Consider the following 144,179-nt stretch of genomic DNA (forward strand, 5'->3'; position numbering starts at 1 on the left):
AGCCTTGAGGCACAAATGGTGATATCGTGTAAACGCACAACTGGTCTCGAGTCCTGGGGCACATCTGCAGATGCTTTATCTGTCTACATCATTTTTCGACCTAGGTTAATAATTTTCCTATTAGGTTTACACAGATTAAGACAAAGTAGCACATTGTGACTACAATTTTTACAGAACTAAGACAACATGAAAAATTACTTAATATTATCAGTCATGGTTACATGTTTTTAAATAAAATACGAGAGTCGTATTGTCATAAATATACATACAGTTCGTCCAACAGCACATATCTAAAAACCATTCAGAGTAAATCAGGGAATATCAAAATGTTAACATATATTTAACAGTTTCAAACAGGTATTGATCGCGTTCATGCAGGTGTACCAAATTTATAACATTTATCCGAGATTGCAAAATCCTTCTGACATTAGTTGCAGTGGATGTACGCAAATAAAAATGTAAAGATGTTACCATTCTACACACACACACACACACACACACACACACACACACACACACACACACACACACACTCCCACTAAGATGTTATTTCTAAGAAGAAGGTAAAGTTGTTACATTAGTAGTAACACATAGATGTCATCGTAAAATATTTATTTATATAGATATCAGGTGTAACCGTACGGTAAGAAATGGGGGAGCTATTAAGTAATTGGCTCCTTAGGGAAAAATATTATAAAATTTCTTTAAAATCCGTGGAAGTGAAATGTACTTTGTTCGTTTAACATATTTTAGGAAGATGTTTGTTCGTGTAAGGTTATCTTTCTAGTATTTCTAGTTGGTTATACTTTCTACCATTATGTTCTATGTGGTCTACAGTTAGGCTGCTGCGCATGTCACTTACTGTGTGTTTTTAAGGTACATGTGGTTAGTTACATGGTTGAGTCAAAAAGCATCAGTGAATTCATTGTAAATGTAGAGAGAGTTCTCTTGCTTTGCCTATCCACAATGGGAGGCTGTTACTGGAGTGTTTATGTTCACTGAGGCACGTGGTGTTCAAGTTAGTTGTTTTGGAGAAATTTATTTTTATGTTGGTTTTTCTAAGTAGGTTTTTTGTGATTTTGTGTTAAAACAGGAAACGCTTGTGAAAGTTTGCGCTGACAGTTAGTTTTCCTTATTAGTCTTTCTATTACTGACGTTAGCTTGTATTTTGCTGGGTAGTTCATTGATTGCTTTTACTGAATACACAATATTTGTTGCAATTACTTTAAATTTTCTATCTATTGTTTTAATATTTTAGGTTTCAAAAGCTGACAAAGGAAACTCCACAGCTGTACTCTACAAAAATAATTGCATTACTAAATCTCTTATTTCTTCTCAGAACACAATACTGGACTGAACCATGATCCAACCACTAAATTACAGGAAAATATTAAACAAAATGCCTAACCAACGTAGCGTCCTAAAATCCAATAAACAAATAAAAATTGCACATCAATGAAGCGAATTGCTCCCACACTCATCGTGTAACTGAAAATCTACGACCTGAACTCCACAATTCCGTGGACAAGTGAGAGAATTTCCGCACAAGCAGCTTAAGAGTTCATGCAAGCAATTGGTGACAATAATAATTTACAGAATAATGGAAGAGAAAATCGACTATGTGTCAGATGTCGATCAGTTTGGCTTCAGGAAAGGCAGAAGCACCAGAGAGGCAACTCACAATGACCCTGCGGTTGATAGTGCATGTAAGACTGAAGAAAAGTCAAGACATGTTCATAGGATTTATCGGCCAGGAAAAAGCGTTCGACAATTTAAAATTGTGCAAAATGTTGGAAATTCTGGGAAAAATACGGTTGACCTAAAGGGAAAGATGGATAACATACAACATGTAAAGGAACCAAAAGAGTACACTGAGACTGGAAGAGAATTGCTCCCGCTGTTCGTCCACGAGACTCAAGTGGGCCATAGACACGGCTCCCCAGGTAGATGCCGTGTTTCTTCACTTCCGCAAGCCGTTCGATACGGTTCCCCACAGTCGTTTAATGAACAAACTAAGACCATATGGACTATCAGACCAATTGTGTGATTGGATTGAAGAGTTCCTAAATAACAGAACGCAGCATGTCATTCTGAATGGAGAGAAGTCTTCCGAAGTAGGAGTGATTTCAGGTGTGCCGCAGCGAAGTGTCATAGGACCGTTGCTATTCACAATGACCTTGTGGATGACCTCGAAAGTTCACGTAGGCTTTTTTCAGATGGTGCCGTGGTGTATCGATAGGTTGTAACAATGAAAAATTGTACTGAAATGCAGGAAGATCTGCAGCGAATTGACGGATTCTGCAGGGTATGGCAATTGAATCTCATTGTGGACAATTGTAATGTGCTGCGAATACATAGAAAGCTATATCCCTTATCATTTAGCTACAAAATAGTAGGAGAGCAAGTGGAAGCAGTTAATTCCATAAATTATCTGGGTGTACGCATTAGGAGTGATTTAAAATAGAATGATCATAAAAAGTTGATCGTCGGTAAAGCAGATACCAGACTGAGATTCATTGGAAGAATCGTATGGAAATGCAATCCGAAAACAAATGAAGTAGGTTACAGTACAGGTTTGATGGAAGAGATAGAGAACATCCAACGGAGAGCAGCGCGCTTCGTTATAGGATCATTTAGTAATCGCGAAAGCGTTACGGAGATGACAGATAAACTCCAGTGGAAGACTCTGCAGGAGAGACGATCAGTAGCTCGGTACTGGCTTTTGTTAAAGTTTCGAGAACATACCTTCACCGAAGATTCAAGCAGTATATGGCTCCCTCCTACACATATCTCGCGAAGAGACCATGAGGATAAAATCAGAGAGATTAGAGCCCACACAGAAGCATACCGACAAACCTTCTTTCCACGAACAATGCGAGACTGGAATAGAAGGGAGAACCGATAGAAGTACTCAAGGTACCCTCCGCCACACACCGTCAGATGGCTTGCGGAGTATGGATGTAGATGTAGATGTAGATGCTTAAAAACGGCGTAACATAGGAATGCAATCTTTCGCCCCTACTGTTCATTCTATACATCGAGAAGTAATGACGGAAAGCAGAGAGGGCCGGCCGTGGTGGCCGAGCGGTTCTAGGCGCTTCAGTCTGGAACCGCGCAATCGCTACGGCCACAGGTTCGAATCCGGTCTCAGGCATGGATGTGTGCGATGTCCTTAGGTTAGTTAGGTTTAAGTAGTTCAAAATTCTAGGGGACCGATGACCTCAGATGTTAAGTCCCATAATGCTCAGAGCCATTTGAACCATTTTTGAAATCAGAGAACTGTTAAAGGTTGTGATTAAAATTTAAGGAAAAAGGATATCAATGGTAAGATTTGCAGATGACACATCTATCCTCTGCGAAAGTGAAAGAGAATCACAGGATCTAATGAATGGAGTGGGCGGAGTACTCATATAGAATATGGATTGAGACTAAATTGAAGAAAGACGCAAGGAATGAGAAGTACCAGAAATGAGAACAGCGAGAACCTTATCAACTGAAATGGTGATCGTGAAGTACATTAAGTAACACCTAGGCATCAAAATAAGCCATGACGGACGGCGCAAGGAGACATAAAAGTCAGAGGAGCAGTGGACAATAGAATTGTACTTGTATCAAACATAAGCTTCAATTTGAGGGAGGAATTTCTGAAAATGTACTTCGAAGCACAGCATTCTATGGCAGTGAAGAATGACCGTGGAAAAACCGGAATGGAAAAACTAGTAGAAGCCGACCTCGGGGAAGATCAGTTTGGATTCCGTAGAAATATTGGAACACGTGAGGCAATACTGACCCTACGACTTATCTTCGAAGCTAGATTAAGGAAAGACAAACCTACGTTTCTAGCATTTGTAGACTTAGAGAAAGCTTTTGACAATGTTGACTGGAATACTCTCTTTCAAATACTGCAGGTGGCAGGGGTAAAATACAGGGAGCGAAAGGCTATTTAGAATTTGTACAGAAACCAGATGGCAGTTATAAGAGTCGAGGGACACGAAAGGAAAGCAGTGGTAGGGAAGGGAGTGAGACAGGGTTGTAGCCTCTCCCCGATGTTGTTCAATCTGTATATTGAGCAAGCAGTAAAAGAAACAAAGGAAAATATCAGAGTAGGTGCTAAAATCCATGGAGAAGAAATAAAAACTTTGAGGTTTGCCGATGACATTGTAATTCTGTCAGAGACAGCAAAGGACCTAGAAGAGCAGTTGAATGGAATGTACAGTGTCTTGAAAGGAGGATATAAGATGAAGATCAACAAAAGCAAAACGAGGATAATGGAATGTAGTTGTGTTACCTCCGGTGATGCTGAGGGATTTAGATTAGGAAATGAGACACTTAAAGTAGTAAAGGCGTTTTGCTATTTGGGGAACAAAATAACTGCTGATGGTCGAAGGAGAGAGGATATAAAATGTAGACTGGCAATGGCAAGGAAAGTGTTTCTGAAGAAGAGAGATTTGTTAACATCGAGTATAGATTTAAGTGTCTGGAAGTCGTTTCAGAAAGTATTTGTAAAACATGGACGATAAATAGTGTGGACAAGAAGAGAATAGAAGCCCTTGAAATGTGGTGCTACAGAAGAATGCTGAAGATTAGATGGGTAGATCACATAACTAATGAGGAGGTATTGAATAGGATTGGGGAGAAGAGAAGTTTGTGGCACAACTTGACTAGAAGGAGGGATCGGTTGGTAGGACATGTTCTGAGGCATCAAGGGATCACCAATTTAGTATTGGAGGGCAGCGTGGAGGGTAAAAATCGTAGAGGGAGACCAAGAGATGAATACACTGAGCAGATTCAGAAGGATGTAGGTTGCAGTAGTTACTGGGAGATGAAGAAGCTTGCATAGGATAGAGTAGCATGGAGAGCTGCATCAAACCAGGACTGAAGACCACAACAACAACAAGAAAATTGAAGCATTTGAGATGTGGTGCTGCAGAAGAACGTTGAAAATTTGGTGGACTGATCAGGTAAGAAATGAGTAGGTTCCTCGCAACATCGACGAGGAAGGGTATATATGGAAAATAACTACAGTAAGAAGGTATAGGATGACAGGACATCCGTTAAGCTATCGAGGAAAACAGAGAGTCAAATACCCCCAGACGATAAATTGTGGGGTAAGGTGCAGGGACGAGAACGTTAAGCACAGGAGAGGTGTTTGTAGTGGGCCGCATCAACGCAGCAGCAAGACTGACGGCTAAGAAATACTCTGCTCATAGTGTAGTTGAAAGCCATTTAACCACAACTGCAAACAGTAAATAAGATTTGGATATTGTCTTGGCCTCGTAAAAAATTTAGTCACAATGTACTGTTTTATAATATACCTATGCAATCGCAACAGGACAAGTTTCAACATAAAATCAAAGTATGATGTCGACTCATCAAGCACCTCAAAAGGGGCACTAGGGCTCTAAATGCATCAAGCGTTGATGTAAAATCACGTCTTGTGACTGAAGGGGGTTTGTGTTTTATTTTACGAGTGTAATACAGTCACAGAAGGAAGACTCAGTTTCCTCATTAGCAAATATGGTTTCACAAGTTAGTATCAACATTTTTTTCTAGGGCGCTTCTTTATGTTCAAGAGGCACTGAAAATTTTATTTCATTAATAATCGTGCTCAAAAAGTAAGGATTGACATAAAATGGTCCCTTAAAAATAAAATCGTAGCTTAAAAGCAAATAAACATATGTAAATTTTCATTGTATAAATGTGCCCTTGCGAATGTATTTAAAATGTACCAGTAAAAAAATTAATTAATAATCGTGCTCAAAAAGTAAGGATTGACATAAAATCGTCCCTTAAAAATAAAATCGTAGCTTAAAAGCAAATTAACATACGTAAATTTTCATTGTATAAATGTGCCCTTGGGAATGTATTTAAAATGTACCAGTAAATAAATGAGACTACCACAAGCATCAACAAATTTCCACACTCAATTAATTTAAAAATATTTGGTTCAGCATTTTTTTTTTCAGACACATGTATTGGTAATATACAAACCAGACTGCAGTTTGTCTTCTGTAACAGGAGACCCTCCTGCCAGCCCGAGGCGCTCCTCGGGACATACCACCTGTGCAGATATGGCCACTGCGCAAAGGAAATGTTTCGTTGTTTCAATAAGTCATACAATGCCACTACAACAGTAATTCATCATTCACACCAGAAAAGTGAATTTATTTAGATGAGAGACCTAAAGAGGTTCTAAATGTTCATTGTCTACATCAAAAGTCTCATGGTACTATATCTCGATGCTTTGTCTGTATTTACTATGGCCAACTGACCACTGAGTTATGAGAAAACAGTTCCATAATCTGCAATAATTTACCACACTGTCATCCATTCAATGGGAATTAGATTCACATAATTGTCTATAAAATTAATTCTATGTAATTTGAGGTGTGAACAGGAACTTACTAGGAGACACTCTCTCAACAATATAGCTAAGAAGATTGAGTACTAGTAACATTGTGAGATTGTTGCTGTTACATCCCACGTATCTCACTGCATACAATATACTGTTACAGATGTAGCTGCAGCGAAAGTTTGACACTGTAGAAGGTACGGTAAAATTTCAGCACCAGAACTCTGAGGACATAATTTAATATCCGATGTCTACCCCACACACCAGAAATTATCGTCGTGACAGTCCAAAGCGGAATGGATACAGGATGATTCACGAAGATATGCAAATATTTTTATATGTTATCCAGCAAGTACAACTAAAGAAAAAAGTTTACATGAAGATAGGTCCGCGTATGTTTAGTTACGGAGTTATGGGTAATAAAGGATTTTACGAGATATCTAGCAACTTTGTTAATATGAAGCAATCGCAAAACTGTACGAGGTTAAAGTACAATTTCTATTTTGTTGTTGTTATTATTGGTCTGGTGAATCTAATAAAACATGTCCCAGATGTCTATCCGCAGTGGTTTTCGAGAACATCCAACATGAATTCACGCGTGCTACGGTATTAATGATAGCTGATTATCTAACACATTCACACAGTTTCAGGTAACTTCATTAGCATCATTTCTCCAAAATTAATTTCTCTACAACTTCTGTTGAAAGCGTTGTGCATTGTCTGGAATTTAAAAAAAAATGGGCCAAGTAGTTAATAAATTAAAATTTTACCAAATTACGTCTTTGCCTCTTTGCACTTTCTGAAAAACTATTGCAGATACACGCGTGGTGCATGTTTTATTTGAACCACCGGATCAATAACAACAAAATAAAAGGAAATCGTGCCTTACTTTAAACAGTTATAGACTTGCAATAGTTTCAAATTAGCGAAGTTGCTAAATTTCAGACAAAATCTTCTATTAGCCGTAACTCCGTAACTAAACATTTGCGGACGTAGAATTATCTGAAGATCTTTTCTTTTGTTTTACTTATAAAATAACGCATTAAAATATTTGCATATCTTCGTGAATCACCCTGTAGAAATATAAAGGTTCCAAATAAACAGTGTCTCCAAGAAAGTTGCAAATTTCGTGAGCATCTGGCTTATGACTCCATACGACAAACATTCTATTCACTATAACAATACGAGCCCCACGTCCTGTTAAAGGATTTCTGTAACTTTGGTGAAAGATAGAAAATATCATTAGCTGTATATCACATCATAGCTGGTAAACGTGTACAACTTCTGCTACAAAGATCAGTCTGGATTTCGTAAGCATCACGGCACCATGGGAACCTAAAATATGCCACTGGCAAACATGCGGCTACAATAACGACACTGCTTGAGTTCGGCAAAGCATTTGATGCACAAGAAAGTGGTATAATGCCCCGAAAACACGCGGCAGCTAAATTTCTTGGATAGTGTGCTGCAGTTACGTGAAAGTTTCGTGAGAAACAGAGCCATACGTGCTGTCTGTGGGAAGGAAATTCGTCCTAGGAGCATGTTCTATTCAGAGTGCCAAGGGGTTCAATCCTAGGCTCACTAGTGGTTCTCTTCTACGTCGGGGATACCTAACTCATTCTGTCATCCTGTAAATATCATTTCTGTGCCGATGACCACCACCTGTAAGTAAGAGATACGCCATTTACATCTACGTGGCTACTCTGAGTTTCAAATTAAGGTTGTACATAGAGGGTTCTTCGAACCACCTTCAGACTATATCTCTACCGTTCCACTCTCTAACAGCGCGTTAGAAAAATAAACATTTACATACTTCTGTAGCTACTCTGATTGCTCTTGCTTTATTAAGGTGGTCATTTCTCCCTACGTAGGTACGTGAGAGTAAAATACTTTCACATTGAGGGAAAATATTGTTGACTGAAATTTCGTGAAAAGATCTCGTCGCAGTAAAAATCGTCTTTCGTTTAATGACTTGCAAAGGACGTACAGCCGCACTGTAAACAGTCTCTTTAGTAGAAATGTTATATCTTCTAAGTCTTAGTTAAACGCAGTCTATGTGTTGTCTTCCCCATAATATTGTCTATCTGGTCTTTCCAATTTAAGTTGTCCTTAACAGTAATTCAATTGAGAGCGTTTAAATTTGTGTAATTTCTTGTGTAACCGAAATCTAATGCCTTTCTTTTCTTAATCATTTGGATGACTTTATGGTTTATCTATTCCAAGAAAATTGTCGCTTCTCGCACAATACAGATACCGTGTCTATTTTGGAATTGGTTTTGATCTTCTGACGACTTCACTACAGAGCAAACGAAGGAATCATCTACAAACAGTCCAACAGGGCTACAAAGATTGCCTCCTGAAATTTTTACATAGGTTAGGGAGAGCAGAGAGACCATAACTCATCTTTTGGGAATGCCAGATAATAGTACTGTTTTATAAAAACTGGATGTGTTTTTCTTCGTAGGGTTGCCTCAATCGTTACTGAAGAAAAGAAGGAAGATTAGATTTGAATACTGCCACCTTACTCGATGATTTTCTGTACATTACTACGAACTGTGACCTATTTTACAGGAACCCATGATTATAGTCGCGTAACTGAAGTAAAATTTATAGACAGCAATTGATTAGAAGTCTGTTTGAAGGAACGGTGTCAAAAGCCTTCTGGAAGCCTAGATATATGGAATGAGCTTGAGATCCCCCGTCGATAGCACTCATTATTTCTTGCGAATTAAGAGCTATTTGTGTTTCACAAGAACGAATTTTCTGAAAACACGCTGGCATTGCGTCAATGAATATCATATATACGCGTATCGATCTTTCGTCAGTGTTTCAAAAACTACAACTACATGCGACGACAACCCGGGTATTTTTAGTAACCGATCAGAAATTGCTCACTTTCAGGTTGCACAAACTACTGATTTTGTTTTATCTTGACGGTATCGAAATACCATGTATCACAAAACGGTAAAAATGAATAGTGAAATTTCGCAGTGACAGCTCAACTGGACACAAATGCTGCCGCCACATCCAAGAAGACGTACCTTACACATAGAGTTGTTTGAACGAAACTGCCCTACTATGATGTAATCCAAAACGGCATCAGTAGTGGTAACGAAAGATAAACAGAACTGACCATGAACGAATGTGTGTGTTACATCTAACATGTCCAATATGAGCACGTCCAGTGCTTCACATCCTTGTTAATGGCTTCGTCTAAACAAGTTGCGTGACAAAAATAACCTTTGTCTACATCACCAACTCCCCAGAGTGCAAGCACACATTTTACCTCGTGTGAAGTCGGGCGCTGTCGATACTACGCCACCTGAGTCCACATCTAGAACTTGGCGGTAGCCCATGTGACTACATCACCAATTTATGGCCGGCTCAGAGACTCGCCCTCCTCAGCCCATGCGCCCAGTACCGCTACGAAAATGACTTAATAGACAACCCACCGCTCTCTAGAATAGTCTAGTATAGTCTTGCTGTAGTTCCTCCGTCTCTGTCTAGTCTAAGCGTTGTCATTCAGCCTTCGTTACTACTGCGGACATTGGACTCGGCCTATCTCACAGACTTACGCTGCATATTGCACCGGACTTGCTGAGAATCACGTTAAGTATAGAGATGTATCAATGACTACGTATGAATCTCGTTGTTAGTCTCCCTGTCACAGAAGCCACCACCTCCGTGACCTCCACAAGTTTATGGTCGACCAGACACCTCACTTGAGAGGCCACGCGTATTCACTGAGGCGGAAAAAGTCATGGGATATCGTGCCAGATGTCCTTTTACCCAGTGTAGTGCAGTAACTCGAAATAGCATGGACTCAAAAAGTCGTTGGAAGTCCCCTGCAGTAAAACTGACCCATGCTACGTCTATAGCCGCCCACAACTACTAAAAGGTTGGTAGTGCAGTATCTTGGGCTCGAAGTGAGCCCTTGATTATGTCCCATAAGCGCTCGATTGTATTCGTGTCGGACGATCTAGGTGACGAATGTGTTCGCTATAACTGTGCAGAATGTTCTTCAAACCAAACGCGAGCAATGGCGGAATGGCGCATTGTCACCCATAATGATTCCACTACTGACAGACCGCAAATGGTCTTCAGCTAGCCGAACATAACTATTGCAAACATCCAATTTTCAATTGCAATCATGGCTTCAATAAAAATACAGCAAAGGTAATGTTGAATCATAACACTAGGAGCATTTGTGGTCTAAATAACACAGTTTTATTCATTCTTATCATCACCAGACAAAAAAAGTGCTTAAAGAAACGTACACATTTCATTTGGACAAACGCTATTAATGATATGCGGTCAATGGTGAACAAAGTGATCAGCTGGGCAACAATACACGACTCAAACCAGAACACTAATCGCTTTTCCTGACTTCATATATGTCAATCCGTGGCATGGCCCAAAAACTACTCAACAGTGAAGCATCTGTACTGTACTATTCCATAAAGAAGAATATGGCTCCAAAGGCTGCTGTGAAGCATACATTGGAGACCCACGCCATAGCAGCGAATACTTTTCTCTCCTGCTGGTCAGGGCGGCACACCCCGATGCGCTCGGCGACTGGAGACATGGGCGGCAGCAATCTGTTATTAATGGCGTGCGCCCGAAAGATGCAAGTACGCGGATTCGCGTTTGGCTGATTTGGAGGCTCTCAAACCCTGGTGGACTCCAGTGTGCAGGTGGACCCGTTTGCTCTCCTGCCAAACCAATTTGACTCCATACAACAACTATGCGTGACGGAATATGTGAAATGTTTAGACGGCTGACTCAAAACAAATAAGTGCACCCACGCGTCACTAGTTGTGTGCGTGATGCTAGAAGGTGTACCTCTGACAGTTCAGATGATAACTGGCACAGGCTCTAAGTGGCACGCTAGCAAAGGACACAAGTCTCACCATTTAGGTATCACCTGCTGTTCTTCACTAGCGAAGCGCCAGTACAAGAGTGTCCCCTTCTCTTTCTCTCAGCTTTCCTCTCCAGCTCGGTAGTTTAGCACAGTTACATGTTAGACTACTCCCACTTTAGCCCAAGCCAATCACGAGCTGGAGTGCAGCACTTGAAGCTGGGAGACCACTCCTTGCTCTGCATACACAGATTGGACCATTTTTTAAAAATTGATTGGGGGAAAAGGAAAAACTGATTCTGCTTCGCGGGCTGTTTCCCTCACGTTAACGCCGTATTTTTTGCTAAAATCATGACCTCGATGGAAACACAGCACTCCATAAAAGATTGTTATCTCCCTTGTTGTGTCCATCTCGAACTTTCCAATGAATGGCCATAAACTCGCTAAAAGCCTTGTGCCTTCACAAATATGTCTTGTAGCAGAGTATGGATGTCTGGGCGCCACTGACCCGTCCCATAGAAATTCGCAGAAACATAAAATCGTCCCATAGGCTTCGTGTCTAACAAGGACCCACCCTCTGCTTTATTTGCCGATCATCAATGCTCTGCCCATAGCAGCTGCGACTCCTTGGCGCTAGTCAGCCTATGTGGACGCAGCCGATGACCGACCGGCGGCATCCAACGTGTCTGCACAATGAGACTGAGGAGCTGGGCAGTCCGCAACGTTTTCGCCCAAGTTCCTAAAAAAGAAACGATCCCCTCAGCCGCCGTACGCTTTTACTACAGTCGTTTGCATCACCACTCTCTTCCTTTGAATGCAGGTAAAGCTTACCGCTATTCGTTCACTAGAGCACGCAAGCAAGAGCGTTAAATACTGCCAACCCCCTCATACTATGAATGAAGTAAGATCATCTCCAGGTATAGCAACCAAGTAAGAAAGATCAACTTCTCTAAGAACATTATGCAGCATGACACCGTATCAGAAGTGAGAGAACCTGCAATCTCTCACCGTCTCCTCTCAATGAGCCGTTGAGTTGAACTAGGACAGTTCTCACCATTGTGGAGCCACAACTATCTTTCACGGTGCCCTGTTGAAAACTTCGTTCTGTGGCTACGTGGGGCCTGTGTCACACTCAAAAATCTAGCATGAGCTCTTACGAACTGAAATTGGCACTCGTGTGACATGACCATCGTTTCCGTGTCATCTATGGTCCAACCGATATGGTCACTAGCTCAGGTGAGACAATGGAAGCGATGTCATGATGTTAGCAAAGGCATTCGGGTCGGTCGTCTGCTGCCATAGCCCAATAACGACATTTTTTGCAGCAGTCGTACGTTTCACACTGATTACTACGGCTATTTCACGTATTCTTATTGCCTGTTACTACTAACCAATCAAACGTAGTCGCTGTCGGTCGTTAAGTGAAGGCCCTCAACCACTGCATTGTCCATCTGAAATGTCATATTTTCGGCTCCCTCGGCATTCCCAAACGATCTCCAGAATGTACTTTCCCAACCGTCTCGTTCCAAATACCTTTTCGCGATCAAAGTATGCTGATTACCGTCTTGAGGCCATAATCACCTTGGGGAAATATTTTACATGAATAACATCAACATCTACATTATACTCGGCCAGCCACCTAATGGTGTGTGGCGGAGGGCACTTTTGGTACCACTATCTGATCTCTCCAACCCTGTTCCACTCGCGAATAGTTCTTGCAAAGAATGATTGTTGGTAACCACCTGAGCACAAATGACAGCTCCACCAACGCACCGTCCTTTTATGCCCGGTGTACCCGATACTACCGATACCTGTATGTGTGCAGGTCGTTATTCCATGACTTTTGTTACCTTAGAGTAGTACCTTATCACAATCTGGTCTGCCCCACGAACTTCCTTCTACTTTGTTCTGCTTATCGCCATACAAACAACCGGCCACGATATGAATTGTTTGTCTTGCAGGATTTTGGACATTAACTGTGCTTGCCCGCCTCATTGCTGTGTGTTTTCCAGAACATTCTCCTTGCGACTGCCCGTGGTTCATGCCCATTTCAGAGGCTGGTATTTCTAGCGACTTTAATTCGTACATTATTGCAGTATAGTTTCGTGGTTGGGCGCTATTATTATACAAGTATAATTTCTGTATCTATTGACCATGGCCACCTCCGCAAGAACTGTCAGTAAATCAGATAGCTGAACTTCAGGAGTAGCAGATGCTGCAGCTCAAATAAGTCGTGATCAGACTGATCGCCGCGTAAGTAAACAAAACGGCGCACCACCGCCTGTTTCCGTACCGCCATTCCCACATTTGATTCTCAACAACTGGAATGTTTCGAGTACCACCTACTTCACGGCGTATCACAATGAAGGTCGAGACAGGCAACCATATTTTCTTGGAGCGGTCCGAGTCCCAGTGTACTGATTATGAGACTGCAATTCTTTTTCTGCCGCTCACCCTGAAAGCCTTCCTTACGAGGAACTAATTCCTGCAGTACCGGAGTACTTTGATAAACAGTAAAATGCGGCAGTTGAACGTCACAAATTAGTTTGCTTTCATCAAAAACCCAAGTACACACATAAGCACAGGGTAGCTGACGTCATTGCAAATTCAAGTGTGAGTGTGAACGTTAGTGATGCAATGATAAAGGACACCATGACTCCAAATGGTCAAATCCTCGCATACGTGACCAGGTTCACTAGTATCCTGACCCTAGCTTAAAACAGGTTTTCGAATTAGTAGAGCGTCAGGTGCCGTATGGCAGCCTAGCAGTAGACTTGGATTCTGCTCATATTTGTGCTGTTCAAAGTAACTGTAAACAAGTTTTGGCCTTCGTTTGCGAGCTCCAGCACGTGAAGTCTCGTCCAGAGCAGCACCTCAAACAAACCCACTGTTCAAGGTACCAGGTAATCGAAGCTCAATCCCGCCTACGGTGTTTCACGGCACACAGTTATCAGGTGTGCCCCAACCGTAATGCTAACTGCTGTCCCCGTGGCAAGTACAGCCACGTTCAGTCTGTGTTATCCTATAGTGCAGTATCCGCGTTAGTAGGTCCCCAGTTAAATACATACATACATACCCATGATAGTTCGACGTCCTCTGTAATGTCCTTCAGACATGCAAGGAGCGTTCACTGCTGCGATCGTGAGCTGTATGAGATGCAAGAATTACACTGTGCAGTCCAATTAAGGTGAGCACCTGTTTCAGCCTTGTGAGACATGCAGGAAGAGAGTCAACGAGGTTCTCAAATATATTGAAAATATATTGATAATGATGTGGAGCCACACAGACTGCAGTGCCATAAACAGCGCACTTGGTTTCTCAGTTGAGGATCCAAAGCGGGCGCCGGTCGTTGTGGCCAAGCACTTCTAGGCGCTTCAGTCTGGAGCTGCACGACCGCTAGGGTCGCAGGTTCGAATCCTGCCTTGGGCATGGATGTGTGTGATGTCCTTAGGTTAGTTAGGTTTACGTGGTTCTAAGTTCTAGATAACCGATGAGCTAAGATATTGATTCCCATAGCGGTCAGAACCATTTGAACCACCTAAAGAGCGAACAGCTCAATCAACGTAGGCCACAGACTCTCGACTGGATTGTAATCGGTGAGTTTGGTTACCAGAGGGGTACAGCAAAGTCACTATTGTGCTCTTCGATCCACAAACATTCACTGCTAGATGTGTCACACGTTGTATAGTCCTGCTGGTAGACGGCATACTACAAGGAAAAACAAACTGCACGTGAGGGTTGGATATGGTCAACAAGGTTAGATGCGTAATTGTGTTAAGCAACTGTGCCTTGCTGAATGACGAGATAACCCAGGGATTTACACGAAAACCTTTCTTAGACCATAATACTCTCTTCACTGGGTTAAACGTTTTGCTTCCAAACATTTCACGCCATACATGGCAATGGCCATCTCTCTGATGGAACATAAAACGTGATTCATCTGAAAATGCCACCTCTCGCCGCTCAGTGGGAGTCAAGGTGTGCTTTGGCATGATGAAGAGCAGTCAGGTTGCGTACATGAACTAGTCGCCTGCTGTGGTGATCCATAAGCAGCAAGGAGATACTATTGGTAGCCCCTCAGTTCATCTGGATGGTCAGTTGCAGAACAGCTACATGTCCGTTCGACCATACACGTGTCTGCAGCTGTCGTTAACCCCTGTCGTCTATGGGCTGAGGCGCAACACAGGTGCTTCAACGCCTGTTTTGGGTAGAGCCGTTTTGCCACTCATAGACGAACAGTTAACAAACCTGCCGTTTGGGAAACGCCTCCGCACTTTGCCTGAAAGCCAATGATCGTGTCCTTTAGACGTTAGATAAATCAGTCGATTTCCGCATTACGACAAAGACTGCACTATCTTCCGTGTTCCCCCTGAATGCACGAGGGTCTGACGTCAGTCTTTTGGATCAAAGGCTTACCTGAAGTAGTGGTTTTGGACACTGGACCATGGATCACATCGGCAGAATTTCAGTAGATTCCTGACTCCAATAGCATTAAGCATTAGCACAGGGTTCCACCCTGAATCCATTGGAGAAGCGGAACGCTTCATCAGGACTTTCAAGCAACAGATGCACTTTTACTCACTTCACATATGCGAGGGCAAGCAAACCGTCGCCAGCAGACAATGACTAATCGCTGGAAGACCTCTAGCATGGACGTCGATACAGAACACGGCCTAAACAGCTGTGTCATCCGCAGCGGTCTGCCCATCCTCCGTATCGCTCTAAGTTTAATGTGCATGATTTGGCCTTGTTCCAGAGCTTTTGTTGCAGAGACTGGCGCACGCAACTTGGCTTTATCTCCAATATCTTTGGCTGCTCATTAAACGTTATTGATTTGTGTTGGATATTGCTCTTGACTTCGTTGAAGTTAAGTAAAGAAGTGCCTCTCATTGTTTTTCTCACTGTCATAAGCCCACCACCTCGTTGGCAACCACCAGTAGGAAGACTGGCCATCTTACATGAGAGATCTGACGTCTATTACCTCATCGTAATCGTAATACGAGGACTCAGTCAGCGATTGTTGAGCTGAGCCTATGCTTAAAACAAAAGCATTTGTTAGCTCCTTCTTTGTTGCTGCTGGCCACCTTGTCAGGACATAATTCAAGAAAAAATGAAGTATTTCGTTTTGTCCACCAAATAACATTTTCCCAAATAAGTAACAAAAAAGTCCAGTCCGCGCTGTGAAACAGTAAGCGAGTGCTTCCAACATCTACCAGTTCTTCCCCAATTTCTTCTCGTTTCTATGTCACTCGCGCCACGCACCAAACCCACCAACCCACTCTCCACTATAATCGTTATATTCAGCCACTTGCTTTTTTTCCCTCAATTCTGTCGTCGCCACGTTCTTCAATTTAAACCTATAATTGATCTTTGTCATTCTTTAACAAATGTAAACCATTCTTTTCTGCTATTCCTACGGTTGTTCCCCGCCATGATACAGTTATTTCTGATTTACTTAATATAAGAATTCCCATCACGTGCATCCTAGTGGACATATAGTATAATGCCTAGGTGAATATATATATATATATATATATATATATATATATATATATATATATATATATATATATATGTGTGTGTGTGTGTGTGTGTGTGTGTGTGTGTCATGTTATGGAATCCGCAATATTATATCTGATTTTCAAAATCACGCACAAGATTTCCATATCCTCTTGCTCGTTACGCACAACCTACTATTCCTACAGAAACATTGAAGACGACTTTTTGAAGGAAACTTGATATAATTAAATTTTGTACTGGAATACGTTTCCTCATGAGGGCATGGTTTCCGATATTCAACAAAAAATACAAGAGTGATATTCAAATGCCCCTCCACCCCCACACTCATCAGTCACTGTTCAGAATTTCTTGTATATTGTTCGTGGCTCTCCGTCCTGCCACTGTAAACAATTTCCGACAACTCGAACTATTTCCAATATTCGACCTTTTTTGGTCCCCATTGATTGGGCTCTTACGCCACTAGCATCGTCAGCTATTTCGTTAACATTATTAATTTAATCATGCCTTTGTGGGCAACGAAAGGAAAAATTTACGGTAAAACTAGTTACCGCGACAGTTCGATCCAAACATAACCCTTACAGAGACAGTAGCTTAATATTCAGAAGGCATACGAATACAACGATATAATTCTTCATTTTATGCACCTAAAATTCACTAACGTCTTTAGTGCTCCACTAAGCCGGTAGCGTAATAAGACCAGTCAATGAAGACCGGAAATGTCATATTTGGGAAATAATTAGCGCCGTATCAGACTTTTATGCAGCGGTAGGTGTGCCGGGAGCAACATACTAGAACTCTGAATAGTGTGCGATGAGTGCGGGTGTAGAGGGGCATTTAAAGCTCACGTTTGGACGTTTTTCTTCAATAACTTGCAATTCGGAGCCTCCAGCGAAAACTAATTCCGATACAGAATTTAACTACATGAAGTTTCCTACAAAAAGATCCTATTAATTTTTTCTGTCAGATTGATAGTTTGGGCATAGCGACCGAGAGAATATCAAACCTCGTTCGTGGATTTTGAATGCCAGTTCAGGTTGGCTGGCTGCATAAAACTACAGCGGTTGGGGCAGCTGAGAATGAAGCTCACAAACTGATATTCCTAAAGCTATGGAGGAAAGTGCAAAATATTCTCTGCCGACTGATGAATTTGTGATTTGTGACTTCACCGCGCAGCCGTCAAAGGCACAAACAGTAAATGGGGGACATATCGACACCAAGATATCTAGTCTTTGGGATTTGTATTCCGTTATTCAGTTGGACAGAAAACATGCCTTACAGACAGGTGGGTGATGTATCAGGATTTGGGAGAGCAGGTGTAGTTGGGCTCAAAGAAGCTGGTTCGAGTAATCACAGAATCGCTCGAAACTTGAAGAGCAGCGATGCCACTAAATTATGATGTTAGGAATGGGGAACCATGTCGAACACAGCATCAAGAAGGAAGCACTCGACCTGGAGAGACAACAGAACGTGAGGCCCAAGATATCGTCAGAGATGCACTCACAGTCACGGTGTCCTAATTATCATGGATCCGACGTGCAACTGGTGCTTCAGCGACCACAACGACCTGTAATTGGTGGCTCACAGAAAGGGGGCTAAGCTCACCGCGACCCTTGTGCCAACAGCCATAGACCTCTGTTCACCAACAGCCCCGTTTTCAGTGGTGTCGGGCACATTCGACCTGTAATTTCACTGACTGGATTAGAAGTGCCTACAGTGATGAGTCCCACTTCGAACTGAGCCCTGATGACCAGTGGAGACGTTCTTGCAGATGCCCATGGATGGGTGTGTCATTTAATTTCGTAGCAGGACCCCTTTGAGTGTCATCCACGGCAACCTTATAGCACATTCTACGCCCGTTTTATTGCCATTAATGGCACGTCAACATGGGCTTTCATGTCAACTAGATAACGCTTTCCTGCACACGGCGAGACCTTCTGCTGCTTGCCGTCGTGCTTTCCAAAACCTACCTTACCCAGCAAGTTCTGCTTATCTCACCCCAGTTGAAGAAGTCTGGAGCATTATTGGAAAAACCCTCCAAGCGAGTCGGTATTTTGTAGATCTAAAGCGCAATTTGGACAGCATTTGCCGAGGTATCCCTCAGGAGGACATCCAACAACTCTATCAAACAATGTAAAGACTAATAACTGCATACGTAAGCGCCAGAGGTGGACCAAAGCATAAAAGACTTGCTCAGTTTATGAAGCTTTTCCTCTTGAATGAACTATCGAATTTTTACTTCAGCTGCAATCATTTCTTTGGCTGTACACGCACTTTACATCAACCGATTTCCGTCCCATCCCTTCGTGGTATATCCCTCTTTGACTTAGAGTATATTCGTAAAGTAATTCTGGCGCCGAGATTGTCCGTTTTGGGAGCAGTAGCAGTTAATTTCATAACAAATGACGTCTTTGTTCTAAATCAAGGCGGGAGGAATATGAGAATCTTTTATCTTCAAACGTGAGAACTAAAATTATTCGACACAATGGAAAAGACACCAAAGATTTAGAGCCAGTATGGTAGTGCTGTTAGTACTAAGTTAAAAGCCCTCTCCGGTAAAGAAGCAGCACATGAGCCACACTCCGTCACGGATGACCGAATATGTGAAAAATAGGTTTAGTTTCTGAACTGACTACCGCAGGAACGCCTGCAGACCTATGTGGCGAACGTACGAACAATACCATACAGCTACCATAATCGCTCGTCGTCTCTTTGTGTCGCATTAAAATGGAACTAACTCTTCATTTAACGAAACTGGAATATAAACACACCCATGGAGCTCAAAACGACAAAAATTTATGTATTCATTAAAGGTATTTACGAAATATCAAGGTAGCTAATTTACTGTTTAGCTTGTGGAAATTTGTATGGTATCTATGTCATAAACGCTACTTTAAATCACCACAATAAATAATCCGTAGTTTAGCCAATATGTTTTAGAAGAAAATACTTTTCCATCGTCTTGTCATCGAAACGATATGTAAGGACAGCGTTCATTGCATTATTGACATTTAGTGACAGCACTTCAAGGAACCGTCCCTTAGATGTTGGTCAAACGAACTCCACTTAATTAAATCTCTAAACGTGAATGCTACCACAGCTCATAATATGTGATCATAGCCACTTAATGCTCCATTTCATTCCAAATGGCTGCTGTTTTTGGAGCTTGCAGTTACTGACTGGGACTATTAATCTCCTTTCCCAGAGTTTATTTCTAGGTAATTAAGTGCACATAGTCTCACTTCACTAAACGCGACGCTTGCCTCCTTTATCCTTTACCTTTTCCGTACTTTACACATCAGATATCAATAGAAAAAGGTATGCCTATGGTTCCACCTGTAATATTTTCTGTCCAGCAGTACGATACAGTTGAGTCCGACCTGTCAGACAGTATACAAGAACAAATGAATAAAAGCTTGTGTACTGGTGAACGCATCCAGTGCAGTTCGGTGAAAGGTGGTGCATATGGAGAACGAATGGATGAACGGAGTGTCTCAATGATTAGCATCAAGTAATTCGTTTCCAGCTGTTCGCCTCTTCGCAACTTAGAGGTCAAACATCGTTATTGGTATATCTGTTACAAATTAAAAATACGTGTAAGACTCAATTGTAAACAAAGTTACGTTGCTCTTTTCGGCGAACTGGCTTACCTACACAGGCGGCGACCACGACGATGACAATGAGTGTCTTCTGCATGGCGAATAGTAGCCAGGAGTTAGGAACATCGCCCTTTATAGGCTAGTAAGCTCCCGTTGTTACGTAAAGAGAAAGTCCTCAGATAAATGCGAATTGTAGTGATAAAAGCTACCAGGCTTTTGTACGTCACTGAAAATTATCCGTTGTTCCCTAAAATGGGTGATAATAGCAGTCTGATAAGTAAAAGGGAAATGAATTTACATGACACTGGTTGAAGGAGACGTGGCTACGCGAACGACCCAGAAAATAAAACGTTTACGAGATACGACGTCTGGTTACGTAAAGTTTTAATTTTTTCATTTATTTATATAATGCTTTGAATTAAAGGAAATACTATCGACGGCTGTCGAGTAACATATGACAAATAAATGAATAAGAAATGCTACTGATCCCCCACATTATACAATACAGGGCGGAACACTGTTGCAGAAGCGACGAAAAAAGCATATCACATTTGAAAGAACGCGAAATCTCCTAGAGTAGCGAAGTCTTACAGAAGCTAGAAATTTAGCGCGAACTCGAATGACAAATGCTTTTAATAGTTTTCACAACGAAACTCAGTCTATAAATGTGGCAGAAGATCCAAAGATATTATGGTCGTATATAAAGTACACAAGCGGAAAGATGATACGAATGTCTCCACTGCACTATAACAATGGCGACGCTACTGATGACAGTGCCAGTAAAGCAGAGTTACTAAAAGCGACTTTACCAAATTTTTTCCCGAAAGAAGACGAAGTTAATAATTCAGATTCGAATCAAGATAGGCTGCAATCAAAAGTAACTTAGAAGCAGTTATAATTGGTGTAACACAGCAGCTTAAATCAATAAAGGCAAAGCCTCCGGTGCATACTGTATACTTTACAGGTTCTTCTCAGAGTATGCTGATAAAATAGCTTCATATTTATAGAAGCATACACAGCCGCTTGCTCGACGAATCATTCTTACCAAAACACTGGGATGTTGGACAACTCACACCAATATCAAAGACAAGAAATATCCTTAATCCGCTGAATTACAGACCCATATCGTAAAAGTCGATTTGCCGTAGTACTTAGGAACATATATACTGTTCGAAGATTATGAGTTACCTCAAAGCAAACAATTTATTGACAAACGGATAACGGCTTGTGAAACACAACTACCAATTTATTGTCAGGAAGTAATGAGCGCTTTTGACGGGGTTGTCATAGTGTCTCCGTAGCTATAGGCTTCCAGAAATTCCGTATATTTAGGTTTCCTGGAAGTTATTGACACCGTTCTCCACGGGCAGGAGCTGCTTCTGTTCAAATTGCGTGACTGCGGAGGATCGTCCCAGTTGTGTGACTGGATTCGTGATTACCTGCCAGAAAGGTCACAGTTCGTAGTAATAGACGGAAAGTCATCGAGTAACACAGAAAAAGTACCTGGCGTTAACCAAGAAGTGTTATAGGCCCTGTGTTGTTCCTCGTCTACATGACCGATTTAGGAGACAATCTGAGTAGCACTCTTAGATTGTTGGAAGATGGAGCTGTCATTTATCGTCTTATAAAGTCATGCGCAAAACAAATTCCAGTACAATATAAACGAGGTATCTATATGGTGTGAAAAGTGGCAATTGACTCTAAATAATTAAATATGTGAAGTCGACAACATAAGTACTACAAGAAATCGGCTAAATTTCGGGTACACTAAAATTCACACAAATATAAAAGCTATAAACTCAACTAAATACTTAGGGATTTCTATTACGAATAACTTAAGTTGGTTCGATTACATAAATTATGTGGGTAAAATAAACCGAAGACCACAATTTATTGACAAAACACTTCAAACGTGTGACGGTGCCTCTAAAGGGACTGCGTACACTACGCTTGTCCGTGCTCTTCCGGAGTAGTCCTGTGCGGTGTAGGAGCCGCATCATATTGGATCTACGGAGAACACTGAGAAAGTTCAGAGAAGGGCACCTCGTTTTGAATTGTCACGAAATAGCGAAGAGAGTGTCACGGATATGGCACGCAAAATGGTGCGGCAATCACTAAACGGAAGTCGTTTTCCTTGCGGCTGGATCTTGTCATGAAATTTCAATCACAAATTTTCTCCTCCGAGTGTGGAGATTTTGGATTACGACCACCTACATAGGGAGCAATGATCATCGTAATGAAACATGAGAAATCAGAGCTCTCACGGAGAGAAGTACTCGTATGTATTTGTGTTTCCCGCGGGATGTAACAGAGTGGCACGCTAGAGAAACAGAATGAAAGTGTGAAACGTCCCCTTAGAAAAATTATATATGACTGTGCTTAAACTGACACACAATATTTTTTTTAGCGCAACGCAATCTGACTTTCAAAAATCCCTACAAAAGAATGGCCCTGACTAACATTAATCTATACCTTTCACAAATCACTTACCTCACCAAAAATCTCCGTTACTCGAACTACTGCAATACAGCGAGCGCCACTACTGCCAGCTAAATAACAGATTCAAACTACGGGAGGCACTAACTACTGATAGGCATAGTTAGCAAATGAAAGATTTTAATCGAGAACAAACATTGCATTTACCTTAATAGTCATAATATATATAGCAGTTCATAACATCCATTCTTACAAATATCAAAACTCCGCCATTTCTCTCCCCACATCCACCACTGCTGGCGGCTCACCTCCAACTGCGCAACGCTACGCGCTGTTCACATCCTGCTGCCCAACAGTACAGTGGCAGACAACAATGCTAACTAGCCACAGCACACAGCACAGCCAGTGATTTTCATACAGAGCGCTACGTAACGTTGCCAATAAGAAAACATAAACAGCCTACTTACATAGCCCCCATGCTCCCCACAAAAAATTTTACAAATTGTTTTGGGCAGTGGCCAATAATGATTTGATAAAATTTTTCATAATTACAATAACAAAGATATCAAATGCACACACTTATTAATACAATGTTGGTCAAAAGCTAAAATTTACTCACAGTCCATAAAGACAGTCCTGATCATTAATCACAGTAAAACTGCCGTTTCTTTTCTCAAAGTCTCAGCAGTAAAAGAGAATGCACACGGAAGTAGTGGATTTCCATGGAGTCTTGAAGAACTAGTGTCGTCCTTCCACTGGAAAGACAGTGCTGACTCTTGACCTGCAGACAGGTAGTGGGCCACAACAGAGCAAACCCACCGCAGAGTCAGTCGAAGTTGATGAATATTGGTAGGTAGGTCATCACAGAGTAGACCCACTGTAGTCCTGGTAGAGATTGTGGTATTGGTGGGCCACCAGAGGTGCAGACCCACTGCAGTCCCTATAGAAATAATGGTACTGGTGAGTCAGCAAATGTGTAGACCCACTGTAGTCCTTGTAGAAATAATGGTATTGGTGAGTCAGCAAAGGTGTAGACCCACTGTAGTCCTTGTAGAAATAATGATATTGTTGGGTCATCAAAGATGCAGACCCACTGTAGTCCTTGTAGAGATGGCCAGCAGCCATCTGTTGTGACTGTGCAGGTGCACAATCACCATTGAAGAGTCTTGAGGATAATAGAGCAAGTCCATAATCCCCACTTGTGCACTCACAAAGTTTTTGGAATTGTCCTTAGAACCAGCAATGCTGTTATCCAGTCCCTTGCTGAATTATTAACACACCTGCAAACACTAACAGTCCCTACTTCTCACATATTGTCCATATACTATGACCAACAGAAACGTGTGCACTGAAATAGAACTTACAAGTTAATAATATGATGAACTGGTGTCATTACAATATTATAACATGATAATACAATAACAAAGGTACAAAATACATCATTAAAGAACATAACAATACAGATAACATTTATAGTACAGGCTTTACAATAGAATTGAATTAACATATACATCAGTGTTACAGGAATTATGACATGAGTACATACATAAAAGATCAGAATAACTTTTGAATCATCACCTTCACACAAGAGCATTAAAACAAAACAGAATAAATAATGTCTAAACATCTTTACAAAGTAAATAACATATTATTAATGCCAATTATATTTGAGGATAACAGTATTCCTCATCATAGTGAATGTAGCTTAGTATTAGAAGAAGAAAAAATTCTATGAAACTACACAGAGACAGGAAGAAAACAAATACACAAGGGTACACAAACACATAGTGGGATAACACAAAAGGAAAGGACAGGGTTTGTTTTCAGTGTAACATTTGGTACTGCAGTCCAGCCCAAAACTTCATTCCATAGATCGTTTGTCTTATTTCAACCTTTGTTTCCACCAAAAAAATCCTATCCTAGCATGCCTTCTGTATTTTTCTCGTATAACCTCTCAGTGCATTTCTTCAAATTCATCGCAACTCATTCTCTTATATACTCTACCCCTTCTTAAGCTAACTTAAATCTACTGAGCTCAGATGCTAAACTAAGGGACGAGGCAATGCAGCAGCACAAAACAATTAACACAAACAGCAATGACAAAAAATTCAAAATGGCAAAGTAAGCAACAATATTATAACTAATATGCAATGAGCAGCAAACAAGAAAAATAAATCAGTAATAAACTGGCTTAGCAGAGTAACATAAAGTCAAATTCTGTAACACTATGCCTGGCAAACAGCAGTAACTTATACCTAAACATGACATAGCTCAAGCAGAAAAAATATTACAGTAAAAACAACAATGCAGATAAGGGAAATGTATATTCACAATTTAAAGTCTATGTAATTAAAGTGCTGCACCACAACTTATTCTACGAAAAATATTACCAAGTAGTTGAAAAGAAAATTCCATATGCTATTCCTGTGAAGGGAAATCTGTTTTTATGCTCCTTCGTTTTTTGAATAGATCATAAAATTATTTACTGGATCTGTAGGTATAAAATATTTATATTAGTACATCTATTAAATTTTATTTTAACCAATGCTGCTGCAGCTAGAAACTTGATACTAAACAAAATGAGTAAATAAATACATAAAGCAAGCCATATGGCATTTCTCTCAACTAGCAAGACAATGGACGTGAAATGTTTCTCATTGTTTCATTAAGCATTTTAGTAAATATCGTAAATTAAGAGCTCCACAGTATGAACCTATTATGTTTTCAAGTTTGAGCGTGTCTTTTTGCGATGCTTTTTTACAAACGAATGTCAACATCGAGGGTAATAGCCTCCCTTTTTTTTCTACCTGTGCCTCTGGAAAGGCATACCCTAATGGCTTTTTCTCCAGGCGTCTGACACAGCTGGGTGCCCATGACGCATTACGTGCAGGTGGTCACTTAACTTTCTTACAGAAATATTTACGACAGCAGTTTCCGCTACAGTGACAGTCTCATATAAAAATATTTCACAGGTCAAGAATTTGCGTTACAAATCTGTAGAAACAAAATCCTATGAATATAACATTTTCCAAAATATTTTCGTCGGTATTGTAATACATTCACGCATTTACATACATTTCATAACTCTTAAAGTACGATTCTTGGTTTCCAACATCCTTTTCATAAATCAGAGTCCATAACCACTACTCCTTATTCTTTACCTTACTACACATGTACATATTCGTCGACACTTCTTCAATATTTCATCTTAATAAATATGTAGCATAATCAAATTCTCATATAACATCGGCTTATTGATCATAAACATACCTCAACAGCATAATACACATCGTCGTCGTAAAAATAACATCATAACACCTCAGTCAAATCTCAAAAACGTCGTAGCTTCCTCCAATAACTTCAAAACCTAAAGAAAATTCTCTGCTCTTTTTAATAGTGTCATCTACCTCAAACGTACTTTAAAAATCATGATCTGATACCAAATACATCATTCAAAGCTCTCATAATATCACAATGGTTCCGAAAAAAATATGAACAGTTCACACAGTACAGACAAAACACAGTTTCATAAGTGTGAAGTTATCCAACTGTGTAAGTGTGTAAACATGTGTCACTGATGTAGTAAAAAAACGTTTATCTCTCAGTTAAATGATCAGATAGCTGTGTAATTTATGTGTTAGAGGAATATGGATGTGTAAAGTTGTATAAGCAGATACCATATTAGCTGGGGCTCCTTGTGTTTGCCAGACACATGGTACACAAAGTAGGCGTGTACCCCCCTGAGGATTAATGTAATTATACCCTCAGGTGTTACAGATTACAGCAATGGAATGAAGTGTATCACGGAAAACTTTCTTTGTAATTCAAAAATCTTTAAAAATAAATGTTTTAAGTACAAAATTAATCACTCAAATACGTTTACTGTAGCGCTAAACTGAGCGTCTTGTTGTAGGATAATCTCTGTGGAAGTGTCGTAGGTTTCGTCCTCCGAAAGCTAAGTTCTGCAGAAGTCAATGTACTTACCTCATCATAAACAAAAGTGAAATGCTATGCGTATAGATATCTTAGTCATTACGCTTATTTTTGTGATGATGAAAGTACTGTTCTGTAACGTATTGTTGTGCTATGGAAAAGGCTGTCTCCTTATAGCTATACCACAAAAGTTACTACTAAAACATGTTTTACTTTCCAGAATAATTCAGAAAAACTGTGCAGATATGAAACAGAAACTCTGCAAACAGATTCTAAGTCTGACAAAGCATACTAGTAATGTAAAGTGAAAAGTTATATGGCAAAGACAAAGTTAAAAGGCAGATTATCTTCCAATAAACGGTTTCACATGTGAAATGTGGTGTAAACCTTTACTCTTCCTAGTACGCAGAGTTTCAACTTCAACGCAATTATCATGTGGTATACGTCGGATTCTGTAAGGTCCATTGTAAACTAGAAAGAATATGTGACTCAAGTGTTTCTTCTAATGTGACAATGAATGAGCTTTAATGAGAACTTTCTGACCAATATATAATTTCTTTGCATTTGCTTTACTGTGTAGTTTTCTCCTTTTGTCTCCTGCAGATTTTATATTTTTAAGAGCCAAATCAATTATGTCTTTGTGTCGAAGTTTACGTGTATTCGGGAAAGGTACAAGCTCTCTGATTCTGTTCGGTGGTTCTTCATTCTTCAGTACAAGAATAGGTGGTAAAGCAGTGGAGTCATGAGGCATTTCATTCAGCACATTTTAAAATAAGTGTAAATATCTGTCCTAATGCTGATGCTTTCTGTGACAATAAAGTCTGATTGATTTCTTTCATAATCCGTTCAGACGGGTTACAATGTGGTGAGTACAATGAAATAAAAACAGGTTTGATCTTATGATTCCGAAGCATGCGTGACCAAACAGCAGATCTGAATTGCGGTCCGTTATCTGAAATGACTTTAGCAGCGTGTCCAACTTCACGTAAGAAATTTTTAACAAAGGCGTTGGAGACAGACCGTCCAGTGGCTTTACGTAACGGAGTGAAAGAAACAAATTTTGAACTAAGTTCAACAGCGACTAGAAAATCCATTCGATGTTCTGACAAGGGGTCCCAAGAGATCAACAGCAGCAAATTCTTTTAATTTTGAAGGAATAATAGGAAACAACGGAGCACGATGTTAGATAGTAGATGGTTTCGCCTTTTGACAAAGTTTATAAATAGAAAAGACTCTTCGAATTCGCGTTTCCATATTGTTAAAATAACAAGTCGTTCGAAGAATATGATAACATTTTCGTGGGCCGAAATGTGCATAGCTGAAATGAATGTACTAAATGAGCTTATTAACGAAATCGTCAGGAATGCAAAGTACCCATACCTTGTCATCAACAGTACAGCGTTTGAAGAGTATGTTGTTTCTAACCAGGTAATAATGCCGAATCTGAGTGTGTGTCTTTTTATGCCATTTACTTTTGATGTCTTTCCAAATCGGATCTTTATATTGTTCATGAGCAATGTCCTTTAAAGATGTGGTGATGAAGTTTTCAAAGGCGACTTTCTGAATGTAAAGAATACTGAAATTTTTCTCAATGTTGCCTTCTGTGTTACTTTTCTCAAGCCCAACCGGTGCGCGTGACAGCGAGTCCGCAACAATGTTCTCCTTGCCGGGAATGTAGACTATTGTGAAGTGGAATTCTTGCAGAAACAATGCCCAACGTTTTAACCTGTCATGATTTAATTTTGAAGACATAAGAAATTGTAATGCACGATGATCACTGTATACTTTTACGTGCTTCCCAGAAAGAAAGAAACGGAATTTGTTAAATGCCCAAACGATTTCTAAAGCTTCTAATTCAGTAACGGAATAATTTTTTTCAGATTTTGTTAGCACTCGGCTAGCAAAAGCAATGGTTTTCTGAACAGTAATGTCATTTTCTATGGCTTCTTGAAATAAATGGGCACCAAGACCGACTTTAGAAAAATCCGTGCTAAGGCAGAAATTTTGTGACAGATCTGGATGAGCTAGTATTGGCGCGTGAAGTAACTCTTCTTTCAAAGAATTGAACTCTAACTGTGCTTGTTCGTCCCAGTTCCAAATAGTATTTTTTCCAGTGAGAGAACAAAGTTTTGGTGTAACAAGAATTTGCATATTCAGAAAACGACGGTAAAAATTTACGAGACCAAGAAAACTGCGGACTTGTCATTTTGTGGAAGGAACTGGAATGGCTCTGATTGCTTCCAACTTTTCAGGATCTGGCTGAATGCCTTCAGAAGAAATAATATGTCCCAAAAACTTCACCTTTGTCCTACCGAATTCAGACTTTTCCAAGTTAACTGTAATTCCAGATTCTGCAAAAATATGTAACACGTTGTTGAGGATGCGACTGTGTTGTTCCCATGAGGCTTCTGCTATCAGAATATCGTCCACATATAAGGTGATGTGACGTTTTAAGAACTCAGGTAATATGGAATTTAGCCCGCGAGTGAATGCTGCCGAAGAAATGTTCAAACCAAAAGGAAGTTTCCGAAACTGATAACAAACGCCGAAACAAAGAAAAGCTGTGTATTTTCTACATTCTGGATGAAGTTCGATCCTATAAAAGCTGGATCTGAGATCAATGGAAGACAACACTTCTACACCACTAAAATTTTGAAGAATTTCTTCCATCATCTGCGGCCTGTCTGTTTCATGAATAATGATAGTATTGATTTGTCTCGAATCTAAGACAAGCCTGATCGATCCATTTTTCTTCTCAACAACATGTAACGGATTGTTGTATGAGCTTACAGCAGGCTCAATAATGCCCTCGTCAAGCATAGATTGTATTTCTGTTCTAACACGGTCCCTATAATGTGCTGGAGTTACGTATGGTCTAACACAAAATTTAGTATGCTCACGAACACGAAATTGGTATTGAAATCCCTTGATTGTTCCTGTTTTGTGAGTAAAAACTGTGGAATGTGCTTGTAAAATATCAAAAAGGTCCTGCCTATCAGTGTCATTACAATTCTCAATTGTTTGAATGTTATTCTGAATTAACTCATTAGTTTCAAATATGCCGTCGATATCATCCCCGTCAGTACTTGCAGAGTGATTGTTAGTGTCTAGTTCCGTAGAAAATTCCGAACTGTTGTCTAACAGAAGGTAAAGCCGATTAATTTCCTCGTCATGGTTTGAGAGCCAGTCTTCAAATTTCAAAGCTATTGACTTACCTTCTTTCTCTAAACTTATTTCAGCATCGTAAAAGCTTAAGATTGCTTTGTATTCATTCAAAACGTCTACTCCCAGTATAATTTCCGTCGACAATAATGGAACAATAAGAAAGTTCATAAAGAATTCTAAGTTGGTTTGTTGGCGTACATCTACACTTTTTCCAAAGATTGCTCCTTGTAATTTAATCTTATGTAACGGAAGTGTTTGGCAATCGTTCGATTTGTTGCACTTGCTAAATGCTGTTTCACTAATTACTGAAATGAGACTTCCAGAGTCAAGTACTGCCGTAAATTTTACGTCATTTACAGTAATGTGAATCACAGGATATGCAATGTTGTGAAGTTTTACGTCGTGTTCCTGGAGTAAGATGTCCCTAATGTCTTCCATTTTTACGTAATTACTAGCTACGGCAGCTGCGTCGTCAGTTTCATAAGTACGTTTTGTGGCTGCCAGCGGTATGAGTCATTGCCTATTGTCTCTTTGTTGGCGTGCGTCGTTATTGGGATTAGGAGACCTAACTTCTACAAATTCACCGCGACGAGAGGGCCCTGCCCTGTTTAAATCCCGCCAGTTCTGATGCAGTTCAGGTCTGTCGATACGATCATATCGTCTGTCGTCATGCCGGTGGATTCCATAGTTTCTTTCTTGTCGGTCACATGGTGGAGAATTTCTCCCTGAGTCGTAACTGCGCGCTGGACTGTTGCGTCTAAAGTTTTTCTCTCTCCCTTGATAATAACTATTTTGGTTCCCATATTGTCTGTTTCTCTGATTGTCTCTGTGATAGTCACTACCGCGGAGAGGTGATCTTTCCTGTAATTATTACTACTCTGCCAACGGTTGTCATACGGGTGGTGTCTGTTTTGGTCACGATTTACGTTGTAAGAATAGCCTTGTCGTGTCTTATATTATTTCTGTCATCGCGGAATTGTGACAGATGTGACCTGTAAATGTTGTACTCCTGTTTTCGCGTTCCCCGATTGTCAGTGTCAATTTCCAGTTCTTGTAACAGTCCCTGAAAAGCTTCAATGTCGTCTTTGCAATGTCCTGCTAAAATTACATGTCGTAAATGTTCAGGCAGTTTGATTAAGCAAATGCGGATGAGTTCTCAGGGGCTGTATGGGTTTGGAAGATACTGATTCTTATGCAACATGTCTTCAAAATATTTCATAAGACTGGAAAATTCAGATTGTTCGAAACGTTTCGTCATTATGATGCCATGTTTTACCCGGTCTTGAGTAGCTTCAGACCAATATGCTGAGAGGAAGGCATGATAAAAATCTCCTTCACTGTGACAATCGTGAATGACCGATCGCATTCTTACAGCTGGTTCATTCTCTAAATAGCCACACATAAATTCTAATCTGTGCTCTAATGACCAGTTGGGAGGAAAACAATGAGAGAATTGATGGAGCCACGCTTGTGGATGAATGTCGTTGCCAGAATTCTTAAACGTTTTGAATTTACGTGTAGTAATGAACAGCTTATAGTCAAAATCATCATGTCGGCGAGTCGCATGTCGGTCATTGTTACGTCGTGTCGACGGTTCCATCTCAAAATTCGGTGCACCTTGCCAATTTCTTTCATAATTTCCGAAATGCCCTGTGTTATTATTTTGTGGCTTTTCCGTATTTCTAAGTTCCTCTTCCCGAGTTGGAGCGCGTGTGTCCTCTGAAATATGAAATTTTTGTATTACTTGTGCCAACTGATCTTGTACTGCCCGGATGTCTCTTTTGTATTGCGTATTAATTTGATTCTGATTTTGTTTGAATTTCTTAATTTGTTCATACTCTTCTGTGTCAGTGATGGCTACAGGTCTTGTGCCATTCAGTTCATCATCTACCTTTGCAGATAAGTTAGTGAATTGATCCGAAAGTTCGGCTTCTTTCACCGATAGTGTACTTATTTCCTCAGTGTGTTTTTCTGAACCAAGTTTCAGAGTGTCCATTTGTGTTGAAATCGTATGTACTGCGTCCTTTAAGTTTTCTTGAGTTTTTGCAAGTTGCGTAACCGAATCGGTAGATGCTACAGAGTCAATTTTAGCTTGCAAGGTGTCGTGATTTTCATTAACAATAGTTTGCAGTTCTTTTATGGCTGCTTCGTGATTCTGTAATGCATTTTCATGCCGCGAAAAAATAGCTTGGAAATGCCCACAAATTTGTGTTTTTACGTCATTACAGACCTTTTGATAATCGATTCGATTTTATGTAACTCAGTCGTTAAGTCTTCACGTGTTTGTTCAAGTGTATGTTCCACTGAGTCTAACTTTTGAAGCTTTTGTTCCATTGTGTCTAACTTTTGAAGCTTTTGCTGTGTTTGTCTCTGATTTTGTTCCATTGTGTCTAACTGTTGCTGTGTTTGTCTCTGATTTTGTTCCACTGTGTCTAACTTTTGATGATTTTGTTCCATTGTGTCTAACTTTTGAAGCTTTTGTCCCATTTGTTGCATTAATTGTAATAACAATGCACTGGTGTCTGAAACATGTTCCTCAGTGCTTTCCGGCAGTGAATTTGCACCGGAAACATTCACATTTTGACAAGCGGAAAATGTGTCTCGACTCATTTGAGGAAACGGTGAGACCCCAAAACCTGAGTCTTCAGTATTTGCAATATTGTGTTCTGTCATTCCCGATTCCTGATGCGAGCTGTTGCCGACCGATCGATCGATAATGCTTCCCTGTTCACTACCTGTTTCACTGTCTACACCATTATTTGACGCCCGCTCCATTTCCCTATGCACAGTTACCAAATTACTACTTTGAATATTAGTTAATTCATTACATGGTGGCGTTAACACACTGCTTTCGTCTTCACTCTCATTTCTCAGTTTACTTTAGACCCTAGTATTACGTTTTTCACACGCCATTATTGTCACAATATTTCACACGACAACACAGAAAAACACAATTTGAAGAGCAACAATAAGAGAACACATTAACATAGCACTGAAAATAATATCTCGTTAATTGCAAGCGCAGCTGCGAAATACTTGCTGCAAATCTACATGCATGCCACAACTGTTTTACTGTACAACAATGAAAGACTGCAACTACAAAGGAGATTCTCTCTACAATTACACGCTAGCAATAAACAAAATCTACACTAATTACACAAACTACAAGAAAAAATCAGAAGATTCCAGTGAGGTATCCTCGGCTAAGGGTCGACATATGAAACGTCCCCTTTGAAAAATTTATACATGACTGTGCTTAAACTGACACACAATATTTTTTTTAGCGCAACGCAATCTGACTTTCATAAATCCCTACAAAAGAATGGCTCTGACTAACATTAATCTATACCTTTCACAAATCACTTACCGCACCAAAAATCTCCGTTACTCGAACTACTGCAATACAGCGAGCGCCACTACTGCCAGCTAAATAACAGATTCAAACTACGGAAGGCACTAACTACTAGTAGGCATAGTTAGCAAATGAAAGATTTTAATAGAGAACAAACAATGTATTTACCTTAATAGTCATAATATATATAGCAGTTCATAACATCCATTCTTACAAATATCAAAACTCCGCCATTTCTCTCCCCACGTCCACCACTGCTGGCGGCTCACCTCCAACTGCGCAACGCTACGCGCTGTTCACATCCTGCTGCTCAACAGTACAATGGCAGACAACAATGCTAACTAGCCACAGCACACAGCACAGCCAGTGATTTTCATACAGAGCGCTACGTAACGTTGCCAATAAGAAAACATAAACAGCCTACTTACAAGTGGTTCGGTGAACCCTGTGTCAGGCACTTCATTGTGAATTGCAGAGTAATGAAGCAGCTGTGAATGTATTTTCACAGACGTTAAGTGACTACCTGCACCAACAGAGTGAACAGGACAGAAAAAAAGCTGTAAGCCCAGTTGACTCTAAACACCTGATTCACAAGTTTTTCTTCGTTAAATAATGGCTAAACGTATAAATACAGTCGAAGTGCTTCACTGGTTCATTTTTGTTGTTACAAGTATTATGTAAAAGGCGAGATACTCTCTTGATAGGTAAACTTTGTTATTGATTTGTAGGTAAGGGTCTATATCTCGCCTTCATGCAAGAGCCGGTAAATTAATCTTCTCTTGTATTTGAAGACACTAGGAAGAACATGAGATCATATCATTAACCTCGATGCGAATATATTATCGGTCAGCATTTAACAGTTATTTTTCAATGCCCACGAAACACAGTCCTCAAGGTAGTACGTAACGAAATTCGTTTCAAATAGTAATAGAAACCCTTCAGTTGCCAAGAAAATCATATACGATCTACGCAAACCTTGTTCTTCACTTATAACACTACCTCAGTTACCTACTGCGTCTCCATCGTAACAGTGTGAGTCTCACGTAACAGAGGGACTCTCACGGAAAGGAAATGGGTCACTGAATTATTTTTAACACCACACACTAAAAAGTATTGTACTAATCAGCCTCACTAACCACTGAAATTATGTTTTTCGTCCCCATGTCCTGCAAAGTACTGGGAAGCTGGTTTACAGACTCCACCAAGGTCCTAGAGGGTTTCACGAATTATCGACTGCAGGGAAAATCTTGAGTAACTTTCGTCCACATATCTTCTGCTGCATCATTTACTTCTACCGGAGATATGAACATTGCCATAGCTATACAGAATCTTCAGCAGACTACACGGCTGAGAAGCTGTTTCACTCAGAGCACGACACACTTACGCGACACATAGGCGACCATAGAATTACGTAAAAATATGAAGTCTTTTTTCAAAAGCTTTCCTCAAGTCATGTCTCTGCCACTCTTCGCATATGGAATATGCACACAGAGGTGGGCATTCCAGAGCACCCACTGGGCCTGTATCTCTCCCGCAAGAAGCGTTTTCTTCTCTGTGACAGAAAAATCCCAATGCTGTTGAAGTCTGCGTTTAAATCAAATACACCCGCTTCCCGAAACTGCTTTTGATCGGATAATTTACCGTTATGAATTTTCAATACAACTGCAAATGGTATAAAAGACAATTACTTATCTGCGTTATCGGATAATTTATTGGTTCACAAATTAGAGGTGACAAAGAATTTGGAAGAAAAAGTAATCACTGATTGTTTAGTCATACAAAGGGAGTACAGGAATTATTATTAGAAAATAGAAACTGTGATGTAGTGCAATAATGGGTAAACGCAGATGGGTGACTTCGACTCTGCCGTTACCTTGCTCTGTGGCCGCGGTCGAACTGCTATATATATTATGACTATTAAGGTAAATACATTGTTTGTTCTCTATTAAAATCTTTCATTTGCTAACTATGCCTACTAGTAGTTAGTGCCTTCCGTAGTTTGAAAAGATCGATTAATATGTTTCTCACCACGTACTGGATATCGAGAAACTTGCGCTTGTAAAGTAACTGTTGCCTTTTCCGGTCTCTGACTCGCCAGCACTCGAGAAATCCTGACAGGTAGCCGTGTCTTGGCAGCTGGAGTGCGGAGGTGCTTGGAAAAAGACGTCCAGTACACATTCAACAAAGGTGTTACCTCACAGATCATATCATACAATTCGGTAATCTCACTGTAAATTGGTGGAACGATTTCAAGCGATTAAAACAGTGAATTTATAGTTTGTAGTGATTAGTTGCCAATCCTCTCAGTTCGTAGCTTGTAACCGATTAGTTCTTAGTTTAGTTGGACATCATCAGTTGGGACGGTCACTTCATCCGTTGTTTTGTGTATATTTGTCTTTATACTTTCAAATGTTCGCTGTAATGATGCAGGAAGCCTACGCGCTCTTTTGGTCCTCTGTCAGTGCGATGATGTAGTAGCCCTGGCAGTGAAGGATGGAGGGCAGTCGGAAGAAATGTCACGGTTCATTTCTGCCATCCGTCGGCACTGCTTGCACGCAAAATGACCGTGTTAGCGTAGTTACGGAGTCCAATAAGTCAACTGAGAGTCTTCCGGCGAGAAAGCACACTGTAAATAACCCTCTTCGCTAATTGAGATTACTGGAACTCCTATTCCTCAGAAATTTACATTTGCGACTGAGTTTGCTGCCTCTAAGTTGGATTTGAGGTTTCCAACTCTGCACGGCATCCCGGCACACATCCTAGCTACCAGAATACGATACTCGTAGATTTGGTCTGGCCTTCGTGGCGCAATATTGTACATTGTGTGCTCTACTAATTACAACGGAGATGAGAGAACGTAGAGCCTACTTGGTAGATTTAGGTGTGATTCTGGGGAAACAGAGAAGGAATATCCACAGGGTTAACGGTCTGCCAAGGCAGCAAGACGAAATGAAATTGTTAGTAAAGTTTATCTTCCATTAGCCATATTTCTATGTCAGGTGTTTGACCAATTAACATATATACTTGAGCTACGGTTGGTACCAACGTTTTACTGTTGAAAGTCCTTCCTCCACGATTCCGTTTTACAGGACATGGGCTTTCCAGTATTAAGGGATACCTACCTCAGAGACAAGGACAATTGTTGCAGTTTGTTCTGTCATCTAATGAATCAATCGCCACTTGGCCTAACAGCTAAATCAGCTTCTAACAGAGTAGTTATTACATCACTGGGCCCTTCGCCCAACTCTCGCAGGTACAGGTACTATTGTGAACATTACTGAACTATATATATATATATATATATATATATATACGTGTGTGTGTGTGTGTGTGTGTGTGTGACATTTGTAAGACTGCTACTCATGTTACTCATCTATCAGTTGTTGATACTTCACCCAGAGTAGCACTGTTCCATCATCAACTGCTATGTCCAAGCCGCTGGCGCTTACTCCATCGATAATTACTACTCACTGACTCTATAAATGTTTTCTACGTCCCATTTATGACCATTTATACGATTCTTAAGTGAGTTTTGCGACTTGGATCTGTGTGCACATAACACTCTTTATTCTCTTTCTGGAATATTCAGTCTACGTGTGATAATTTCCATCTGTTAGCAAAATCCAGAGAGGACTTTTCACTGTCATGAGTTTGGTGTCGACCCTCGACTCATTTGACATGGTGACAAGTGTTACGTATGTGTTGTGGCTATAGCAAGTTGTCAAATGATAAAGAGTATCCACCTGCTGCTGAAGGTGTTATCGTTTACAAATCTTCTGGTTCCCCCCGTCGTTGTCGCGTCTGCCGGTACAGACCCATGGTTGTCTGCCAAGAAGTTCCGTTCACCAACACAGTACCTGAATCAACAACTGAAAGGACTGAACCCAGTGAAACAACTGAGTCAGCTGTGGATACAACATCAGAGGGAACAATTTCTTCAACCACAACAAATGCATCTACATTAGCAGAAGAAGAAACAACAGTTGCTGACACAGCAAAAGATGGTTCAGTCACAACTGCTGAAACTGATTCTTCCACATCAGAGGAGACAAACGCTTCAACCTCTACTGCCTCAACTGCAGCAGGCACCTCAAGGAAACTTAATGCAATTGCATTGGGTAAGAGAAGCCAGCACCACGACTCACGCCATGGCTTTATGCTCACTTTAAACACGCAAAACGCGGGGGACACGGAGAACATGTGAAAATTGGGAAACATGGCTCTTTTCACAGGCAACAGAACTGAGTATTTCACAAGCGGTGTAACAAGAATTTTAACTAACCGTACTAATAATCTTTTACTTTTACGTGGATGAACTGAAAACTTGCAATTAGAAAGACGTAAAACACTAATAATTGGAGGGTTGATGCAGATATTGCACTGCAGAAGTGAATGCACAGCATGATGCTACGATAACAATTTAAAAAAACCAGTCATACTCATTCATGGCACTAGATTACTAATCATGCACTAAACAATAATTAAAGTAGTACATACACAACTATGAGAATAATAAATCTATTCGTCTACTGCAATTGCTGACTTTAAATAACAACCAATGTACATTTAGGAAGATAAGGTGTAAACAAGAGAATTCAAGATTGTAGCTCTCTTCAACATATGCAGGTTTCAAATTCCGTAACCTGAACGAAAAATTGTCATCGAGGAGTAGTACTTTACAAAAGATCGTCGAACTTACGTAGACTGTTGGAATCTGGATGTGGACTTTGCGTGTTTGATTGGCATTTCCATGACAGTAAATTCCTTCATCCCGCATTAATAAATCACCTCTGCAATTACGACAAGCCCGGCTTTCCATACAGATAAAAAATTTCCATAGCACTGCAGTTCAAGCAACACATATCATCACAGTGCCAGCAACTACTCCCCACCGGTACGGTAATGAAGTTTATGTCTAGCTAGTGCAGTTCTCTTACAGCTGTAATGTAATGTTTTGCATGTTTTAGTATTTTATTATGCATTCTGCTGTTCTCAAAAGTTTAACTTTTGAGGGAGCTGATGACAAAAACATTGCATTTTTCGATACATGCGAACCAAGGGACACTAATCTCTAGCAGATGTGCGTCAGATGGATATGTAGTGAACATGATAGTTTATGAGACTCTATTAACAGTAATCATCAAACGTAATGTCTAACGTCTGTTACACTAGAAAAGGTCTGTTAAGTTGTTCTTACTATTAAAATATCTTATAACTTACCAGCTAATAAATGCTCCTGTCAGATCACAAAAAAGCCACTATACTCTTCTTTAATAGAAGAATGTTGTCAATCAGCAAAGATTCACAGCTATATTTTCTTGTCTGCTGTGAAATGACGAGAAACTGAACGAAATACGTTCACTTTTACAAATGCAGAGAAAGGCAAACAATACTCACACATTCAGTGCCAACAACATGTTTAACACGAACTTTTGTATTTATATAGGTTCCGTAGGTATTATGGCGTTGCTCTCAGTGGCATATTAAGTCCAACAGCTAATTGTTAACGACCTGAATTGCAAAGGTAATTAGCAACGAATTTAAATCTTAACTATGTGAGAAACCATACGTCACATACAAAAAAACTTTACCAACATTGCTATTTATAGCATACTTGATGTCTAAATAATAATGCATCAGAAGTCTGAGTAAACAATATAATTATGTGGTCGTTGAAAATTTGTGCCACTGGGTATGCTTCAGTGAAAAGCTGGAACCAGTTTTGAATTTGAGTATAGTTATTCTAATTTCTGAAAATATATCTGAAAGTTTACATAATACACAGTATCGAGACGACATGGTTTATGTACAAAGGTGATAATGGCAGCTTCACCAAATGGAGAGTCACGAACAATGCACTGAACGATCTCCATAAAAATGTAGTTCACTAAAACTGCAGAATTGTATTAATTTTAAGTAATCTGATTAAGTGACTTGCCATGAATACCACGGAATATTCACAAAAATTCTCTCTAAAACTAATATGGCTTTTATGTTTGTACTAAAATTTAAATAATCCAGAAATATTTTCCTTTTAATCACGTAAATCTGCCAGTATTAATGTAACACACCTGGGTCGCTGAACTGATCTTCATTACGTGACATATCTAATGACATGGATGATAAAGGAAAATGTGTAAGCAGTGATTCAAAATCGCAACTTCATTCAAAGGATAACGTCATTAAAGAAGAATGTTCGACTTTAATAATGAAATAAATTACAATAGAGCACCTACATGCTCGAGCCTTCGGTCGGCAGATAAACCACGAAACAATTCAGAAAAAAAACTAGAGGAAAGCCAAAGTTCCTAATATACTTGGTGGCAGAAACATATATCGTAAATACGAAATGAAGTAATATTTAAATATTTATCCTATCGTCGTAGCGTATTTATTACGTACAAGAATAAGACAATGGCGCGAGCACGCACTTGTCTCACTTGCAGTCACTGAGCGAATTGGGGCAATGGTTGGGGCCGATGACCTAGCTGTTTGGTTCCCTGCCCCAAATCACTTCCGTCTGCTAGGCTCAAGACGTAGGGAGAAGATGAGTGTTCTAAAGAGCGTCCGACATATTTATCAGCTCTTATAAAAAAAGTTGACAATTACGTAGATAAACATGCAGCCTACGAAACCTCGCCTGAATGCAGCCAGTTATTACAGAGTTATAAGAAAGCGAATAAGTATGTCAATTTAATTTTGTATATAAATATTACACTGTTAACAGTACTTTTGATATTCTGTAGCCTTCCATTTGTATCAGTTTATATGTTCAGCCAAAAGCTTCTCTTACATACCACACATACAGTATTGTAATGTGTTTGTTTGCATAACAAATAGGATAGAATCCGGGCCACAGAAGTTCAAGTTGTTGGTTCGTCGGATTACAATCTAGTGAATATACATGAGTCCAGTCCGTATTTGAGTCTGAGAAAAAAGTTTATATATTAATTTTTTTATTACATCTAGCTGTGGTTGAGGCACATCTTTCAATGCAGGGTTCTTACAATTTAGTGTATTTTTACGCAAGATGTACTGCTAGATGTTGGGTTATTTTTAACCTTAGATTAATATTTTCTTTCTTACGCCATCTTTGGGTCGTGATCCGCTGAAAACCAAAGAAAAACTGCGAACAGGGCCTTCAGACTGTCATGGTTATTAAAGAAGAATTTCGTTCTTTGGTGTACTTGCCTAAGTTTCGCATTTGATCATCCACACATACGTTTCACTGCTACTAAAGTAGAAAGTTTATTTTCCAAAGCAATACATATACAGAGATCGATGTCATTACATTGTAAGCAGAATAATATACATATTAGCTTTATGATTTGTTTGTAAATGCGGATTCGTTATAATCATAAAAATTATATAGACACTGAAGAGCCAAAATATAATGTCTCCCTGCTTAACAGCCTGTTTGTCAATCTTTGGAACGAAAAACATCACTGATTCTGGGTATCAGGAATCCGACAGTTTGTTGCTAGGTTTGTGTAGATAGCCGGCTTTAAACCCTACGCACAGGTCACGTAATTAGGGTACATAACGGGACACTGATTTGCGCACGCTACGATGACACCCAATAGTGTCCCACACTTTACCCATAGCGTTTACATTAGGCGATTTTCGCCGCCGAGACATCAACTAATGCTCTTCATACCACTGTGGCACGGTTCTGGCTCCGAGACACGGTGAATTTCACTGCTGAAAGATGAATCGGCGACGAGAATGCATCAAACGTGAAGGGGTGCAGGTGATTCGCAGCAGTCTTCCCATGCAAGCGTAGTTCAAAGTCTCCAACTGCATAATACTGCTCCCACCACCCTGTGCCTGTTGCTCGTTGCACGTTTCGAGTCGCCGTTCACCTCGATGACGGCGTTTGTCGAGACTGTCAGTTACCTAGTGTAGCAATAATGTGATTAATCCGAAGAACTGATACTTTTACACTGATCGACGGTCTAATCCCGATGGTCCCGTGCTCTTTGCAGTTGTAACTGACGGTGGCGTTGGGTCAACATGTCAACACGTGGGGGTTGCCTGCTGCAGAGCTCCATGTTCAACAACGTACAGTGGACAGTGTCCTCCGAAAAACTTGTGCATGAACTAGCATTGTGCTCTCTCGATAGAGATACCAAAGACCACCATCTATCTTGCCTTACTGAGTAGACAAACTTTAGAACCTCACGTTCTGTACAGAGTCGTGGACGTCCAACCATTTACCACCTAGTGGTAGTTTCACTGTCCTCCTATATCTTTCCATAGATGCTCACGACTATATCACGTGAACATTCGACCAGCTTCGCCGTTTTCGAGGTACAATTCATAGGCTCCGCATAATAATAACGCTAGTCTGCATTTTAAACATTTTTGTAAGTTGATTATGGGGGTGTAGGTGTCCTTGAATCAATTTTCTATGGTGATTCTAAAAACAACTTCCGTTTTTGTCTATCACGTCCGGTATTTACACAAAGTAAGACGTAACATTTTGACGATTTTTACTTTTGGACCCACAAATATATTCAATCACCATTTCACACAAGGTGAGCTTTTAATCAAAACACATTAAAGAAATATAATACATTTAACAAATCTTCTACAGAATACCATAATTTATTTCGTGACTACCTTGTCTAAGAACATGAAGTCAAGGGTGTTCCATCAATTTTTTAACTTTCTCTCCTTTGACTCCCTTGCAGATCCTTGTAAATGATGACTCTCCCTCTTCGAACATCAAACAATATTCGGCCATAACAGTGGCTTTCCAGTTCCCCTGGTACCCCCTCGCCATCTTCTTAATGTCTTGGTAGAAACGCTTACCCTGCGTTTCACTATAAAGTCCCAACTTTTCCGAAGTCGGTAAGTGGGTGTAGAAAAGTGGAATTTCAAACTCATATTGCATCCCGTCTTCTCGAAATTTTGCAACTTTTTCAGCAAATTCCTTGCAATTAGGATGTTTGTGATTCCAAGAAAATTTTTAGTAACTGATCGGAAGGCGGACCATGCATTTTCTCCTCTCCTTTTCATTGTCTTGTCAAAATATTCATCCATTATCTGAGGATCAACAAAAATTGCCCAGTGTGATGAAAGGAAATTTCTGTGGAAAGTTGATTAAAGCAGGGTCCATCCTGTGGTAGAGCCTTTACAAACTGCTACATCAAGCCAAATTGTGTGTGTAGTGGTAGAAGCAAGATTTTATTTCTTTGTGTGCTTCTACAAGCTGTCCGTGCAACATATTACTAGTTCCAGGCACAGTATTTCTCCGTTATGGACAAACTCTCGCACTCCAATATGTTTTCCTTGCCCGTCTCTCCCATTCGTGCATATAGCAACGCATTTTTGTGAACCCAGCTTGTTGTCATAATACTATTCCGATTACTTTGAAGTCATCAAAGATTAGCCATTTGTGTTCCTCATACTATATACTTGAAAACAGTATCTTCATGTTCTCATACGCCTCTTTCAGTTGAACTGAATGGGTCACAGGAATGGGCACATAAAATTTCACTTTGTACAGTAACACGCCTTCCGGCTTCTCGTTGGCGAGCCTAGAAAAAGTCCCCAATAGGCAGTATCATGTTCAGTGCATTAAATCTTTTACGTTACTGCAGTAAAATATGGAATCGCTGTGTGGGAATAAAGCCACTAGGTCTTTCTCTCTACGTCTGTACCATCAGTAATGTGTTACTGGTTCCGGAAGATTCTTAGTTTTTAACCGGGAGCCAAGTAGTTCCGCATAATCCTGATTCAAATTTAAATCTCCTACGAGAACATTAAGTTCGCTCTCAGAGAATAATTGTGGAGTAAAGTCGTATTCAGGCTGGTAGACATCACTGTAGTCTTCGGTAAATGCATCAGCTTCATTTTCATCATCGTCTTCTGCCATTTTCTCTGAAACAGCTGGAAGAAGAGGAGCAGTCAGTTTTTCTCCATGTGCAACTGGCCTAATGGCTGAAAAAAAACTAGTATACACAATGTGTTTGTTGGTTTTGGAACTACTTCCCTGAACGTTTACTAAACAGAAGTATCAATCATTAAGGCGACTTTCAGGCTAGCTCCACACCGTTGGAATCGCAAATGGCATGCGTGTTTTCTTTCCTCAATCCTCAACACAACAGCGGCAAAATGTCTTTGGCGCCCGTCATCTACATTTACATCATATTCGGCAAGCCACTTGATGGTATGTGGTGGAGGATATTTTCGGTACCACTATCTGATCCCTCCAATCCTATCCCACTCGCGAATAGTGCGTGGGCATAATGATTGTTGGTAAGCCTCTGTAATGGATCTAATAACGCGATTTTCTCCTCCTGTCAATACGCGAGATGTATGTCGGGGGAAGTAATATGTTGTCTGACTCCTCCTGAAAAGGGCTGTCTCGAAATTTCAGTAGCAAGTCTCTCCGTGATGCACAGCGTCTCTCTTGCAACGGCTGCCAATGGAGTTTGTTTATCATCTCCGTAACGCTCTCTCGCCAGCTATACGATCCAGTGACGAAACGCGCCGCTCTTCGTTGGATCTTCCCTATCTCCCCTATCAGTCCTACCTGATTAGGATCCCAGACAGATCAACAATACTAAGGAATCGGTCGAACAAGCGCCTTATTAGAGTCTTCGTTCGTGGATGAGTTACATTTCCTTATGCTTCTTCCGAAGAACCTGAGTCTGCTGTCTGCTTTTCCCACTATCGGTTGTATATGGTTGTATATGGTCGCCCTGTATAGTTACGCCTAGATATATTACGGCAGAAGCTGTCTCTACCTGTTTGTCATCGATAGTGTAGCTGTAAAGTAGTCGATTTCTTTTCCTATGTATGCGCAATATGTTACATTTATTTGCGTTGAGGGTCAACTGCCAGAGTGTGCACCATTCATCAATTCTCTGCAGGTCGTTCTGCAAATTCTTACTATCTTCTGGCGTTGCTACGTTGTTATAAACAACTGCATCATCTGCGAATAGCCTTAGAGAGCATCCGACGCTTTCTACTAGATCATTTATATATATTTTAAACGCCAACGGCCCTATCACACTTTCCTGTGGTACTCCGGATCTGTTCCGTTCAGAGCGACGTGTTGAGTTCTATCTACAAGAAAGTCTTGAATCCAATCGCAATCGTTGTTTTGCTTGGCACTATCACAACCCAGGTCTACACTGATGTTTTAAGCTCCTACTTGCTTCCCAATGTTGAAGAGCAATTCGGGGATGGTGACTGCGTCTTTCAGCACGATCGAACACGTGTTCATAATGCACGGCCTGTGGCGGAGTGGTTATACGACAATAACATCCCTGTAATGGGCTGGCCTGCACAGAGTCTTGACCTGAATCCTATAGGACATCTCTGGGATGTTTTGGAACGTCGTCTACGTGCCGTGCCTCACCCGCCTACCTCCATGCCTCACCTCAGTGCAGCACTCCATGGAGAATGGACTGCCATTCCCCAGGAAACCTTCCAGCACCTGACTGAAGGTATGCCTGCCAGAGTGGAAGCTGTCATTAAGGCTAAAGGTGGACCTACATCATATAGCATTCCGGCATTACCGATGGAGGGCACCACAAACTTGTAAGACATTTTCAGCCAGGTGTTCTGATACTTATAATCACATAGTGAATATGATCTTACAAATTCAACGTCTTCATTCAACGCAGCCACACATTCGAACTTTATATGCCATTAAGAAAAAAATCGATTTTTATCTGGAGTAGATCACCATCCGTCAGATCACCATACATATTTCCACAAGCAATGTTTCGTAGTCGTCTATAACGACCACAGTTGCATTCACTTGAAGTTCCTGTAGAGTTAATTGCATTACATAAACTGTACATTTCAAATCAACGATGGAAACGTGTGTGTCTGTGTGTGTGTGTGTGTGTGTGTGTGTGTGTGCCGTTTGCGTAAGATTTAAATGGCACCTCGAAACCCGTGATGATAAACAGTTCTGCGATTCACAATCACACACACAGCACAGTTCACAAATCAAGCCACTGTTAAAAGGTAAGTGGCAAAGTACACTCCTAAGCATGCATAAAAAAATTGTTATCCGTGGCATCACTCGCCAGTATTTTTATCAAATAAATTGTTTCTCAGATTCGAGCGTGTAATGTATGTTAATTGATAGCGCTAAAGTTCCCTTTACCACCAATTTTTAACAGCCCCACCCCTTTTCTCATGGGCAAAACACCTAATGTCACTAGGAATGACTAAGTTAAGTTCAAACAATACTAAACAAATCTAAATTAATAACCACCATCTCTCCTTCAAGCTTTAATTTATGATTCACAAACTTACCTGAATATCACAGGAACACTCATATACATACATAACAGGCAATACAGAGAGCACCAGACATCGTAGTTCATTTCTGGAAGTGGCTATCCGTGCTCGCATTAAAGCTCAACGGACAATAAGAACCAGAGCCTAACCCAGAAACGTAAAGCAACCAGAACGCACACTCGAAAACAGAGAAAAACACATGCTAGCAGCCTATCCTATATAAGCCTAACTCGTCCTACACTGTTCATTACTCAAATAGAATTAATTCATAGTAACTAGATAACTGAGCACATGTGTTAAAAGAATCATAAAAATCTCCTACAAACATAGGTAGTCGTAGGAGGTGCATAACCTTCCGTGTCATAATATACACAATTCAACTGTTTGCTCAACTCTAGTAGCATCCTTGCCACTGCTTTGATGGAAAAAATAATTATAAACACATGAAAAATAAGAATTTACTGCAGAAGCGCTTTTTAGTTTAACAACTACGTTCTTCTACCCAAGAAGTATTGTACACATACATACATAATCAGCTGCTTCGTCTATATCGCTTCTGAGAGAACTAGGAACTGTTATCTTAGTATAGTAAGTTGCCAACATGTATCTGTACGAAACAGATTTCAAAATGAATAGAATACACACTTAACGTCACTTTTCATACATTTCCTAGTGTTATATCTGTGTTCCATAACTGCGGAGAAAACCGTTGTTATTACAGCTACATACATTATATGTGCAGATTGACCTGTAGATACTTACCATGTACATAAATACATTAATAGCATATTTTTAGATTCTGTTTCCTTCTGAAAGTGAAGTGGAGTGTATATTTGTATTTACATAATAGTAAAATATCCACAAATCTCATGTCTCAACATATGTGTACAACATTGCGGGAAATACTTCTTCAAATACTTAAGAGGGTACAGCCGCATGACTCTCCCAGTTCTAGGATATGTTAATAGAAATATGAAATCCTGATAAACTCGAGAGGTCGTAGTTTCCTAGTTGGCACTGTCTGCTTTTCTTGGTTAGGAGAGATTACCAACGATAATCTCTTAGGAACACCCTGTCTCCCAACTGCAACATCTGCGTAATAAACACCTTCATTTAAAAATGTTTTGTCTCTGGGTTTCTTTTTTCTGTGAGTGTGATAATAGTTCGCCTCCCTATCTCGTCCCAGGAAGTGTTACTTCTAAGACTTTGACGAACTGGATCCATCCATTCACTTCTATCTAATCTCATCAGCATTATCACGTGAAAGTATGAGGTAGATTACAATATTAGCCACCACTACAGTATGGTTACATGGGTGCCTTAATAATAATTATGATAACATCTTACGTATCTCTTAGGTCACAGCCGATCTTTTGGAACGCAGAATGGAGTACGAGATTTGACGACAGACCTGGTGGGGGATGACATCTATATTCTACTCTTAACCGTGAATAGTAGCAGGCTTCTGTTCAAACACTTTTGAGTATTTTAGTAGTACATTTTAAGACAGGATTCCCGTTCTGCTGTAAGGTATTTCGATACCTTAGTCATAATAGATTCTCCAGGACTAGGTACCTTAGTAATGTCAGGTTCCTGGCTACGTAAGTAGCTGTTTCCTCTACTGATCAGTTTCATATTTTAACCTCGGTGGTATTTATAATGTATTTAGTTCGATTGTCAACAGGTCAACATAAATCATCACTACATCAGCAAACATGTGGCATTTGCTAGTAGAGAGGTTAATCTCTCTCCTTGGAACTCAACGCCCAGGATACAGTCCACCATTGGCAATCGACAACTTTCGAAGTGTCCACGTGCTATCGTAACAATTTTGATGCTCAAGTATAAGTTAAAACGTAGATTATGAGGGCCTGTGGTACCTGCCAAAGACAAAATACTTTAGCTCACGTTCTATTGTGGTTTTCAGTAGCGAATTCATATTGTTTGTTACAATAACGTTTGGCATTTGACTCTAGGTCAGGAAATTGTAAAGAATGCTATAGCTACAAGCAACGTTAATATTTAGAAAACTGTAGTCTCTGACGTCATTGCCACTAAGAACTATGAGCAATGCAGCAACTCGACATTGTCAGAGGAGAACCGTACGGATGTGTGCCAAGTGTCATTTTGTTTGTACTGTACATTTTGCTTTGTTAATGCAGTTACCGGGCTAGTAAAGTTGTCTAAGTAAAGTCGCACAGGTAGTGAACTCTAAGACTATCTCTTACGTGTATTTCTGTTGGTAACCAACTGTTATCACTTAGACGCAAGCAGCTAATGAGCAAAGCTTGTGATGTGTGCTATGCGTGTCTCCCGCATGTGAAAGTAGGTTGAGCGCGGCTGTCAACAACTCAAGTGGTGATACTGTCGACGCTGATGACGCTTTGACCACCGCTCGCAAGTGGTGAGATTTGTTGACTTCGACAATTGTTTACACTTTTAGCAGCACACACCCATTTGAGGGGGCTGTATGATTTCTGATAAGCGCTCTTTTTGATTTTGTATCGATGCCATTTCGAAAGTATTACCACATACTTTGAGGACATTAGGCCCCCACCACATAGTTTACTTCTACTAGAATTAGTTTCTCCTCATATATATTTATATTAATAGTTCCTAACTACGGAAATTTGTAAATTTGTGTTGACAGCTGGGGTGGCCGAGCGTTTCTAGGCGCTACAGTCTGGAACCGGGTGACCGCTATGGTCCCAGGTTCGAATCCTGGCCCGGGCATGGATGTGTGCGATGTCCTTAAGTTAGTAAGGTTTAAGTAGTTCTAAGTTCTAGGGGACTGATGACCTCACAAGTTAAGTCCAATAGTGCTCAGAACCATTTGAACCATTTTTGTTAAGTTACTATGGGACCAAACTGCTGAGGTCATCGGTCCCTAGGCTTAAACATTACTTAATCTAACTTAAACTAAATTACGCTAAGGACAAAACACACACCCATGCCTGAGAGAGCTCTCAAACCTCCGAGGGTGGGAGCCGCGCGAACTGTGGGAAGGCGCCTTGGACAACGCGGCTACCCCGCGTGGCTCCCAACTGTGGGTTTGTTGAAAACTTACTAGGCAGAACTCACATATTGGAGTGCAGCGTACTGATAACTGTCCTAGAGGTAAGTTCAAGTAAGTTTCACATATTAGAGAAGTACGACTGGCCTTCAGCGGCGCAGTACTGTCATGTAGATCAGTGTCATTATAGTTTCAGGCATCCTTGTACGCCGCTTCTTCCTGGAACAGGGCGTTATTTCCAACAGTACGTTGACAATTATTGTCTGTCATTCAGTATTCTCTGAGAGTCTGCCGATGTTTTTTTGTTGTGTACGGCACCAACATAGTTGTAAAATCCGTAGTGACCATCAGAGGATATAGGAAATGTCACAGAGTGTGAACGTGTATATTAGCGATTAATTTCCTAGTGTAACTGAAAAGCTGATATGTATCCTCCCACTGAGTTACCTGGTAACAGCGTCTCCGAGAATCATACACCTCTGGACCGACAGTGCCGTTTCATTAACAATTTCACGAATCTCTTTGAAAACATTAGTAGAAACAACATTTCCAGCTGCTCATTTGTCTAGCAAAATAGTAATTGTTATATAATAAATTAAAGAACTTTGTGGCATGTGACACGACGTTACACTGTTTACTGCATTGGTTGATTTCTAAATATAGCTCAACCCTGGTCTCTGTCCCACTGTTATAACGTTATGGATGTAACTGTGTGTCACTTTTGACGCTCTGTTCTGCAACCAGTATTTGAGAGCTAAATTTTGCCTCATTAAGCTGTACGGATTCAGCTCCACTGAATGACTGTTGTCAGCCATCTCAACGGCAGTTGCTACGGATTCTGACTGTGGCAGTTGTGATTGATATTCTGTTCTGGTTTTCGTTCAGTCATGTATTATTTACATTTACTTGTCTCTGATTTCCAGAAGCACCATTTCATTTGTTTCTGAGCTTGTTTGCACGCTGGTTACCATGATTAACCTTGCATCCCAAGTTGTATCTTCACTTCTGCCACTTCCTTTTACACCTTGTGACAAAATTCATATCATTTTGCTGGCAGAGTCACCCCTAAGTCCGGCGGGGTTGCCGTAGGTACGCGGCATTCGATTCTAATGTTTTGATTGCTGCTTATATTGTCTATGGACGGATGCTGGCCTCTCCTCTTCATTAATAAGATCAATTGAGTCTCGTAGCGAAGTAGTATGGCTGTGGCGATCCTGATCCACTTTGTTCAAACTGGATATTTCGGCGTACTCTGTCTACATCACATTAACGACGTCATCAGTGACGTTATTATCTTTATCAGTGACATCATCCATTTAGTGGTAAGCCAAGTTACCTTTCCCTCTGCTCTCCTTACCAAAAGTCAATCATTCTAACAAGTGAAAAATTCAAATTTTCAAAGTATCGCAGCTGTGGAGCTTTTCGCAAAACTCCATAAATGCTAGAGATAAAGTTTTCCATAACGAGTTTTTCTGTTTTTAGCTGCGTAGTTATGTTTGAACATTTAAATTTTCACGTGATTAGTACCTCACACTGAAGTAAATAAAGTGTTATAATGAAATACACTGTACTTTAATTATTACAATATGTTGTTGTGTGATTTTTCCAGCTATTTCTAAGAGTCGATACGTGCGTACAATTATTGCAGGCATAAGCTGTTTTGCCTTTTATAGTTCCCTGTGATTTTATAATCTTTCACAACTAATTTTTAACGCTCTTAAGTTGTTGTACAATGCATATTTTTGGATATCTTATTATCTATTGCTATTGTCGTTTTTAATTTATAGTTTTTAACTTTAGTACGAAATCACACAACACCACTAGAAATATAGTGGTATACTACAATGCTAACAACGATGATATTTTAACACAATTGTTTACCCTATATTTTTATTATCAGTACTACATAAAGTAACGGATGAGTAATAGTGCAACAACAAGTATTGGATATCATACTTACAGTGTTGTTATCTCTACATTATTTACCTAGGGCATCTTTGTAAAACTCCTTTGCATCATCTGTAATTTCAAAGTATTTGGTCGAGGCAGAAGTAGACATGTCTTTCTTCTTTACTTCAGTAACCATATTTTGTTTTGGTAAATAGGTATGTATTATTACTGTTGGTTGATGTGCTTCCTGTCTTCTCAGGATATCAACGTTTACTGGATCTCAAAATTACGTATTACTTGCTGAGTCTTTAACAGATTTCTTTACTTTATTGTACAAGTTAACACACCCATTAAATGACATCTTGAATTTTAATACTTTCATGTGCAGTATCTTTTAGATTTTCAACAATCCATTCTGAGTTTAGAACTATGCGAGTAAAATGCTGTTGTAAAATAATGATATTTCTTACGAATTGTGAATGCTGCATAATCTTTAAGCTACTTACCCAATGTAACCTGTATATTGCGATATGTTTATCACACGACTGTGCATCTTTCTGCAAAAGGATAAGTGCCCATGCAACACTAAAAGTGTAGGAGGGTGCAAAATTTTCTAAAACCAATGTCCTGCATGTGAGAGAAGTTTGGCTTAGCAACTGTGGGTGATATCCTTGCAACAATTACGATTGTAGTGTTAATTGAGAAAAATGTGTTTCTCATGGCCCTGATAATAATTCTTACCATTGCGACAAGTATCCAGTACTCAGCTCTGCTCTGCTATCCTGCCTGTAGTGTAACACTTTGCTGCACGTTGACCTGAAATAAATTATGCAGCTTTTGCTAAAACCACTGTTAAGCAATCTCAGTTCAGTAAATGAGGCTAGTGCAATGCATGCGAGAATTAATACATTAGATAATCCACAAGTCATCATACGAAAAGATGGAATCTCAGGGTAAAGAGAATAAAACCCGGTTTCAGTTTCATGTTACAGATACACAGCTGCAGTATTTGATTTACATTTTGAGTGAAAGCTGCGAATCTCTTTTAGGAATTGCTAGTAATAATCACATGGAAATTAATATGAAACGGAAAGATGTACTGCCACATTATATCGTTATAACAAAATATTTATTCCCAATTAGATGCATTCAAGTGGGTGAAGAGTGATGTGAAGATTTACAGAGTCCATGCATCGTAATCGAGAAGTAGCTACGCAGACAGAGTTATGTTAACCAAGATTTGAATTTCCGCATTACCCCTCGTGTAATGAAAAACCTTCCCCAGCCATAATACCCAAACATTTGCCACCGCAGCAGACGTAAATGCCCCAGGGGACGTTACCTGATCCAGCATACCCCAGGATTGAAAGAACGGCATCTCCAAGCGTCCACATTATCTCTGCCTACAGTGTAAGGAGCAGAAAACTGAGCGCCCAGAAAAAAGCAGGGCAGAAGAGACGTCATTTACCCATAACAACAGAAAATCTCATCGCCCAAAGGGATCTCCTCAGACCATATGAACATGAAATAAGCTTTCTGTGGCAATGATTACTAAACTGCTGCCACATTTCGTCAAATAGACTCCATAAAATGTTTTTGAGTAAAAGAAAATGCGTACAGTTATATCACTTATTTTGCACTTAACAACGATACCTAGAAAACGCTATAACCAATGGTAAACGGCAAGTCGGGAATCTGAAGACTTTAATGTGTTTAGTTAAACATTTTGGTAATGCTTTACGGATTCGAAATGACTAACTTCTACTGTTTAAATTAGACCAAACAGAGAAAAGCTGCTGAAGTTTGTATTGTTGTCTTTACAATATTTGGCTTTCAACGTGGTCCTAGTCCAGAAACTCAGAGTTGGAAGAAACTGAAATTTTCACAGCAATGTAAAAAAGCCCTGTGATCTCTCATATTACTGGAATTAACGTGAAATTGTCGCAGCATTAATATAAATTTACGGTCCAACTGAACAGTCTGTAACAGATGGAAACGTCACATCAGGTGCAGATGCAATAAACCTAGCATATATCCAAAAATTCAGTGAAATACCAGTTCCAGTAGTCTGATTCAGCAAAGACTGCGATTTGGAGTGATCTTCCTCGCCCGAAAATACACAACGGATCTACTCGTCCGGTAAGCTAGTGCACATAATTGGAGCCCAAATATCTAAGTGCTTAAATATTTACTTTTTGCCTCCTACGCTCATGAAAAGTGTAAATTTCCATGAATTACTTTGCCAGTATTGATATACTTCAAATCACTTTTACGTATTTTTACATGTGTCGCTATAATTAAATGTTGAAACATAGTAGTTTTGACTTCACGCAACATAAAATTACATATTATTGCTTTTTACCCTTCTTTGTGTTCCCCCATAGTTTACATCTTCTGATGGCAGGTCTCTTACAAATATTACCGATTCTGTCGTACAACCATGCGTATATTTTGAGTATTTGAGATGGTTACATTTACAGATCAATAGCACAAGCGGGTCTTTGGTACCAGGTGTCGACTTATGCCGAAACACCCATATTAGTGTGGTGTAGACTCCATGGCGGCAATGCTGGCGGTGACTCTGGCATCAAATCGATCGTACACATCGCGTATACTGTGCTGGAAATTGTTCAAGTAGTTTGTTGGTTGGCGAGTCGCACTAATCACTTCTCATCGCATCATACGCCACAAGTGTTCGACTGGTGAAAAGTCTGGAGATGGTGCTGGCCTGGGTAGTTGCTGCATGTCTGGCGAAACACGTTAAGACGTGGGATGGGGCCAGTGGGTCTCGGACGATTGGACTATACGAGGCAGCGCTCACCATGCCTACGTCGTACGCACGGACGACCATCACTTGCCCGCTTTCGTAACCGTTCCATCTTCCAAATGATCCTCTGATGGCACCAATTGAGTCGTGCACGTCGATGCTGTATCGCCAGTGGGAGACGGGCTATTCCTAATAACTGATTCGCAACAGTTCATGTTCACACGTCTGTGCTCATAAGCCCTGTTATCTGTCCTGTGTAGCTGTACTATCTGCCATTGCTACCCTTCCCAGACGACGATCCTGGTGAGATTATGTGCTGTGTGTGTGCCCAGAACATCCTCCCGGCGCGTGATAGTATTTGCGTAACCACTGATGCCAATATAGTTGCACAGCTGGCGCAACGCAACCGAAAGTTGCACTACTCGAATATCACGGTCCATTCGACTAAAACTCGCTGAATCCGGTCCTTGACGTGGTTGTGCACTCTCGAGACCACATCCTTCCGTCGGACAGTGCATGTGTGTCGCCAGCAGTCGGGAGAGTACTGGCTGTCCGGACCTCACTGCTGCTCTGTCCCAACTCAACTCACTGGACACACGACGACCCGGAAATACTAGAGGCCGCTCCAAAGATGGTACCACTCGCAATCGATAAGCGCCGCTGCTGCCACTCACAGACAGACAAGTTGAGCAAACGCAGTGGCGTCAGTGAACACGCTAAGAAAACGAGACGCCACTATCGCTATTACAAGACGCCAATCTAAGAACAGCATCATCGCAAGCCGCACACGGCTCATACACCATCCCACCAGACAATACCTGCATCTCTGCATCTTCGTCCGTATCGACCCTCCATTATGGTTCTTCCTTTGGCTGTTCCGAAACACCTTCGCCGTTGTGCCTCCTCTTCTACGTCGTGCCGAACCCATGCATATTCCACGTACGTACTTTTCTCTCCTTTTGGTGCTTAATCCTTGCAAACGTTTTACTATATCCCTTTCTGCACCTCCTTTATCCACTCAATAGCTTACTATATCCCATGAGTTTCTGCACAACAAACATATCAGACATACTTTCACTAAACGTCATTCTCTATCCACTGCTTCTGCATGACATATATCCCTCCCAAGTGCTTATGCACATAATATTTCCCTCCCAGGTGCTTCTGCATAATGTAATTTTATTTCAAGTGCTTTCACACAGAAAGAATTTATACCTAGTGGTTCTGGACAACAAAGGCTTATCCCACGTGCTTCACACGACTCAACCATATCTCAGGTGCTTCTGCAGAACAAATTTTCATCTAAAGTGGATTCTCATGTGGATTTTTGCTCACTAGTACTCCCGTGAAATGATTCCTCCACATCCTTTCCTTGATTTCTCTCACACTTTTCTGCTCTCTATTTCCACTCCTTTGCTTACGCTGTATCATCTCCTTACGGATTGGCTACGGCTGGCCTGTTTCTTGGCTGCTAATAACTTTGCCGGCTGCTGGGAGTCCACCTTCAGCAGGTCCTTGGACACAGCCACTGGACATCCCATATGCTGCTAACCTGTTCTGCACTGTTGGTTGTATGACTGAAAGTAGTGGCTACGGTATCCTGGTACCCAGCTCATGATGGTTATTGCACTCGGAGTGGGCTTCCTGGGCCGGGCACTAGTAGCAGTAACATTCTATCAGTCAGGAATTTGCACTTATGTTCAGAAAAAGAAACAAAATACCTTGAATAACTGTCATAAGTTGCTCAACGGCATAGTAGATGAGAGAAGTAGCCCTAGGCGTGCTGGAATTGTAATTGTGCTGACGAAGTGCATAGACAGGTCGGGAAAATATCGATTATGACGAAACTACCAGAATTTTAACAGTACGACTACGACTGATGCTTACCCCATTCCAGTCATTATGGAAACTAGTGATAATCTTAGGCAGTGTCAGTATTTCTCGACGTAGGACTTGGGGATTTGTGTCATCAGTTACAGATGGCTGCAGAGGATAGAGCAATGTCCCCAGTACCATGAGGATACAACAGGTATAGAGGAATGCTGTTTTGTTTAAAGAATGCATCAGCAACATGCCAGCATTTCTTCGATGGAGTGTTGAAAGGATTGAAGCCTCATCATTGTTTAGTGTATCTAGGTCACATTATGTTTGCCAAGAGATATACAGGAACATATACAACCACTGAGGGAAGTATTAAAGGGACTATGGGCAGTCCCTTTAACACTGCGTACTGAATAATATCACTTTATATAGTATGAAGTCAATTGCATGGGTAATTAAATTAGTAAGTATGATGTGAGGATTTATCAGATGTTGATTCTGACAATGATGGATTTTCCAGTATCAGGATCAAGGAAACAGTTACAGTCTCCCCATCACCAAACAAATTATTATAGAAAATTTCTTTATGTGTTTGCATTAAGAGTACAACAGCTTGCTCAATTACTAAGGAAAAGTATCAAATTTGTGTTGTCTGAGAAGTGTAGGAAGGTATTTGTTGATTTAAAGGATGTACTGTCGTTGAGTCCATTGTTGATGTCTCCAGATGTTTGGAGGGAATTTATGTTATCACATCATGCATTGAAACTTGCACTTGAATGCGTTTTGAGCCAGGAGGTCAATGGAGAACAACATCCTATTACTTTCGGATCGAGACAATATAATTGAACTGAGAGGAGTTATTCTACCATTGAGAAAGATATGCTTACTCTGATCTATGGACTAACATACTTCTGGTGTTACCAGAACGGTAGAAAGTTAAAATCAGTGGCTGAAAATGGTCGTTTGAGGAGGTTACTAGGTTCGAAGGACCATCCAGTAGATTTACAACAAAGACATTAAAACTTATGAGTACAAAGTAATCCACTAATCAGGGTGGAAACACAAAAAATGCTCACACACTAAGCAGGAAGGTAGCTGTGATACAAGTACAAAGTCAACACTTTGTTAAGTGTTGTCAGGCAGTGGAGGGTGAAGATTGACGAAACAGAGGTTTGCTGTTAAATACCGATGGAGAAACAGAAAAAGTCATGTCGATCAGTACGGTAAAAATTGTGTACGGAGTTGGCAGCAGGTAGATTTGAGCTGGAGACAAGTATTATTGCAGAGGTTGCCAGAAGCAATGGAACAACGCGTTTTATTGAGATGGCTGTGTTATGGCCATTCAGCTGAACGTCAACAATGAATGGTTTTGTGCTGACTATAACACACCATTTTTCTCACTATACAGGGGTCGTACCGATGGCAGAGCAGTAGGCTGTCACAGTCGCGCAATCTTTGGAGAATAGATGGATATTGAAGTGTGGGGTGCTAGAGATGATGATTATGGATCAAGGGCAAGTCCGATGTCACACCTGATGAAGGAATTGTGTCGACAATTGAGAGTGAAGAAATTAAGAACTAGACATCTGTATCCTCAGCCAAATTGAAGAACGAAGCAAGTTCATCAGACGACTGGGTGGATGCTTAGTTATTACTTTATTTCCCATCATCGAGATTGAGATACATATTTATCTTTTGCGGTAAGTGCGTATAATTCGAAGGTACACATCAGCACAATTCGAGTTGGCCTATGAGGAAAAAGTGCCCTCACCATTAGATATGATTAAGGAGAAGGGGAGAAGGAAGAGATAGTCAGTCCGAGAATATGTGAGAACTGTGAGAGAGCAGTTAAAGAATGTCCAGCAAGTGCACGCCAAGACATTGAAATTGCAGGAGGAGGCTGTGAAGTGTGTGGAAACTACACCTCAGTACGGAGTGGGCAAGTGGGTGATGTTGTTGAGTCCATATATTAGGAAAGACAAGACAAACAAGTTTGTACCAGCGCCTGTACAAGGCGGCTCAAACCATGTCACCTGTGCATGTGAAGCTACATTTGTCAACTAGATCAGCGGTTATACATGTGGAATGTTTACGGCTATTCTACAGCACGCCAGAAGTGATCCTAGAGGGACAATTTGGAAAGCCAAAAACGAAGCAAAAAGGAAGGAGCGGAAGAATGTGCAAGAGGTGGAGCAAGTTAAGGTGTTAAGACCCAGAAGGTAGTCAACGTGTTTAGTGTCTGTTATGATTCTTGCGGTTTTCTTTATTTTCTTGTTGTGTGTTGTGTAGGTTATTAAATTAATTTTCGAGTATGATTCTATGTACATGTTGGGGTAAGGATTCTCTTTAATTGTTTAGTGAGTGGTGCTGTTCGGAGACAGCAGGCTTCTGGGCGGACGGGAGGCGTTAACAGTCCCTGTGCTCGGGTTACCATCTGGTGAAGGCAAAGGAACAACAATTTAGATTTGGTGGTGTGATACCCTTTTTCCCGGGGCGCAGTGGGGTTGCTGCAAGATCATGAACTTGGTAAGGGTCTTTTTTTATTAATTTTTTACTTTTTTTTAGACAGGAGGGCATGATACTCTCTTGTCAGAATTTGTCCCAAGGTTGGTAATTAATGCAGCACGTCATGAGGAGGTCAAATGATGTGTTTCCCGGTTAGCAACAATTAGCAAGCAGTAATGAAGTACTCAGAGATGAGTTGGAAGAACCCAAGAAGTTACTTATGGCGTATGTACGATTAAAGGAGAAGATGCAATAAGAAGTGGGGACAGTACTGCTTGAGTCAGAAAGGGTAGAAAGGGAACGGATAGATGCTGGAGGTAGGATACTCAAGCCACCTCCCTTTGCGTGCTAGTGGTTTTGCTTCATTTTTAACCTGTTACCCAACCTCCTGCTTAACACTGCCAACAAGCGACTGCGTCCTGTTACCTCATTGCACACTTGCTCCACACAACGTACGTAAGCTTCTTTATTTAGTACTACAGATTGCACCCTATGTTTACACTGCTGCATTTCTACGTCCTGTCTTTCCAAAAAGTACCACTGAGTTCCTTTTGCGCTTTACTGATTTCAGATTCTATCTTCTCAAAGTGTTTCGTATACTCTTCAACCTTTTGATCTAACCGTATTGTAAGGGCAGCTGCCTACTGGTTTGTAAAGATTCTGTTCCATTTCCTTGGTGTTTTGTTCGATTCTACTAGCGCTTCCATTCAGAAGCATTTTCATTAGTGTTGTTAACATCTCAGACTCAGATGTGCACTCCTCTAGTTTAGGTATAGCTAGGATAGGTGACAGTTCAGCACCAGCACTTCCCATGTCTACCGACAAACTGCAGTCCCCTATCCAGAGTTTTTTGACAACTCACTATCGCATGCCTTATTTTTTATCTGTATCGGATTATTATCTCCTGGTGAGCCCACTTATATATGTCTTGTAATAGCAGCTTGGTCTCGTTGTCTGACATCATGAACTAAAAATTCCTCAAGAGCCGAAAAAAATAATTTGGAAACTTAATCACACTAACTCTCCTACAGTACACAAAACAGAGCAATAACTGAAATCACAATGCTCTATTCAGTTCAGCATCGTATTCAGTGCTGAGAAGCACACCAGACATGCACACAAAGAAATGACATAAGAATAAGCTTATATTTACACAGTAGATTCAATTCTGAATGAGAACTGCATTATCAAATTAGTCTGGACTACTATGGCAAGGCTGGGCAACGAGATTTATGTTACTGATGACTAAGTGTCACGGCCTAATACCAATATTATAAGTTCCCATCACTACATTCATTTATGGTTCTTTACATCTGCTGAAATTATGTGATCAATGTCTGTATTGCGTCGGTTACTCTCTGGTGCTTCGACTGTGCTAGAGATCTCAGAACTGCAAAACTCTTGCACTAGACAGCTGTCGGCTTTGCCGCGGGTGTGTGTCCATGACGTTGCACCCCATGTCGACCCATTGACATGCGGCAGTGCCGACCTCTGGCTATCCTCTCTACCACTGCAATACTCGCCTTGCAGTTCTTTGCGTTGTTAAGAGGTGTTTCCTGCATCGCAGCCAACAGTAGCGAGAATAGTAGAGCACTCCACGATGGACGTTCTTTGCACTGCACAAAAACAAATAGTGTTTCTGCAAGCAGAGTCCCTCGTTTCATGCCACACTCGGCCTCTCACATGCTGTCTGACGTCACAAAGCCATCGGAATACTGCTTACTGTTTACTCTAAGCCATTCGCTATTTTTTAATTACGCAGTCTGTCTTACACCACACAACAACCAGAAATACGATCGCAGTTTATGCCCACATTTTTACATTAAAAAACAAAAGGGCCCTTCTTCACTGAGGACTTTGGGTCCTAAACCGCATGTCGCGGTGTAAGATGATGAGGGATAAAACAACGAATCAGTACTAGACATGGTATACATGTAAACACAAAAATAAGATTACAATTTCGGAAAAACTGAATGATTTATTCAGGTGATAATACTTCGCACACTGAGCAAGTCAATAACGCTTTGGTTCACTTCTGACCCTTAGGCAAGCAGTTGTTCAACTTGACGTTTTCTAATAGAATGGTTTGGTTAATTCTGTTTCACCTGTTCCTGGTTTTACCAGGCTGGTTTCTCGCACGCCACTATGGAATTTTAAACTTTGTTCTTCTGGCTTCAAGTGAGTTTGTACGAAACATACAGGCTGTCTTATACCATCTCCATGATCGACACCAGAATTATGTAACAACCGATGGAACCTGCTAATATCATTCATACCTCTGCGCATGATTGTGATGTCTCTCTAAACTGGGTATGGCAATTTTTTCAGGCGGATCTTAATCAATTCCTTCAGCTCGTTAGGTGCTTCTAGCAACTGGTTATCTCACACCATCTCTCTGAAATACTACATCGCATCTTAGTATTGCAATTCACTGTTCGGTTCCACTATTGAGTGCCCAACTTCATCTTGCTCTTACTAACCTTCCAGCCAATACCCATTTAAAAACGCACACTGAAACTCCTCACACGCGGTCCACCTAACTGAAATTACTCACATATTTGCTGATGCCTCCTCTCTGGGATGTGCACAAATATAAATTATTTTATACCCCATGGATCATGCCCTCAACAACGCATCTTCAAGGTGTTCAGTCCATATTATTGGATGAAGACTGTTCGGATGGGCAGGAATTTATACGTAGTTTTTCCGAGAAGCAGAGTGTGTTCATATCCTGTCTTTCTCAGTTTTCTAATAAGCCACACCTTCTCATACTGATGGCTGTACACGTGGAGAATAGTTATTTGTGTCGCCACGTACAAGGTAGAGTCCGTCAGTCAACTGACACAGATATTCATCTTCTTGTCTCCTCTTATTTTCCCTCACGACTTTTCCCTTCTATACCCCGTATCTAACAACTCAACACACACTTAATGGATTCCATTGTTAATATCTTTTTGAAATACTTTGACTTGAAATGGGACTTTAATTTCTTCATAGCCTTAGACTATTGTTGTTTTTGAAAGTCTCTTCTGGGTTCCTGCCGGATCCTAAGATCAACATGATTCAATATTTCGGCAATCCAGCTCTACGTCAGGATCAGGAGAATGCTGCTGATACTGAGTCCCACTGAAGACTGATCCCAAAACTGCAATTCGTCGTCCTGTATACATTGCGCACGCGGTGCCCATCATAGTTTCTGCCCTCGCAGACTTCGCAATTGGTGCCTCCCTTAGTAGAACACTGGCGGCGGTGATACATCTCACTCAAAGACATCTTTCAAACACTAGGGCTGACGGCACCGAAGAACGTTCTGTTTTTATGAGGCATAATACAGGATTCCACATTCTGCTAAGAGGAAAACCATTGTCTCTATTAATCAAACTGTCTGCCGGCCTAATTTCAATTGCCTCTTTATAAACATTGTTCCAAAAACCGAATGTGTTGGCGACTGACACAGTCTCATCGAAATTCATTCTATGTCCCTCGATTAAGGAATATCCTGCTACCGCCAGTTTTTCCGGATTTTTCCTCGTATGAGGTCGATAACCCACGCTTCTGTCACGAACTGTCGCAAAGTGTGTGGCCGATGTAAGCCTTTCCACACTGACATTGAATTATAAATATGCCAGGATTCCTAAGCCTCACATCTTCTGTCACAAAGTAGAGTGGTTCCTTTTCTTGGAAGGTGGACGGAAGACCCTCATCATATTAATACTCCGTAAAATTCTCCCAGTCTTAAACGGTAATCCCCCAGCATAAAGACTAAAGACCACAGATCCATGCTCCTCTTCATTCATCTCCGAGGATGATCCATACTCCATAGCCCGAAGAATCTGATTTTCAGAGGACCTATTCCCCTTAAAAAAAAAAGCCATCAAATATGCAAGACCTTTAGCTAAACTGTCAGCGTCGGAAATGGCATATACTCTGCGTACCAGAGTTCTAAGAACGCCTTTGTGTTGGTGTGGTGGATGACACTCATTAGCATGCAGCTACTGATCAGTGCATGACGGCTTTCCCACAGTACATTCCTGTTTTTTGCAAAGTATGACGTCGAAAAAGGAAGTCTCTCACCACTGTCAACTTCCAAGCCGAATTTGATTCTTCGATGAAGACAGTTGAAGAGGTCCTAAAATGTGTTGAGAGCATAACGCCAATGAGACCAGACGAAAAAAGGATCATCCACGTATCTTCGGAGGCACGTCGGTTGCAAAGCCGAAGTCCTCAGAGGCCTATCCTTGAATTCCCGCACTTCTTATTGGCGACTAGGGCGATAAAGAACCACCCACAGCCACTCCGTTATTCTGTTCTAAAATGTTGCTATTAAATGAAAAATACGTGGATCAGCACTTGACGACAAATATACATCAACTCTGCATCCTAGTTTTCACTGATAAGGCTCATAGATGCTTCCAGAGTGACTCGTGTAAACAGAGATACCGCGTCACAAGTCACTAATAAATCCGAACAACCCAGCTTCGGATATTGCAACCGTCGAATAAAATCCACCGAATTGGATATCTGGTGTTCACACTTGCCAACGTATGGGCTGAGAACGGATGTTTTCTGCTTCGCCAGGTTATAAGCGGGTGCCCCGAACTGAATGACCTACTTACAGAAAACTATCTAGTGACCTCACAAAAATGATTAGGCGGCAGGCTCTTTCGCATTTGAGAAGGAGCTCGTCATCCGAAGATTTATGCAATAAATCTCACTCTGGGGCTGCCGTTCCGCCTAGATTTATAAGTAGCCTGTTTATGTGTTTGTATATTGGCAGCGCTATGTAGCGCTCTGCGTTAATAACTCTGACAGCGCTATGCGTCTCTAGGAGACTCTGTGGCTAGTCGGACGCGGTTGGAAGTTAATAGTCAGCGGTGATGGAAGTTGGTGGTGAACAGCCAGCAGTGATGGAGGTTGTAAGTGAGTAGTTAACATTGATGGAGGTTACAGGTTTGAATTGTTAGCGAAAGCAGACGATCTGGACGTGTCCGACTTGGAGATTGAATATTATTCATGATTATATAATTTTTGGAACTGGATGTCACGGACGATTATATGTTTCTTTGAACTAAATGTTACATTATTAAGGAAAAAATACATTGTCTGCTTTGCAACAAAATCTTTCTTTTGCTAACCACATACCCATTGGTAATTAGAGCCTTCAGTAGTTCGAATATTTTATTTAGCTTGTAGTTGCTGCAGTTCGTGTAATGAAGATTTTTGTGACTTATGATATGTGTGGATTATTGTTAGGATTTCTTCTACTTCAGGGCTATTTTTTGTGTTAATTATTTGAAGTCAGATTATAATTTTTGGGCAGGCAGATTACGTTATCCTTGAATATTGTGGGTAATTAATGAATAGGAAAAGTTTGAGTTCTGTTTGTCAGGACAAATTCTGTAGGTCAGTGTTGAAATAATAAAGACAAGCAAAGAGACACCTGTATTCAATCTCACTTATTTCAATTTAAGTAAAAAACTTTAAGAAGTTTCACCTTTTCAGGTATTGCAATTTAAGTAAAAATTTAATAAATAAGTTTCAATGTGCGCAGTGTTCCAGAGTTACACAAGGATGGGGCTCCGCTGCCCCGTATTGTTAATTCATTACAGCCTTCCACACGTGTTACAACATTAATGCGCTATTAAAGTATACATTGCAGAGAGAGAGAGAAAGAGAGAAGCGTTTGTCAGGTTTCTACACACACAATAAAATTGGCCACCTCCCCTACCTGAACACTTATCATCACTGGTTTGAGGTGCAGAAGGAAGTACCTTGGTTGATTTCCTGCCACCTCCTCATATTTGCCTGAAGTAATAATGTCTGTTACATGTAGTCGAAACAGAGTAATGTGCTGGAGTTAGCTAAAATCACCATTCCAATGGCGATTAGTATGTCGAAGACGAGATTTACTCTTCTAAGCTCAATGACATCAATATCTCGTTAAAAACAACGCTTCTTTGAAAATTTGGCAGTTCGTGCAGCAAACATGAGCCGACTTTTGCATTTATCCGTAAGATACTGACAGCTGGAGCTGAAATGCAACAAGAAAATTACTCTGCTCATTGCCCCTTCTAGTGAATCCAGTAGTCGGATTTCATGCATGTAGGTACATATGAGTCTCTTTCTGCCTCTATTATATTTGTGGAGTAATCGTATCTGCTATTAGGATATTTTAGGCATTAATAAAATCTTGGAGGGACCTTGACGCAAAGTCACCTGCTAGGAGAGTGGTATGCAGCCCCATTTCTTAGCAGATATTTACGTTTGGATAGCAGCCCTTCTACAGCGTTTCTGAATGGACTTTTCCAATCCACACAGATCAGACCTCTGGTCTCCCGCCGTGGAACGCTGGCCCAAACCAGCTGGTGCAGGCCGCAAAATTCCTGTCAGAGACCACCGTTTTCAGCGCTAACCCATTTGTGAAGCATTTAGCTTTCTACCAACGCAGCCCTTTATGTCCTTAGAGTCAGCAACTGAACTCAATTGCACAGAAAAATTACACACTTCCTCTTACCTCAGAATGAAATGTTGTTTTCGCAGCCACTGGTATTAATTTTCGTTACCTGCGTACGCTTTTGCGTTACTAGACATTAACTTCAATTTAGTTGGCTTTTTGAACTGGATAAATTATTAATCAAGTAAAGGAGAATTAATGTCAAAAACCATTCAATAATAGTTGGTAGAACTAAACCACAGCTACGGTTTTCAGGAAAACGTACCGCTGCGTAAGAGGCGATTAACTGGTTGATGTTCTTGCGAAGGAAACAGCTGTACATCTAAACTACCCTGAATGGCCGATTTGCTACATAGCTTAGCTGGAAGGTGCGCCATTACTACGCTTAATATAGTCTCATGGAAACGCCTGTGGATGTCGATGTCATTACAGATAGAGATGTAGTTTGCTCTTACACTCTGGACACATGTTGTACCTAATGATATTTCCTAGGAGGATTTCCTGCAACAGAGTTTCTGCATTCTAGTTGGGACACTATAAAATTTAACAAAATTCCTGCAGAAAAGATGTGTCAGAGAAACGTTGTAGTCAACTATTTTTCAGCCTCTAACATTTAGTACTGCTTTGAACTCTAGTAGCCACACAGTACCAGCTTTCAGCAGAAAGTGTTGACTTCGTAAAGTCATTACCACTAAGCACTTAAATACTGCTTAACCAACAGTCCAGGCTATAGAGCCTCGTGACATCTGAACAAGCGTTTGAGGACAGTCACACACACACACACACACACACACACACACACACACACACACACACCGACGACCAATCTGTGCAAGCAACAGTCGACTCATAGGGGTGATTTTCTGTGATATTGGATTTTTTATTCCAGCAAAAGAACGCCGTGTTCCGAGTGTCAAGGTTCATTGCAATGACGGATTAAAATGGACAATACGTCCAACTTCTGTTGACAGAATAACTTTCAATGACAAAGCATACTCTCAGAAAATGCTGTTTTAACAAAATTCAGCAATAACTACTGCGGCATAACTTATTGCTGCAGATGTAGATTTTGAGAGACTGGAACTCGAAATTGAGAAAACTACACCAACAAGTCAATACCCAACAGACACCATCGGATTCCGGAGCTGTCCTTCGTCTTTTCCTGTGGCCACCGCGAAGATGTTTCCCAGGCGTTTGTCAGTTAACGAAAACTGATCACCAAAAAGGGATAAATTTGCATTGCCCAGAATTGATGAAAGGGTGAACTCTCTAGAGGGAGCGAAGTTCAATGAGGTGACAAAAGTCATGAGGCAGCGATACATGTATATGGAGAAGGCTGTAGTATCGTATACACATGACATGAAAGCGCAGTGGATTGGTGGACCTGTCATTTGCAGTCAGATGATTCATGTGGAAATGTTTAGAACGTGATAATGGCATGGATTTTACAGTCTTTGAACTCGAAATGGTAGTTGGAGCTAAAAGCATGAGACATTCCATTTCGGACATCGTCGGCGAATTCAATATTCCTAGATCCACAATGTGAAGAGTGTGTCTGAGGTACCAAATTTCAGGGATTACCTCTCACCACGGACAACGTAGTGGCCGACAGCCTTTACTTAACGACCGTGAGTGGTGGCGTTTGCGTACACTTATCACTGCTATCAGACAAGCAACGCAGCATGAAATAGCCACCGTGCCGAGGTGGATACACCGGTTCCCTTTGGATCAACAGAATTAAGCACCGCCTGGCGTGGCCAGTAGTTGGAGGGGTGATCGCTGTTGACATTTTCCCCTTTGCCTTTACTGGATAGGGAGCATGTGGGGTGGTGACGTGCAGTCTCTGAACATCAGTTCTTGTGATATATGTCCTAGATTGAAATTGGTACCTCTATCCAGTGTCTCATGAAGTGAGTGCATGGGAAATTGTTGATGTGACCCTTCCGTCAGATGGGGACATTAGGCTCAGCGACTCTGTTGTTGCTCTTCGAGAGGAGCAGGCTACGTGCTGGCACCAGGTTTCACCTTCTCACGTCTTTGATCATTTGCACTATGAACAATACGCTACCCCCAAATTCATCACAGTCACCTACACTCAGCAGATGCACTTATGTACACAGCTCTCATACTTCGTGAAGGAAAGGTATGTGCGTCTGCGAAGGATGGGAAAACCTTTCCAATTGGATGACAGGAGACTCTCCTTCAGGGTCTCCCAGTCTTTCCAGCAGGAGTTCAGGACTTCACTTCATCACAGAAATCAAAGGGGGACGTACGACGAACGTATCCGTTAGGACAGTTCTGCAAAATTTGACGTTAATGGGTCGTGGCAGCAGACGACCGACAGGAATGCCTTTGTCAACACAGCACGATTTCGCCTGCAGCGCCTCTCCTGTGCTGGTGATCATATCGTCTGGAAAACTCCACGAAACCATGGACCCAAGCTGTCAACAAAGCACTGTGCAAGCTGGCGGTACCTCGTAACGGGGTGGGCTGCGTTTACATGTCCTCTGGTTCACTTAATCAATCATTGACTGGAAATGGCCATGTTCGGCTACTTGGAGACTATAACCAACCTTTCATGGACTTCTTGTTCTAAAACACTATGGAATTCTTATGAATGACAAGCGTCATGTCACCAGGTCACATACAATTTTTCGCGATTCTAGACAATTCGAGCGACTGATTTGACCGCTCATCTCGCCCGACATCAATCCCATTGATCATTTATGGGACATAATGGGAGGTTAGTTCGTGCACAGAATCCTGCATCGGCTACACTTTCACACTTATAGTGGCATATAATTGTCCTACGCTACATTCAACATGATCACCATTCGCATTCCGACACAACTTCTATCTCCCAGCCGTGGCACAAAGCACATTTCAGAGTCTATGTGGTTTTCCAGCTGCAGCAGTCAGTCGCATTCGTTCTCTTAATTCCGCAAATGAGCTGATTTGGTGACGTCGAAACAGACGTCTCTTGCTAAATCCTCAATCTATGATTTACATAGGATAACCAGCTACCGAGATCATGGGTCCTGCGCCCCCAATCCATCTACCAGGAGACACACCATTTAAAAACGTATTCACATCTGTGGCATAATGGCGTGGTATCCTGTGCTGTTGGTAATACGTGCACGATTATCCTGCACAAGCTATGATAAAAGAAACTTTTGGAGCATATCCATATGCGGTGATGAACAGGCTGTATATTTGTTTAAATCCATTCCATACATTAACCTATGTTTTGTCTCACTGGAAATCTATTCCTTCCAGTGGTGGTAAGTCAATCCAGCAATTATGAAAGCTAACCCGTCCAATAATGGGGATGTTTGGCTCATCTGATTGAGGATGTTGCAACTTGCATCTGTCTCAAGCAAATGCTGGCACATGTTCATCGTGCTGCCACATCTTCGTCTGCAGAACACATGTTTAGAGGTGCCTTGAAGCCACACAATTGTTTTTCAGCAAGAACAACAATTTTTACATCTGCATTGCACTGCCATACACACATTCCCCTCACACGACCGATTACTACATAATCGATACTTCAATTCTGATACCTTGTATATATGCAGGATAGTCACAGAAAGATAGAGAATGACGAATCTTACCGATGACAGAATGTTTGCATTTGTTAGTTAACAGTGTGGCTGTATAGTATTTGCAACTCTGCAGCAAACTTAAATGCCTGATGGAGTACCTGCATAGCCGGCTAAAATCGATGACATACACTAAAGAGCCCAAACATTATGAACCACTTGCTTAATAGCTCGTTTGTCCGTCTTTGCAACGAAATACATCACAGAGTCTGCGTATCAGAGAGACGACAGTTTCTTAGTAGGTTTGTAGATGTACGTGGCATTAGACGTCTATTCTAGTAAGTAACGGGCCACCGATTTGTGTTCGCGGTAATGGTGATCGATAGGGACCCAGATGGGTTCCATGGGATTTACAACAGGTGAATTTGTTCGCCGGACGTCAACATTAGTTTATTATAATGATCCTCAGACCACTGTAGCACGGTTCTGGCTCCGAGACATGGCAGTTACAATGCTGAAAGACGATATCGCCGTCGGGGAACAAATCGAGCATGAAGGAATTGTCATAAACGTATTTAAAATGAATTCCCACTATAGAGGATTTCATTTGCAAGGTATGACCAGTGCAAGAACTGCTGCAGAGTAATGACAGAAATTCTTGGAGTGGGGAGAAGAACAGATTTTTCTGTGCCCTTAAGTTGGCGCTCAAGTTTTCACCAGTCATTGAGATGAGAATTCCAAGATGGAAATGAACGTTGATGTTAGTGGGTGCCAGACGAGGGCCACTGACAGAATGCGAAAGAGGAAGCTACAACCGTTGTGAAAAAGTGGGTAGCATTTTTTGAGCAATTTCAAACGTTGCTCGTGGTACTCAATAATCTTCAATGGTAATAATCGCTGAATGGTGACGATTAAGCCGGCAGTTGGAAACCCACATGCCGCAATCAATTATGGTTTAAAGTTTCTGATATTCAGGAGATTCTGCGACCGCATATTGAAATAGTTTCCTGATCAAATTTCCTCAGCATCACATGACTTAATTTGATAACCTTCCATTATTCTTGGCTTTCTTTTGTTGATGTTCATAGTAAGTCCTCCTTTCAACATACAGTTTACTCCATTCAGATGCTGGTCCAAGTCATTTGCTGTCTCTTTCAGAATTACAGTGTCATGTGTAAACGTCGAAGATTTTATTTCTTCTGCATAAACCTTGCTTCTTACTCCGTTTGTTGATTAGAGTTCCCTTACTCCTTTCTGAATGTACGGACTGAATAACATCTGTGAGAGGCTACAACCATATCTCACACCCTTCTCAACCAGTGCTTTCCTTTCATGCCCCTCGACACCCATAACTGCCGTCTAGTTTCTGTACCATTTCCAAAAAGCCTTTCATTCCCTGTATTTTACTCCTGCTAGGTTAGTCAGTTTCCACCAGTTTTTCTATTCTTCCACACACAATTCGTGTTCGTATTTTGCAACCATTACTTATTAAGCTAATAGTTCAGTAATTTCCACACGTGTCAGAAACAACTTTCTTTGGAATTGGAATTATTTATTCTTCTTGAAGTGTGAGGCTATTTCGTTTGTCTGATACATCTAACACACCAGACAGAAGAGGTTTGTCACGGTTGTCTCTCGCAGGACTACCAACAGATATGACAGAATGTCATCTACTCCCAGGGTCTTGTTTAGACTTAGGTCTTTCAGTGTTCTGTGAGATTCTTCTCGCAGTATAAAATCTTCCATTTCATCTTCATCTACATTCTTTTCCATTTCTACAATATTTCCTTCAAGTTCACCTCCATCCTATAGTCCCTCTACATAATCCTTCCACCTTTCAGCTTTCCATTCTTTGCTTAAGACTGGTTTTCCGACTGAGCTCTTGACATTCACACAGCTGCTTCTGTTTCCTCCAAAGGTTTCTTGAATTTTCCTGTGGGCAGTATCTATCTTTCCTCTTGTGAAATAAGCTTCCGAATCCTTAAACTTGTCCTCTGGTCATTACTGTTAATCCATTTCGGACACGCTGTCAGTTTCATTTTTTTATGCGTTTGTACTCCCTTTCGTCTCCTTTATTTGCCGTATTTTTATATTTACTCCTTTCATAAATTAAATTCAACATCTAATGTGTTATCGAAGATTTTCTACTGGCCATTATCTTTTAACCTATTTGATCCTCAGCCTCGTTCAATATTTCACCTCTCAATTCTTCACATATGACTTCTATTATATTTTTCCCCTTTGTTGCCTAATTCTCCCTTTGAAACTCTCAACAACCTCTGGTTCTTTTGACTTATCCAGGTCTCCTGTCCTTGATTTCCTAAACTTGTCAAATTCATCAGTTTATAATCAATAAATTTTGGTCAGAGTTTACAACTGATCGAGAAAAATTACAGCAAGTAGAAATGTGGTTCCGAAATCTCTGCCTTGTCCTTATGTAACAAAATGTGAAACCTTCCAGTGCCTCTAGGTCTCTTCCGTGTATATTCACGATTTTTTTACCTAGCGTTGGCGATGATTAAATTAATCACTGAGCAAAATTTTTCCAGGTAGCTTACTCTTTCAATCCTTTCCCCAATCCATATTCATCTACTATATTTCCTTTACTTCATTTTCCTATTGCCGATTTCGAGTCCTACAACACAATAAAATTTTTGTCTCCCTTAACTATCCCAATAACTTCTTTTATCTCACAATACACTTCTTCAATATTTCATCACGTATGGAGCTAATTGGCATGTAAATTTGTATTACTGTAATGGGTATATTCTTCGTGTCTGTCTTGGATACATTAACGGGATCACTATGCTGTTCATAGTCTTACCAAGATTCCTATTTTCATAATAACTGTTAAACCCACCTCTACATTACCACCATTTGACTTTATGCGTATCCCCTGCTTTCACCTGACCATAGGTACTTTTCCTCCTGCCACCGGAATTCACTACTTCCCACTACATCTAACTTAACCTTACCCATTTCCTTTTTTTAGCTCTAACGTACCTGAGAGATATAACAATTTACACTCCGGTATGTAGAATCCCAGTTAAGTTTCTCCTGATGACGAAATGCTCTTGGAGATCCCAATGAAGGTCTATCTTAGCTCCAGAACATTTTACCCAAGTGGAAGTCATCTGCATTTATCTATACAGTAAAGCTGCATGACATTGGAAAAAATTACAGTTGTAGTTTACCTTTGCTTTCAGCTGTTTCTGTACGAGTGCAATAAGGCTTGTAGTTTACCTTTGCTTTCAGCTGTTTCTGTACGAGTGCAATAACGCCTTTTTGGTTGAAGTTACAAGGCTGTATCAGTTAATCATCCAAACCGTTGTGCCTGCAGCTTCTGAAAATGCTGCTGCCCCTCTTGAGGAACCACACATTATTTCTTTCCGGTCTACACATACTCCTCCGTACTTTTCACATACGGTTCCTCTTCGTCGAAATGTCTTGGCTCAAACTCGTCTAGGGGTTGAACCGCACGTGTCGCATTACAGGCCCTAAATGAGACACTTGTGACCCTTTGGTTAAATTGTCTGGCTGATGGCAAGTTTGCAAATACAAAGTTAATATAACATATATTAACATCGGGAACTAAATTAGAGACCATAAATGATGTAGGGCACACAGTTGCGAATTGTTTAAAGTAACGTTTATTCAGAAAGCAAACTAATAGCGAAAGCGGTCGTATTTAGAATTACTATTACACTCGAGCGCATATCCATTTGACAGTTCCAACATTCACAATCTCATCGTGAACCAAACGTCCAACACTCAACCTCGTTAACTACGCGAAACGTTAAAGTTCACACCACGGGCGCAGCTGCTCACCGATCAGAGACTAAGTCCCGTGATACCACAAAACGGGAAATTTTCTAAGTCGTTTCACTTCCTAGCTACCTAAAGACCAACTGTCCGCATTCGTGTCTCAATCCGAACTGTACCCTTTGGTGTCTCCAGCCAAACTGTCCGCTCCGGCGTCTGTTCCGCACTATCCTCTGCCACTCTCCGACCGCGTTTCCCTCCCGCCGAACATCTCCACTCAACTGACTAGCGCAGTTCCCTTTCCTGAAGCCGTCCACCTAATTGGCTACAGCTTATTCTATATTACTTCACATTTTAACATAGTTAAATAATCAAAGATAGACCAGTTTCACATTCTAAATAAGATAACAATAATATCTATTACATAATAAGGGTTAAAATCTTTTACACAAAACCAATAGAGGCCAGTAGCCTTGCACCAATGTGCTTTCTGATAAATAAAAAATGAACGAAAGTAACTATTATGCACTAAGCTTTACAACAATTTTTCTATTACTTAATGATTCAATAAGGTGTCAAGCTGTCATCGTTCGGTGTCGTTTTTGTGGAGAAAATGATAACCTCATACTTACATGAAAATACTGATAATTTAAAATTACTGTATCTTTTAAACAAATGAAGTTACAGAGTGGTTATATATAACATTTGTCACTTTAATGATGCCCTTCTATATGAAATATCGATCGTTAAGATCGACCAAAGCGTTCAGATCTTAGCATGCAGGTCTTTGTTATAAAACTTGTTAATTTCACTTTAATAGTAAATCCTAAACTGTTATAGGTATGATCACTATTCAAGTTTCTTTGGGACGGTAACAAAAATTTATGGGGGATGGCAGATTAAAATTACTGTGGCTTCATTCCCTGCATTCCATAAGGGTTGCCGTTTATGGACAATCTTAGATCCGTTATAGTCCGCAGCTCGTGGTCGTGCGGTAGCGTTCTCGCATCCCGCGCCCGGGTTCCCGGGTTCGATTCCCGGCTGGGTCAGGGATTTTCTCTGCCTCGTGATGACTGGGAGTTGTGTGATGTCCTTAGGTTAGTTAGGTTCAAGTAGTTCTAAGTTCTAGGGGACTGATGACCATAGATGTTAAGTCCCATAGTGCTCAGACCCATTTGAACCATTTGAGATCCGTTATATTTAACACTGCTGCGTCTCCTCAGCCACAATCACCTTCTGTTTCACCAGGAGAGGGACCAATGGCATATGTCGTAGTGCATGCAGTGTAGTTAGAGGTTTCGCACGTTGCCTGGCGTTCTCCAGGTCGCTATTTCAAACGAAACCATCAGTATTTTTTTGTCATTTACTATTCATCATTTCCGGAAAGTTCCTGAAAGGTCCTATGTTTGTGATACTTGTATATTTTGCCTCATTCAGTGTTTGTGTAAATATCTGCACTCTCCATACAGGATGTCTTCATTGACAAGCCTGCTTTCATATTTGGGCTTCATTCTGGTGATGGGATGCTAATGTTGTTCAGGTTTGAGTTACACATTTTACGAAATGAATTAAGTCTTAGGTATTTCACTTCGTTGAACAATGTTAAATCGAAATCGTAATTCCTGCCTAGCCAGTTTGCCAAAGACAGTGAAGACCCCATTCAAAATTATAAGACAAGAGATAGTCCTAATGATGATTTAAAATTAAAAATAAATGTATCAAAAATATTGTAAGTAGGCTGTTTATGTTTTCTAATCGGCAACGTTACGTAGCGCTCGGTATGAAAATCACTGGCTGTGCTGTGTGCAGTCTGTGGCTAGTTTGCATTGTTGTCTGCCATTGTAGTGTTGGGCAGCGGCAGCTGGATGTGAACAGCGCGTAGCGTTGTGCATTTGGAGGTGAGCCGCCAGCAGTGGTGGATGTGGGGAGAGAAATGGCGGAGTTTTGAAGTTTGTTATACTGGATATTATGAACTGCTATATATATTATGACTATTGGGGTTAATACATTGTTTGTTCTCTGTTGGATTCTTTCATTTGCTAACTATCCCTGTCAGTGGTTGGTGACTTCCGTGGTTTGAATCTTTTATTTGGCTGGCGGTGGTGGCGATCGCTGTGTTGCGGTGGTTCGAGTAACGAAGATTTTTGGTGAGGTGGGTGTTTTGTGAAGGGTTCAGGTTGGTGTTGGTCAGGGCCATTCCTTTGTGGGGATTTCTGAAGGTCGGATTGCGTTGCGCTAAAAAAAAGTATTGTGTGTCAGTCTAAGCACAGTCTTGTATAATTTTTCTAAGGGGACGTTTCATATGTCGACCCTTAGCCTAGGATACCTCACTGGAATCTTCTGATTTTTTTCTTGTAGTTTGTGTAATTAGTGTAGCTATTTTTTATTGCTAGTGCGTAATTATAGTGAGAATTTCCTTTGTAGTTGCAGTCTTTCATTGTTGTACAGTAAGACAGGTGTGGCACGCATGTAGATTTGCACCAAGTATTTCGCAGCTGCAATTAATTAGATATTATTTTCAGTGCTATGTTAATATGTTCCCCTATTTTTGCTCTTCAAATTGTGTTCTTCTGTGTTGTCGTGTGAAATATTGTGACAATAATGGCGTGTGAAAAACGTAATACTAGGCTCCAAAGTAAACTGAGAAATGACAGTGAAGATGAAGAGCGTAGCTTATCAGCACCACTGTGTAGTGAATTAACAGACATTCCAAGTAGTAATTTGCTAATTGTGCATAGGGAAATGGTGCGGGCGGCAAATAATGGTGTAGACAGTGAAACAGGCAGTGAACAGGGAAGCATTATCGATCGATCGGTCGGCAACAGCTCGCCTCAGGAATCCGAAATGACAGAACACAATATTGCAAATACTGTAGACTTAGGTTTTGGGTCCTCACCGTTTTCTCAAATGAGTCAAGACACATTTTCTGCTTGTCAAAATGTGAATGTTGCCGGTGAAAATGCACTGTCAAAAAGCATAGAGAAACAGATACCAGACACTAATGCATTGTTATTACAATTAATGCAACAAATAGGACAAAATGTTCAAACGTTAGACACAATGGAACAAAATCAGAGACAAACACAGCAAAAGCTTCAAAAGTTAGACACAATGGAACAAAATCTTCAAAAATTAGACACAATGGAACAAAATCAGAGACAAACACAGCAAAAGCTTCAAATGTTAGACACAAAGGAACAAAATCTTCGGAAGTTAGACACCACACTCGAACAAACACGTGAAGATTTAACTACTGAGTTACATAACATTGAATCGAAATGTCAAAAAGTCAGTAATGACGTAAAAACACAAATTTGTGAGCATTTTCAACCTATTTTTTCGCGGCATGAAAATGCATTACAGAATCACGAAGTAGCCATAAAAGAACTGCAAATCATTGTTCACGAAAATCATGAGACCTTGTGGGCTAAAATTGACTCAGTTGCATCTACCGATTCGGTTACGGAACTTGCAAAAACTCAGGAAAACTTAAAGGACACACTAAATTCGATTTCAACACAAATGGACACTCTGAAACTTGGTTCAGAAAAACACACTGAGGAAATGTGTTCACTATCGGAGAAAGTAGCCGAACTTTCGGATCAGTTCACTAACTTATATACGAAGGTAGATGGTAATCTGAACGACACAAAACCGGTAGTCTTTAATGACACAGAAGAGTATGAACATATTAGAAAATTCAAACAAAATCAAAATCAAATCAATACACAGTACAAAAGGGAAATCCGGGAAGTACAAGATCAGTTGACGCAGGTAATACAAGAATTACATATTGCAGAGGACACTCGCGCTCCAGTACGGGAAGAGGGACATAGAAATACGGAACAACCACAAAATAATAACACAGGACACTTCGGAAATTATGAAAGAAATTGGCAAGGCGCATTGGATTTTGAGATGGAACCGCCGAAACGACGTAACAATGAGCGATGTGCGACTCGCCGACACGATGATTTCGACTATAAGCTGTTCATTACTACACGTTTCGAACAATCTGAATTTTCCAGTCTTACGATAAGACATGTTGCATAAGAATCAGTATCTTTCAAACCCATACAGCCCCTCAGAATTCATCCGCATTTGCTTAATCAAACTGCCTGAACATTTACGACATATTATTTTAGCAGGACGCTCCAAAGACGACACTGAAGCTTTTCAGGGACTGTTACAAGAATTAGAAATTGACACTGACAATCGCGGAACGCGAAAACAGGAACAAAACAATTACAGGTCACATCCGTCACAATTCCGTGACGACAGAAACAATAACTGGCCACGACAAGCCTATTCTTACAACGAAATCGTGACCAAAACAGACACCATCCGTATGACAACCACTGGCAGAGTAATAGTTACAGGGAAAGATCGCATTTCCGTAGTAATGAATATGACAGAGACAATCATAGAAACAGACAATTTGGCAACCAGAACTATTATTATCACGGGGGACAGAATAACTTCAGACGCAACGGTCCTGCACGCAGTTACGACTCAGGGAGAAATTCTCCACCATGTGACCGACAAGAAAGAAACTATGGAATCTACCGACATGACGACAGACGATATGATCGTAACAACAGACCTGAATTGCATCAGACTGGCGGGATTTAAACAGGGCAGGGCCCTCTCGTCACGGTGAATTTGTAGAAGTTAGGTCTCCAAATCCCAATAACAGTGTGCGCCAACAAAGAAACAGACAATGACTCGCACCGCAGGCAGCCACTTACGCCCGCTGGCTGAGGGAAAAATAACATTGACGCTAACCTTGAGCAAAATTCCAGTATTCTTTACGGACGAATACCACATGATAATTGCATTCAGGTACTGAGAAGAGCAAAGGGTTACACCTCATTTCACATGTAAAACCGTTTATTGAGAGATAAACTGTTTTTTTAAATTAGTCTTTGCTATAAAATTTTTCACTTCACATTTCTAGTATGCATTGTCAGACTTAGAAACTGTTACCATGAAACAATGTTTGAAGTTAAATATCCAGTCAAAACCAAGAGAACTTATTTAAACAGAAATTACGAATGCATTGTTATAGTGAACAGACGACACAGTGTTGTTATTTGTACATTCTTCCTTGTTAGTTGCACAATTACGTACCGAATATATGGCTTACATACTTAGTACATACACTGTTAATGAGATTTTAATGCAACATTTTGGTTTAGTTGAAAAGACATTCTTTTTTTAAGTACTTTCTGTGAGATTAAAGATGACTTAGTATTGGTTTCTTTGACAGCTACACAACTATATCACGACGCTACTAATGTGTGACACAATTTACAATGTTGCTTTTGTGGTGTATCTGTTTTATATCTGCACAGTTTTTCTGAATTCTTCTGGAATGTAAAACATGTTTAATAATAACTTTTGTGGTATATCTACAATGAGACAGCCTTTTCCGTAGCACAACAATACGTTACAGCACAGTAATTTCTTCATCACAACAATAAGCATAATATCTAAGATATCAATAAGCAAGGCATTTCACTTTTGTTTATCATGAGGTAAGTACATTGACTTCTGCAGAACTTAGCTTTCGGAGGACAATAACTACGACACTTCCACAGAGATTATCTTACAGCAAGACGCACATTTAGCGCTACAGGACACGTATTTGAGTGATTAATTTTGTACTTAAAACATTTATTTTTAAAGATTTTTGAATTAGAAAGAAAGTTTTCCATGATACATTTCATTCCATTGCTGTAATCTGTAACACCTGAGGGTATAATTACAATAATCCTCAGGGGGGTACACGCCTACTTTGTGTACCATGTGTTTGGCAAGCACAAGGAGCCCCAGCTAATATGGTATTTGCTTACACAACTTTACACATCGGTACCATATTTCTCTGACACATAATTACACACCTATCTGATCATTTAACTGAGAGAGACAAATTTTTTTACTACGTCAGTGACAGATGTATACACAATTACACAGTTGGGAAACTTCACACTTATGAAATTGTATTTTGTCTGTACAGTGTGAACTGTTCATATTTTTTTTGGACCCATTGTGATATTATGAGAGCTTTGAATGATATATTTGGTATGGGATCACGATTTTTAAAGTACGTTTGAGGCAGATGACACTTTTGACATGAGCAGAGAATTTTTTTTAATTATTGGAGGAAGCTACAACGATTGTGAGAGTTGACAGAGGTATTATGATGTTATTATTACTATGACTATGTGTATTATGCTGTTGCAGTATGTTTATGATCAATAAGCTGATGCTATATGAGTTATTTGATTAAGCTATGTATCTGTTATGGTGAAATATAGAAGTAGTGTCGACGAATAAGGTAAGGAATAATGAGTAGTGTTTAGGGACTCTGACTTGTGAAAAAGGTTGTTGGAAACCAAGAATCGTACTTTAAGAGTTATGAAATGTGTGTAAATGCGTGAATGTACCACAATGCCGGCGAAAAGTTTTTGGACACTGTTATACATATAGGATTTTGTTTCTTGACCTGTGAAATATTTTTATATGAGACTGTCACTGTAGCGGAAACTGCTGTCGTTAATATTTCTGTAAGAAAGTTAAGTGACCACCTGCACGTAATGCGTCGTGGGCACCCAGCTGTGTCAGATGCCTGGAGAAAAAGCCATCAGGGTGTGCCTTTCCAGAGGCACAGGTAGAAAAAAAAAGGGAGGCCATTATGCTCGCTGTTGACATTCCTTTGTAGAAAGCATCGTAAATACGACACCCTCAAACTTGAAAACATTATAACACTGTGGAGCTCTTAATTTATGATATTTACTGCAATGCCTAATGAAATGACGAGAAATATTTTTATGTATATACACCCGATTATGACTACTGTCTTTCTAGTTTAGAGAAATGCCATATGGCTTGCTTTATGTATTTATTTGCTCATTTTCTTTAATATCTAGTTTCTAGCTGCACTGCAGCATTGTTTAAAATAAAATTTTTTTGAATGTACTAATATAGATATTTTATGCCTACAGATCCAGTAAACAATAACTTAAAAAAAAAAGGCGAAGGAACACAAAAAGACATTTCCCTTCACAGGATTTGCATACATAATTTTCTTTTCAACTACTTGGTAATATTATTCGTAGAATAAGTTGTGGTGCACCACTTTAATTACATAGACATTAAGTTGTGAATATACATTTCCCTTATCTGCATTGTTGTTTTTACTGCAATATTTTTTCTGCTTGAGCTATGTCACGTTTAGGTATAAGTTACTGCTGTTTGCCATGCATAGTGTTACAGAATTTGACTTTGTGTTACTCTGCTAAGCCAGTTTATTACTGATTTATTTTTCTTGTTTGCTGCTCATTGCATATTAGTTGTAATATAGTTGCTTACTTTGCCAACTTTAATTTTTTGTCATTGCTGTTCGTGATAATTGTTTTGTGCTGCTGCATTGCCTCATCCCTTAGTTTAGCATCTGAGCTCAGTAGATTTAAGTTAGCTTAAGAAGGGGTAGACTACATATGAGAATGAGTTGCGATTAATTGGAAGAAATGCATTGAGAAGTTATACAAAAAAGTACAGAAAGCAGGTATAGGTAGGATTTTCTTGGAAATAAATGATGAGGTAAGATAATGGAAAATAAATAATGACGTAAGAAAAATGTGAATATATAAATACAGAGAGCATGCTTGGATAGGATTTTTTGGTGGAAACAAATGTTGAAATAAGACGAAAAATCTATCGAATGAAGTTTTGGGTTGGACTGCAGTACCAAATGTTACACTGTAAACAAACCCTGCCCTTGCCTCTTGTGTTATTCTGCTATGTGTTTGTGTACTCGTGTATATTTGTGTTTTTCCTGTCTTTATGTATTTAACTGATATGAGTTATGTTGTAGAATTTTTCTGATAATATGTTATTTACTTTGTAAAGATGTTTAGACATTATTTGTTCTGTTCTATTTTAATGCTCATGTGTGAAGTTGATGTTTCAACAATTATTCTGATCTTTTATGTATTTACTTATGTCATAATTCCTGTAACACTGATGTATATGTTTATTTCTATTCTGTACTACAAATGTTATCTGTATTGTTATGTTCTTTAATGATGTATTTTGTACCTTTGTAATTGTATTCTTATGTTATAAAATTGTAATTGATACCAGTTCATCATATTATTAACTTGTTAGTTACATTTCACTGCACAATTTTCTGTTGGTCGTAGTATATGGACAGTACGTGAGAAGTAGGGACTGTTAGCGTTTGCACGTGTGTTGATAATTCAGGAAGGGACTGGATAACAGCATTGCTGGTTCTAAGGACAATTCCGAAAACTTCGTTAATGCACAAGTGGTGGTTTATGGACTTGCTATCTTCTCTACAAGACTCTTCAATGGTGATTGTGTACCCGCACAGTCACAACAGATGGCTGCTGGCCATCCCTACAAGCACTACAGTGGGTCTGCATCTTTGATGACCCACCAATACCATACCCTCCACCAGGATTACAGTGGGTCTGCTCTGTGATGACCTACCCACCAATCTTCTTCAAAACGTCGAATGACTCTGCTGTGGGTTTCCTCTGTTGTGGCCCATTACCTGTCAGCATGTCAAGAGTCAGCACTGTCTTTCCGTTGGATGGACAACACTACTTCTTCAAGACTGCATGGAAATCCACTACTCCCGTGTGCATCTTCTTTTACTGCTCAGACTTTGAGAAAAACACCGCAATTTTACGGTAATGAACAATCTGGACTGTCTTTATGGACTGTGAGAACATTTTAGATTTTGATCAACATTGTATTAATAAGTGTGTGCACTGGATATCTTTGTTATTGTAATTATGAAAAATTTTATCAAATCATTATTGGCCACTGCCCAAACAACTTGTAAAATTTTTTGTGGGGAGCATGGGGGCTATGTAAGTAGGCTGTTTATGTTTTCTTATCGGCAACGTTACGTAACGCTCGGTATGAAAATCACTGGCTGTGCTGTGTGCAGTCTGTGGCTAGTTAGCATTGTAGTCTGCCATTGTAGTGTTGGGCAGCGGCAGCTGGATGTGGACAGCGCGTAGTGTTGCGCAGTTGGAGGTGAGCCGCCAGCAGTGGTGGATGTGGGGAGAGAAATGGCTAAGTTTTGAAGTTTGTTATACTGTATATTATGAACTGCTATATATATTATGACTATTGGGGTAAATACATTGTTTGTTCTCGCTGTGTTGCGGTGGTTCGAGTAACAAAGATTTTTGGTGAGGTGGGTGATTTGTGAAGGGTGCCGGTTGGTGTTGGTCAGGGCCATTCCTTTGTGGGGATTTCTGAAGGTCGGATTGCGTTGCGCTAAAAAAAAGTATTGTGTGTCAGTTTAAGCACAGTCTTGTATAATTTTTCTAAGGGGACGTTTCATAATATGAAGAAAGAAGAATCAAAATTTCAAAAACAGGTACAGAGAATGCTATTTTATTTCTGATTGAACACAAGTACAAGTTAACGTTTCAAACTCTAAATTAAGAAAGCTTTGAAATGACATTGGATGTGACAGACATATTTACTTGGCCGATTAGTTGAAGCTTTGAGATTATAGAAGAAGAAAAAGCTACTTAAATGTGTTAAAGCAGGACATGCAGGATTAATTCAGCTCATTCAACTGTTAAGTACAGAGCTGTTGAATAATTACTTTTCATTCATTGGGAGAGTTACTAATAAAATAAGGAATTAAGAATGATTCACTATCTTGCCACCACACCGGTATCTGTACATTATCAGTAGTGATTCAGTACTCAAGTCTGCCAGGATTAAGCTGATAGTATGGGAAAATCCTGTAGCTTTCATGACCATAAAGTGATATGGAGAGTTACTGGTGAATCAAAAACTCGATTATAGACTTATTTAGCTAGTGTGTACAGCAACGTAACTATGTGGAGCTACTTTTAATGATATATACCACATGTAATTCCGTTTTCAACATAAAATGAATACACGTCCTACTTTTAATGAATACCATTTGCTGATTTAGCGGAATATACGCACCAAAACACGTATATTTGATAGCCAGTTTGAGATTAATTATTTACTTCTATGGTGAATGATTCTGAGTTTCTGCCTCGTTAAACTATGGTTTTGAACGAGAATATAAGCCGTCATATTGAGATAATCCATCTTAAGAGTTTGATATCAGCCTCTTAATGAAAACGTAAACGTAGTGCTAAACTCATGCTATTGCCTTGAGTGGTCACTAAACTCCACACAAAAAGTTGTACCCTTTTCGAAATAAATTGGCCCCAAAGAAAGTAGTATGAAGTTATCTGACTATGCTAAGGTGTTTTTCATCACTGACTTTCGACCCGGAACATATTTTAGCATCCAAAATGTTTGAAACATGATCATTGACTAACTTTCTCTTTACTGAGCCCTAGTTCGAAACCTGCAGACCTCACTTTGTATTCATCTGATCAGGAAGATATGTATTAATTTATTTACAATTTCATCATTCTTTAATCTTCATTACGACAGGGTCCGCACCTGCAATGAATTTTTTAAATGATTTCGTGATGCCTTCAGCTGCCATTCTAATCATGCACATCAAATAAAGACAATGGAAACTGAAAGTATAACGAAATCATTCAAACAATTATGAAACTTTGTTATTGTGCCCTGGTACATCTCACTGACACAAAAAGTCGCACCAGAATGTCTAGAAATTTGCTCTCCAGAAGATATCGAAGCAACCTTACCATCTGTGATTCGTAAAAACAAAATACACTAATCGAAAATAATGTTTACTTGGTCCATAACAACTGTGGGCGGAAATGTTTAGATTGACCTATAGATTGAATCAAAAGCACGGAGATATTAAATTAGTTAGTTCCGTACAAATGTGGGGTGCAAGGCTTCATGGCAATTATGGCTATTCACTACTATCATCTTGCCCAATTTTTACTTCATTTCATAACTTTGATGACGAAAGAAATGAATTTGAAGTAAGTATATGAGTTTTCATTAAAATTCATTTTTATTATTAGATCTCAAGAACGTATGAATTTTAAACAGAATAAAGAATTTGTGGTTAGATGAGATATGTGATGCAACCAGCACAGACATATAAAGTACTCATCAATAATGTACATTTCAAAAACAATGTAACATGCAAAACCTGTTTGGTGAATGAAATACCGTCCTAGTAAACCCAGGCATAAATCAAACATGGTTCACAAACTAGACGGAATCAGCCAACTTGATCGCAACTGTTAATGCCAGTCTGCATAAGAAATCTTTCCAATCCAGTGGGACTCAGCAGACATTCACTTGTGCAAGAATGTAACCGTCTGATCAAGAATACTTGCATAATTCTCTATCTTAACATAGCACTTCCTTAACCCAAACCCATTGCTGCTTTAGCACAGTGTGATGAATATAAGCCCAGATAATATTTTTGGTGACTGAGAGTACTATACTGAACCTCATTACATCAGAATTTACTTCATTTACAGACTAGTAATTATAGCTGTTACGAACGGTAAATTTTTATGTTGTTTCTAACCTCCAAGTACATTTGGCAAGAGCAAGGCATTAATCCTTATTTTCCCTTGGGCAACATGTCTGGTACTGAAGCGTCAACGCGTAGACACAGAACGGTTAGTCCATTCTGATAAGCGTAGATCACCTAGTCACGCAGTTATGACTGCGCAGTAAACATTAGGTGATACTTTGTGAGGAGTGTTTGTAGAAGACTGTTCGACGCAGAGAAAAAACCTACACACAAATGTGTCTACAGCTTAAGTTCGCGCACATAAGAATATCTGCCCTGATTTCCATTACACCTTGTACATAGTCCCCTGTCTCACTCCTCAACATATTTAAAAAGCAGCCACACCGTAAGCAAAATACACCTTCGCTCTATTATGGCCTTGACCAAAGAGGAATGAACAAGAACGCTTTTCCGTCATTCAGATCTCGGAAACCATAGCCAGCACCTAAGCGACATGAGTATCTATACGCGCACTCGCCTCAAAGAGCGTCGACACTGAAATCTACCGCAGTAGACATACGGGAATCGAGCAGTGGGTTCAGAGAAATCAGAAAAAGTTGCTCTCGAGTAACTGACACGTAATAAACAGTTTATCGGGAATTAGGCAAATTTAACAGACAACTTGCAATGTCTTGTGCTTAGATCACAAGATAACCCATAGGTATCGATCACGCTGAGTTTCAGTTTCTGAAAGAAATAGTAAAAAGCTTTACGAGAGTCTTAATACCGAATAGGTCTACTAATGCTGTTGTTGCTGTTGAATGATGATGAGCTGATGACAATTCGTTGAGGGTGGTGGCGGTGGTGTAAGGCAAAGTCTTCTGAACTTGCTTTCAACAAACTTTAAGACAAAGTGAATGGAATTCTGAAACGGAAAGTTTGGTAATTATATAACACTTCGGTTTCTTTTAGAGGTGATGGAATGTGACGACTTTCGCAAGAAATGCACACCTGAAACACAACGTTGTTGTCGCTACCTTTATTTTTGTATACCTCACCAGTTTAATTTAGTAAATTCCTTAGTCTGCGACCTGAAATAAGCAAATGAAAGAATGAATAAGATCATATTTTACAAACCTGTAAAGTAAGATGGGGATCTCAGGTATTGTGAAGTAAAGTATATAGTGGGGAACCAGATGGAGCAGATCACAGTATAACCACCTCCTATCAGGCAGTGCTCGTATCACCCTAGATAGAGTGGGCGATAACCTCAGAATAAAGTTTGGTCAATTCACGTCGGTGGTCGGTGCCCGATAGAGTGTAGACATTAGTGAAGTGTGTCCTCATGGCAGCAAGTATCATGCCCCAGGCTGATGGAAGAAATGTGTCATCGGTAACAGGAGTCCCTTCACAGATGTAGATGTCCATACCACTTCCCATGGGATTATCTGTGCAGGTGTGAGCGGTATAACCACTGACGTCTGGGAGACAGGTCTTTTGAAATTTCTGCAGAAGAGTGATATTAATATCAGAAGCCCATAACGTGTCCTGTGTAAGGTGAATTGATGTTGTTTAAGTTACTGTTGCTGTCTGATGGACCTGATGGTGGAGTGCTTGAGATTGATCCCCCGTGGCGTCTGCGGAGGACGTGGTAGTCTCAGTGGAACGTCGTCCTGCTCCTCCAGAGGGTTCAAGGGAGAGAATGATTAGTGGAGTGGCGCCGACGACGCAGGTCCCGTAACGCTCACACGGAAACCCTGTACCGAGTCCCCACTGTTGCCCTGCAAAAGACAGTCTGTGCAAACCCAGAATCCGAAAGCAGAAACCGAAAAATTCAATAATTACACAACACTTCTGTTTCTCTCTGAGGTGATGGAATGTGATGGCATTCGAAAGAAACGTACACCTAACATACAATGTAGTTGTGGGTAGCATTATTATTGTACACTACGCTACGGTTAATTTCAGATCAATTTAGTCTAAGACCCGAAATATGCAAATGGGGAAAGAATAAGATAATACTTTAAAAACCTCTAAAGCAAGATTTGGTCATGCTTTTAGAGGCATAGTAGAAGACAACACCCATACAACTACTCCTCTGTGTTTCTTTTTATATAAAACAAGATTACGGCTTCTCCATTCTACGACATTTTTCATTTCCCTTTGAAATCACGTCATTTCCAGAATGAAATTTTCATTCAGCCATCAAGCGTGCGCTGATTTGAAACTCCCTGGTAGATTAAAATTGTGCCCCGAACCTAGACTCGAATTCGGGATCTTTGACTTACGCAGGCAAATGGTCTCCTGACTGAGCTACCCAAATACGACTCACGATCCCTCTTCACAGCTTTACTTCTACAAGTACATCTCCTACCTTTCTCGTCATTTAACTATAAATAGGATAGGTGAACTAGTTCTGCAGTATTTCATGTTTCTTCAAATAATTTAAAGGCAGCACAGAGTAGTTTCCTACGTTGTAAATTGATGTGTTTTCCCTCATAAAATCAATACCTTTGCCATTTTCAGACAGGAAAAGTGCGTAGTTACGACTATCTTGGATATTTTACAGACCACAAGTGGCTAGTTCCCACTGCTAGGATTTCCTACATCCGAAATATGGTTACACGTCATATTTCAACGGATTGTATGAGGGGGAGAAAGCTTGCCAAAGCAGATAGCAACACACATGCGATACACGAATTTCTAATTGTCACGTCTTTAATATGAACAAGTGGAGTAACTTCCATACCAGTATATTCTGCACAAAACTTTGGAATAATGGCAAAGTCTTCATAAACGAACGTTCTGATAAGCATTTGTGTTGATATCAGTTGTATATACTATTCATTTCAAGTTAAAAACCAATATTGTGTAGCACGGATCAAGGAAACGGCATACCGCAGAACAGGTATACGAAGCCACACAATCAGTCGAGTCTGCAATGAAGTTTCTGCTTAATCATAGGTTTACTGAACTAACATGCTATATACTACCTTGTCTTTCTCATACATCAGATTAATCTTATTACAAATATAGATCCAGTTTACGGAAAACGGTTAACCATTCATATTTGATTCCAAAATGTAGTATCAGATCAATTCCAAATTCCAAATTGTGCTTCATTTGCGTGATATGTATAATTTCAATGGAAACCTAGGGCGAAATAATGAATTCACATATATATGTAAGGATAAGGAAGTGATAGTTCTTCTTGTGCTGGTGTATAAGACATGTACAAGAGTATTTACTTGAAATAAGAAATATGCCTAGTTTTCTTTCTTCTATGAGTGCAGTTACACGCTGCGTAAGCGGTAGGCCTAATTTCGAAAAGATATTAGGCAGTTACTTATACTACACGTTCTCACACATACTCTGCTGCTTTCAAATCAATTGCAGAACGCTTTCAGAAATCATGGCAGCTAAATGCAGAGCGTCGCTAAATAAATGTTCATGTATGCTCGCCGAACAAAAATTAGTCCTCCAGTGCGCACGCACAGATGAACCGTTAAACCTTTACAGATGAAGCAGCAATCGTGTTACGTACTCATCCGCTAGCGATCAGTGAGACGTTTATGTTTCAAGCAGACATTGTACGTATACATCTAAGGACGTGACACAGTGACAGAATGGTGCAATCATCTTTCGCCGTGCCCCTGGCAAACAGTGTCTGAGGAAGTTGCTGGATTTGTTGATGTTTCGCGGTGCACTGTTCGATGTAGCCTACAAGCAAAGGTGTGACGTACTTGGCCACGAAACAAGTCTTCAGAATTTTGGCTGGGAAGAGATCCTGACCTGAAAAGTGTTTCACGTATAGAGAATTACGACCGCTTCCAAAACCGACATGAACTGCTGCATTAAGGACTATCCTAACCTTTTAGCGAGAGAACATTGCGATGGCAACTGGAAACACTGAACATTTGGAGTCTGTCACCTCGGAAGAGGTCATTGCTTAAACAGGCATATATATCTGTGCGTATTAAGTGGGCTGCAAATCACTGAACGTAGACAGCAGCTGACTGGCAGAAAGTAATTTGGCTTGGAGAATCGAGTTCTTGCATACATTCAAATTATGTTCTTCGTCAAGAGCTCAGAAGGCCAGATGATGCACTTCATCCTGAATGCGTCGATGATGCATTCAAGCTGGTGGTGGGTGTCTGATGTTTTGGGGGTATCTTTCTCATCATGAATTGGGCCTCCTAACTCAAGTTGTTTTTGTTGTGGTCTTCAGTCCTGAGACTGGTTTGATGCAGCTCTCCATGCTACTCTATCCTGTGAAAGCTCCTTCATCTCCCAGTACCTACTGCAGCCTACATCCTTCTGAGTCTGCTTAGTGCATCCATCTCTTGGTCTCCCTCTACGATTTTTACCCTCCACGCTGCCCTCCAATGCTAAAGTTGTGATCCCTTGATGCCTCAGGACATGTCCTACCAACCGATCCCTTCTTCTAGTCAAGTTGTGCCACAAATTTCTCTTCTCCCCAGTCCTATTCAATACCTCCTCATTAGTTACGTGATCTACCCACCTAATCTTCAACATTCTTCTGTAGCATCACCCAACTTCATTCGACTACATTCCATTATCCTCATTTCGCTTTTGTCGATGTTCATGTTATATCCTCCTTTCAAGACACTGTCCATTCCGTCAACTGCTCTTCCAAGCCCTTTGCCGTCTCTAACAGAATTACAATGTCATCGGCGAACCTCAAAGTTTTTATTTCTTCTCCTTGGATTTTAATACCTACTCCAAATTTTTCTTTTGTTTCCTTTACTGCTTGCTCAATATACAGATTGAATAACATCGGGGAGAGGCTACAACTCTGTCCCACTCCCTTCCCACCCACTAACTCAGGTGACCACTAACAAAAACCAGCATGTTTATTTAAACGTTCTCAATGGTAAGATTTTGCCTTTTAGTCAACATCTGCATGACGAGTATACTACTGATACTCCTATTTTTCAAAATTACAGCTTAGTTCATATGGGCGGAAGTATATGTGACCTGTTTTCAGAACTCTTCCACATCCTATTGCAGCTTTATTGGCCTGTAAAATCACCTGAATTGAATCCCATAGAAGCATATGAGACAATTATGAACACCGCTTAAAATGTCGACATCATCATCCGCGCAATTTTCAGGAATGAGGGATCAAATCCTCAGGGAGTGGCTAACCTGGAAACGACGTAACTGCACAGTCCAGTTGGCTCACTTCCTAACCGAATGCAGGCGATTACTCAAGTCCAGAGGCGGATTTGCACGGTAATAAACGATGCTTCAAATGATTCCTCTACGAGCGATTAATGTTTTGTCCTGTGAGCTTACATTCTGGCTCTTTGGCTGAGACTGTTGATACAGTATGTTTCGCAGCTCCGCCACATGCAGCAGTAATTACGCACGTGATCGCTGCCGACGCACGTCAGCCGGCTGTGGAGAAATTAAGACGGAAATAGCAGAAGCCGGGGATAGAGAGACATCATTTTCTCTTCAGGCACCCTCCACACTTTTGTCTTCCCACGCAAAAGCGATGTGCTGTACTTATCGGACCTCCCTATTGAACGACGTCAAATGCATCACCCAGTAACGAGGAAGCTTATTGAACGCAAAAAACGTGCGTGGCGAAGCCACAACGTCTTTCCACTCCAGTACCTAACACAAGGAAGAGAGCGGAATGAAACTGATTTCAGACGCAAGTTATAATCGCTTCCAAGCATGTTGATAGTCATCACGCTATTAATTAAACGTACAAACTGCGTAAGATGGAGAAAATGCGTAAAATTGAGGGCTAATACATTCGAATTTATGTTGGAGCCCCACCTGCATGGAGGATCGTTAAGTCCGCCTGCATCCTGAGGATTGGTGGCAAGACAGATCTTCCAAATTACCTGCGGATACCCACTAGGATTGTTGATATTTTTAAAAATATCTGGAATCCGGTATTTCGATATTTAATATAATGTCGTTATGTGGGCTAGATAAATGAAGAAAACTATCAATATATCAATACATCGACAAGTAAGATATCGACTTACCGGTCAAAAAAAAATATCGGCTGCACGTTCTAAATGTACTGCCAGTTATGGGGTTGTGTGTTTTAGTATCGATTTATTATTAAATATTCTGTACATGAACAAGCTAGCAACCTGCTTACCCCTCTTAGAGCTACAACTGAAAAGAAAACGTTCCACGTTCACGCTTGATGATAACCACTTTCCTAACAATCGTAACTGTAGGTAAGTGATAGAATTAAATATATCCGATGGGTCCTTCCTTTGGTTTCGTCCAGTTTCGGATTTGTTTGGAACATTACATAATGACTTTCCTTTTTTTCATATCAGCAAGCGCCAACGACCTAGCAGTTGTACTGTCAAAAATTGCGTGGAGAAGTTAAACGTTGTAGTTTCTGTTTGTAGCACCAAGCGCCGATTCCTTCAGCATTTCCCTTCGCACGTCTCCACCCGCCGCAAAGACCAGTCTGGTCATCTCACCAGTTTCAGCAACAGTTTTTCAAGGGTGACAGTGTAAAGAGATAGTGCACTAGTTGCGCTATAATTGGTTTTTTTAACGCAAATTGTGTCCTGTTTCTTGAAACCGGTTGTCTTGTTATTCCATTCGCACCGCCACCCATCAGTGCCTCCTTTCTTCCTCCCACACTTCCTTCACACAATCAAAGAGAGGGACTGGACTTCATGAAAGCTCAAAAAGCAGCAAGACTCCTTCGCACGTGAAAGTAAAATTATGTTCAACTAACAACTTTAAATATTTGTCGAAGATTCGGTACAAAATATAATAAAAAATTATCGGCACTCGATATTGCCATTTTGATGTCAATATATCGACATAGGATGAAAGAAATATCGCCAATATATATCTATATACTCTGGAAAAAATTTCGATATATGTATCAATATTTCCTCAAGTGCCCTAATGCCCACCACGGCAGGATTCCGAGTTTACGAAGGTACGCAGATAATGCTCCCCGAGGCCATTCAGTTCCATATCCTGGCATCGTGGATAGTATTACAGTCATTTCGATATTAGTGATTAGTAGCTTTCTCTCTCTCCCCTTTCCTTTACTTACATAATCAGTTTAGGTGATCAAACACTTGAAGTTTGTGACGAATATCCCTATCGTCCGATGGCAGAAAATTACAAGGTGAATGCATAGTCCTGACTGACAGAAAATTAATGTTAAAAGGCGGGAAAATAGACTCCGGAAAAATCAAGTGCAGGATCTAACGTATAGGTCATTTGTCACCATCCTGTGGCAGTAGTCTCCTTATCTTCGGAGTCATGGTTCAATGTCCTAACGCAGTTACATCTAAATTATACTCGGAAAGCCACCTCATGGTGTGTGACGGAGGATACTTTCGGTACAACTATCTGATTCCTACAACCGTCTTCCACTCGCGAAAAGTGTGTGAGAAGAAAGATTGTCGGTAAGCCTCTGTATTGGCTCTAATGTCTCGAATTTTCTCCTCGTGGTCAATACGTGAGATTTATATGAGGGGAAGTAATATGCTGTCTTACTCCTCCTGAAAAGTGATATCCCGAAATTTCAATAGCAAATCTCTCCGTGATGCACAACGCCTCTCTTATATCGTCTGCCACTGGAGTTGTTATAACGTCTCCGTAACGCTCTCTCGACTGATAAAGGATACTGTGATGAAAGGCGCCACTCTTCATTGGATCTTCTCTGTCTCGTCTATCAGTCCTACCTGATAGGAATCCGAGACAGATGAACAGTACTCAAGAATCGGGTGCACAAGTGCCTTACAGGCCACTTCTTTCGTCGATGAGTTACGTTTCCTTAAGATGCTTCCGATGAATCTGAGTCTGGTGTCTGTTTTTTCCTACTGTCTATTTTATATTGTCATCTGGCTTAAGGTCAATATGGGTATTTACGTCTAGATATATTTCGGGAGACGCTGTCTTCAATTGTTTGTCATCAGTTGTGTAACTGTACCGTAGTCGATTTGTTTTCCTATTGACGCACAATATGTTACATTTATTTATGTTATCTTCCTTATGGCTTAAGTTCTATGTCTTTTTTGGTCAAATTCCTGATGCCTCCTTATCACACATAAAAATATTTCAGTTAAAATAATTCTCTATCGATGTCTCTTCTCGCCATCGTTGTACTGATTTATTACCAAAACGAAAAAAAAACATCACTACAATCATCAGGCGGACTCCTCACTTGTGTTCAGTACATTATAGTGAGGGCATCAGTGAGAAAACAAACATGGATTTTGCTCTCCAGTTAATTTTACCGAATTTACACTAATATATTCTCTTTTCTCATATGTGGTGCAACAGGAAGTGTGATTGGGTCTGAGGAGTCAAGATGCGATTTTGCAACTAATAACAAGGGAAAAATGTAACAAATTTTCCAGACTATTTTAAAAAATAATGTTCTCAGTTAAACTACATAATACTTTCTTGTGGTAGTATGTTCTTGGTCACAATGTCAGATAGCACTTGAAAACGATCTTTGATATCATTTTTTCATTGGTAGCAATATGTACACAGACGTATTAATAATAATGACAGGAACCTACTGCAGCGATATTTTTATGTATGGTAAACTTTTAAACGTTTGATACCATTTCAATAAACAATATCTCAGACGATAGCATTACACATTAGCTATCGTTTCTGTTAGCCACTCATCTGTATCAATTCTGTATATTTACTTATGACGCTTTAATATCTTTTTATTATGCAAAAAGTTGTCAGAACATTGTATTATCCACAGATACAAAGTAAACCAATAGAGTATGAACACCTCGTGTTTTGTCATACTTGTATTTATTTAAGAATATTTTATTATTTTAAAAGGTATTTTATTTAAATGCTGACTACAAGTGCAAAACTGGGCTAATTCTAAGGGGTCAATCGCATGTGCTAGCGGTCACCACCATTGAAAAAGAGAGCCTAAAGAAGCTTCTAGCAACAGAAAGAGTGTTCTAAATAATTATTAATGATAATCTGTTCTCAGTTATTATGATGGGATTGCACAAGAATGTTGACTTTTTTATAAATGAACCAATCTGTAGTTATATTCATTGTGCATATTCTGAGTGCAACCAAATGTTTAGAACCTTCTTTTAATTGAATATTGTTGTAGTATATTAGTTTAGCGTGGGAAAGTGGTCATGTTGAGTCAAATCATGTCGACAGAGTTTCAGATCGATGTATTTTTTTTAGAGAACGCCTTCAGTCCTTGTATCAGCAGACAGTAGCATAACACTACAGGAGTGAAGTGGAGACTGTATATATAGCATTTATTTTATTTCAATATTTTTATGATATATTAGTTTAGTGCAGGAAAGTTGTCATGTTGATTCAAATCATGTCTGTAGAGCTTAATAACAATGTATTTTTAGAGGAGACAATGGAAAAGCAGACAGTAGCAGAGCAATACGGGGTTCAAGTGCGACTGAGACTTCCCGAATGAAGAGCTCAGGGGAGCAATTCTGTACATTTGGATTTTCGTTCTGGAAGAAGGCAGACCTGTGTGTGATGACATGTAATATTGGCTCATGTCAGTGACAGGCTCCGTCTGGGGAACATTCACTACTATACTTTAACTTCGGAAGGGACTTTATAATTCCAGAAGTTTAAATGTGCTTTAGAGTGGGACTTAAACTGTTTCTCTTAGTATTGCTGAACTGAAGGTATCATGTGTGTTAGTTTGTAAATCAATGTGTTGAAAGTTGAACTGTTTTAAGCTGGTGTTTTCATGTACTGTGATCAGAAAATGAACTTCATTTTTGCGAGTCTTTGATTACTAGTTAGTTAGGGGATTATTCTACCATTCTCCTAACAAGGCCAACGTAACTTTACTGAATTTGACAATGATATTTTCTGTCTCCTTTTTAGCTGAATATCACAGGACCACTCCATTTATGTAAAATTTTTTTTGAATAAACATGGTTCAACGTAATTTTCTCTCAGGTACATCCATTACACAGAAAAGAACACGTTGTTAAATTACTCATTTAACTTTTATTTTTCGTTTCTGTGTGTTTTATTAACTCACACTTGTAGCCAGTGCGTACACCGTTTGACTGCAGGATCACAGCTGCAGATATATTATTTGTTGCAAATGAGCTACGGGTCTTGAAATCAGACATTCGTGGCTCGACCGTGTGACTATATCGAGTTAATCTTTTTGAAACAGAGAAGTGCATAGCCAAAGAACGTAAAATACGACTGACCGCCGTAAACACGCCACTGCTGTGTTTGTATGGGATGCTGTTAGGAAGGGCAGCTACACTTGCAGGGTGAGTCACCTAACGTTACCGCTGGATATATTTCGTAAACCACATCAAATACTGACGAACCGATTCCACAGACCGAACGTGAGGAGAGGGGCTAGTGTAATTGTGTAATACAAACCATACAAAATTTACGGAAGAATGTTTTTTAACACAAACCTACGTTTTTTAAATGGAACCACGTTAGTTTTTTTAGCACATCTAAACATATAAACAAATACGTAATCAGTGCCGTTTGTTTCATTGTAAAATGTTAATTACATCCGTAGATATTGTAACCTAAAGATGACGCTTGAAACCTCCGACGTTCAGTTGCGTGTTGTAACAAACACGGGCCATGGTCGGCGAGCAGCATCTGCAGGGACATGTTCACGATGACGACCGTGTTTACGAGTGTGGCTGTAGAGCACTGTTGTGATTTGGTCTAGCTGTCGCAGTGTCCGCATGTAGCGCTTGGTGCTATTGTTATTCTCCATTAGTCTCCGCACGCAGATCAACTGTAGTACACCGTGTTACCAGACGTCTGTGATAGTGTAGTGATGTAGGATCTGTGACCATGGTGTCTTCGAACTCTGAAAAGGCGGAGATGATACACATCTATGGCGAGTGTCGACGAAATGCAGCTGAAGCCTGAAGGGTGTATGCAGAACGGTACCTGGACAGAGGGCATCCAACGTGCCGCACATTGCAGAACATCTACCGCCAACTGTATGCAACAGGTATGGTCGTAGCACGCAAACGGGTCCGTAACAGGCCCGTCACAGGAGAAGCGGGTGCAGTTGGTGTGTTAGCTGCTGTTGCCATGAACCCACACATGAGTACACGGGACATTGCGAGAGCCGGTGGACTGAGTCTAAGTAGTGTCATGCGCATACTGCATCGTCACCACTTCCACCTGTTTCATGTGTCGCTACATCAGCAATTACATGGCGATGACTTTAATCATCGAGTGCAATTATGTCAATGGGCATTAACAGAGAATGCGGTGCAGTTGTACCTGTTTGCCTATGAAGCGGGTTTCACAAACCACGGGGCAGTGAATCTACGGAACATGCATTACTGGTCCGTGGACAATCATCGCTAGCTTAGACAGGTAGAACGACAGCGACCGTGGACTGTAATGGTGCGGAATCATTGGCGACCCCTTCACTGGTTCTCACTTCATAGCAGGGGCTCAAACAGCTGCAACATAGATCGCGTTTCTACAGAATGATCTGCCAACGTTGCTCGAAAATATCCCACTAGAAAGGCGTCGACGTATGTGGTATCACCATGATGATGCCGCTGCACATTCCACTATTAACACTAGGCTGACCCTTGACAGGTTGTTCGACTGGCGTTTCACAGGACGTGGAGGACACATAAATTGGCTAGCCCGTTCTCCTGATCTTACACCTCTGGACTTCTTTCTGTGGGGTACGTTAAAGGAGAATGTGTACCGTGATGTGCCTACAACCCCAGAGGATATGAAACAACGTATTGTGGCATCCTGCGGCGACATTACACCAGATGTACTTTGGCGTGTACGACATTCATTACGCCAGAGATTGCAATTGTGTGCAGCAAATGGTGGCCACCACATTGAACATCTATTGGCCTGAAATGTCGAGAGACACTCTATTCCACTCCGTAATTGATAACGGAAACCACGTGTGTATGTGTACCTCACCCCTCATGGTAATGTACATGTGTGTCAGTGAAAAAGACCTATAAAAAGGTGTTAGCATGTGGACAAAATGTGCTGTTTCTGTCTCTTCTGTACCTAAGGTCCATCACCGTTCCCTTTGGATCCCTACGTAATTCGGTGCTCTCCGATACACACGACCGAACAGCGGAGGAGTGGTACTCAAGCGTCCACTTTAGGTTACAATATCTCCGGATGTAATCAACATTTTACAAGGCAACAAATGGCACTGATTTTGTATTTGTTTATATTTTCAGATGTGCTAACAAAACTAACGGGGTTCCATTTAAAAAAACCTAGGTTTGTGTTAAAAAACATACTTCCGTTCATTTTTTTATGGTTTGTATTAACCAATTACTCTAGCCCCTCTCCTCACGTTCGGTCTGTGGAATCGATTCGTCAGTATTTGATGTGGTTTACGAAATATATCCAGCGGTAACGTTAGGTGACTCACCCTGTATACAAGGTGTTTGAAAAAGAACTTACCTATTTCGAATGCACATATTTGCTAAACTGTAAGCCGTACAGCTATGATACTTGAGACACATTTTTGCAAATATTTGAAGATTAGATTACAGATGTTCAGTTCATTCTCCAGATGCAAGACATTACATCGATACTCGAATTCTTCCCTTACCAGGATAAACATGTCGATCGTCACTGACGCAATGGCAGCTCGGGTACGGTTCTTCATCTCCTCTAGGTTCTGTGGTAGTACTGGTGCACAAACGTTGCCCTCAATGAAAACCAGCAGGAAGACAGGAAGAAGCCACAGTGCGTCAAATCTGGTAACCGCGGGGGCCGGCTGAAAAGCGCTATGTCAGCAGCAACGGCCCTGTAAAATTTCGTTCAGATATTTTGGCACTAGGTGACACCAGTGAGGTGGTGCGCCCTCTTGTTGAAATACGAGGTTGCCTTCACCCTTGGAAACAAGCAATTTTGTAATATAACAAGATACTGCTGATTATTAATTGTGTGTCCACCAAATTAAAATGGGCCATAAGCAGATTTGTGGGTAAAGTCCCTTCATCACTGAGTATGATACGTTGTTCGAAACTATTATCATTGTGAAGAGCATTCTGAAACTCGTCAGAAAATTCCACTTATTTGCTTTTGTCGTCATGAGATGGAACCTGTAACAGCTGTAACTTGCACAGATTTATAAGCGACCGGTATCACAGAGCAAATTGTTGTTGGAGGCAGTTGCAACTCCTGATTAGGACGAAGATTTGATTTTTTAGGACTGCTTTGGAAAGAGGTTTGAGTCAGTGCGGCATTGCTGCTGTGGAATAGCCATTCTGCAACATGTCACGGTAACCAAGGCAACAGAAAACAACTACATTCAGCAGCAATGAATACAAACTAGACCATGAATTCTTTCATCCAATAACCGAGCTGTAAAACAGCGATAGTTAATTTTGACAACATAATACATTGAAATAGTATATTGTTTTCGGACCACACTGTACTTCCCTTTAAATTCTCTAATTTTGTCATTCCTTGTTGCAATGTACGGAGTGTCGATTGTGGTTGGGTGCATACCCCTATGATGCACAGGACCAAGCTCTGGTGAGCAGTAGAGTGAGGAACCACTCGAAATGATCAAGTGAATTAATTTAATACAAGAATACAGTCATGCAAACGAAACATCTTATCTAAATGAATGTTACTAGAGGTAGCCCAATGAAGAGTTAAAGAAATGGGTACCGAACTGCTATTCCCGCAGATGTATTAATGGGGGGAGGTATCTTCTGCTTACGCATGGAAACGACTGATCAGTATTGTCTTTACACATGCGAATTACACATTGATATAGACCAGGACAACTTAAGTCATAGGATACCTCCTAAAATCGTGTCAGATCTATTTTTTGCCAGCTTAGTACAGCAGCTCGACGAGACATGGACGTCGTTAAAAGTCCCCAGCAGGGGTAATGAGTCATGATGACTGTACTGCCGTCCACAATTGCAAAAGTGTTGGCGGTGCAGGGTTTCGTACGCAAACTGACCTCTCGATTACGTCAATAATGTTCGATGGGGCTCATGTTGAGCGATCTGGATGGAAAAATAATTCGCTCGAAATGTCCTGAACGTCCTGCACACCAGTCGCAAACAAGTGTGGTCCAATGACAGGGAGCATTGTCAGCCATATAAATTCCATCGTTGTTGGGAACATGAAGTCCATTGAAACGTCCTCTTTCAACAATTATACAAGACTGTGCTTAAACTGACACAAAATATTTTTTAGCGCAACGCAATCTCACTTTCAGAAATCCCTACAAAGGAATGGCCCTGACTAACATGAACCTGTACCTTTCACAAATCACTTACCTCACAAAAATCTTCGTTACTCAAGCTCCTGCAATACAGCGAGCGCCACTACTGCCAGCTAAATAAAAGATTCAAACTACAGAAGGCACTAACTACTGATAGGCATAGTTAGCAATTGAAAGATGTTAATAGAGAACAAAAAATGTATTTACCTTAACAGTCTTAACATATATAGTAGTTCATAACATCCAGTGTTACAAATGTCAAAATTCCGCCATCTCTCTCCCCACATCCACCACTGCTGGCGGCTCACCTCCAACTGCGCAACGCTTACGCGCTGTTCACATCCAGCTGCCCAACACTACAATGGCAGACAACAATGCAAACTAGCCACAGACTGTACACAGCACAGCCAGTGATTTTCATACAGAGCGCTACGTAACATTGCCAATAAGAAAACATAAACAGCCTACTTACATAGCCCCCATGCACCCCACAAAAAGATTTACAAATTGTTTTGGGCACTGGTCAATAATGATTTGATAAAATTTTTCATAATTACAATAACGAAGATATCAAATGCACACACTTATTGATTCAATGTAGGTCAACAGCTAAAATTTTCTCACAGTCCATAAAGACAGTCCTGTTCATTCATGCACACGGAAGTAGTGGATTTCCATGCTGTCTTGAAGAAGCAGTGTTGTCCTTCCAACGGAAAGACAGTGCTGACTCTTGACATGCTGACAGGTAATGGGCCACAACAGAGCAAACCCACAGCAGAGTCATTCGACGTTTTGAAGAATATTGGTAGGTAGGTGATCACAGAGCAGACTCACTGTAGTCCTAGTAGAGATTACGGTATTTGTGGGCCACCAGAGGTGCAGACCCACTGCAGTCCTTATAGAAATAATGGTACTGGTGGGTCATCAAAGATGCAGACCCACTGTAGTCCTTGTAGAGATGGCCGGCAGCCATCTGTTGCGACCATGCAGGTGCTCAAACACCATCGAAGAGCCTTGCGGAGAATATAGTAAGTCCATAAACCACCACTTGTGCACTCACAAAGTTTGTGGAATTGTCCTTAGAACCAGCAATGCTGTTATCCAGTCCCTTGCTGAATTATTAACACACCTGCAAACACTAACAGTCCCTACTTCTCACATATTGTCAATATACTATGACAAACAGAAACGTGTGTAGTGAAATGTAACTTACAAGTTAATAATATGATGAACTGGTGTCAATTACAATTTTATAACATAAGAATACAATAACAAAGGTACAAAATACATCATTAAAGAACTTAACAATACAGATAACATTTGTGGTACTGGCTTTAAAACATAATAGAAATAAACATATACATCAGTGTTACAGGAATTATGACATAAGTACATACATAAAAGATCAGAATAACTTTTGAAACATCAACTTTACACATGAGCATTAAAACAAAACAGAATAAATAATGTCTAAGCACATTTACAAGGTAAATAACATATTATTAATGCCAATTTTATTTGAGGATAAAAGTATTCCTCATCATAGTGAATGTAGCTTAGTATTAGAAGAAGAAAAAATTCTATGAAACTACACAGAGACAGGAAGAAAACAAATACACAAGGGTACACAAACACATAGTGGGATAACACAAAAGGAAATGACAGGGTTCGTTTTCAGTGTAACATTTGGTACTGCAGTCCAACCCAAAACTTCATTCCATAGATCTTTCGTCTTATTTCGATATTTGCTCCAGCCAAAAAAATCCTATCCAAGCATGCCTTCTGTATTTTTCTGGTATATCCTCTCAGTGCATTTCTTCAAATTCATCGCAACTCATTCTCTTATAGGCTACCCCCTCTTAAGCTAACTTAAATCTACTAATTATTTATATAATGCTTTGAATTAAAGGAAATACTATCGACGGCTATCGAGTAACATATGCCAAATAAATGAATAAGAAATGCTACTGATCCCCCACATTATACAATACAGGGCGGAACACTGTTGCAGAAGCGACGAAAAAAGCATATCACATTTGAAAGAACGCGAAATCTCCTAGAGTAGCGAAGTCTTACAGAAGCTAGAAATTTAGCGCGAACTCGAATGACAAATGCTTTTAATAGTTTTCACAACGAAACTCAGTCTATAAATGTGGCAGAAGATCCAAAGATATTATGGTCGTATATAAAGTACACAAGCGGAAAGATGATACGAATATCTCCACTGCACTATAACAATGGCGACGCTACTGATGACAGTGCCAGTAAAGCAGAGTTACTAAAAGCGACTTTACCAAATTCTTTCCCGAAAGAAGACGAAGTTAATAATTCAGATTCGAATCAAGATAGGCTGCAATCAAAAGTAACTTAGAAGCAGTTATAATTGGTGTAACACAGCAGCTTAAATCAATAAAGGCAAAGCCTCCGGTGCATACTGTATACTTTACAGGTTCTTCTCAGAGTATGCTGATAAAATAGCTTCATATTTATAGAAGCATACACAGCCGCTTGCTCGACGAATCATTCTTACCAAAACACTGGGATGTTGGACAACTCACACCAATATCAAAGACAAGAAATATCCTTAATCCGCTGAATTACAGACCCATATCGTAAAAGTCGATTTGCCGTAGTACTTAGGAACATATATACTGTTCGAAGATTATGAGTTACCTCAAAGCAAACAATTTATTGACAAACGGATAACGGCTTGTGAAACACAACTACCAATTTATTGTCAGGAAGTAATGAGCGCTTTTGACGGGGTTGTCATAGTGTCTCCGTAGCTATAGGCTTCCAGAAATTCCGTATATTTAGGTTTCCTGGAAGTTATTGACACCGTTCTCCACGGGCAGGAGCTGCTTCTGTTCAAATTGCGTGACTGCGGAGGATCGTCCCAGTTGTGTGACTGGATTCGTGATTACCTGCCAGAAAGGTCACAGTTCGTAGTAATAGACGGAAAGTCATCGAGTAACACAGAAAAAGTACCTGGCGTTAACCAAGAAGTGTTATAGGCCCTGTGTTGTTCCTCGTCTACATGACCGATTTAGGAGACAATCTGAGTAGCACTCTTAGATTGTTGGAAGATGGAGCTGTCATTTATCGTCTTATAAAGTCATGCGCAAAACAAATTCCAGTACAATATAAACGAGGTATCTATATGGTGTGAAAAGTGGCAATTGACTCTAAATAATTAAATATGTGAAGTCGACAACATAAGTACTACAAGAAATCGGCTAAATTTCGGGTACACTAAAATTCACACAAATATAAAAGCTATAAACTCAACTAAATACTTAGGGATTTCTATTACGAATAACTTAAGTTGGTTCGATTACATAAATTATGTGGGTAAAATAAACCGAAGACCACAATTTATTGACAAAACACTTAAAACGTGTGACGGTGCCTCTAAAGAGACTGCGTACACTACGCTCGTCCGTGCTCTTCCGGAGTAGTCCTGTGCGGTGTAGGAGCCGCATCATATTGGATCTACGGAGAACACCGAGAAAGTTCAGAGAAGGGCACCGCGTTTTGAATTGTCACGAAATAGCGAAGAGAGTGTCACGGATATGGCACGCAAACTGGTGCGGCAATCACAAAACGGAAGTCGTTTTCCTTGCGGCTGGATCTTGTCATGAAATTTCAATCACAAATTTTCTCCTCCGAGTGTGGAGATTTTGGATTACGACCACCTACATAGGGAGCAATGATCATCGTAATGAAACATGAGAAATCAGAGCTCTCACGGAGGGAAGTACTCGTATGTATTTGTGTTTCCCGCGGGATGTAACAGAGTGGCACGCTAGAGAAACAGAATGAAAGTGTGAAACCTCCCCTTAGAAAAATTATACATGACTGTGCTTAAACTGACACACAATATTTTTTTTAGCGCAACGCAATCTGACTTTCAAAAATCCCTACAAAAGAATGGCCCTGACTTACATTAATCTATACCTTTCACAAATCACTTACCTCACCAAAAATCTCCGTTACTCGAACTACTGCAATACAGCGAGCGACACTACTGCCAGCTAAATAACAGATTCAAACTACGGAAGGCACTAACTACTGATAGGCATAGTTAGCAAATGAAAGATTTTAATAGAGAACAAACATTGTATTTACCTTAATAGTCATAATATATATAGCAGTTCATAACATCCATTCTTACAAATATCAAAACTCCGCCATTTCTCTCCCCACATCCACCACAGCTGGCGGCTCACCTCCAACTGCGCAACGCTATGCGCTGTTCACATCCTGCTGCCCAACAGTACAATGGCAGGCAACAATGCTAACTAGCCACAGCACACAGCACAGCCAGTGATTATCATACAGAGCGCTACGTAACGTTGCCAATAAGAAAACATAAACAGCCTACTTACATAGCCCCCATGCTCCCTACAAAAAATTTTAGAAATTGTTTTGGGCAGTGGCCAATAATGATTTGATAAAATTTTTCATAATTACAATAACAAAGATATCAAATGCACACACCTATTAATACAATGTTGGTCAAAAGCTAAAATTTACTCACAGTCCATAAAGACAGTCCTGATCATTAATCACAGTAAAACTGCCGTTTCTTTTCTCAAAGTCTCAGCAGTAAAAGACAATGCACACGGAAGTAGTGGATTTCCATGGAGGCTTGAAGAACTAGTGTCGTCCTTCCAATGGAAAGACAGTGCTGACTCTTGACATGCAGACAGGTAGTGGGCCACAACAGAGCAAATCCACCGCAGAGTCAGTCGAAGTTGATGAATATTGGTAGGTAGGTCATCACAGAGTAGACCCACTGTAGTCCTGGTAGAGATTGTGGTATTGGTGGGCCACCAGAGGTGCAGACCCACTGCAGTCCTTGTAGAAATAAAGGTACTGGTGAGTCAGCAAAGGTGTAGACCCACTGTAGTCCTTGTAGAAATAATGGTATTGGTGAGTCAGCAAAGGTGTAGACCCACTGTAATCCTTGTAGAAATAATGGTATTGTTGGGTCATCAAAGATGCAGACCCATTGTAGTCCTTGTAGAGATGGCAGCAGCCATCTGTTGTGACTGTGCAGGTGCACAATCACCATTGAAGAGTCTTGCGGATAATAGAGCAAGTCCATAATCCCCACTTGTGCACTCACAAAGTTTTTGGAATTGTCCTTAGAACCAGCAATGCTGTTATCCAGCCCCTTGCTGAATTATTAACACACGTGCAAACACTAACAGTCCCTACTTCTCACATATTGTCCATATACTATGACCAACAGAAACGTGTGCAGTGAAATGGAACTTACAAGTTAATAATATGATGAACTGGTGTCATTACAATATTATAACATGATAATACAATAAAAAAAGGTACAAAATACATCATTAAAGAACATAACAATACAGATTACATTTATAGTACAGGCTTTACAATAGAATTGAACTAACATATACATCAGTGTTACAGGAATTATGACATGAGTCCATACATAAAAGATCAGAATAACTTTTGAATCATCACCTTCACACATGAGCATTAAAACAAAACAGAATAAATAATGTCTAAACATCTTTACAAAGTAAATAACATATTATTAATGCAAATTATATTTGAGGATAACAGTATTCCTCATCATAGTGAATGTAGCTTAGTATTAGAAGAAGAAAAAATTCTATGAAACTACACAGAGACAGAAAGAAAACAAATACACAAGGGTACACAAACACAATGTGGGATAACACAAAAGGAAAGGACAGGGTTTGTTTTCAGTGTAACATTTGGTACTGCAGTCCAACCCAAAACTTCATTCCATAGATCGTTTGTCTTATTTCAACCTTTGCTTCCACGAAAAAAATTCCTATCCTAGCATGCCTTCTGTATTTTTCTCGTATAACCTCTCAGTGCATTTCTTCAAATTCATCGCAACTCATTCTCTTATATACTCTACCCCTTCTTAAGCTAACTTAAATCTACTGATCTCAGATGCTAAACTAAGGGACGAGGCAATGCAGCAGCACAAAAAATTAACACAAACAGCAATGACAAAAAATTCAAAATGGCAAAGTAAGCAACAATATTACAACTAATATGCAATGAGCAGCAAACAAGAAAAATAAATCAGTAATAAACTGGCTTAGCAGAGTAACACAAAGTCAAATTCTGTAACACTATGCCTGGCAAACAGCAGTAACTTATACCTAAACATGACATAGCTCAAGCAGAAAAAATATTACAGTAAAAACAACAATGCAGATAAGGGAAATGTATATTCACATCTTAAAGTCTATGTAATTAAATTGGTGCACCACCACTTATTCTACGAAAAATATTACCGAGTAGTTGAAAAGAAAATTCCATATGCTATTCCTGTGAAGGGAAATGTGTTTTTATGCTCCTTCGTTTTTTTGAATAGATCATAAAATTATTTACTGGATCTGTAGGCATAAAATATTTATATTAGTACATGTATTAAATTTTATTTTAACCAATACTGCTGCAGCTAGAAACTTGATACTAAACAAAATGAGTAAATAAATACATAAAGCAAGCCATTTGGCATTTCTCTCAACTAGCAAGACAATGGACGTGAAATGTTTCTCATCGTTTCATTAAGCATTTTAGTAAATATCATAAATTAAGAGCTTCACAGTATGAACCTATTATGTTTTCAAGTTTGAGCGTGTCTTTTTGCGATGCTTTTTTACAAATGAATGTCAACAGTGAGGATAAGGTCCTCCATTTTTTTTCTACCTGTGCCTCTGGAAAGGCATACCCTATTGGCTTTTTCTCCAGGCGTCTGGCACAGCTGGGTGCCCATGACGCATTACGTGCAGGTGGTCACTTAACTTTCTTACGGAAATATTTACGACAGCAGTTTCCGCTACAGTGACAGTCTCATATAAAAATATTTCACAGGTCAAGAATTTGCGTTACAAATCTGTAGAAACAAAATCCTATGAATATAACATTGTCCAAAATATTTTCGTCGGTATTGTAATACATTCACGCATTTACTTACATTTCATAACTCTTAAAGTACGATTCTTGGTTTCCAACATCCTTTTCATAAATCAGAGTCCATAACCACTACTCCTTATTCTTTACGTTACTACACATGTACATATTCGTCGACACTTCTTCAATATTTCATCTTAATAAATATGTAGCATAATCAAATTCCTCATATGACATCGGCTTATTGATTATAAACATACCTCAACAGCATAATACACATCATCGTCGTAAAAATAACATCATAACACCTCAGTCAAATCTCAAAAATGTCGTAGCTTCCTCCAATAACTTCAAAACCTACAGAAAATTCTCCGCTCTTTTTAATAGTGTCATCTACCTCAAACGTACTTTAAAAATCATGATCTCATACCAAATACATCATTCAAAGCTCTCATAATATGACAATGGTTCCGAAAAAAATATGAACAGTTCACACAGTACAGACAAAATACAGTTTCGTAAGTGTGAAGTTATCCAACTGCGTAATTGTGTAAACATGTGTCACTGATGTAGTAAAAAAACGTTTATCTCTCAGTTAAATGATCAGGTAGCTGTGTAATTTATGTGTTAGAGGAATATGGATGTGTAAAGTTGTATAAGCAAATACCATTTTAGCTAGGGCTCCTTGTGTTTGCCAGACACATGGTACACAAAGTAGGGGTGTACCCCCCTGAGGATTAATGTAATTATACCCTCAGGTGTTGCAGACTACAGCAATGGAATGAAATGTATCACGGAAAACTTTCTTTGTAATTCAAAAATCTTTAAAAATAAATGTTTTAAGTACAAAATTAATCACTCAAATACGTTTACTGTAGCGCTAAACTGAGCGTCTTGTTGTAGGATAATCTCTGTGTAAGTGTCGTAGGTATCGTCCTCCGAAAGCTGAGTTCTGCAGAAGTCAATGTACTTACCTCATGATAAACAAAAGAGAAATGCTGTGCGAATAGATATCTTAGTCATTACGCTTATTTTTGTGATGATGAAAGTACTGTGCTGTAACGTATTGTTGTGCTATGGAAAAGGCTGCCTCCTTATAGCTATACCACAAAAGTTACTACCAAAACATGTTTTACTTTCCAGAATAATTCAGAAAAACTGTGCAGATATGAAACAGAAACACTGCAAACAGATTCTAAGCCTGACAAAGCATACTAGTAATGTAAAGTGAAAAGTTATATCGCAAAGACAAAGTTAAAAGGCAGATTATCATTCAATAAACGGTTTCACATGTGAAATGTGGTGTAAACCTTTACTCTTCCTAGTACGCAGAGTTTCAACTTCAACGCAATTATCATGTGGTATACGTCGGATTCTGTAAGGTCCATTGTAAACTAGAAAGAATTTGTGACTCAAGTGTTTCTTCTAATGTGACAATGAATGAGCTTTAATGAGAACTTTCTGACCAATATATAATTTCTTTGCATTTGCTTTACTGTGTAGTTTTCTCCTTTTGTCTGCTGCAGATTTTATATTTTTAAGAGCCAAATCAATTATGTCTTTGTGTCGAAGTTTACGTGTATTTGGGAAAGGTACAAGCTCTCTGATTCTGTTCGGTGGTTCTTCATTCTTCAGTACAAGAATAGGTGGTAAAGCAGTGGAGTCATGAGGCATTTCATTCAGCACATTTTGAAATAAGAGTAAATATCTGTCCCAATGCTGATGCTTTCTGTGACAATAAAGTCTGCAAAGCTTATTGATTTCTTTCATGATCCGTTCAGACAGGTTACAATGTGGTGAGTACAATGAAATAAAAACAGGTTTGATTTTACGATTCCGAAGCATGCGTGACCAAACAGCAGATCTAAATTGCGGTCCGTTATCTGAAATGACTTTAGCAACGTGTCCAACTTCACGTAAGAAATTTTTAACAAAGGCGTTGGAGACAGACCGTCCACTGGCTTTACGTAACGGAGTGAAAGAAACAAATTTTGAAGTAAGTTCAACAGCGACTAGAACGTACGAAAATCCATTCGATGTTCTGACAAGGGGTCCCAAGAGATCAACAGCAGCAAATTTTTTTAATTTAGAAGGAATAATAGGAAACAATGGAGCACGATGTGAGATAGCAGATGGTTTCGCCTTTTGACAAAGTTTATAAATAGAAAAGTCTCTTCGAATTCGCGTTTCCATATTGTTAAAATAACAAGTCGTTCGAAGAATATGATAACATTTTCGTGGTCCAAAATGTGCATAGCTGAAATAAATGTACCAAATGAGCTTATTAACAAAATCGTCTGGAATGCAAAGTACCCATAGCTTATCATCAACAGTACAGCGTTTGAAGAGTATGTTGTTTCTAACCAGGTAATAATGCCGAATCAGAGTGTGTGTCTTTTCATGCCATTTACTTTTGATGTCTTTCCAAATCGGATCTTTATATTGTTCATGAGCAATGTCCTTTAAAGATGTGGTGATGAAGTTTTCAAAGGCGACTTTCTGAATGTAAAGAATACTGAAATTTTTCTCAATGTTGCCTTCTGTGTTACTTTTCTCAAGCCCAACCGGTGCGCGTGACAGCGAGTCCGCAACAATGTTCTCCTTGCCGGGAATGTAGACTATTGTGAAGCGGAATTCTTGCAGAAACAATGCCCAACGTTTTAACCTGTCATGATTTAATTTTGAAGACATAAGAAATTGTAATGCACGATGATCACTGTATACTTTTACGTGCTTCCCAGAAAGAAAGAAACGGAATTTGTTAAATGCCCAAACGATTTCTAAAGCTTCTAATTCAGTAACGGAATAATTTTTTTCAGATTTTGTTAGCACTCGGCTAGCAAAAGCAATGGTTTTCTGAACAGTAATGTCATTTTCTATGGCTTCTTGAAATAAATGGGCACCAAGACCGACTTTAGAAAAATCCGTGCTAAGGCAGAAATCTTGTGACAGATCTGGATGAGCTAGTATTGGCGCGTGAAGTAACTCTTCTTTCAAAGAATTGAACTCTAACTGTGCTTGTTCGTCCCAGTTCCAAATAGTATTTTTTCCAGTGAGAGAACAAAGTTTTGGTGTAACAAGAATTTGCATATCCAGAAAACGACGGTAAAAATTTACGAGACCAAGAAAACTGCGGACTTGTCATTTTGTGGAAGGAACTGGAATGGCTCTGATTGCTTCCAACTTTTCAGGATTTGGCTGAATGCCTTCAGAAGAAATAATATGTCCCAAAAACTTCACCTTTGTCCTACCGAATTCAGACTTTTCCAAGTTAACTGTAATTCCAGATTCTGCAAAAATATGTAACACGCTGTTGAGGATGCGATTGTGTTGTTCCCATGAGGCTTCTGCTATCAGAATATCGTCCACATATAAGGTGATGTGACGTTTTAAAAACTCAGGTAATATGGAATTTAGCCCGCGAATGAATGCTGCCGAAGAAATGTTCAAACCTAAAGGAAGTTTCCGAAACTGATAACAAACGCCGAAACAAAGAAAAGCTGTGTATTTTCTACATTCTGGATGAAGTTCGATCTGATAAAAGCTGGATCTGAGATCAATGGAAGACAACACTTTTACACCACTAAAATTTTGAAGAAGTTCTTCCATCGTCTGCGGCCTGTCTGTTTCATGAATAATGATAGTATTGATTTGTCTCGAATCTAAGACAAGCCTGATCGATCCATTTTTCTTCTCAACAACATGTAACGGATTGTTGTATGAGCTTACTGCAGGCTCAATAATGCCCTCGTCAAGTATAGATTGTATTTCTGTTCTAACACGGTCCCTATAATGTGCTGGAATTACGTATGGTCTAACACAAAATTTAGTATGCTCACGAACACGAAATTGGTATTGAAATCCCTTGATTGTTCCTGTTTTGTGAGTAAATACTGTGGAATGTGCTTGTAAAATCTCTAAAAAGGTCCTGCCTATCAGTGTCATTACAATTCTCAATTGTTTGAATTTTATTCTGAATTAACTTATTAGTTTCAAATATGCCGTCGATTTCATCCCTGTCAGTACTTGCAGAGTGATTGTTAGTGTCTAGTTCCGTAGAAAATTCCGAACTGTTGTCTAACAGAAGGTAAAGCCGATTAATTTCCTCGTCATGGTTTGAGAGCCAGTCTTCAAATTTCAAAGCTATTGACTTACCTTCTTTCTCTAAACTTATTTCAGCATCGTAAAAGCTTAAGATTGCTTTGTATTCATTCAAAAAGTCTACTCCCAGTATAATTTCCGTCGACAATAATGGAACAATAAGAAAATTCATAAAGAATTCTAAGTTGGTTTGTTGGCGTACTTCTACACTTTTTCCAAAGATTGCTCCTTGTAATTTAATCTTATGTAACGGAAGTGTGGGGCAATCGTTCGATTTGTTGCACTTGCTAAAAGCTGTTTCACTAATTACTGAAATGGGACTGCCAGAGTCAAGTACTGCTGTAAATTTTACGTCATTTACAGTAATGTGAATCACAGGATATGCAATGTTGTTAAGTTTTACGTCATGTTCCTGGAGCAAGATGTCCCTAATGCCTTCCATTTTTACGTAATTACTAGCTACGGCAGCTGCGTCATCAGTTTCATAAGAACGTTTTGTGGCTGCCAGCGGTGTGAGTCATTGCCTATTGTCTCTTTGTTGGCGCGCGTCGTTATTGGGATTAGGAGACCTAACTTCTACAATTTCACCGTGACGAGAGGGCCCTGCCCTGTTTAAATCCCGCCAGTTCTGATGCAGTTCAGGTCTGTCGTTACGATCATATCGTCTGTCGTCATGTCGGTGGATTCCATAGTTTCTTTCTTGTCGGTCACATGGTGGAAAATTTCTCCCTGAGTCGTAACTGCACGCTGGACTGTTGCGTCTAAAGTTATTCTGTCTCCCTTGATAATAACTATTTTGGTTCCCATATTGTCTGTTTCTCTGATTGTCTCTGTGATAGTCACTACCGCGGAGAGGTGATCTTACCTGTAATTATTACTACTCTGCCAACGGTTGTCATACGGGTGGTGTCTGTTTTGGTCACGATTTACGTTGTAAGAATAGCCTTGTCGTGTCTTATATTATTTCTGTCATCGCGGAATTGTGACAGATGTGACCTGTAAATGTTGTACTCCTGTTTTCGCGTTCTGCCATTGTCAGTGTCAATTTCCAGTTCTTGTAACACTCCCTGAAAAGCTTCAATGTCGTCTTTGCAACGTCCTGCTAAAATTATATGTTGTAAATGTTCAGGCATTTTGATTAAGCAAATGCGGATGAGTTCTGAGGGGCTGTATGGGTTTGGAAGATACTGATTCTTATGCAACATGTCTTCAAAATATTTCATAAGACTGGAAAATTCAGATAGTTCGAAACGTTTCATCATTATGATGCCATGTTTTACCCGGTCTTGTGTAGCTTGAGACCAATATGCTGAGAGGAAGGCATGATAAAAATCTCCTTCACTGTGACAATCGTGAATGACCGATCGCATTCTTACAGCTGGTTCATTCTCTAAATAGCCACACATAAATTCTAATCTGTGCTCTAATGACCAGTTGGGAGGAAAACAATGAGAGAATTGATGGAGCCACGCTTGTGGATGAATGTCGTTGCCAGAATTCTTAAACGTTTTGCATTTACGTGTAGTAATGAACAGCTTATAGTCAAAATCAACATGTCGGCGAGTCGCATGTCGGTCATTGTTACGTCGTGTCGACGGTTCCATCTCATAATTCGGTGCACCTTGCCAATTTCTTTCATAATATCCTAAATGCCCTGTGTTATTATTTTGTGGCTTTTCCGTATTTCTAAGTTCCTCTTCCCGTGTTGGAGCGCGTGTGTCCTCTGAAATATGAAATTTTTGTATTACTTGTGCCAACTGATCTTGTACTGCCCGGATTTCTCTTTTGTATTGCGTATTAATTTGATTCTGATTTTGTTTGAATTTCTTAATTTGTTCATACTCTTCTGTGTCAGTGATGGCTACAGGTCTTGTGCCATTCAGATCATCATCTACCTTTGCAGATAAGTTAGTGAACTGATCCGAAAGTTCGGCTACTTTCACCGATAGTGTACTTATTTCCTCAGTGTGTTTTTCTGAACCAAGTTTCAGAGTGTCCATTTGTGTTGAAATCGTATCTACTGTGTCCTTTAAGTTTTCTTGAGATTTTGCAAGTTGCGTAACCGAATCGGTAGATGCAACTGAGTCAATTTTAGCTTGCAAGGTGTCGTGATTTTCAATGACAATAGTTTGCAGTTCTTTTATGGCTACTTCGTGATTCTGTAATGCATTTTCATGCCGCGAAAAAATAGCTTGGAAATGCTCACAAATTTGTGTTTTTACGTCATTACAGACCTTTTGATAATCGATTCGATTTTATGAAACTCAGTCGTTAAGTCTTCACGTGTTTGTTCAAGTGTATGTTCCACTGAGTCTAACTTTTGAAGCTTTTGTTCCATTGTGTCTAACTTTTGAAGCTTTTGCTGTGTTTGTCTCTGATTTTGTTCCATTGTGTCTAACTTTTGAAGCTTTTGCTGTGTTTGTCTCTGATTTTGTTCCATTGTGTCTAACTGTTGCTGTGTTTGTCTCTGATTTTGTTCCACTGTGTCTAACTTATGAAGATTTTGTTCCATTGTGTCTAACTTTTGAAGCTTTTGTCCCATTTGTTGCATTAATTGTAACAACAATGCACTGGTGTCTGAAACATGTTCCTCAGTGCTTTCCGGCAGTGAATTTGCACCGACAACATTCACATTTTGACAAACGGAAAATGTGTCTCGACTCATTTGAGAAAACGGTGAGACCCCAAAACCTGAGTCCACAGTATTTGCAATATTGTGTTCTGTCATTCCCGATTCCTGAGGCGAGCTGTTGCCGACCGATCGATCGATAATGCTTCCCTGTTCACTACCTGTTTCACTGTCTACACCATTATTTGACGCCCGCTCCATTTCCCTATGCACAGTTACCAAATTACTACTTTGAATATTAGTTAATTCATTACATGGTGGCGTTAACACACTGCTTTCGTCTTCACTCTCATTTCTCAGTTTACTTTGGACCCTAGTACTACGTTTTTCACACGCCATTATTGTCACAATATTTCACACGACAACACAGAAAAACACAATTTGAGGAGCAACAATAAGAGAACACATTAACATAGCACTGAAAATAATATCTCGTTAACTGCAAGCGCAGCTGCGAAATACTTGCTGCAAATCTACATGCATGCCACAACTGTTTTACTGTACAACAATGAAAGACTGCAACTACAAAGGGGATTCTCTCTACAATTATGCGCTAGCAATAAACAAAATCTACACTAATTACACAAACTACAAGAAAAAAATCAGAAGATTCCAGTGAGGTATCCTCGGCTAAGGGTCGACATATGAAACGACCCCTTTGAAAAATTTATACATGACTGTGCTTAAACTGACACACAATATATTTTTTAGCGCAACGCAATCTGACTTTCAAAAATCCCTACAAAAGAATGGCCCTGACTAACATTAATCTATACCTTTCACAAATCACTTACCTCACCAAAAATCTCCATTACTCGAACTACTGCAATACAGCGAGCGCCACTACTGCCAGCTAAATAACAGATTCAAACTGCGGAAGGCACTAACTACTAGTAGGCATAGTTAGCAAATGAAAGATTTTAATAGAGAACAAACAATGTATTTACCTTAATAGTCATAATATATATATAGCAGTTTATAACATCCATTCTTACAAATATCAAAACTCCGCCATTTCTCTCCCCACATCCACCACTGCTGGCGGCTCACCTCCAACTGCGCAACGCTATGCGCTGTTCACATCCAGCTGCCCAACAGTACAATGGCAGACAACAATGCTAACTAGCCACAGCACACAGCACAGCCAGTGATTTTCATACAGAGCGCTACGTAACTTTGCCAATAAGAAAACATAAACAGCCTACTTACAAGTGGTTCGGTGAACCCTGTGTCAGGCACTTCATTGTGAATTTCAGAGTAATGAAGCAGCTGTGAATGTATTTTCACAGACGTTAAGTGACTACCTGCACCAACAGAGTGAACAGGACAGAAAAAAAGCTGTAAGCCCCGTTGACTCTAAACACCTGATTCGCAAGTTTTTCTTCGTTAAATAAAGGTTAAACGTATAAATACAGTCGAAGTGCTTCACTGGGTCATTTTTGTTGTTACAAGCTCAGTAATAAGTATTATGTAAAAGGCGAGATACTCACTTGATCGGTAAACTTCGTTATTGATTTGTAGGTAAGGGTCTATATCTCGCCTTCATGCAAGAGCCGGTAAATTAATCTTCTGTTGTATTTGAAGACACTAGGAAGAACATGAGATCATATCATTAACCTCGATGCGAATATATTATCGGTCAGCATTTAACAATTAATTTTCAATGTCCACGAAACACAGTTCTCAAGGTAGTACGTAACGAAATTCGTTTCAAATAGTAATATAAACCCTTCAGTTGCCAAGAAAATCATATACGATCTACGCGAACATTGTTCTTCACTTATAACACTACCTCAGTTACCTACTGCGTCTCCATCGTAACAGTGTGAGTCTCACGTAACAGAGGGACTCTCACGGAAAGGAAATGGGCCACTGAATTATTTTTAACACCACACACTAAAAAGTATTGTACTAATCAGCCTCACTAACCACTGAAATTATGTTTTTCGTCCCCATGTCCTGCAAAGTACTGGGAAGCTGGTTTACAGACTCCACCAAGGTCCTAGAGGGTTTCACGAATTATCGACTGCAGGGCAAATCTTGAGTAACTTTCGTCCACATATCTTCTGCTGCATCATTTACTTCTACCGGAGATATGAACATTGCTATAGCTACACAGACTCTTCAGCAGACTTCAAGGCTCAGAAGCTGTTTCACTCAGAGCACGACACACTTACGCGACACATAGGCGACCATAGAATTACGTAAAAATATGAAGTCTTTTTTCAAAAGCTTTCCTCAAGTCATGTCTCTGCCACTCTTCGCATATGGAATATGCACACAGAGGTGGGCATTCCAGAGCACCCACTGGGCCTGTATCTCTCCCGCAAGAAGCGTTTTCTTCTCTGTGACAGAAGAATCCCAATGCTGTTGAAGTCTGCGTTTAAACCAAATACACTCGCTTCCCGAAACTGCTTTTGATCGGATAATTTACCGTTATGAATTTTCAATACAACTGCAAATGGTATAAAAGACAATTACTTATCTGCGTTATCGGATAATTTATTGGTTCACAAATTAGAGGTGACAAAGCATTTGGAAGAAAAAGTAATCACTGATTGTTTAGTCATACAAAGGGAGTACAGGAATTATTATTGGAAAATAGAAACTGTGATGTAGTGCAATAACGGGTAAACGCAGGTGGGTGACTTCGACTCTGCCGTTACCTTGCTCTGTGGCCGCGGTCGAACTCTTGAAAAGATCGATTAATATGTTTCTCACCACGTACTGGATATCGAGAAACTTGCGTTTGTAAAGTAACTGTTGCCTTTTCCGGTCTCTGACTCGCCAGCACTCGAGAAATCCGGACAGGTAGCCGTGTCTTGGCAGCTGGAATGCGGAGGTGCTTGGAAAAAGACGTCCAGTACACATTCAGCGTTCGTATGTGAAACAAAGGTGTTACCTCACAGATCATATCATACAATTCGGTAATCTCACTGTAAATTGGTGGAACGATTTCAAGCGATTAAAACAGTGAATTTATAGTTTGTAGTGATTAGTTGCCAATCCTCTCAGTTCGTAGCTTGTAACCGATTATTTCTTAGTTTAGTTGGACATCATCCGTTGTTTTGTGTATATTTGTCTTTATACTTTCAAATGTTCGCTGTAACAAGATAAGGACAAACAGTCTTCACAAACAGTCGTATTATAAACATGCCTCAGTCTTTCGCATTATCGTCGCCAGGGATGAACAGCTTTTGATAAGTGTCAGGCAAATTGCTTATGTAGAGCTGTCGGAACAACAAAACCGTCCTACCTCAGACGGTGTGGACTTCCTTGTCAAAACTCTAGTTATCTCATCAGGGAACTCTACTTACTTGGGAAAATTGTGAAACTCTTTGTTTAAGACGGTCGCGTGGAAATAAACGTTAAAAGCAGTCTTCTCTGCAGTTATTAAGCAGTGGCTTTTCTGTATTTGTATCGGTTACCCGAAACAGGTTGCCACATTTTGCTGGTCGAAAGGGAAATAAGGTGAGTGACAAGAAAAGTAAGTTCAGAAAGTAAGGAGGAGAAAAACTAAACGTCTCATGTTGAGCGGCTGTACGCCTTTATTCCAGTAACTGAAAAATCAAATGAAACGAATAATGATGCAGGAAGCCTACGCGCACTTTTGGTCCTCTGTCAGTGCGATGATGTAGTAGCCCTGGCCGTGAAGGATGGAGGGCAGTCGGAAGAAATGTCACGGTTCATTTCTGCCATCCGTCGGCACTGCTTGCACGCAAAATGACCGTGTTAGCGTAGTTATGGAGTCCAATAAGTCAACTGAGAGTCTTCCAGCGAGAAAGCACACTGTAAATAACCCTCTTCGCTAATTGAGATTACTGGAACTCCTATTCCTCAGAAATTTACATATGCGACTGAGTTTGCTGCCTCTAAGTTGGATTTGAGGTTTCCAACTCTGCACGGCATCCCGCCACAGATCCTAGCTACCAGAATACGATACTCGTAGATTTGGTCTGGCCTTCGTGGCGCAATATTGTACATTGTGTGCTCTACTAATTACAACGGAGATGAGAGAACATAGAGCCTACTTGGTAGATTTCGGTGTGATTCTGGGGAAACAGAGAAGCAATATCCACAGGGTTAACGGTCTGCCAAGGCAGCAAGACGAAATGAAATTGTTAGTAAAGTTTATCTTCCATTAGCCATATTTCTATGTCAGGTGTTTGACCAATTAACATATATACTTGAGCTACGGTTGGTACCAACGTTTTACTGTTGAAAGTCCTTCCTCCACGATTCCGTTTTACAGGACATGGGCTTTCCAGTATTAAGAGATACCTACCTCAGAGACAAGGACAATTGTTGCAGTTTGTTCTGTCATCTAATGAATCAATCGCCACTTGGCCTAACTGCTAAATCAGCTTCTAACAGAGTAGTTAATACATCACTGTGCCCTTCGCCCAACTCTCGCAGGTACAGGTACTATCGTGAACATTACTAAATTATATATATATATATGTGTGTGTGTGTGTGTGTGTGTGTGTGTGTGTGTGTGTGTGTGTGTGTGTGTGTGACATTTTTAAGACTGCTACTCATGCTACTTATCTATCAGTTGTTGATACTTCACCCAGAGTAGCACTGTTCCTTCATCAACTGCTATGTCCAAGCCGCTGGCGTTTACTCCATCGATAATTACTGCTCACTGACTCTATAAATGTTTTCTACGTCCCATTTCTGACCATTTATACGATTCTTAAGTGAGTTTTGCGACTTGGATCTGTGTGCACATAACACTCTTTATTCTCTTTCCGGAATATTCAGTCTACGTGTGATAATTTCCATCTGTTAGCAAAATCCAGAGAGGACTTTTCACTGTCATGAGTTTGGTGTCGACCCTCGACTCATTTGACATGGTGACAAGTGTTACGTATGTGTTGTGGCTATAGCAAGTTGTCAAATGATAAAGAGTATCCACCTGCTGCTGAAGGTGTTATCGTTTACAAATCCTCTGGTTCCCCCCGTCGTTGTCGCGTCTGCCGGTACAGACCCATGGTTGTCCGCCAAGAAGTTCCGTTCACCAACACAGTACCTGGATCAACAACTGAAAGGACTGAACCCAGTGAAACAACTGAGTCAGCTGTGGAGACAACATCAGAGGGGACAACTTCTTCAACCACAACAAATGCATCTACATTAGCAGAAGAAGAAACAACAGTTGCTGACACAGCAAAAGATGGTTCAGTCACAATTGCTGAAACTGATTCTTCCACATCAGAGGAGACAAACGCTTCAACCTCTACTGCCTCAGCTGCAGCAGGCACCTCAAGGAAACTTATTGCAATTGCATTGGGTAGGAGAGGCCAGCAGCACGACTCACGCCATGGCTTTATGCGTCACTTTAAACACGCAAAACGCGGGGGACACGGAGATCATGTGAAAATTGGGAAACATGGCTCTTTTCACAGGCAACAGAACTGAGTATTTCACAAGCAGTGTAACAAGAATTTTAACTAACCGTACTAATAATCTTTTACTTTTACATGGATGAACTGAAAACTTGCAATTAGAAAGACGTAAAACACTAATAATTGGAGGGTTGATGCAGATATTGCACTGCAGAAGTGAAAGCATAGCATGATGCTACGATAACAATTTAAAAAAACCAGTCATACTCATTCATGGCACTAGATTACTAATCATGCACTAAACAATAATTAAAGTAGTACATACACAACTATGAAAATAATAAATCTATTCGTCTACTGCAATTGCTGACTTTAAATAACAACCAATGTAAATTTAGGAAGATAAGGTGTAAACAAGAGAATTCAAGATTGTAGCTCTCTTCAACAAATGCAGGTTTCAAATTCCGTAACTTGAACGAAAAATTGTCATCGAGGAGTAGTACTTTACAAAAGATCGTCGAACTTACGTAGACTGTTGGAATCTGGATGTAGACTTTGCGTGTTTGATTGGCATTTCCATGACCTAATTATATCTCGTAATACAGGACAGTAAATTCCTTCATCCCGCATTAATAAATCACCTCTGAAATTACGACAAGCCCGGCTTTCCATACAGATAAAAAATTTCCATAGCACTGCAGTTCGAGCAACACATATCATCACAGTGCCAGCAACTACTCCCCACCGGTACGGTAATGAAGTTTATATCTAGCTAGTGCAGTTCTCTTACAGCTGTAATGTAATGTTTTGCATGTTTTAGTATTTTATTATGTATTCTGCTGTTCTCAAAAGTTTAACTTTTGAGGGAGCTGATGACAAAAACATTGCATTTTTCGATACATGCGAACCAAGGGACACTAATCTCTAGCAGATGTGCGTCAGATGGATATGTAGTGAACATGATGGTTTATGAGACTCTATTAACAGTAATCATCAAACGTAACGTCTAACGTCTGTTACACTAGAAAAGGTCTGTTAAGTTGTTCTTACTATTAAAATATCTTATAACTTACCAGCTAATAAATGCTCCTGTCAGATCACAAAAAAACCACTATACTCTTCTTTAATAGAAGAGTGTTGTCAATCAGCAAAGATTCACAGCTATATTTTCTTGTCTGCTGTGAAATGACGAGAAACTGAACGAAATACGTTCACTTTTACAAATGCAGAGAAAGGCAAACAATACTCACACATTCAGTGCCAACAACATGTTTAACACGAACTTTTGTATTTATATAGGTTCCGTAGGTATCATGGCGTTGCTCTCAGTGGCATATTAAGTCCAACAGCTAATTGGTAACGACCTGAATTGCAAAGGTAATTAGCAATGAATTTAAATCTTTACTATGTGAGAAACCATACGTCACATACAAAAAAACTTTACCAACATTGCTATTTGTAGCATACTTGATGTCTAAATAATAATGCATCAGAAGTCTGAGTAAACAATATAATTATGTGGTCGTTGAAAATTTGTACCACTGGGTATGCTTCAGGGAAAAGCTGCAACCAGTTTTGAATTTGAGTATAGTTATTCTAATTTCTGAAAATATATCAGAAAGTTTACATAATACACAGTATCGAGACTACATCGTTTACGTACAAAGGTGATAATGGCAGCTTCACCAAATGGAGAGTCACGAACAATGCACTGAACGATCTCCATAAAAATGTAGTTCACTAAAACTGCAGAATTGTATTAATTTTAAGTAATCTGATTAAGTGACTTGCCATGAATACCATGGAATATTCACAAAAATTCTCTCTAAAACTAATATGGCTTTTATGTTTCTACTAAAATTTAAATAATCCAGAAATATTTTCCTTTGAATCACGTAAATCTGCCAGTATTAATGTAACACAACTGGGTCGCTGAACTGATCTTCATTACGTGAAATATCTAATGACATGGATGATAAAAGAAAATGTGTAAGCAGTGATTCAAAATCGCAACTTCATTCAAAGGATAACGTCATTAAAGAAGAATGTTCGACTTTAATAATGAAATAAATTACAATAGAGGACCTACATGCTCGAGCCTTCGGTCGGCAGATAAACCACGAAACAATTCAGAAAAAAACTTGAAGAAAGCCAAAGTTCCTAATATACTTGGTGGCAGAAACATATATCGTAAACACGAAACGCCGCAATATTTAAATATTTATGCTATCGTCGTAGCGTATTTATTACGTACAAGAATAAGACAATGGCGCGAGCACGCACTTGTCTCACTTGCAGTCACTGAGCGAATTGGGGCAATGGTTGGGGCCGATGACCTAGCTGTTTCGTTCCCTCCCCCAAATCACTTCCATCTGCTAGGCTCAAGATGTAGGGAGAAGATGAGTGTTCTAATGAGCGTCCGACATATTTATTAGCTCTTATAAAAAAAGTTGACAATTACGTAGATAAACATGCAGCCTACGAAACCTCGCCTGAATGCAGCCAGTTATTACAGAGTTAAAAGAAAGCGAATAAGTATGTCAATTTAATTTTGTATATAAATATTACACTGTTAACAGGACTTTTGATATTCTGTAGCCTTCCATTTATATCAGTTTATATGTTCAGCCAAAAGCTTCTCTTACATACCACACTTACAGTATTGTAATGTGTTTGTTTGCATAACAAGTAGGATAGAATTCGGGCCACAGAAGTTCAAGTTGTTGGTTCGTCGGATTACAATCTAGTGAATGTACATGAGTCCAGTCCGTATTTGAGTCTGAGAAAAAAGTTTATATATTAATTTTTTTAATACATCTAGCTGTGGTTGAGGCACATCTTTCAATGCAGGGTTCTTACAATTTAGTGTACTTTTACGAAGATGTACTGCTAGGGGTTGGGTTATTTTTAACCTTGGATTAATATTTTCTTTCTTGCGCCATCTTTGGGTCGTGATCCGCTGAAAACCAAAGAAAAACTGCGAACAGGGCCTACAGACTGTCATTGTTATTAATGAAGAATTTAGTTCTTTGGTGTACTTGCCTAAGTTTCACATTTGATCATCCACACATACGTTTCACTGCTACTAAAGTAGAAAGTCTATTTTCCAAAGCAATACATATACAGTGATCAATGTCATTACATTGTAAGCAGAATAATATACATATTAGCTTTATGATTTGTTTGTAAATGCGGATTCGTTATAATCATAAAAATTATATAGACACTGAAGAGCCAAAATATAATGTCTCCCTGCTTAACAGCCTGTTTGTCAATCTTTGGAACGAAAAACATCTCTGATTCTGGATATCAGGAATCCGACAGTTTGTTGCTAGGTTTGTGTAGATAGCCGGCTTTAGACCCTACGCACAGGTCACGTAATTTGGGTACATAACGGGACACTGATTTGCGCACGCTGCGATGACACCCAATAGTGACCCACACTTTACCCATAGCGTTTACATTAGGCGATTTTCGCCGCCGAGACATCAACTAATGCTCTTCATACCACTGTGGCACGGTTCCGGCTCCGAGACACGGTGAATTTCACTGCTGAAAGATGAATCGGCGACGAGAATGCATCAAACGTGAAGGGGTGCAGGTGATTCGCAGCAGTCTTCCCATGCAAGCGTAGTCCAAAGTCTCCAACTGCATAATACTGCTCCCACCACCCTGTGCCTGTTGCTCGCTGCACGTTTCGAGTCGCCGTTCACCTCGATGACGGCGTTTGTCGAGACTGTCCGCTACCTAGTGTAGCAATAATGTGATTCACCCGAAGAACTGATACTTTTACATTGATCGACGGTCTAATCCCGATGGTCCCGTGCTCTTTGCAGTTGTAACTGACGGTGGCGTTGGGTCAACATGTCAACACGTGGGGGTTGCCTGCTGCAGAGCTCCATGGTCAACAACGTACAATGGACAGTGTCCTCCGAAAAACTTGTGCATGAACTAGCATTGTGCTCTCTCGATAGAGATACCAAAGACTACCATCTATCTTGCCTTACTGAGTAGACAAGCTTTAGAACCTCACGTTCTGTAAAGAGTCGTGGACATCCAACCATTTACCACCTAGTGGTAGTTTCACTGTCCTCCTATATCTTTCCATAGATGCTCACGACTATATCACGTGAACATTCGACCAGCTTCGCCGTTTTCGAGGTACAATTCATAGGCTCCGCATAATAATAACGCTAGTCTGCATTTTAAACATTTTTGTAAGTTGATTATGTGGGTGTAGGTGTCCTTGAATCAATTTTCTATGGTGATTCTAAAAACAACTTCCGTTTTTGTCTATCACGTCCGGTATTTACACAAAGTAAGACGTAACATTTTGACGATTTTTACTTTTGGACCCACAAATATATTCAAACACCATTTCACACAAGGTGAGCTTTTAATCAAAACACATTAAAGAAATATAATACATTTAACAAATCTTCTACAGAATACCATAATTTATTTCGTGACTACCTTGTCTAAGAACATGAAGTCAAGGGTGTTCCATCAATTTTTTAACTTTCACTCCTTTGACTCCCTTGCAGATCCTTGTATATGATGACTCTCCCTCTTCGAACATCAAACAATATTCGGCCATAATAATGGCTTTCCAGTTCCCCTGGTACCCCCTCGCCATCTTCTTAATGTCTTGGTAGAAACGCTTACCCTGCGTTTCACTATAAAGTCCCAACTTTTCCGAAGTCGGTAAGTGGGTGTAGAAAAGTGGAATTTCAAACTCATATTGCATCCCGTCTTCTCGAAATTTTGCAACTTTTTCAGCAAATTCCTTGCAATTAGGATGTTTGTGATTCCAAGAAAATTTTTAGTAACTGATCGGAAGGCGGACCATGCATTTACTCCTCTCCTTTTCATTGTCTTGTCAAAATATTCATCCATTATCTGAGGATCAACAAAAATTGCCCAGTGTGATGAAAGGAAATTTCTGTGGAAAGTTGATTAAAGCAGGGTCCATCCTGTGGTAGAGCCTTTACAAACTGCTACATCAAGCCAAATTGTGTGTGTAGTGGTAGAAGCAAGATTTTATTTCTTTGTGTGCTTCTACAAGCTGTCCGTGCAAAATATTACTAGTTCCAGGCACAGTATTTCTCCGTTATGGACAAACTCTCGCACTCCAATATGTTTTCCTTGCCCGTCTCTCCCATTCGTGCATATAGCAACGCATTTTTGTGAACCCAGCTTGTTGTCATAATACTATTCCGATCACTTTGAAGTCATCACAGATTAGCCATTTGTGTTCCTCATACTAGATACTTGAAAACAGTATCTTCATGTTCTCATACGCCTCTTTCAGTTGAACTGAATGGGTCACAGGAATGGGCACATAAAATTTCCCTTTGTGCAGTAACACGCCTTACGGCTTCTCGTTGGCGAGCCTAGAAAAAGTCCCCAATAGGCAGTATCATGTTCAGTGCATTAAATCTTTTACGTTACTGCAGTAAAATGAGGAATCGCTGTGTGAGAATAAAGCCACTAGGTCTTTCTCTCTACGTCTGTACCATCAGTAATGTGTTACTGGTTCCGGAAGATTCTTAGTTTTTAACCGGGAGCCAAGTAGTTCCGCAGAATCCTGATTCAAATTTAAATCTCCTACGAGAACATTAAGTTCGCTCTCAGAGAATAATTGTGGAGTAAAGTCGTATTCAGGCTGGTAGACATCACTGTAGTCTTCGGTAAATGCATCAGCTTCATTTTCATCATCGTCTTCTGCCATTTTCTCTGAAACAGCTGGAAGAAGAGGAGCAGTCAGTTTTTCTCCAAGTGCAACTGGCCTAATGGCTGAAGAAAAGCTTGGATACGCAATGTGTTTGTTAGTTTTGGAACGGATTCCCTGAACGTTAACTAAACAGAAGTATCAATCATTAAGGCGACTTTCAGGCTAGCTCCACACCGTTGGAATCGCAAATGGCATGCGTGTTTCCTTTCCTCAATCCTCAACACAACAGCGGCAAACTGTCTTTGGTGCCCGTCATCTACATCTACATCATATTCGGCAAGCCACTTAATGGTATGTGGTGGACGATACTTTCGGCACCACTATCTGATCCCTCCAATCCTATCCCACTCGCGAATAGTGCGTGGGCATAATGATTGTTGGTAAGCCTCTGTATTGGATCTAATAACGTGATTTTCTCCTCCTGTCAATACGCGAGATGTATGTCGGGGGAAGTAATATGTTGTCTGACTCCTCCTGAAAAGGGCTGTCTCGATATTTCAGTAGCAAGTCTCTCCGTGATGCACAGCGTCTCTCTTGCAACGGCTGCCAATGGAGTTTGTTTATCATCTCCGTAACGCTCTCTCGCCAGCTATAGGATCCAGTGACGAAACGCGCCGCTCTTCGTTGGATGTTCCCTATCTCCCCTATCAGTCCTACCTGATTAGGATCCCAGATAGATCAACAATACTAAGGAATCGGTCGAACAAGTGCCTTATTAGAGTCTTCGTTCGTGGATGAGTTACATTTCCTTAAGCTTCTTCCGATGAATCTGAGTCTGCTGTCTGCTTTTCCCACTATCGGTTGTATATAGTAATTCCACTTTAGGTCGCCCTGTATAGTTACGCCTAGATATATTACGGCAGAAGCTGTCTCTACCTGTTTGTCATCGATAGTGTAACTGTAAAGTAGTCGATTTCTTTTCCTATGTATGCGCAATATGTTACATTTATTTGCGTTGAGGGTCAACTGCCAGAGTGTGCACCATTCATCAATTCTCTGCAGGTCGTTCTGCAAATTCTTACTATCTTCTGGTGTTGCTACGTTGTTATAAACAACTGCATCATCTGCGAATAGCCTTAGAGAGCATCCGACGCTTTCTACTAGATCATTTATATATATTTTAAACGCCAACGGCCCTATCACACTTTCCTGTGGTACTCTGGATCTGTTCCGTTCAGAGCGACGTGTTGAGTTCTATCTACAAGAAAGTCTTGAATCCAATCGCAATCGTTGTTTTGCTTGGCACTATCACAACCCAGGTCTACACTGATGTTTTAAGCTCCTACTTGCTTCCCAATGTTGAAGAGCAATTCGGGGATGGTGACTGCGTCTTTCAGCACGATCGAACACGTGTTCATAATGCACGGCCTGTGGCGGAGTGGTTATACGACAATAACATCCCTGTAATGGGCTGGCCTGCACAGAGTCTTGACCTGAATCCTATAGGACATCTCTGGGATGTTTTGGAACGTCGTCTACGTGCCGTGCCTCACCCGCCTACCTCCATGCCTCACCTCAGTGCAGCACTCCATGGAGAATGGACTGCCATTCCCCAGGAAACCTTCCAGCACCTGACTGAAGGTATGCCTGCCAGAGTGGAAGCTGTCATTAAGGCTAAAGGTGGACCTACATCATATAGCATTCCGGCATTACCGATGGAGGGCACCACAAACTTGTAAGACATTTTCAGCCAGGTGTTCTGATACTTATAATCACATAGTGAATATGATCTTACAAATTCAACGTCTTCATTCAACGCAGACACACATTCGAACTTTATATGCCATTAAGAAAAAAATCGATTTTTATCTGGAGTAGATCACCATCCGTCAGATCACCATACATATTTCCACAAACAATGTTTCGTAGTCGTCTATAACGACCACAGTTGCATTCACTTAAAGTTACTGTAGAGTTAATTGCATTACATAAACTGTACATTTCAAATCAACGATGGAAACGTGTGTGTGTGTGTGTGTGTGTGTGTGTGTGTGTGTGTGTGTGTGTGTGTGTGTCTGTCTGTCTGTGTGTGTGTGTGTGTGTGTGTGTGTGTGTACTGTTTGCGTAAGATTTAAGTGACACCTCGAAACCCGTGATGATAAACAGTTCTGCGATTCACAATCACACACACAGCACAGTTCACAAATCAAGCCACTGTTAAAAGGTAAGTGGCAAAGTACACTCCTAAGCATGCATAAAAAATTTGTTATCTGTGGCATCACTCGTCAGTATTTTTATCAAATAAATTGTTTCTCAGATTCGAGCGTGTAATGTATGTTAATTGATAGCGCTAAAGTTCCCTTTACCCCCAATTTTTAACAGCCCCACCCCTTTCCTCATGGGCAAAACACTAATGTCACTAGGAATGACTAAGTTAAGTTCAAACAATACTAAACAAATCTAAATTAATAACTACCATCTCTCCTTCAAGCTTTAATTTATGATTCACAAACTTACCTGAATATCACAGGAACACTCATATACATACATTACAGGCAATACAGAGAGCACCAGACATCGTAGTTCATTTCTGGAAGTGACTATCCGTGCTCGCATTAAAGCTCAACGGACAATAAGAACCAGAGCCTAACTCAGAAACGTAAAGCAACCAGAACGCACACTCGAAAACAGAGAAAAACACATGCTAGCAGCCTATCCTATATAAGCCTAACTCGTCCTACACTGTTCATTACTCAAATAGAATTAATTCATAGTAACTAGATAACTGAGCACATGTGTTAAAAGAATCATAAAAATCTCCTACAAACATCAGTAGTCGTAGGATGTGCATAACCTTCCGTTTCATAATATACACAATTCAACTGTTTGCTCAACTCTAGTAGCATCCTTGCCACTACTTTGATGGGAAAAATTATTATAAACACATGAAAAATAAGAATTTACTGCAGAAGCGCTTTTTAGTTTAACAACTACGTTCTTCTACCCAAAAGGTACTGTCCACATACATACATAATCGGCTGCTTCGTCTATATCGCTTCTGAGAGAACTAGGAACTGTTATCTTATTATAGTAAGTTGCCAACATGTATCTGTACGAAACAGATTTCTAAATGAATAGAATACACACTTAACGTCACTTTTCATACATTTCCTAGTATTATATCTGTGTTCTATAACTGTGGAGAAAACCGTTGTTAATACAGCTACATACATTATATGTGCAGATTGACCTGTAGATACTTACCATGTACATAAATACATTAATAGCCTATTTCTAGATTCTGTTTCCTTCTGAAAGTGAAGTGGAGTGTATATTTGTATTTATATAATAGTAAAATATCCACAAATCTCATGTCTCAACATATGTGTACAACATTACGGGAAATACTTCTTCAAATACTCAAGAGGGTACAGCCGCATGACTCTCCCAGTTCTAGGATATGTTAATAGAAACATGAAATCCTGATAAACTCGAGAGGTCGTAGTTTCCTAGTTGGCACTGTCTGCTTTTCTTGGTTAGGAGAGATTACCAACGATAATCTCTTAGGAACACCCTGTCTCCCAACTGCAACATCTGCGTAATAAACACCTTCATTTAAAAATGTTTTGTCTCTGGGTTTTTTTTTCTGTCAGTGTGATAATAGTTCGCCTCCCTATCTCGTCCCAGGAAGTGTTACTTCTAAGACTTTGACGAACTGGATCCATCCATTCACTTCTATCTAATCTCATCAGCATTATCTCGTGAAAGTATGAGGTAGATTACAATATTAGCCACCACTACAGTATGGTGACATGGGTGCCTCAATAATATTTATGATAACATCTTACGTATCTCTTAGGTCACAGCCGATCTTTTGGAACGCAGAATGGAGTACGAGATATGACGACAGATCTGGTGGGGGATGTCATCTATATTCTACTCTTAACCGTGAATAATAGCGGGCTTCTGTTCAAACACTTTTGAGTATTTTAGTAGTACATTTTAAGACAGGATTCCCGTTCTGCTGTAAGGTATTTCGATACCTTAGTCACAATAGATTCTCCAGGACTAGGTACCTTAGTAATGTCAGGTTCCTGGCTACGTAAGTAGCTGTTTCCTCTACTGATCAGTTTCATATTTTAACCTCGGTGGTATTTATAATGTATTTAGTTTGATTGTCAACATATCAACATAAATCATCACTACATCAGCAAACATGTGGCATTTGCTAGTAAAGAGGTTAATCTCGGAGTCTCTCTCCTTGGAACTCAACGCCCAGGATGCAGTCCACCATTGGCAGTCGACAACTTTCGAAGTGTGCACGTGCTATCGTAACAATTTTGATGCTCAAGTATAAGTTAAAACGTAGTTTATGAGGGCCTGTGGTACCTGCCAAAGACAAAATACTTTAGCTCACGTTCTATTGTGGTTTTCAGTAGCGAATTCATAGTGTTTGTTACAATAACGTTTAGCATTTGACTCTAGGTCAGGAAATTATAAAGAATGCTATGGCTACAAGCAACGTTAATATTTAGAAAACTGTAGAGTCTGACGTCATTGCCGCTAAGAATTATGAGCAATGCAGCAACTCGACATTGTCAGAGAAGAACAGTACGCATGTGTGCCAAGTGTCATTTTGTTTGTACTGTACATTTTGCTTTGTTAATGCAGTTACCGGGCTAGTAAAGTTGTCTAAGTAAAGTCGCACAGGTAGTGAACTCTAAGACTATCTCTTACGTGTATTTCTGTTGGTAACCAACTGTTATCACTTAGACGCAAGCAGCTAATGAGCAAAGCTTGTGATGTGTGCTATGCGTGTCTCCCGCATGTGAAAGTAGGTTGAGCGCGGCTGTCAACAACTCAAGTGGTGATACTGTCGACGCTGATGACGCTTTGACCACCGCTCGCAAGTGGTGAGATTTGTTGACTTCGACAATTGTTTACACTTTTAGCAGCACACACCCATTTGAGGGGGCTGTATGATTTCTGATAAGCGCTCTTTTTGATTTTGTATCGATGCCATTTCGAATGTATTACCACATACTTTGAGGACATTAGGCCCCCACCACATAGTTTACTTCTACTAGAATTAGTTTCTCCTCATATATATTTATATTAATAGTTCCTAACTACGGAAATTTGTAAATTTGTGTTGACAGCTGGGGTGGCCGAGCGTTTCTAGGCGCTACAGTCTGGAACCGGGTGACCGCTATGGTCCCAGGTTCGAATCCTGGCCCGGGCATGGATGTGTGCGATGTCCTTAAGTTAGTAAGGTTTAAGTAGTTCTAAGTTCTAGGGGACTGATGACCTCACAAGTTAAGTCCAATAGTGCTCAGAACCATTTGAACCATTTTTGTTAAGTTACTATGGGACCAAACTGCTGAGGTCATCGGTCCCTAGGCTTAAACATTACTTAATCTAACTTAAACTAAATTACGCTAAGGACAAAACACACACCCATGCCTGAGAGAGCTCTCAAACCTCCGAGGGTGGGAGCCGCGCGAACTGTGGGAAGGCGCCTTGGACAACGCGGCTACCCCGCGTGGCTCCCAACTGTGGGTTTGTTGAAAACTTACTAGGCAGAACTCACATATTGGAGTGCAGCGTACTGATAACTGTCCTAGAGGTAAGTTCAAGTGAGTTTCACATATTAGAGAAGTACGACTGGCCTTCAGCGGCGCAGTACTGTCATGTAGATCAGTGTCATTATAGTTTCAGGCATCCTTGTACGCCGCTTCTTCCTGGAACAGGGCGTTATTTCCAACAGTACGTTGACAATTATTGTCTGTCATTCAGTATTCTCTGAGAGTCTGCCGATGTTTTTTTGTTGTGTACGGCACCAACATAGTTGTAAAATCCGTAGTGACCATCAGAGGATATAGGAAATGTCACAGAGTGTGAACGTATATTTTAGCGATTAATTTCCTAGTGTAACTGAAAAGCTGATATGCATCCTCCCACTGTGTTACCTGGTAACAGCGGCTCCGAGAATCATACAGCTCTGGACCGACAGTGCCGTTTCATTAACAATTTCACGAATCTCTTTGAAAACATTAGTGGAAACAACATTTCCAGCTGCTCATTTGTCTAGCAAAATAGTAATTGTTATATAATAAATTAAAGAACTTTGTGGCATGTGACACTGCGTTACACTGTTCACTGCACTGGTTGTTTTTTAAATATAGCTCAACCCTGGTCACTGTCCCACTGTTATAACGTTATGGATGTAACTGTGTGTCACTTTTGACGCTCTGTTCTGCAACCAGTATGTCAGAGCTAAATTTTGCCTCATTAAGTTGTACGGATTCAGCTCCACTGAATGACTGTTGTCAGCCATCTCAACGGCAGTTGCTACGGATTCTGACTGTGGCAGTTGTGATTGATATTCTGTTCTGGTTTTCGTTCAGTCATGTATTATTTACATTTACCTGTCTCCGATTTCCAGAAGCACCATTTCATTTGTTTCTGAGCTTGGTTGCACGCTGGTTACCATGATTAACCTTGCATCCCAAGTTGTATCTTCACTTCTGCCACTTCCTTTTACACCTTGTGATAAAATTCATATCATTTTGCTGGCAGAGTCACCCCTAAGTCCGGCGGGGTTGCCTTAGATACGCGGCATTCGATTGTAATGTTTTGATTGCTGCTTATATTGTCTATGGACGGATGCTAACCTCTCCTCTTCATTAATAAGATCAATTGAGTCTCGTAGCGAGGTAGTATGGCTGTGGCAATCCTGATCCACTTTGTTCAAACTGGATATTTCGGCGTACTCTGTCTACATCACATTACCGACGTCATCAGTGACGTTATTATCTTTATCAGGGACATCATTCATTTAGTGGTAAGCCAAGTTACCTTTCCCTCTGCTCTCCTTACCAAAAGTCAGTCATTCTAACAAGTGAAAAATTCAAATTTTCAAAGTATCGCAGCTGTGGAGCTTCTCGCAAAACTCGATAAATGCTAGAGATAAAGTTTTCCATAACGAGTTTTTCTGTTTTTAGCTGCGTAGTTATGTTTGAACATTTAAATTTTCACGTGGTTAGTACCTCACACTGAAGTAAATAAAGTGTTATAATGAAATACACTGTACTTTAATTTTTACAATATGTTGTTGTGTGATTTTTCCAGCTATTTCTAAGAGTCGATACGTGCGTACAATTATTGCAGGCATAAGCTATTTTGCCTTTTATAGTTCCCTGTGATTTTATAATTTTTCACAACTAATTTTTAACGCTCTTAAGTTGTTGTACAATGCATATTTTTGGATATCTTATTATCTATTGCAATTGTCGTTTTTAATTTATAGTTTTTAACTTTAGTACGAAATCAAACAACACCACTAGAAATATAGTGGTATACTACAATGTTAACAACGATGATGTTTTAACACAATTGTTTACCCTATATTTTTATTATCAGTACTACATAAAGTAACAGATGAGTAATAGTGCAACAACAAGTATTGGATATCATACTTACAGTGTTGTTATCTGTACATTATTTACCTAGGGCATCTTTGTAAAACTCCTTTGCATCATCTGTAATTTCAAAGTATTTGGTCGAGGCAGAAGTAGACATGTCTTTCTTCTTTCCTTCAGTAACCATATTTTGTTTTGGTAAATAGGTATGTATTATTACTGTTGGTTGATGTGCTTCCTGTCTTCTCAGGATATCAACGTTTACTGGATCTCCAAATTACGTATTACTTGCTGAGTCTTTAACATATTTCTTTACTTTATTGTACAAGTTAACATGCCCATTAAATGACATCTTGAATTTTAATACTTTCATGTGCAGTATCTTTTAGATTTTTAACAATCCATTCTGAGTTTAGAACTATGCGAGTAAAATGCTGCTGTAAAACAATAACATTTCTTACGAATTGTGAATGCTGCATAATCTTTAAGCTACTTACCTAATGTAACCTGTATATTGCGATATGTATATCACACGACTGTGCATCTTTCTGCAAAAGGATAAGTGCCCATGCAACACTAAAAGTGTAGGAGGGTGCAAAATTTTCTAAAACCAATGTTCTGCATGTGAGAGAGGTTTGGCTTAGCAACTGTGGGTGATATCCTTGCAACAATTACGATTGTAGTGTTAATTGAGAAAAATATGTTTCTCATGGCCCTGATAATAATTCTTACCATTGCGACAAGTATCCAGTACTCAGCTCTGCTCTGCTATCCTACCTGTAGTGTAACACTTTGCTGCACGTTGACCTGAAATAAATTATGCAGCTTTTGCTAAAACAACTGTTAAGCAATCTCAGTTCAGTAAATGAGGCTAGTGCAATGCATGCGAGAATTAATACATTAGGTAATCCACAAGTCATCATACGAAAAGATGGAATCTCAGGGTAAAGAGAATAAAACCCGGTTTCAGTTTCATGTTACAGATACACAGCTGCAGTATTTGATTTACATTTTGAGTGAAAGCTGCGAATCTCTTTTAGGAATTGCTAGTAATAATCACATGGAAATTAATATGAAACGGAAAGATGTACTGCCACATTATATCGTTATAACAAAATATTTATTCCCAATTAGATACATTCAAGTGGGTGAAGAGTGATGTGAAGATTTACAGAGTCCCTGCGTCGTAATCGAGAAGTAGCTACGCAGACAGAGTTATGTTAACCAAGATTTGAATTTCCGCATTAACCCTCGTGTCATGAAAAACCTTCCCCAGCCATAATACCCAAACATTTGCCACCGCAGCAGACGTAAATGCCCCAGGGGACGTTACCTGATCCAGCATACCCCAGGATGGAAAGAACGGCATCTCCAAGCGTCCACATTATCTCTGCCTACAGTGTAAGGAGCAGAAAACTGAGCGCCCAGAAAAAAGCAGGGCAGAAGAGACGTCATTTACCCATAACAACAGAAAATCTCATCGCCCAAAGGGATCTCCTCAGACCATATGAACATGAAATAAGCTTTCTGTGGCAATGATTACTAAACTGCTGCCACATTTCGTCAAATAGACTCCATAAAATATTTTTGAGTAAAAGAAAAAGCGTAGAGTTATATCACTTATTTTGCACTTAACAACGACACCTAGAAAACGCTATAACCAATGGTAAATGGCAAGTCGGGAATCTGAAGACTTTAATGTGTTTAGTTAAATATTTTGGTAATGCTTTACGGATTCGAAATGACTAACTTCTACTGTTTAAATTAGACCAAACAGAGAAAAGTTGCTGAAGTTTGTATTGTTGTCTTTACAATATCTGGCTTTCAACGTGGTCCTAGTCCAGAAACTCAGAGTTGGAAGAAACTGAAATTTTCACAGCAATTTAAAAAAGCCCTGTGATCTCTCATATTACTGGAATTAACGTGAAATTGTCGCAGTATTAATATAAATTTACGGTCCAACTGAACAGTCTGTAACAGATGGAAACGTCACATCAGGTGCAGATACAATAAACCTAGCATATATCCAAAAATTCAGTGAAATACCAGTTCCAGTAGTCTGATTCAGCAAAGACTGCGATTTGGAGTGATCTTCCTCGCCCGAAAATACACAACGGATCTACTCGTCCGGTAAGCTAGTGCACATAATTGGAGCCCAAATATCTAGGTGCTTAAATATTTACTTTTGGCCTCCTACGCTCATGAAAAGTGTAAATTTCCATGAATTACTTTGCCAGTATTGATATACTTCAAATCACTTTTACGTATTTTTACATGTATCGCTATAATTAAATGTTGAAACATAGTAGTTTTGACTTCACGCAACATAAAATTACATATTATTGCTTTTTACCCTTCTTTGTGTTCCCCCATAGTTTACATCTTCTGATGGCAGGTCTCTTACAAATATTACCGATTCTGTCGTACAACCATGCGTATATTTTGAGTATTTGAGATGGTTACATTTACAGATCAATAGCACAAGCGGGTCTTTGGTACCAGGTGTCGACTTATTCCGAAACACCCATATTAGTGTGGTGTAGACTCCATGGCGGCAATGCTGGCGGTGACTCTGGCATCAAATCGATCGTACACATCGCGTATACTGTGCTGGAAATTGTTCAAGTGGTTTGTTGGTTGGCGAGTCGCACTAATCACTTCTCATCGCATCATATGCCACAAGTGTTCGACTGGTGAAAAGTCTGGAGATGGTGCTGGCCTGGGTAGTTGCTGCACGTCTGGCGAAACACGTTAAGACGTGGGATGGGGCCAGTGGGTCTCGGACGATTTGACTGTACGAGGCAGCGCTCACCATGCCTACGTCGTATGCACGGACGATCATCACTTGCCCGCTTTCGTAGCCATTCCATCTTCCAAATGATCCTCTGATGGTACCAATTGAGTCGTGCACGTCGATGCTGTATCGCCAGTGGGAGACGGGCTATTCCTAATAACTGCTTCGCAACATCATGTTCACACGTCTGTCCTCATAAGCCCTGTTATCTGTCCTGTGTAGCTGTACTATCTGCCATTGCTACCCTTCCCAGACGTCGATCCTGGTGAGATTATGTACTGTGTGTGTGCCCAGAACATCCTCCCAGCGCGTGATAGTATTTGCGTAACCACTGATGCCAATATAGTTGCACAGCTGGCGCAACGCAACCGAAAGTTGCACTACTCGAATATCACGGTCCATTCGACTAAAACTCGCTGAATCCGGTCCTTGACGTGGTTGTGCACTCTCGAGACCACATCCTTCCGTCGGACAGTGCATGTGTGTCGCCAGCAGTCGGGAGAGTACTGGCTGTCCGGACCTCACTGCTGCTCTGTCCCAACTCAACTCACTGGACACACGACGACCCGGAAATACTAGAGGCCGCTCCAAAGATGGTACCACTCGCAATCGATAAGCGCCGCTGCTGCCACTCACAGACAGACAAGTTGAGCAAACGCAGTGGCGTCAGTGAACACGCTAAGAAAACGAGACGCCACTATCGCTATTACAAGATGCCAATCTAAGAACAGCATCATCGCAAGCCGCACACGGCTCATACACCATCCCACCAGACAATACCTGCATCTCTGCATCTTCGTCCGTATCGACCCTCCATTATGGTTCTTCCTTTGGCTGTTCCGAAACACCTTCGCCGTTGTGCCTCCTCTTCTACGTCGTGCCGAACCCATGCATATTCCACGTACGTACTTTTCTCTCCTTTTGGTGCTTAATCCTTGCAAACGTTTTACTATATCCCTTTCTGCACCTCCTTTATCCACTCAATAGCTTACTATATCCCATGAGTTTCTGCACAACAAACATATCAGACATACTTTCACTAAACGTCATTCTCTATCCACTGCTTCTGCATGACATATATCCCTCCCAAGTGCTTATGCACATAATATTTCCCTCCCAGGTGCTTCTGCATAATGTAATTTTATTTCAAGTGCTTTCCCACAGAAAGAATTTATACCTAGTTGTTCTGGACAACAAAGGCTTATCCCACGTGCTTCACACAACTCAACCATATCTCAGGTGCTTCTGCAGAACAAATTTTCATCTAAAGTGGATTCTCATGTGGATTTTTGCTCACTAGTGATTTCTCTCACACTTTTCTGCTCTCTGTTTCCATTCCTTTGCTTACGCTGTATCATCTCCTTACGAATTGGCTACGGCTGGCCTGTTTCTTGGCTGCTAATAACTTTGCCGGCTGCTGGGAGTCCACCTTCAGCAGTTCCTTGGACACAGCCACTGGACATCCCAGATGCTGCTAACCTGTTCTGCACTGTGGGTTGTATGACTGAAAGTAGTGGCTACGGTATCCTGGTACCCAGCCCATGATGGTTATTTCACTCGGAGTGGGCTTCCTGGGCCGGGCACTAGTAGCAGTAACATTCTATCAGTCAGGAATTTGCACTTATGTTCAGAAAAAGAAACAAAATACCTTGAATAACTGTCATAAGTTGCTTAACGGCATAGTAGATGAGAGAAGTAGCCCTAGGCGTGCTGGAATTGTAATTGTGCTGACGAAGTGCATAGACAGGTCGGGAAAATATCGATTATGACGAAACTACCAGAATTTTTACAGTACGACTACGACTGATGCTTACCCCATTCCAGTCATTATGGAAACTAGTGATAATCTTAGGCAGTGTCGGTATTTCTCGACGTAGGACTTGAGGATTAGGTGTCATCAATTACAGATGGCTGCAGAGGATAGAGCAATGTCCCCAGCACCATGAGGATACAACAGGAGTAGAGGAATGCCGTTTTGTTTAAAGAATGCATCAGCAACATGCCAGCATTTTTTCAATGGAGTGTTGAAAGGATTGAAGCCTCATCATTGTTTAGTGTATCTAGGTCACATTATGTTTGCCAAGAGATATACAGGAACATATACAACCACTGAGGGAAGTATTGAAGGGACTATGGGCAGTTCCTTTAACACTGCGTACTGAATGATATCACTTTGCATTGTAAGAAGTCAATTGCATGGGTAATTTAATTAGTAAGTATGATGTGAGGATTTATCAAATATTGATTCTGACAATGATGGATTTTCCAGCAAACAGTCAAGGAAACAGTTACAGTCTTCCCATCACCAAACAAATTATTATAGAAAATTTCTTTATGGGTTTGCAGAAAGAGCACAACAGATTACTCAATTACGAAGGAAAAGTATCAAATTTGTGTTGTCTGAGAAGTGTAGGAAGGTATTTGTTGAGTTAAAGGATGTATTGTCGTTGAGTCCATTGTTGATGTCTCCAGATGTTTGGAGGGAATTTATGTTATCACATCATGCATTGAAACATGCACTTGAATGCGTTTTGAGCCAGGAGGTCAATGGAGAACAACATCCTATTACTTTCGGATCGAGACAATAGAATTGAGCTGAGAGGAGTTATTCTACCGTTGAGAAAGATATGCTTACTCTTATCTATGGACTAACATACTTCTGGTGTTACCAGAACGGTAGAAAGTTAAAATCAGTGGCTGACAATGGTCGTTTGAGGCGGTTACTAGGTTCGAAGGACCATCCAGTAGATTTACAACAAAGACATTAAAACTTATGAGTACAAAGTAATCCATTAATCAGGGTGGAAACACACAAAATGCTCACACACTAAGCAGGAAGGTAGCTGTGATACAAGTACAAAGTCAACACTTTGTTAAGTGTTGTCAGGCAGTGGAGGGTGAAGATTGACGAAACAGAGGTTTGCTGTTAAATACCGATGGAGAAACAGAAAAAGTCATGTCGATCAGTACGGTAGAAATTGTGTACGGAGTTGGCAGCAGGTAGATTTGAGCTGGAGACAAGTATTATTGCAGAGGTTGCCAGAAGCAATGGAACAATGCGTTTTATTGAGATGGCTGTGTTATGGCCATTCAGCTGGACGTCAACAAGGAATGGTTTTGTGCTGACTATAACACACCATTTTTCTCACTATACAGGGGTCGTACCGATGGCAGAGCAGTAGGCTGTCACAGTCGCGCAATCTTTGGAGAATAGATGGATATTGAAGTTTGGGGTGCTAGAGATGATGATTATGGATCAAGGGCAAGTCCGATGTCACACCTGATGAAGGAATTGTGTCGACAATTGAGAGTGAAGAAATTAAGAACTAGACATCTGTATCCTCAGCCAAATTGAAGAACGAAGCAAGTTCATCAGACGACTGGGTGGATGCTTAGTTATTACTTTATTTCCCATCATCGAGATTGAGATACATATTTATCTTTTGCGGTAAGTGCGTATAATTCGAAGGTACACATCAGCACAATTCGAGTTGGCCTATGAGGAAAAAGTGCCCTCACCATTAGATATGATTAAGGAGAAGGGGAGAAGGAAGAGATAGTCAGTCCGAGAATTTGTGAGAACTGTGAGAGAGCAGTTAAAGAATGTCCAGCAAGTGCACGCCAAGACATTGAAATTGCAGGAGGAGGCTGTGAAGTGTGTGGAAACTATACCTCAGTACGGAGTGGGCAAGTGGGTGATGTTGTTGAGTCCATATATTAGGAAAGACAAGACAAACAAGTTTGTGCCACAATACCAGCGCCTGTACAAGGCGGCTCAAACCATGTCACCTGTGAATGTGAAGCTACATTTGTCAACTAGATCAGCGATTATACATGTGGAATGTTTACGACTATTCTACAGTACGCCAGAAGTGATCCTAGAGGGACAATTTGGAAAGCCAAAAACGAAGCAAAAAGGAAGGAGCGGAAGAATGTGCAAGAGGTGGAGCATGTTAAGGTGTTAAGACCCAGAAGGTAGTCAACGTGTTTAGTGTCTGTTATGATTCTTGCGGTTTTCTTTATTTTCTTGTTGTGTGTTGTGTAGGTTATTAAATTAATTTTCGAGTATGATTGTATGTATATGTTGGGGTAAGGATTCTCTTTAATTGTTTAGTGAGTGGTGCTGTTCGGAGACAGCAGGCATCTGGGCGGACGGGAGGCGTTAATAGTCCCTGTGCTCGGGTTACCATCTGGTGAAGGCAAAGGAACAACAATTTAGATTTGGTGGTGTGATATCCTTTTTCCCGGGGCGCAGTGCGGTTGCTGCAAGGTCATGAACTTGGTAAGGGTCTTTTTTTATTAATTTTTTACTTTTTTTTAGACAGGAGGGCATGATACTCTCTTGTCAGAATTTGTCCCAAGGTTGGTAATTAATGCAGAACGCCATGAGGAGGTCAAATGATGTGATTCCCGGTTAGCAACAATTAGCAAGCAGTAATGGAGTACTCAGAGATGAGTTGGAAGAACCCAAGAAGTTACTTATGGCGTATGCACGATTAAAGGAGAAGATGCAATAAGAAGTGGGGACAGTACTGCTTGAGTCAGAAAGGGTAAAAAGGGAACAGATAGATGCTGGAGGTAGGATACTCAAGCCACCTCCCTTTGCGTGCTAGTGGTTTTGCTTCATTTTTAACCTGTTACCCAACCTCCTGTTTAACACTGCCAACAAGCGACTGCGTCCTGTTACCTCATTGCACACTTGCTCCACACAATGTACGTAAGCTTCTTTATTTAGTACTACAGATTGCACCCTATGTTTACACTGCTGCATTTCTCCGTCCTGTCTTTCCAAAAAGTTTCACTGAGTTCCTTTTGCGCTTTACTGATTTCAGATTCTATCTTCTCAAAGTGTTTCGTATACTCTGCAACCTTTTGATCTAACCGAATTGTAAGGGCAGCTGACTACTGGTTTGTAAAGATTCTGTTCCATTTCCTTGGTGTTTTGTTCGATTCTACTAGCGCTTCCATTCAGAAGCATTTTCATTAGTGTTGTTAACATCTCAGACTCAGATGTGCACTCCTCTAGTTTAGGTATAGCTAGGATAGGTGACAGTTCAGCACCAGCACTTCCCATGTCTACCGACAAACTGCAGTCCCCTATCCAGAGTTTTTTGACAATTCACTATCGCATGCCTAATTTTTTATCTGTATCGGATTATTATCTCCTGGTGAGCCCACTTATATATGTCTTGTAATTGCAGCTTGGTCTCGTTGTCTGACATCATGAACTAAAAATTCCTAAAGAGCAGAAAAAAATAATTTGGAAACTTAATCACACTAACTCTCCTACAGTACACAAAACAGAGCAATAACTGAAATCACAATGCTCTATTCAGTTCAGCATCGTATTCAGTGCTGAGAAGTGCTATGGCAAGGCTGGGCAACGAGATTTATGTTACTGATGACTAAGTGTCACGGCCTAATACCAATATTATAAGTTCCCATCACTACATTCATTTATCGTTCTTTACATCTGCTGAAATTATGTGATCAATGTCTGTATTGCGTCAGTTACTCTCTGGTGCTTCGACTGTGCTAGAGATCTCAGAGCTGCAAAACTCTTGCACTAGACAGCTGTCGGCTTTGCCGCGGGTGTGTGTCCATGACGTTGCACCCCATGTCGACCCATTGACATGCGGCAGTGCCGACCTCTGGCTATCCTCTCTACCACTGCAATACTCGCCTTGCAGTTCTTTGCGTTGTTAAGAGGTGTTTCCTGCATCGCAGCCAACAGTAGCGTGAATAGTAGAGCACTCCACGATGGACGTTCTTTGCACTGCACAAAAACAAATAGTGTTTCTGCAAGCAGAGTCCCTCGTTTCATGCCACACTCGGCCTCTCACACGCTGTCTGACGTCACAAAGCCATCAGAATACTGCTTACTGTTTACTCTAAACCATTCGCTATTTTTTAATTACGCAGTCTGTCTTACACCACACAACAACCAGAAATACGATCGCAGTTTATGCCCACATTTTTACATTAAAAAACAAAAGGGCCCTTCTTCACTGAGGATTTTGGGTCCTAAACCGCATGTCGCGGTGTAAGATGATGAGGGATAAAACAACGAATCAGTACTAGACATGGTATACATGTAAACACAAAAAAAAATTACAATTTCGGAAAAACTGAATGATATATTCAGGTGATAGTACTTCGCACACTGAGCAAGTCAATAACGCTTTGGTTCACTTCTGGCCCTTAGGCAAGCAGTTGTTCAACTTGACGTTTTCTAATAGAATGGTTTGGTTAATTCTGTTTCACCTGTTCCTGGTTTTACGAGGCTGGTTTCTCGCACGCCACTATGGAATTTTAAACTTTGTTCTTCTGGCTTCAAGTGAATTTGTACGAAACATACAGGCTTTCTTATACCGTCTCCATTATCGACACCAGAATTATGTAACAACCGATGGAACCTGCTAATATCATTCATACCTCTGCACATGATTGTGATGTCTCTCTAAACTGGGTATGGCAATTTTTTCAGGCGGATCTTAATCAATTCCTTCAGCTCGTTAGGTGCTTCTAGCAACTGGTTATCTCACACCATCTCTCTGAAATACTACATCGGATCTTAGTATTGCAATTCACTGTTCGGTTCCACTATTGAGTGCCCAATTTCATCTTACTCTTACTAACCTTCCAGCCAATACCCATTTAGAAACGCACACTGAAACTCCTCACACGCGGTCCACCTAACTGAAATTACTCACATATTTGCTGATGCCTCCTCTCTGGGATGTGCACATATATAAATTATTTTATACCCTATGGATCATGCCCTCAACAACGCATCTTCAAGGTGTTCAGTCCATATTATTGGATGAAGACTGTTCGGATGGGCAGGAATTTATACGTAGTTTTTCCGAGAAGCAGAGTGTGTTCATATCCTGTCTTTCTCAGTTTTCTAATAAGCCACACCTTCTCATACTGATGGCTGTACACGTGGAGAATAGTTATTTGTGTCGCCACGTACAAGGTAGAGTCCGTCAGTCAACTGACACAGATATTCATCTTCTTGTCTCCTCTTATTTTCCCTCACGACTTTTCCCTTCTATACCCCATATCTAACAACTCAACACACACTTAATGGATTCCATTGTTAATATCTTTTTGAAATACTTTGACTTGAAATGGGACTTTAATTTCTTCATAGCCTTAGACTATTGTTGTTTTTGAAAGTCTCTTCTGGGTTCCTGCCGGATCCTAAGATCAACATGATTCAATATTTCGGCAATCCAGCTCTCCGTCAGGATCAGGAGAATGCTGCTGATACTGATTCCCACTGAAGACTGATCCCAAAACTGCAATTCGTCGTCCTGTATACATTGCGCACGCGGTGCCCATCATAGTTTCTGCCCTCGCAGACTTCGCAATTGGTGCCTCCCTTAGTAGAACACTGGCGGCGGTGATACATCTCACTCAAAGACTTCTTTCAAACACTAGGGCTGACGGCACCGAAGAACGTTCTGTTTTTATGAGGCATAATACAGGATTCCACATTCTGCTAAGAGGAAAACCATTGTCTCTATTAATCAAACTGTCTGCCGGCCTAATTTCAATTGCCTCTTTATAAACATTGTTCCAAAAACCGAAAGTGTTGGCGACTGACACAGTCTCATCGAAATTCATTCTATGTCCCTCGATTAAGGAATTTCCTGCTACCGCCAGTTTTTCCGGATTTTTCCTCGTATGAGGTCGATAACCCACGCTTCTGTCACGAACTGTCGCAAAGTGTGTGGCCGATGTAAGCCTTTCCACACTGACATTGAATTATAAATATGCCAGGATTCCTAAGCCTCACATCTTCTGTCACAAAGTAGAGTGGTTCCTTTTCTTGGAAGGTGGACGGAAGACCCTCATCATATTAATACTCCGTAAAATTCTCCCAGTCTTAAACGGTAATCCCCCAGCATAAAGACTAAAGACCACAGATCCATGCTCCTCTTCATTCATCTCCGAGGATGATCCATACTCCATAGCCCGAAGAATCTGATTTTCAGAGGACCTATTCCCCTTAAAAAAAAAGCCATCAAATATGCAAGACCTTTAGCTAAACTGTCAGCGTCGGAAATGGCATATACTCTGCGTACCAGAGTTCTAAGAACGCCTTTGTGTTGGTGTGGTGGATGACACTCATTAGCATGCAGCTACTGATCAGTGCATGACGGCTTTCCCACAGTACATTCCTGTTTTTTGCAAAGTATGACGTCGAAAAAGGAAGTCTCTCACCACTGTCAACTTCCAAGCCGAATTTGATTCTTCGATGAAGACAGTTGAAGAGGTCCTAAAATGTGTTGAGAGCATAACGCCAATGAGACCAGACGAAAAAAGGATCATCCACGTATCTTCGGAGGCACGTCGGTTGCAAAGCCGAAGTCCTCAGAGGCCTATCCTTGAATTCCCGCACTTCTTATTGGCGACTAGGGCGATAAAGAACTACCCACAGCCACTCCGTTATTCTGTTCTAAAATGTTGCTATTAAATGAAAAATACGTGGATCAGCACTTGACGACAAATATACATCAACTCTGCATCCTAGTTTTCACTGATAAGGCTCATAGATGCTTTCAGAGTGACTCGTGTAAACAGAGATACCGCGTCACAAGTCACTAATAAATCCGAACAACCCAGCTTCGGATATTGCAACCGTCGAATAAAATCCACCAAATTGGATATTTGGTGTTCACACTTGCCAACGTATGGGCTGAGAACGGATGTTTTCTGCTTCGCCAGGTTATAAGTGGGTGCCCCGAACTGAACGACCTACCTACAGAAAACTATCTAGTGACCTCACAAAAATGATTAGGCGGCAGGCTCTTTCGCATTTGAGAAGGAGCTCGTCATCCGAAGATTTATGCAATACATCTCACTCTGGGGCTGCCGTTCCGCCTAGATTTATAAGTAGCCTGTTTATGTGTTTGTATATTGGCAGCGCTATGTAGCGCTCTGCGTTAATAACTCTGACAGCGCTATGCGTCTCTAGGAGACTCTGTGGCTAGTCGGACGCGGTTGGAAGTTAATAGTCAGCGTTGATGGAAGTTGGTGGTGAACAGCCAGCAGTGATGGAGGTTGTAAGTGAGTAGTTAACATTGATGGAGGTTACAGGTTTGAAGTGTTAGCGAAAGCAGACGATCTGGACGTGTCCGACTTGGAGATTGAATATTATTCATGATTATATAATTTTTGGAACTGGATGTCACGGACGATTATATGTTTCTTTGAACTAAATGTTACATTATTAAGGAAAAAATACATTGTCTGCTTTGCAACAAAATCTTTCTTTTGCTAACCACATACCCATTGGTAATTAGAGCCTTCAGTAGTTCGAATATTTTATTTAGCTTGTAGTTGCTGTTGTTCGTGTAATGAAGATTTTTGTGACTTATGATATGTATGGATTATTGTTAGGATTTCTTCTATTTCAGGGCTATTTTTTGTGTTAATTATTTGAAGTCAGATTATAATTTTTAGGCAGGCAGATTACGTTATCCTTGAATATTGTGGGTAATTAATGAATAGGAAAAGTTTGAGTTCTGTTTGTCAGGACAAATTCTGTAGGTCAGTGTTGAAATAATAAAGACAAGCAAAGAGACACCTGTATTCAATCTCACTTATTTCAATTTAAGTAAAAAACTTTAAGAAGTTTCACCTTTTCAGGTATTGCAATTTAAGTAAAAATTTAATAAATAAGTTTCAATGCGCGCAGTGTTCCAGAGTTACACAAGGATGGGGCTCCGCTGCCCCGTATTGTTAATTCATTACAGCCTTCCACACGTGTTACAACATTAATGCGCTATTAAAGTATACATTGCAGAGAGAGAGAGAGAGAGAGAAGCGTTTGTCAGGTTTCTACACACACAATAAAATTGGCCACCTCCCCTACCTGAACACTTATCATCACTGGTTTGAGGTGCAGAAGGAAGTACCTTGGTTGATTTCCTGCCACCTCCTCATATTTGCCTGAAGTAATAATGTCTGTTACATGTAGTCGAAACAGAGTAATGTGCTGGAGTTAGCTAAAATCACCATTCCAATGGCGATTAGTATGTCGAAGACGAGATTTACTCTTCTAAGCTCAATGACATCAATATCTCGTTAAAAACAACGCTTCTTTGAAAATTTGGCAGTTCGTGCAGCAAACATGAGCCGACTTTTGCATTTATCCGTAAGATACTGACAGCTGGAGCTGAAATGCAACAAGAAAATTACTCTGCTCATTGCCCCTTCTAGTGAATCCAGTAGTCGGATTTCACGCATGTAGGTACATATGAGTCTCTTTCTGCCTCTATTATATTTGTGGAGTAATCGTATCTGCTATTAGGATATTTTAGGCATTAATAAAATCTTGGAGGGACCTTGACGCAAAGTCACCTGCTAGGAGAGTGGTATGCAGCCCCATTTCTTAGCAGATATTTACGTTTGGATAGCAGCCCTTCTACAGCGTTTCAGAATGGACTTTTCCAATCCACACAGATCAGACCTCTGGTCTCCCGCCGTGGAACGCTGGCCCAAACCAGCTGGTGCAGGCCGCAAAATTCCTGTCAGAGACCACCGTTTTCAGCGCTAACCCATTTGTGAAGCATTTAGCTTTCTACCAACGCAGCCCTTTATGTCCTTAGAGTCAGCAACTGAACTCAATTGCACAGAAAAATTACACACTTCCTCTTACCTCAGAATGAAATGTTGTTTTCGCAGCCACTGGTATTAATTTTCGTTACCTGCGTACGCTTTTGCGTTACTAGACATTAACTTCAATTTAGTTGGCTTTTTGAACTGGATAAATTATTAATCAAGTAAAGGAGAATTAATGTCAAAAACCATTCAATAATAGTTGGTAGAACTAAACCACAGCTACGGTTTTCAGGAAAACGTACCGCTGCGTAAGAGGCGATTAACTGGTTGATGTTCTTGCGAAGGAAACAGCTGTACATCTAAACTACCCTGAATGGCCGATTTGCTACATAGCTTAGCTGGAAGGTGCGCCATTACTACGCTTAATATAGTCTCTTGGAAACGCCTGTGGATGTCGATGTCATTACAGATAGAGATGTAGTTTGCTCTTACACTCTGGACACATGTTGTACCTAATGTTATTTCCTAGGAGGATTTCCTGTAACAGAGTTTCTGCATTCAAGTTGGGACACTATAAAATTTAACAAAATTCCTGCAGAAAAGATGTGTCAGAGAAACGTTGTAGTCAACTATTTTTCAGCCTCTAACATTTAGTACTGCTTTGAACTCTAGTAGCCACACAGTACCAGCTTTCAGCAGAAAGTGTTGACTTCGTAAAGTCATTACCACTAAGCACTTAAATACTGCTTAACTAACAGTCCAGGCTATAGAGCCTCGTGACATCTGAACAAGCGTTTGCGGACAGTCACACACACACACACACACACACACACACACACACACACACACACACACCGACGACCAATCTGTGCAAGCAACAGTCGACTCATAGGGGTGATTTTCTGTGATATTGGATTTTTTATTCCAGCAAAAGAACGCCGTGTTCCGAGTGTCAAGGTTCATTGCAATGACGGGTTAAAATGGACAATACGTCCAACTTCTGTTGACAGAATAACTTTCAATGACAAAGCATACTCTCAGAAAATGCTGTTTTAACAAAATTCAGCAATAACTACTGCGGCATAACTTATTGCAGCAGATGTAGATTTTGAGAGACTGGAACTCTAAATTGAGAAAACTACACCAACAAGTCAATACCCAACAGACACCATCGGATTCCGGAGCTGTCCTTCGTCTTTTCCTGTGGCCACCGCGAAGATGTTTCCCAGGCGTTTGTCAGTTAACGAAAACTGATCACCAAAAAGGGATAAATTTGCATTGCCCAGAATTGATGAAAGGGTGAACTCTCTAGAGGGAGCGAAGTTCAATGAGGTGACAAAAGTCATGAGGCAGCGATACATGTATATGGAGAAGGCTGTAGTATCGTATACACATGACATGAAAGCGCAGTGGATTGGTGGACCTGTCATTTGCAGTCAGATGATTCATGTGGAAATGTTTAGAACGTGATAATGGCATGGATTTTACAGTCTTTGAACTCGAAATGGTAGTTGGAGCTAAAAGCATGAGACATTCCATTTCGGACATCGTTGGCGAATTCAATATTCCTAGATCCACAATGTGAAGAGTGTGTCTGAGGTACCAAATTTCAGGGATTACCTCTCACCACGGACAACGTAGTGGCCGACAGCCTTTACTTAACGACCGTGAGTGGTGGCGTTTGCGTACACTTATCACTGCTATCAGACAAGCAACGCAGCATGAAATAGCCACCGTGCCGAGGTGGATACACCGGTTCCCTTTGGATCAACAGAATTAAGCACCGCCT

This window comes from Schistocerca piceifrons, chromosome 8 (genome assembly GCF_021461385.2).
Source record: "Schistocerca piceifrons isolate TAMUIC-IGC-003096 chromosome 8, iqSchPice1.1, whole genome shotgun sequence".
Classification (NCBI taxonomy): Eukaryota; Metazoa; Arthropoda; class Insecta; order Orthoptera; family Acrididae; genus Schistocerca; species Schistocerca piceifrons.